Source organism: Channa argus, chromosome 13, assembly GCF_033026475.1.
Source record: "Channa argus isolate prfri chromosome 13, Channa argus male v1.0, whole genome shotgun sequence".
Lineage (NCBI taxonomy): Eukaryota > Metazoa > Chordata > Actinopteri > Anabantiformes > Channidae > Channa > Channa argus.
This window is the reverse complement of record NC_090209.1, coordinates 20,700,653-20,837,230: the sequence shown is the minus strand read 5'-3', so window position 1 is coordinate 20,837,230 and position 136,578 is coordinate 20,700,653. Positions and strand designations below refer to the sequence as shown.

The 136,578-nt window shown below is 39.2% G+C and overlaps 10 protein-coding genes and 1 long non-coding RNA gene across 33 annotated transcripts; 5 read left to right on the top strand and 6 right to left on the bottom strand.

The window, feature by feature from the left end:
* Positions 1-8,966: 8,966 nt before the first annotated feature.
* On the top strand, positions 8,967-17,401 carry tmco4 (transmembrane and coiled-coil domains 4). 2 transcript variants are annotated; one of them, XM_067528396.1, is made up of 14 exons: positions 8,967-9,110; positions 9,785-9,935; positions 10,087-10,261; positions 10,644-10,671; positions 10,754-10,883; positions 11,240-11,337; positions 11,576-11,719; positions 11,877-11,996; positions 12,733-12,897; positions 13,064-13,200; positions 13,460-13,544; positions 14,092-14,209; positions 14,448-14,565; positions 15,618-17,401. In XM_067528396.1, exons 1-14 carry the CDS (start codon positions 9,068-9,070, stop codon positions 16,134-16,136), a joined length of 2,031 nt encoding a protein of 676 aa, XP_067384497.1. In that variant the 5' UTR covers positions 8,967-9,067; the 3' UTR covers positions 16,137-17,401. The 2 variants fall into 2 exon arrangements, with proteins under 2 accessions (XP_067384497.1, XP_067384498.1); XM_067528397.1 differs by lacking the exon at positions 12,733-12,897.
* Positions 16,969-23,690, bottom strand: htr6 (5-hydroxytryptamine (serotonin) receptor 6). The gene is made up of 3 exons (XM_067528402.1): positions 20,877-23,690; positions 19,451-19,585; positions 16,969-17,325 (listed from the first exon to the last, which is right to left on the bottom strand). The coding sequence occupies exons 1-3, from the start codon at positions 21,798-21,800 to the stop codon at positions 16,969-16,971; spliced, it is 1,416 nt and encodes a 471-aa protein (XP_067384503.1). The 5' UTR covers positions 21,801-23,690.
* A 151-nt stretch (positions 23,691-23,841) lies between these two features.
* micos10 (mitochondrial contact site and cristae organizing system subunit 10) lies at positions 23,842-25,413 on the bottom strand. The gene is made up of 4 exons (XM_067528404.1): positions 25,255-25,413; positions 24,541-24,588; positions 24,142-24,248; positions 23,842-24,033 (listed from the first exon to the last, which is right to left on the bottom strand). Exons 1-4 carry the CDS (start codon positions 25,331-25,333, stop codon positions 24,025-24,027), a joined length of 243 nt encoding a protein of 80 aa, XP_067384505.1. The 5' UTR covers positions 25,334-25,413; the 3' UTR covers positions 23,842-24,024.
* A 253-nt stretch (positions 25,414-25,666) lies between these two features.
* sike1 (suppressor of IKBKE 1) lies at positions 25,667-28,394 on the bottom strand. Its single transcript, XM_067528403.1, has 5 exons — positions 27,954-28,394; positions 27,628-27,733; positions 27,400-27,542; positions 27,195-27,308; positions 25,667-26,756 (listed from the first exon to the last, which is right to left on the bottom strand). The coding sequence occupies exons 1-5, from the start codon at positions 28,110-28,112 to the stop codon at positions 26,628-26,630; spliced, it is 651 nt and encodes a 216-aa protein (XP_067384504.1). The 5' UTR covers positions 28,113-28,394; the 3' UTR covers positions 25,667-26,627.
* A 1,087-nt stretch (positions 28,395-29,481) lies between these two features.
* csde1 (cold shock domain containing E1, RNA-binding) lies at positions 29,482-47,039 on the top strand. 12 transcript variants are annotated; one of them, XM_067528390.1, is made up of 22 exons: positions 29,482-29,636; positions 32,648-33,300; positions 34,076-34,323; positions 37,030-37,218; positions 37,872-38,070; positions 38,200-38,309; positions 38,709-38,795; positions 38,961-39,058; positions 39,527-39,608; positions 39,914-40,042; positions 40,151-40,276; positions 40,425-40,640; positions 40,741-40,881; positions 40,998-41,162; positions 43,411-43,515; positions 43,816-43,994; positions 44,095-44,207; positions 44,310-44,429; positions 44,533-44,711; positions 44,862-45,025; positions 45,142-45,274; positions 45,527-47,039. In XM_067528390.1, exons 3-22 carry the CDS (start codon positions 34,198-34,200, stop codon positions 45,572-45,574), a joined length of 2,709 nt encoding a protein of 902 aa, XP_067384491.1. In that variant the 5' UTR covers positions 29,482-29,636; positions 32,648-33,300; positions 34,076-34,197; the 3' UTR covers positions 45,575-47,039. The 12 variants fall into 12 exon arrangements, with proteins under 12 accessions (XP_067384491.1, XP_067384490.1, XP_067384489.1 ...); XM_067528389.1 differs by having other exon boundaries at positions 40,741-40,911; positions 44,506-44,711; XM_067528388.1 differs by having other exon boundaries at positions 38,200-38,366.
* Positions 47,040-47,142: 103 nt separating this feature from the next.
* Positions 47,143-49,864, bottom strand: rassf11 (Ras association domain family member 11). 3 transcript variants are annotated; one of them, XM_067528401.1, is made up of 3 exons: positions 49,503-49,864; positions 49,110-49,336; positions 47,143-49,014 (listed from the first exon to the last, which is right to left on the bottom strand). In XM_067528401.1, exon 3 carries the CDS (start codon positions 48,964-48,966, stop codon positions 47,707-47,709), a length of 1,260 nt encoding a protein of 419 aa, XP_067384502.1. In that variant the 5' UTR covers positions 48,967-49,014; positions 49,110-49,336; positions 49,503-49,864; the 3' UTR covers positions 47,143-47,706. The 3 variants fall into 3 exon arrangements, with proteins under 3 accessions (XP_067384502.1, XP_067384500.1, XP_067384501.1); XM_067528399.1 differs by having other exon boundaries at positions 47,143-49,019; positions 49,503-49,860; XM_067528400.1 differs by having other exon boundaries at positions 47,143-49,019; positions 49,110-49,860.
* A 3,009-nt stretch (positions 49,865-52,873) lies between these two features.
* ampd1 (adenosine monophosphate deaminase 1 (isoform M)) lies at positions 52,874-63,030 on the top strand. Of its 2 annotated transcripts, none has more exons than XM_067528237.1 (15): positions 52,874-52,997; positions 55,673-55,838; positions 56,207-56,360; positions 57,605-57,770; positions 57,854-58,073; positions 58,258-58,387; positions 58,716-58,910; positions 59,229-59,360; positions 59,621-59,784; positions 59,981-60,107; positions 60,233-60,396; positions 60,632-60,752; positions 61,768-61,941; positions 62,320-62,430; positions 62,614-63,030. In XM_067528237.1, exons 1-15 carry the CDS (start codon positions 52,976-52,978, stop codon positions 62,767-62,769), a joined length of 2,202 nt encoding a protein of 733 aa, XP_067384338.1. In that variant the 5' UTR covers positions 52,874-52,975; the 3' UTR covers positions 62,770-63,030. The 2 variants fall into 2 exon arrangements, with proteins under 2 accessions (XP_067384338.1, XP_067384339.1); XM_067528238.1 differs by lacking the exon at positions 52,874-52,997 and adding an exon at positions 55,008-55,023.
* A 1,592-nt stretch (positions 63,031-64,622) lies between these two features.
* Positions 64,623-82,800, top strand: dennd2c (DENN/MADD domain containing 2C). 3 transcript variants are annotated; one of them, XM_067527592.1, is made up of 19 exons: positions 64,623-64,961; positions 67,637-68,760; positions 70,644-70,768; positions 71,770-71,852; positions 72,023-72,181; positions 73,081-73,159; positions 73,392-73,436; positions 74,334-74,518; positions 74,950-75,059; positions 75,962-76,031; positions 76,402-76,479; positions 76,845-76,985; positions 77,408-77,556; positions 78,671-78,848; positions 79,037-79,078; positions 79,700-79,808; positions 81,060-81,302; positions 81,808-81,894; positions 81,985-82,800. In XM_067527592.1, the coding sequence occupies exons 2-19, from the start codon at positions 67,865-67,867 to the stop codon at positions 82,014-82,016; spliced, it is 2,811 nt and encodes a 936-aa protein (XP_067383693.1). In that variant the 5' UTR covers positions 64,623-64,961; positions 67,637-67,864; the 3' UTR covers positions 82,017-82,800. The 3 variants fall into 3 exon arrangements, with proteins under 3 accessions (XP_067383693.1, XP_067383691.1, XP_067383692.1); XM_067527590.1 differs by having other exon boundaries at positions 74,331-74,518; XM_067527591.1 differs by lacking the exon at positions 64,623-64,961 and adding an exon at positions 67,078-67,227 and having other exon boundaries at positions 74,331-74,518.
* Positions 78,942-81,160, bottom strand: LOC137139819 (uncharacterized). 2 transcript variants are annotated; one of them, XR_010916399.1, is made up of 4 exons: positions 81,026-81,160; positions 80,782-80,831; positions 79,678-79,972; positions 78,942-79,051 (listed from the first exon to the last, which is right to left on the bottom strand). It is a non-coding gene; the product is annotated as an uncharacterized lncRNA (long non-coding RNA). The 2 variants fall into 2 exon arrangements; XR_010916398.1 differs by having other exon boundaries at positions 79,678-79,756.
* An 8,803-nt stretch (positions 82,801-91,603) lies between the features above and the next one.
* LOC137139811 (RING finger protein 223) lies at positions 91,604-99,365 on the top strand. Of its 2 annotated transcripts, XM_067527576.1 has the most exons (3): positions 91,604-92,060; positions 93,157-93,291; positions 96,137-99,365. In XM_067527576.1, the coding sequence occupies exon 3, from the start codon at positions 96,219-96,221 to the stop codon at positions 96,933-96,935; it is 717 nt and encodes a 238-aa protein (XP_067383677.1). In that variant the 5' UTR covers positions 91,604-92,060; positions 93,157-93,291; positions 96,137-96,218; the 3' UTR covers positions 96,936-99,365. The 2 variants fall into 2 exon arrangements, with proteins under 2 accessions (XP_067383677.1, XP_067383676.1); XM_067527575.1 differs by lacking the exon at positions 93,157-93,291 and having other exon boundaries at positions 91,605-92,060.
* Positions 99,366-100,383: 1,018 nt separating this feature from the next.
* Positions 100,384-135,141, bottom strand: ptpn11b (protein tyrosine phosphatase non-receptor type 11b). Of its 4 annotated transcripts, none has more exons than XM_067527572.1 (16): positions 135,009-135,141; positions 121,837-121,959; positions 114,120-114,314; positions 111,693-111,885; positions 111,407-111,526; positions 111,143-111,256; positions 108,930-109,026; positions 108,657-108,736; positions 108,144-108,299; positions 106,999-107,130; positions 106,351-106,505; positions 105,013-105,080; positions 104,750-104,901; positions 104,439-104,539; positions 103,333-103,464; positions 100,384-101,875 (listed from the first exon to the last, which is right to left on the bottom strand). In XM_067527572.1, exons 1-15 carry the CDS (start codon positions 135,020-135,022, stop codon positions 103,377-103,379), a joined length of 1,788 nt encoding a protein of 595 aa, XP_067383673.1. In that variant the 5' UTR covers positions 135,023-135,141; the 3' UTR covers positions 100,384-101,875; positions 103,333-103,376. The 4 variants fall into 4 exon arrangements, with proteins under 4 accessions (XP_067383673.1, XP_067383672.1, XP_067383674.1 ...); XM_067527571.1 differs by having other exon boundaries at positions 103,337-103,464; XM_067527573.1 differs by having other exon boundaries at positions 103,337-103,464; positions 111,407-111,523.
* Positions 135,142-136,578: the final 1,437 nt, after the last annotated feature.

Below are 136,578 nucleotides of genomic sequence, written 5' to 3'. Positions count from 1 at the left end.
GGATTGAAGCATTAGATTGTACAGGTGTAGCTAATAACGTTGCCAGCGAGTGTATATGTGTGTTCTGTATATATATGTATAATGTAGCATATACCTAATAATGATCAATTGCTTTACCTTAAATTTGCACATACGTGCTTGATTAAGTGCACTTAGTTAACTTCCATCATTGTGTTCTGGAGACATTAATAAATGTAAATAGATTTAAATAAATACATTTAATAAATTTAAATTATTAAATAAAGTTCTACTTGGGCGGCCATCTGCCTTGACCGTTTGAGTGATTGGAAAGTGGAGAGAGAAAAGAAAAGAGCAACAGAAAGGTTGGCAGACAGAGAAGGAGAAAGACAACTACGGGAGAGAGAAGACACAAAGTTAATGTCACAGAGGGATGACATATAAATGTGGGGTGAGGGGAGAGAAGGAAAGGGGCTAAGTGCATTGGGGGGGGTCATCCCCTGCAGTCTAAGCCTATAGCAGCATAACTATAACAAACTATAAGCTTTATCAAAGAGGAATGATTTAAGCCTAGACTTAAAAGTAGAGAGGGTGTCTGTTTCCCGAATCTGAACTGGGAGCTGGTTCCACAGGAGAGGAGCTTGATAGCTAAAGGCTCTACCTCCCATTCTACCTTTGGAAATTCTGGGAACCACAAGTAGGCCTGCACTCTGAGATGGAAGTGGTCTACTGGGATGATATGGTGCTATGAGGTCTTCTATATATGATGGAGCCTGACATTCAGAGCTGTATATGTAAGAAGCAGGGTTTTAAATTCTATTCTAGATTTAATGGGAAGCTAATGGAGAGAAGCTAGTGAAGGTGAAATTTGATCTCTCTTGCTAATTCCAGTCAGCACTCTTGCTGCAGCATTTTGGATTAATTGCAGGCTCTTTAGGGAGTTACTGGGGCATCCTGAAAGTAGGGAATTACAGTAGTCCAACCTAGAAGTAACAAATACATGGACTAGTTTTTCGGCATCACAGGAGACAGGATGCTCCTAGTTTTGGCAATGTTTCGTAGGTGGCGAGATTTGTTTTATATGTGAGGTAAAGGACAAATCCTGGTCAAAAATAACTCCAAGTTTCCTTGCAGTAGTACTGGAGGCCACAACTATGTCATCTAGAGTAATGATATGGTTGGACAGCATATTTCTGAGATTGTTTAGACCCAGATACTATGCCTTCAGCTCTGTCTGAATTTAGAAGTAAGACATTACGGGACACCCAGGCCTTTATGTCTTTGTAGGCATGCTTGAAGCTTGATTAACTGATTTTTATCAATAGTGTTCTGACAACGTAAAAAACAGTCATTAAAATACACCATTTAAAATGATGCCTCTATTTTGGAAGTAACATCGCTTGGACTTCCCTTTGACCGCTTCTTCACTTGATCTTTCTTACTCTGTGTACCTCATTCCTCCCTCCTCTCTGCCATTTCCCCAGTAACCCGGAATAGTAAATAGGGCTATGATCACCATCCAGGCATCAACACCTTAAACCAGATTTAGATTTATGTCTTCAAGTAACCTTATTAGCAGAAATATAAATGGAGAATCCAAGATGAACTCACTTTAATTTTTTTCTTGCAAGACTTAAACAGCATACTAATTACAGTATGTAATGAAATTTAAATTAATTTACTCCCTTGTGGCATTTCAAAATATATTTTGTACACCTTGAGTTTGTCTTCAGGGCGTCAAGTACACAAGTTATTCCTAAACACTTGTTATGGTAAAAACATCCAAAAGTTGCAGCCATCCAAAAGATTAAGGAATCTTTGGTTTACCAAGAGAGAACACAAATACTTGGAGCCTCTAAACCACTGGGAGTATTTCTTTGAAATTACACAGCACCAAGATTGGGAAAAGATCAACAGCTTTACATGTTTGCTATTCTCAGCTGTCATCCACTAAGTCTTTGTAAAGTAAAGGAATCCATGTAGACCAATAAGAAAAGAGCTGCACAGAGTCACGTAGAGCCTAATGTGTTTTTCAGCATAGAGACTTATGATATTTTGTGTATGTGCGTGTGTGTTTGTGTGTTTATTAGTGTGTTTATGTATAAGGCAAAAAAAATAGAAGAAACAAAGGGGGTGGGAGGAAATAAATGGATGGGAGAGGATGTAAGAATTCAAGTGGGACCAAACAAAGATTTGTCTGTGACACATTATGTCCAAATACTTCCATTGTTCCGACTGAGACAATGACAGTAAACACACCCTTCCCAATACACGCCTAGTAACTAAACACTACCACTGCAGTGCAGTCAGAGATTGAAGCTTTATGATAACTTTGTTTCATCTGTATTTCATTGTAATGGCCCATATAGAAAAACTGTTTGTAATGAGCTTTAAAAAAGGAGACAACTACAAGCACTTTATAGTACTTTTGGCTGAGCCCTTTGTTATTTTAGATACGTGAACGAGCATGGCAGCCATGAAAGCATAAATCTTTGCCTGGTTTCCATGTAAATTTTCACATTATGCTCTGTCGCTAAAATCAAAATCCAAACGTTTGGGGAGCTGAGTTTCCTGCTGCATCATGATCCATTTACTCTGTGCTGCTACTTCACAACAGTCATGCAACATTAATTTCTCTGCGGTTTCTGTGTGCCTCCATTTCAGAGCAGAACAAGTTATCGCATGCACATTTGCAGCCCCACAGCATGGTCAGTGGCACAGTGCTGTTTCAATATTATGGGAGTTTCCTTTTGCTGCTTTTTACAGTCTAGTTAGTGAGTTGTAAATCAGTGGGATACTGTCACATGAACACCATGATCCTAGTGTTTGGGTGTGTGTGTTGTGTGCCTTTATGTGTGAGAATGAACTTTTGCTTAACTAAGCACTGATGAATACATTTGTGCTATATTTCAACACGTCAACCACTGTTGCGCTATGACGGCAGATCAACTTGTGCCAAGCACAAAAATTAGTTAGTTAGAATTTGACATTGCACTGAAATCCACAGACTTTCTAGCTGCTTCCACACATGACCTCATGTCAGCACACTGTCTTCTCTGCTGTCTTGATCCCTGTGTAAAATTATGCAACCTAAGTGTTGATCTGTTTCTGCACCCTTTCACATACCACCATATCTGAATGACAGCTAAATATCTTATTTTTATAGGGAAGGGCAGCAGCAGCTCTTTGAGCTTTTTAGTAAGGCAGCAGCAGAGGGCCTGGGAGGAATGGGAGTAAGCAGTAAGATGTCATCTTCTCTATGGAAAAGTTTATGACATTTGGTTTATCAGAACAGGGCGTGATAAAATGGAAGTAATGTCAAGCTGCACATACTCTGAAGAGAATACTGTTCAAGCAGCCTTAGTTACTCCTTTCCCTTTGGCCCACAAACCCAGCCTAGTTGTAATTAGCAATTATGATTTTGGTTGAAGATTTATTTTGGCAACATTTTTGAATGCCAATGTCAGTGCTTTAGTGAATTCCACAGATTTATATTTGCCACTACGTTCCTCCTTCATGTCAAACTATGCTAAGGTTTGGTTTATTGCAAACCAAGGCTTCTGTTCAGAAGCAGCAAAGGAAACTGCTTTATAAAGTGGCACACAGCAAAGAATGAAGGAAGATAGGTTTCATAAGCAGTGGATAGAGATAAGAGAGGGGGAAAGGTAAAATTGAATAAGAGCAAATCCCTACAAAATACTTAAGCAAATATGCATCTGGACCTTTCCAGAAAGTAGAAAAAACTCAAACCCAGAGCCAAGAGTGCTATTTGGCTGCTGCATAGAAACTTTGGCCAGAAAACAAAAATAAAAGCCCCTGATCCAAAAATATGCTCATGGAAATCAAAAGGATTTCCTATCACTGGGATGTCCAGAACAGAAATGCACCAAGTGCCCACTGCCTTCCTGAGCAACTCTGACCCCTCCAGCCCTGCATGAGTGATACTTTCCTGCTTCCGCTGTTTAGCATCTTCTCTATGTCCACAGTGAGTCTCATCTTTTAAGCTGTTAGTATAAAGTCATTTTCTGAGGTTATATGTTCTCATATGAACATATTGTTTTGGGTTACAAACCAGAGAACAAAAATTATATAATATTTTAATGCAGAATACAGAATAAAAGGTTGGTTTGGTGTCACCTCTAGATGAAACTGTTGATATTTGAGACTACATCCAGGAGAATGCACAACCTTTGCCTTTACTAAACACATATGACAAGTTAGAGTAAACACAAGTAAGTATCCAGCTCAGAGCAGTGGCATATTTTCACAGAATAAATCAGGGTGTATATTTAGGTTTGGAAAGAAGCACCCGTGTCGGCGCACTGTCTTGGAGTAAAACCGAGTAGAACAGTCTCACTAGTTAGAGCATCTGTTTTGTAATAATCAACAGTCGGTGAGTCTCCACAACGATGAGGCTATTACACACACTGCAAGTTTCCCCCATAAAATGTCAAAGGCTGCCTCTGGTTCTGCCAAGTTGGGTCAATGGATTTTCTCGCTATAGCTGGCTCAGCTCTCTGGAGAGGCCTCCTCAGACAATGGTCTGATTATGCTGGGGATTGGTACGTGCGCCTTGTTTAGAGACGAAGGGTTTTTCATTTTTTGATCTCAAACTAATTGAGGCAAGTTGAATCAACCTTGAAACCATAGCTGGCTGTAGGTTCAAAGATTTGATTACATCCACCACCTGAGCTAAAGGCACCCATTATTTATGAAGAAGCTCGATGAAACAGCATTTTATGAGTAATTTTAACAGCACAGAAGGGTCTGACTCCAACACAAAGTGGGAAACTCTACCCCTAATGTGCCTGAAGTCCTATGGAAAGTCTCTGTTGTTGCTTTCAAATGTCTAAATGGAGTAACTGTGAATTCTGCTTTGTCGAGTAAAGTTCAGCAAAACAAAAAGGAAATTCCATTCACAGCCCCAATGTGCCCCCGAGTGCTCTGTTGTTCTGTATAAAACGAAAGATGTCCATCAAAAAGCACAAACTGCTCCAAGAACCTATAAAGTTCACTATAAATAGCGAGAAACACTAAAGTCGACTTATTTAGAAAGCACATGAGAAAGGTCAGTGATGGTGACTCATCGATGTTAGAGTTCTCTGAGCACTAGATGTACTCATGCAGCCTGTGGGAAGGACAGTAGGACAGTTGGTTGGAGACAACCACAATTGTGTACTGTGCTAAAGTGTCTTTGTGCCTGTGTGGACATCACAAGGACACTAATAAACCCTTGTTTTCAGTTTCATGCTTTTAATCACCCCTGTCCTCAATTATTTTTATTAAAGCAGGGCTATCAGGGCCCTTGCTCTCTTCTACCCTATTCCTTTCAGCTGGTTTTCCAAAGTATTTGGCTACAGTGAAGAGCAGCTGGATTCTCCATTCTCTCCTCCCTTTGTGATACCTCACCCTCCTATTTCTCCTCACTTCACACACTCCCTCCTTGACAGTCCCAGCTGCCTTCCACCCTTAGAAACATCAGTGTATAATACACAAACACACAGACAGGCAAGGTTTCAAATGTCCACGGGCGGAGGTGCACACACATGAGCATATATACAATAAAAACATACACAAAGCTAGCTGAACTCATTTTTGTGGTATGCCTGAAGGCTTAGAGAAGCAGGGATGTGTTGTAATTACAAGTGCATCCACAGTGGAATCTGTTAGGGCAGGTTGAGTTGGGTAGGATCTGGCAACCTATCAAAGCCATCAGTGAGGCAAACCACCACCTCTTCTTGTATTCGCTTGCTTAAATAAGTGCATAAGTAATTAAAAATTATACACAAAGGCTATACAGTTTCCAAGCTACAATATTCCCAGCTCACTTCAAAATCATATTATTAAGTGCTGCTTACATTTCCAGCCAATTACACAGATGTTGAAACTCTGTGATGCAAACTTTTACTCAAACACTCCACCAGGTGTAATGAACATCCCATCATCCTTTCATGACAGAAAGTTGACAAGCCTGCTGCCCGGCCCATCCTGTCTGTTAACACCGTCCCCTTTTATCCATATCTGGTGCCTCTCTACTGAAGTCTGCACCTTTCACTTCCATGATCTACTTATTGTAAAGGTATCAGCCTATCCGTGTTATCTCTTTCACACTTCCTGTGTGCAGCCCACCCTCTGAAGTGCCCTGCAGGTCATATGGTCCACTACATCTTGGTTTAACTCCCCTCTTGCAGAGTGTCAAGGTGACATAAGAAGAGAAGTCTGACATTGCCTCTTAGTGATACAGTATTGGGGGGTGGGAGTTGTGTTTGAACTTGTATGGCTTTAGATGTTTCTGTCTGTTTTTCAATGAGTAATCCATTGTGTGAGCACACACACATACACATCCCGGCAAGTTGTATTACATAGCTCAAGCACAAGAGGGAAGAGAGGTTTTAGCCTAAGGGAGATCAGATTGAGATGTGGAGGTTAAGTTTGACTTCTTCTTTGCAACAAATAGCTAAAGTGTCTGTGGTGCAAAACAGTATTTGAAATTCATCAAAACAAAGCATCTACTGTACAGCAGGTGCTTTTGCTAGATACAGCCCACTGTAGACTTTTAATTCATTATTAATTCTGGGACGTGATATCACAAATAAGTACTTACTAATTTAGTCTGACTGATTAGAATACATAAAATATGTTTATGGTTATGCATTTGAAAACTGTGAATCCTCAAACTGTTCCAAAGACAAAAAATAGTCTACCAAAAACAATAAAAAAATTTATTTAATTCCAATCCATCCTCTTTCATGTCTTTTGACATTTACAAGTAATGAACTAGCTGCAAAGCTGCAAATTGTCCCCTCTCCCTCTCTCTCTCCCTCTCTCTCGCTCTCTCTATATATATACTGTATATATATATATATATATATATATATATATATTGTAAAAGATATCTGGACATTTTGGACTGTAGATGCCAAAGCCAAATGCCACCATAGATTTAGAAACTAAAGCTAATGCAGGTAACAGTGGAAACATAAGCACCAATAGTTCATCTCATATTATTTATTTTCCATTGCTGCTTTTTTAAAGTCAAACCCTTGGCTTTTATTTTTGCCCGATGACAAGTTGAGACAGGCATAAAGGTCAAATCTGTAAAAGACGAACTCCACGGGGAGTTAACAATTCCTCTTTCAGTGTGGCTGGTAATGTATATGTATGTGTATATAATCACTGGCTGGTTGTATATGTGGTACGTGCTATGTATAATGTAAATCATTGTTTATATATTAGGCAAGACAATGATTCTAAAGAAAGACTCTCAATTGTACACCATCTGTAGTTAAGCCGAGGCTTTGTAAGAGTGCTTAGGATCCACTAAAGACTATTCAGGTGCCAGTGTAAACAGGATGCCTTTCAGAAACAGACAAATACAGTACATGCAGGTTTTGGGATTCCTGTGTGACCAGGTCAGGATGTTATTATGACAAAGAACCCACAATCTTCCTCTACATGTAGATCTGGTGGAACATTTTCAGTCTTTGCACATTTTTCCAGTCTTTGACTTTTTTTCTGCATCGGGACTGGAACACATGAAGAGAGTTTGTTTGCCAGGTTATCTACGGTAACAGATAGCTGATGAAGCGGATGGAAAGGAAGTGGGTGAAGCACAGCCAAGGCATCAAAAAATCCCACAACATGCAGATGTTCATTTACATGTTAGAAATTATGTGAATATCACCACCCTAGTCATATTTGTATCTAAAATCAATAATGATAAATTTTACTGTATCCTATTCTTTTGTACAACTTTGTTAAACAGTTTTTCACAATTTCATAGATTTTAAACGTTACTATGACACACTATAGTAGTATACTTACATACAGTACTACAATTAACTCTAAAATAATACACATATTGAATAATAATAAATAATAATAATAAAAACTTAATTATAATACTTATAATAAACTGCATTTCACTCTACTGCCTACAGTACCTATAAAAGCTTAAAATCCCCTTGGACGTTTTTTTTTATTTCACCTTTATCTCTGAATCATAGTTTATTCAGGTTTTTTGACTAAATTAAAAAAAAAACTAATTTTAATTTGTCAGTGTAAACAGGTCTTTAAAAAGTAATCCAAATTCTTTAAAAATATAAATCACAAAATCATTCTTTGCATAAGTATTGGCCTCCTTTACAGTAAGTCACCCAAATGCTGCAGCCAGCTGGTATCAAAAGATTCTCAACTGGTTAAATTAAGTTCACCTGAGAGCAGTGAATGTGCCAAAGGATTGCAGCATACATAAACATGTATCTAAAATTTCAGGTTACTGGTGAATCTGAAAAAAGAAAAGAAAAAAGACAAATTAAGCAACTCTGTGAAAATGTTATTGAAATGCAAAAATCAAAAGGTCGAAACAAGAAACTTCTAAATTCAATACATCACTTAGAGTACAGGAGTATGTGGGCCTAGAACAGGCTGCCTTAGTCTATACTTTACCCCAGTATGACTCTGTCAGCGGCTCAAACCTCTCCACGCACACAAACACAAACTGGAACTAAATGTTACACTCACACCTACTGGCCAATGATTGTACAGCTGGTATTTTGGACTTTGTGTAAACTAAGGGGTTACACTGCTGCAGGCTCTCTGTTTGAAGCAGCGGGAATAAGTATTTGGTTATTGGTTTCCCCTCGCTTTCCTGACTAAATTATGTGCATAACCCATAAAAAAAAAAAAAAAAATTCTACCCACCAAACTTTCTTTAACGTTTTCACTTGTGAACAGACCCTCGCCATATTTGTACGTACGTGGATGTTGCGTCACTCAACATGTGATAACAAATGATGCCTTCATTACCGTCGTTAATATTTAAAGTCAAAAGTTACAACACGAAAAACTAATCGTTTTTAAAGCATTTATATGTAGAATGAGCAGTTTAGCACCCGGGTTATTGGTTTGTTTAGACAACTATATTTACAGTGAAAAAGGCTTACGAAATGAATCCAACTATGTGGCAAAATTGATTTTTAAAAAATGCATATGTTGCATTGGGAGATTTGGTAACATTTCTAGTCAAATGTGAATGTGTGGTTTAAGTTCCTGGTGAGCACGTGAAGGCAACAAAAGTTTAGTCCACAGAGTTGTAACGTTTTTGGCCATGGACGATAAAAAGAGCTGCATGGACACCAACTTTGTCCCAGGTATCACGTAGAAATTGTTACTGTTATGCGCGATGGAATTACAGATATTAATTCACGACTTTTTTTTTTAAACAAAAGTCACTGAACCGTATTTAGTTAGTTAATAGTGACATAGCGTAACGGATGTTAACAAACAGCCAGTTGTTTTAGCGGCTACGGTTTATAACTTAATTTGTTAAAACGACAGGATCTTCGGTTGACCTGCTACCGTTACATACAACCGAAAAACCAATGTTAATAATTGTTGTAATTTAGCAGCTTGTCTTCGTTGAATTCAGGTCAGTTCATTAGAGACATTGCGAAGTACAAAGTTAGACTCCATGTAACCTAGATCTGCACAGCTGTTAGCGAATATGAAACCTCAAACTGAACTACACTCAAAAATCAGGCAGCTAAGTGCTGCATGTCTTATAAGTGACATTAATTTATCGTGGACAAATACATAAGAGCACTTATTAAACATTGACATGTTCAGGACAATTCGGCATGCAGGCGATCTACCAAACAGCATTTACAGTAAAATAACCTATTACATATATACTGTATATTGCCGGTGAAGTGTAAATACAATATCTTATGCTCAAGGTGTCTTTAGTATGAGTAGTAGTAGTATTAACCTGTCATTTGTTTTTTTAATTACGTGTCTGAATCATCAACCTTTGCTCATTTGTCAGACCCAGGGGGAGCAGGAACGACAAAAGATGTCCCATCGGACCAAAGCCCAGAGAAAATTATCAGCAGACAGCTGACCGAACAGGGCAGGTTTGCTTTTGCTGCTCTGTGTAGTGTCTCTCTGGGCCAGTTATTTGCTGGACCTGAAAACAGGTAAGAAAGCCTCAGATATATAATACTTGATCTTTTTTTCTACTTGTGCATAACTATTTGTATTAATAGCCTTTTATCTAAATGGTGGAAAATGTTGCTCCAACTGAATTGTTACATTACCAGAGGAGATAAGAAATATTGTGTTTCTCAGTGTGTTCAGGGAGCAATACCTGCGGGACTTGGTCCGCTGGCTGGATCTGGATGAGTCGGTGATGCCAGTTATGGGGGCTTTCCTGTCTGGCCTGGGCTTCGAAGGCTCTGACACCTTTCTCTGCATCCTACAGGCTGAGGCTCTGCTAACTCCAGGCGCAACCCCTATAATACGGGTGTTTGTCACTCTTAATAGTGGATACAATGAAATTAAAATGCAGTTGATTGACTAACTGGGTTGTTGCCATAGGAAATTTAAATGTAGGAAACAAAATAAAGAGTTTGAAGGTTAGAGCAAATGGGTTGATGTAAATGATTACAACATATGCTCAATATATGGCATATGAAATAATTATAATCACAGTAGAAAGACTAGAGCAGTGATTCATATGTAATTATAACCTATATGTATGTATGTGCTTTATTTAAATCTATTTTGGTTCATATGTTTCATTTGATGATCATACCAGTTCTTTCTTTACTAACATTAATTAAAAAGCATTGTGCCTATTTTACACACCCACATCTGTTATAACCATCTCTTGCATTTTATTACAGGATCTAGTGTCTTTTTCTGTCAAAGATGGTAAGAATTTTTCTTATTTCTTCTTTAACGACGTTGAAAGTTGGTATAAATTCACAGAAGCCTGTTACTTCTATGACCTCAGGCCAGTATGATGCCAGAGCGAGGGTACTCATCCGTCATGTCGGCTGCCTGTTACGGGTCTCACCGCAGCAGCTGGAGGAGTTTGAGGGGACACTGGGAGAGCGACTGAGGGATGCAGGAGAGGAGAGCGAGTAAGTTATGGTTGGAGGGTGGGATGTGAGCAACGTTTACATAGAGCATTTTACACACTTGGGTTTAGTCTGAAAATTATGTTTAAACCTTAAACATACATTTATTTAAATACTAAACAGTAAATCACCTTGTTCTGTCCAAGGTTATCTCTGTCTCTCTCTTGCTGAATCTTGTCTGTATGTCATCAACACACACACAATGCGTGGCAGTCACTTGATCCAAAATGAAACCATGAAGATAGTTGTCAGGCATAAACAAGCAATGTCACCTTGAATGTTTTAGGACATATTTGACCAACTCAGCTAATGGCTATGTCAACTAATACAGATGATCTGTGCAACTCTACTTACATTAGAGAGGAGTCTTCTCGGCGGCTGAGAAGAGAAAGAGGACGAAAGTTACGACGTTACCTCCTCATTGGACTAGCCACTGTGGGCGGAGGAACTGTAATTGGTGATTATAACTGCATTAACTATTAAAAGTAAAAAATGTCAGTTTACTTAACAAACTAATAATTACATTACTACGCAGTGTTATGACTTCCAGGAGAATTCACAAACATGGCTTGTAACAACAGATATTTTCAAATGCTGCAGTTTTCATTCTGTAGACGTAATGTCTCTCTAAAATGCTTTGCCTGTCTACTCTTTGTTCTTTTCCATACTGACTGTTATTTTGGTTCCTTTGCCAGGTGTAACAGGTGGACTGGCAGCTCCTTTGGTAGCAGCAGGGGCCGGTGCTGTGCTGGGGGCTGGAGGGGCTGCCGCTCTGGGCTCAGCCACTGGCATTGCAATCATGGCCTCCCTCTTTGGAGCAGCGGGAGCTGGATTGACTGGTGAGAGTGTTGGACGACACACAATTACTTACAATCCAGAATCCTGAACTTGACATATGCACACATTTTTATTTTTGTTACCTTCTTACCTTACTTGTATCCCGCTAATTTTTGCTCATGTTCGCCCTTCTTTAACTTTCAAACATTGTCTCTCCAGGCTATAAGATGAAAAAGTGTGTTGGAGCAATTGAGGAATTTCAGTTCCTGCCACTAAATTCTGGGAAGCATCTTCATCTGACCATTGCAGTGACAGGCTGGCTCTGTAGTGGTAAATATAGTAAGTTTATCGTTTTCTGTCACTACAACCACGTACGATTTGTAACAATTAGATGTCCATCATAAGATAAAGTATGCAATTTGAAGTGCAATGTCAGTGGTAATGGTATAGTAGATTTGTTTGCAAAAGGTTTTATAGATAAATATAAATATCGGAACTCATTTAATTGAGTGATGTACACCATTCAATTACTAATAATGTTATACAACATCTTGCATGCAATTAGAATTGATAAGAACATTATATTTTATGCAGTGAATTTTAATCAGTGTAACTCTACATGTACAAAGTATGTGATGAAATCAGAGCAAATATTTAGCCTTCTGTGGCAGCTGCCCTTACCGCGACAGATAAGCCTGCACTGCCAAGTACCGTTGGAGAACACAGGATCAGTGCCAGGGACATCAGTTGCGCAAAGGAAACAAATTCTAAAGAGTGAGGCTGTAGAACTCAGCTAGGCCAATTACATTAAGTAGAAACAAATAAAACATCACTTAATAGAATATGATGTGACAAGGCTGTGAAGCATAATGTTGTAAAACTTGCACTGTCCATATGAGATTATCCAAAACCAGTACATAAAATGATGCAGCTCTTCTAAACTAAAACATACTCACTTACAAGCTTAGTACCCACTTCACACATTGAGACTTGCACACTGTATGCATAACTTGCTTTAATGTTTCCTCCACCGATTGAGACTGGCTTACATAAAGACGCGACTGCTGCATTCTAGGTTCATTCCAGGCTCCGTGGTGTAGCCTGGGTGAGTGTGGGGAACAGTATTGCCTGGTTTGGGAGTCACGTTTCCTCAAGGATCTGGGCTCAGCCATGACCTCTCTGTTGGATAGCTTGGTCAGCATTGTGGCCCAGGAAGCTCTCAAGTACACAGTGCTCTCAGGTAGGAGAATGAGCATGTGGGAAGCACTTGTTTTCATTGGGTCTGGTATTCAGATACAGGAGCTTTTTAATTGTGTTAGTATTTTATATATGTTCCTTTTTGTTTTATTAACTCCTGTTGTGTACTACATCATTGAATTTACATTGATCACCAACACGCTGTCCAGGCATTTTGACGGCTTTGACGTGGCCTGCGTCTTTGCTGGCGGCAGCCAGTGTCATTGACAATCCTTGGTGTGTTTGCCTGAATCGCTCAGCTGAAGTGGGGAAACATCTGGCACAGGTTTTGAGAAGCAGGCAGCAGGTATTGTACTACATTTTACCACTGTCAATACACACTCACCTTTATTGTGCCTCAATATTGGGTCAGCTGGAATTGCTTCAAATATGGTTAACACATTATTGAATGACTATTTTTGACTCTTTTTTTACTGACTTTTTTGCAGTAATATAATAATAAATGTAGGATAATAACTGTATTAACCTTAACTATTCATGTATACTATTAGACAATAATTTGCCTATGTTCTTTGGTGTTTCATCTCTTTCTTTGTGTGTTAAAGGGGAAGCGCCCTGTCAGTCTCATAGGATTCAGTCTTGGGGCCAGAGTTATCTACTACTGTCTTCAGGAGCTGGCTAATGACAAAGGTATGGACACGTTCTCTGGGTTCATGTCTATTAATGATTTAATTTGAATTACGTTTTTTTGAAACTGACTAGCAAATATTTAAAATCAATTCATCAATTTATTAATCAGTTAATTGCGCTATAATCTAGTGAACATGACTTTAAAAGACTACTATAAGTATCTTAATTATTTTACTGTTCTGATGAAATATTGTTTTTTCTGTATTTTGTTATTATCAAATAATCACATAAAATGGATAAAAACCAACAAGGAATTGTGCCTACTCACTGTAAACTCTGTGAATCCAGAAATGAACTTTGAACAATCTTTTTCATCTGTGCCTTAGATCTCCCTTGTACAGAAACACTATTGCACGGGGTTACTCATTTCTTCCACATGACTACTGACTGTAGAATTCTGTCCAAAAAAGAGAGCTTCAAATGCCAAGAGCAGCCATCCCATTTTACGCGACTCTTGCAAAAGATCAATATTTGAGACTGTAAAAACTGAAAGAATAGAGAAATTCATCATCCTGATCCTATAATGTGTGTTGCTGTGATTCCTCAGGTAGTGAAGGAGTAGTGGAGGATGTAGTGCTTCTGGGAGCCCCGGTGGACGGCTCTGAAAAGGCCTGGGCCAGAATGGCCAGGGTGGTAGCTGGAAAAATAGTGAACGGATACTGCAGGTAAAATAGAACTCTTTCTTTAAATACTGATGCAGTAAAATGTTTGTATTTTTACACTTAATACTGGCAGTTACCTTATAGTTGAAGTATACTTACTGTTGTTTAGTCATTGTATATTTTCACTGTGTGATCATTGTTTTGCCTTCAGCAGATTTAGAAACTACTGTATTAAAAGTAAGATTTATGGTTTAGGTATTTAGGTGTTATTAAATGACTTTCTGAACTATCCACCTCTCAGAGGGGACTGGCTCCTGGGGTTCTTGTACCGGAGCTCAGCTGCACAGCTGTCTGTTGCTGGGCTACAGCCAATTAATGTCCAGGATCGGCACATAATCAATGTGGACCTTTCGTCAGTGGTAAGTTACTACAGATGTTATATTTCAATTAGGAATTAGAAAAAGTTTTCTTAGTGTTTTTTTTTTTTTTTTTTTTTTTTTTTTTCGGGAGAACACTTTCTTTATATTTACATTCTCATACAAGAGAACTGATACTATCCTACATTTGGCTGCTCATATGTATCAGTTACAAAGGTTTAGACAAGTAGGTCAGTCAGAATTGTTTTTTGTTTTTCTGTTGAAATCAGCTATTAATCTCAGTTTAGATTTTGAAATCTTGTCTAGTACTAAAATAATATTTATTTCTTTTTTACCTCTGCCACTTGGGGGCAGCTGAGCAGGTAGCTTACTGTGGGTTCATTGAAATGGTCTTATGTCTTCTGCAAACAAGCTTGGACAGCAATGAGAATGAAGCAAAACAGTAAAGAAGCTGGGCAATGAACCAAAACAATAAACAGAAAGATCCTAGAACACAGTTATAGGCGCAGTACTTGATAATACTTTGTGGGATTATAGGATTTATTATTATGGGATTAGTCATTTCATCTGTGGTCAATAAAAATATATTGGTTAGTGCGGCTCTAAGCAAACATTTTTGTAATTCACATCCTAACAGTTATTAATAACAGTTATTGAAATGTTACAAAGAGATATTTTTGTGGAGCAATGTTACTGAATTAAGAGTTTTATTAGCACTGTAACAGAGAAGGTTAACAACATTAAAGATAAAAAATATTAATACTATGCTGGTGTATTTTGGATTAAATCTATACTTTTCTGCTACCCCTCAATCAACAGGATTCCATGTGAAGCCTAACACTTTGTATTTACCATTGTATTTGTAGTACTTGAGCAGACAAAGCATCATAGGTTTAAAATTTAACACGACTGAACATAAACAAAAAGACTTAAAACAAATTCCAACACAGCATATACCTGGTCATTTAATATGGGGAACAGTAAAAAAAAGTGCCTGTACAAAAGTATTAAAAATTAAAGAAATTCACAAGTAATTTACAAAGAAACAAGTACCCTATTTAGTCAGACATTAAAGCCATATTTTTGTTTCCCAGGTGAAAGGTCACTTGGACTACATGCGTCAGATGGACACCATCTTGGTGGCAGTAGGAGTTCCCACTAAGGAAGTGCCAGGAGTCTCCTTTGCACTTCCTCAACCTGTGACAATTACAAAGGGGAGAGTGGGCAACCCTAACCAAACCCCTTGTAAGCCCCCACTGACAGAGACACAGAACTCAGCCATAAATGCAGATTCTCACAGAGAAGAAAGTGAAGTGAACCTAAATAAGGTGGCAGAGACAGAGGAGACCAGTGATGGTTGGGATATCCCTGATATTTCAGACCTGCTGGACTCTTTGAACGACAAAGAATCAGAGAATCAAATCACAGAGACGAAAAAAATACCACTTACTTGTGAGGGGGGTGCCACTAATAAAAGCACAGCTCCTGCTTTGAATGCCCAGTATGATAGTGTGGAGGATGCTGAAGCAGACAGTGAACACATATCATGGAGCTGGGATGAGACACACTGGGCGGTGGAGGGCACACACGAACAAAAGCAGCCAAACTTGTAAAGAGCATGTTACAGGACCAGCTGCTTCCTTGTAAACTCTCATCTTCCCACATTTTTTCAGAATCAGAGTTTTGTTGGAGAAAACATTCGAACTGTTCTGAAACACTGACATGCCAGAGTCCGCTGAAAAGACAATGCACACATATGGTGGCTTGTGAACATGAAAAGCCCCAGAATGTACTGCTTTGTTTAAGCCCTAAATTATGCTTTTAGACTATTGTATTGATTCAATAATGATGTAGAGTTTTGTTACTTTAGTAGATTTTTTTTTAACCTACTGTAAATAGTAGTAATGTATTGTCTAAGCTCACTGTGAGTTCAAATACCTGTAAATATTGCTTGTGTTTTCCAATTTACAGTGGATGCTACAAATAGGTAATATCCCTGCTCCTGTTGTCCTTCTAATTTTCATCTGTTGGCTTGGTTGCTATGGATATTTTCACAGTAATTTGATTTCCATAAGGCAACGCAGTGAATGTGCTCTTCAAGGTTTTTTCTCTATTCTACCATCATGTGAGGCATTACATACTGAGGAGTTGATGTACAGAGTTCATGTTGTTTTGAATGTACTCTTGAGATGTAAATCATAAACCCTTTTTTTTTTTGGTTATAGTTATTTTCCTCCTTTATTTTTCCAACCAAATGTCATAATTGGAAAGAAACACACTCTAGATAAAAGAAGGCTTTAATTTTTTTTATAGCTTACTGAATTTGTGTCCTAAGACATTCTTTTTACAGTCGTTATTAGTCTTAACTAACTAACTTTTTACGAGTCTCCATACTTACACCATTCTACTAAAAACCCTGACACAACTTGATTTTATAACTACTGTTCAATCCAGTGTGTCAACCTGATTGGGTAGAAGCAGAGGCAGCTCAATCCCAGCATGCTCCGCATCCATTAGGTTGACAGCATCTGTGGCGGTGGCGGGGGGATGAGTGGGGTCAGATGCCACTGAAGAGGGCGGGTTGCTGGCAATATTAGGTTCTCCTGAGTTGCGTAGAGAGAGCGAAAGCGCTGGCGATGGTCTTCGGGGTGACTGCGAGGAACAGCAGGGCAAGAGCTTCCCCAGAGCTCGTTTGAAGTCTCTCATGAACAGCGGGTAAATTATTGGGTTCATTGTGCTGTTGCAGTAGCCCAGCCAAGTGATGGCATCAAATAGAGCAAGGGGTACACACTCACACACTGCCTGGAGGAAAGATGGTGAAGAGAATTGTAGTTTTGTTCATGGGAAGACATGCAAAAAATCAATTACACAAATAAATTACAAAAGAATTGAAAAAGGATTAACACAGAATAAAGACAAATAACTGTTAAAAAATGTGTGCTGCTTTTAACTACTAGTAGTTTTTAGTTGTATGGAAATATGTACGAGCATGAACAGGAAAAGTAATAATTGTAATTGTGTTACTAGAGATGGACTTTAGTCTAGATTATGGACTTTAGTTACTATTTGTAGTGTAACAATATATGTCATTTTATTTTGTAATTATCCTTTTTTAGGTGCTGCTAATGGTAGTTGTTCTGTTTTTGACTGAGGCCAGAGGAGAATGTAACTTCAGTAAATGGTAAATGATGTGCACTTATATAGCACTTTTCTACTATTGGCACTCAAAGCGCTTTACACTGCTTCTTATTTAGCCATTCACACTCACAATCACACAAACACACACACACACACACACACACTCATACACCGGTGGGGGAGCTGCTATGCAGCTGACCAACGCTCACTAGGAGCAACTAAGTTGGGTTTCAGTGTCTTGCTCAAGGACACTTTGACATGTGAACAGAGGAGCTGGGGATTGAACCAACAACGATTGTTGGACAACCGCTCTACCTTCCTGCGCCACAGTCCCCCCTAGTAAACCCTTTAAAATGGAGAGACTGGCTTCAGAGAATTTTTCTCGTCAAACTCATTGCTCAGTTTAAAGACTTTTTTTTAGACTTCAAGGAAACACATATTAAAACAAAAATTTGTTAAAATGAAACTTCCACAGGCTACTTTTTAAAGATGTGCGTTGACAAAAACATACATCAATTAGGAAGTAAGTAGAGGAAAATGTATTTATTCTTATTGCCTTTACTTTTCCTGTTTGGCACTACATTTATTTAATATTAATCTTGTGCATCAATAGATAATTGTGTGTATTATTATTTAGACATATTCAGTTCATTTTCTAATTCACATATGTTCAATGTTAAAGTCAAAAAGCTGGAAAATAAAAGCAGAATTTTGGTTTTGATGTAGTTAAAAAACAAATACAGAAATGAATAGATAAAGATAATCAATTAAGAAAAAGTCCTATATAGAAGAGGGAGAGCATTTATATTTACTCTCTGTGTCTTTTGTGCCCCTATAGTTGTGAGATAGCTGGGTCATGAAATTGAAAGTAAAAGACTCCTTACTAATCACATGGTGTGTCCTTCATGTTTTTTCTTATAGAACATCTAATTATCTCTGCACAGAGCTTGCAAATACACTGATCTTGAACATAACCACCAGGTTCGGAGAGGGACAGTGAAGGAGGAGACAGCTGTTAGAGGAGAGCTTCCAATACTATCAAGATGAGACAGGGAGGCAGTGGGAACAGGACAGAAAGGAGGGGTGAGTTTCACACACCACATTGAGTGTGAAAAGGAAGGAGAGTGCAGAGACAGTCAAGTCTCTGTGCTCTGTTTTATGCAGGGGAGAAGCGAGAGGGCACAGATGGGAAATCAAAATGACTGGATCATTGAAAGCTTGAAAAACAGGACAAGTGTCATTACCAATTTAGATTGAGCTGTTTTCTGACATTCATTTACTCCTGCTGAGGTTTTTTTCGTGATCTTTCCTGTCTGTTCACTGAGTAACGAGTGTGTGTGCTCAGTATAATCGAATCAAAATCAAAACATAAAGAGAATAGTAATTATAAATGGTCCTTTACAGTGGGTTGTTTTCTGGGCTTTAGAATGAGTCAGCCACACAAAGCTGAAATGCCAATCTATTTCCTCGTTGGATCGCTTGGCAAGGCTCTGACGCCAAAGCTGGCCAATACAAAAATAGATCGGTATCCAAGTGTTTTCGTCCTTTCTTTCTTTTGCATTTTACATTTTTCACACTCTTTTTATGCTCGCCACCGAAGGCAAATACATGCTTTTCAAATTACAAGGAAATGAAAATGAACACTTGACATGTAGATAAAGGCGAAGACAAACTGAAAACACTGAAGACATTCATCCCTTTTAGCTCATCTGATCATGCAGCTGAGGGACAGATGGACATTTTGTCCATTTACTAACTGCATATTATATGTGCTTGTGTCACATCTGACCTGAGCCATGTTGGTGATGAAAAATGGAAGCCAAGCACTGAAGAAGAGTCCCAGGAGGACTCCTAGCGTCAGACTGGCCTTCAGCGCCCTCCGACCCTGTCTGTGAGCCAGATGTCGCTCACTGTTCACTGACGGCTGTGGACAACCAGAGACAGATTTATGATTTATTTACACTTTATGGAGAGTTAAAGTGCTGAAACAGTTTCTTGGCTATAAAACCAAACTTTATGCTTTTACATTTTTAATTGTGTACCAAAAAAAAAAAAAAAGTCAGACTGGATCCATCTTCTCATCCAACAACTCGTAAGAAAGCCAGTGTGGGCCCACAATATTTCACAAAGTTCCCAAAGCTATTTCTTTGAAACACTTTATTTAACAAAAGTATTTGTTGGTCTCGGTTGTTTTCCCTCCTGTTTTCACGACTATTTATGAAAAAGAACACCACTCAGCAGAAGGCCAGTTGTTACGAACTGATGCTATGCAGCCAAACATGACTGAAGTGCACATATTTTAATTTTAATTTTAGGGGAGATTTAAAATGTTCGAAGACATGAAACACTTCATGTCTATTAGGGAAATGATTATGATGCACAAAACATGTAAGACAATCGAGGTAAAAACTCAAAGAGCGGGTTAAAAGTTTGTATATTATTATGCTTAGAGCTGACGTGAGTAGTTTGCTGCTGGGAAATGTGGCAGACGATGTGCTTGGTATCCCTGCAGAAGAAGGGCAGAACATCTGATATTTCTGATTCTTCACCTCATCATAAACGAGCTGCAGACTGCCTCTCTTCAGACTGACTCTTTTTAAATCCTGATATTGATGTTTTTAGATCAATAAAGTGTAAAAGACCTGTTACTGTATCATCAGCTTTAATATCCCTCTATTCTCATTGTTAAGTCAGCAAACCTCTTTTCTTATTTAAAGCATGTAAAACCTCCACACTAGTGCTTTTTATTGAAAGTGACACATCTTACTGCAACAAAACAAATGTCAAACCCTTTCAGCACCATTGGTTGATTAGTGAAGAACAGTTGGTGGACTCTGCAATTCCCACCCACCTGAGCACAATTTAGTTTTGCAAGAATCCCAATCGTGTGAGGTTGATGTCAAAGATACTTCCAGATATACTTAGTACAAGTACTACTTATACAAGTACTACTGCATAAGCCCATCAGGACACTCATGCAACAATTAGATGCACTGTAGAATCAGGTCTTGGAAAGGCAACAAAATACAAATGTTGCTGCCACAACTGTAACTGTGTTCTTATCTGTTTTGCCTTTGTGTTGGACAGTTTAGGTTTTGCTTAGAAACCACTGTCCAGTGTTTCATTTCATCTTTGGGTCAACTAACCGACACTGACAATCCTTAGGTTTCCATCTGTTCTGTCTGATTTGTGAGGCTGTTTAGACTTTTTCTTACCAGCACATTTTGTGACACAGGAGGCTCCTGGTACCTGCAGACATCTCTGTCGCAATGAGCTTGAGGTGCAGCAATACCGGGTGAAGGAGGCCGAGAAGGTTCCCCAAGAGAGGGGTGTGGGTGTGGTGGGTGGCTCAGCGCTGCAACCCGCTTTGCCTGTCTCCGTGCTGCCATAAGGATGCGGCAGTACGTGAAGCAAATGGCGCTGGAGGGCAAAAAAAAGGTGAGCACAGATGCCACAAGAGCAAAGGGCAGGGTGACCTGCAGGCGGCACTGGAAAGAAAGGCCTCCTGATGGTGACAGCTGAAAATAGGATGCTGGGTACAGTGTTTCAGAGTAGGAGCTGAGGTTAGTACTGCTGACCACAGGAAGTGATGAGTGTCCACTTCCATGACCTAGGCTGTGCCACTTCATCTCAATGGGCAGGAAGGAAGCCAACGCTGCTAACCCCCAAGCAGCTCCAACAAGGAGTAACGCCCGGGGTGGGGTCATCCTCTGCTTGTAGCGCAACGGTGAGATGATGAACAGGTAGCGGTCCAGGCTGATCACACACAAGTTGAGGATTGAGGCACTGCAGCACATGACGTCAAAGCAAAGCCAAATTGGGCAAAAGGCAGGCCACAGCACCCAGGCCCCACACAGCACGTTGAGCATGGCCGGGGGCATGACCACCAGTGCCACCATTAGGTCAGACAGGAACAAAGACACCAAGAAGCAGTTTGAGGTGCAACGCAGTGAGCGATGGGCCAAAACCAAGGCGATAAGCAACATGTTGCCACAGGCTGTCATCAGGATGATGACAGTCAGCATGAAGGCTAACAACCATGGGCCACTGCCAGTGATGTTCCAAGCACTGGCTGTAGGAGAACTGCTGTTGTAGCTTCCTATAGAGGCAGAGAGGTGAGAGTCCGCCATGGTGTCCATTCCCAGCAATCAAATTCAGCTCCTGTCTGAGCACCATTAAACGTAACAGATTTTAACAAGTTCTCCGTTCAGGCCCAAACTCTCAATTTGTTGAACAAAAAGAAGCCACTGGGGTTTTTGTTGAGAAGTCATCCAACTCTGCCCTTATACAAAGATAGTAAGACTGTTCTCCGTGAGTAAATACCTCCAGCCCCCTTTGCCGGAATACATCCAGATGCGCTGCGCTTACCTCCACTGCCGCCAGAAAAGTGATCAAAATCACCAGCAGAGTTTCACTCATCTGTCCAATCTCCTCAGCATGTCCCTGTCTTATCAACAGCTGAGAGCCAGAATAAGCCATTCAATGGTTGGCAGAGGATTTTGAAGCAGCATGTCACAATGATGCCAGTCACTGAAGGAGGGCACACAGAGAAATAAGCCTTGACCGGACATAGGAGAGCAGTGCTGCTGACAGGAAAAACTGAAGCTGAAGAGATCAAGGTCCAATTCTCAAAATGATACCTCACCTCACAGAAGTGGCATTGTACAGCATCCGCAAGTCCATTGCTGAGCTGGAGCTCTTCTGCCTTTCACAAGTCCTTTTATTCTGGGAAACAGCATGGGGGAGCGCAAACCGACACAAAATAGTGCAACACTCATTTGCAAGCAGGGCTCTGTTTTGGTAAGGGCTCTACAGGTATGATGGTCCTTGTAATGCTGCCGTTCCATCCCTCGCTCCTGTTAATCCCTGTGTCGGCCACTCCAGAGCGCCTCGCAGGCTGAGCGCACACCTAGTGAGGAGGAGCGTGTCAAAGCACTGAGCTGTTAATGCATAACCATGCACAATTATAGCCAAGAAATGCTAATTCTACATCACATAAACTGGTGTGGGTGTTGTTTTTTTCTTCCCTATGTTTGGTTATGGTATTTAAAATATTAATTATATTAAATATTTAAAAAATATTTAAATATTAATATATTCTTCCTGCAATGCACGGTAAGGATTTGATGTTATTGCTTTTTCTTGTGACATCTTTTTGCAAAGCACTTTCTTTGACATGTGTGTAGGCTTAAAAACTCCCAAGTATTTTAATTGGCAGATGTATTAGTGGAGTTTTTTTTTTCCTTTTTGAAAAAAATGTATACCTGACTTTTTTTTTTGTGTCCTTTCGGCTTACAAATAACTAATCTTATTCAGTCCTGGATGTTTCTTGTTTGTTTTTATTGACAGAAACTGGCCCCTCAAGACACAGATGTATGTGTATTTTACCTCCTTGTCACACATTGATTATACACAAGTGATCTACATACATTTGCACCAATCATGATGATTTAAGTTCATCAGAATAAAAGGCCTGACCAAATATTTTTCAATTTAATTTGAAGTTACTCTATAACAAAGTACATGTTTTTATTAAAAGGCCAAAGTAGTAGTTGTCAGTGGTAGTTACACTCTGATAAATTCACATTTCCTTGTTCTACGAATTATCAGAGAAACATCACATTTTTCACAGTTTATTCTCAATCCAAAAAATGGGATGACAGCAATTATTCACTTCTCAACAGGAGCACTTGAAAAAGCATTCATAGATTGAAGTCCTGTGCGCGCCAGCATTTCAAAAGCATTGTCAAATACTGAACACTAAATGCAAGGCTCTCAGCTTTAATGCCCCCTCATGACTCATCTCCACCATCACTGCGCCCCAGTCATCTGCCACATCAGATCAGCTGCTGCCAACCTCCTGACCCCCTCTCACCCACACGAAACCCACCACCTTATGGGATAGTGTTTGCAATGCTTCCTTCCATCTTTCTCTCTGACAAATTTCAGAGAAAGACTCAGAAATAAAAAATAAACCAAAATCCCACCCTTTTAACGCTGCATTAACCCTTGACTCCTGTTACCCCTCCCAAAAACCACCATCACTTCTTATATAGTAGTATATATTCTGATATAGTTATAATTCATTACACCATTCTGTTAATACTGCTTCTTTACCGTTGTAGTATTATTTAAATGGTTTTCACTAATTATAAAGTATCTTAGAAAGAAATCTGGCCATGATTTTTTGTTTCTGTTTATTAAATAAACACAGATAGCCCTGAGTAGGGACGTACACATGATACATAGCCATACTTGGGAAGGATTCTTCACAGAAAGACAACAATCTAACTGTGGAACAGTCCAAATGGTGACTCTCATGGACTAAACAAAACAAAACGACAGTCCCACGATGTTTTGCAGCTATTGCTCCTGTAAAAAAAAATAAAAAAAATAGTTACATGAATTCCACTTTACATGACACAAAATGAATTATGTCTGCAAGTTGTTTTAAAGATCATTTGTGTTTTACAAACCAACCTTCTCACATCTGTGCAGTAGGTAATGTGACCTTAAGTCATTCTGACAGTTGGAATAGGCCATACCAAGTCCCGTTCCCGAGCCAAGTGAAATTGGCCATGTGCGTCCTAAAAATGTAAAAGTTTATCTCCTCTCATATACTAAAGAAATACTTCACAATGTGATTAAAAACAAAGCTGAGATGGCATGTAAAATGATTTTCACGCTTTTGTTATGCAGCGCAGCTGAAAAAGACTGACAATAACATAAAAAGCTTTGCCATTGGTAAAAGCAGCAGATCAGTACTTGTATGAACTGCAGTGCCAAAGTGCAGCTTGCACTCTTTTGCCAAGTACCTCTGAGCTAAATTAAAGCTTAAAGATGCAGTATGCCAGTAACAAATTCATTCACTCTACTTACGTTTGAAGAACAGAACAGAAAACACAATTCCTAACCCCAGTCCAGTGCCTGAAAAATAGTGGAAATAATTACATGAAGAGACATTATTTTCTATGTCGCTGCTAGTTTATTCATTTTTATTTAATGCATTCATATGCAGTCTTTAAAGTATTTACATTAATACTGTGGATTATATATTTTCTATGTAGCCACAATGCCACTGTAAGCAGAAGCAATGGAAAGTTTGAATGGTAACTTATTCAAAGACAGGTTTGCTTCTGTTTAGTTTCTATGCAGAGTCGTGGAGCGGGTACATACCGGACAAATATTACTTGTAATGCGCTCGCAGATGTGTATGAGTCCATAAGGATGAAGGCATTAACATCAACTACTTTACACATGTTTACACATCGGTTCTTTCCAAGAACAATTTACGAGACACGCACGTATGTACGCACAGTTCCGCCAACGAAACGACGATTGTGACGTTAACAAAAAATACAGAATAGCCATACAAATAGTCATACAAGTATGTATATAACGTTGTTAGATAATTTATCTTACTGGTTATTCTGTTATCCTTTGCAACCCCCTTTTGACTTTTAGCTTAGCTAGTTAGCCTCTCCCCTAGTCAATGTCAACTGTGTACTACAGTAAAAACAAAATGTCTTTCTTTTGTCCTTATTCTGGTACATAACAATGTCGCCGTGCTTGCAAGACTTTGGGGATATTTACCGATTTTAACGACACCATCTGCCAGGCATCGGTCCCACTTTTTCCCGAGCTCCTTCTCAGACATGCTGAACATTAGCATTAGCTTGTATCAAGCTGGAAGTGTCAAATGCGGCTGTGGTGCTGCTTTTACGTGCTGTCGGAAATGTAGTTACTCTAAATTGAAAGCAAAAAAAAATTAACTGACCAGTTTACGAACAACAGTAGTTATTATGACGCCGAACTTTAGAAAGTTAGTTCGGCTTTATGTTTTCATACATGTGTGGAAAAAAATCACAACGACAGGAGAGAATAAGAATTACTAGAGACATTAGTGAGATTTATTGAATCGTTCTCGCAAACCTTTCGATGCGACATACCCAGTACGGCCAAAATGTCGTCATCATGCGGTAAACGACAGAAGAGCCTACGCGCATTATTGTAATGCAAATTTATTTTTCAAGTTTCTGAATGTAATTTCGTTTGACACAAATCAGTAAACTGCCATGGAATCACTACAGCACTAATATGACCATATTAACACTGTTTTCCTGAGATGATAAGAATTTCTGAGAGCATACATTTTATATCAATTGCACAGACTTTTTTGTAAAGTTGTTACCATCACTCGGGCATACTTTATTACTCTGTACCCAAATCCGATGTCTAAAAAACGTGGGTGATGAGGCAAACTACTAAACACGGAAATCATGTTATACGTGAATTCTACAAAGTGACTGACAAATGTATTCAATTCTTAAAATTGCATTTACATTAACAAGAAATGATCCACTCTCCCTTCTCAGCAGGCAAACTGTGTGAAACAGCCAAAAATCAGTGTGTTGGCAGAGAGATTATCAAGCATGGTGGCGTAACAACGGTACAAACAAGCTGCTTCTTAATGGAGTTCAGGTAAACTTCTATCAGGGGTTGTTATGGCATTTAACACATCATGAGCGAGTGGACAGCAAAAGGGAACCAAAGAGGTAGCAACTGTGTCCTTAAAGATTAACTCTATCTTTGGCCAGTAACAAAATAAATCCCCTTTGCTTATACTGTCTTTACCCAATTACACACATATACCTTAGCACCCACTGAATTGTTGTCAATGATAACCAAGATACCTCAATGAAACTCATGGTTAATGTGGAATTCACCACAGAGATAATATAATCACTGTACATAAGAAAGCTCACAACGGCTACCATCCTGATATACCCACAATTACATACATCTGATAGTCAAGATTATGTTTAAGTGAGGTTTGCTACAAAACATATGCTGTGGTCTGACTGCATTTCAGCCCACGTAAAAAAATAATGTGGTGAAGAGATCATCAACCCCGTCTCCTGAAGGACTTCTTTTCCCAGTTACAGTTCATATTCATGCGGTTCTGATCACTCATTGAAACCTCGCTGAGGGAGCTGCTCTTGTGCTGCTGTCGCTGGCTGGTTAGTTTCTTCTCTAGCTGTCTTCACGGAGGCCTTGCTGATGGCCAGGAGGTCTCTCAGCTCCTTGTTCTCAATCTGCACATAGCAGGATAATCATACAATAAGAAAGAAATAGAGCAAGAGAGAGAGTTAGAGAGTTAGAGAGAGAGAGACAGAGACAGAGAGAGAGAGACAGAGAGAGAGAGAGATTTGACTTTGTCTAAAGTTTGAAATGCACCCCTCCAACTGTTTGTATTGCATAACATGCTGTTCTTTAACAAAGCCATTAACTGCAAAAATTACTACGTGATTAGTGGATCATGTCTTATCCTTGAAATCGACCACTAAATGCTCTAGATCAATTTGTATTTTAACAGTCCACTTCATCATGATGTTCACATTTAATCATGAGACCAAGACAACATCTAAGAATTGACGCATTTTAGACTAACATGCCATTATGATATACTTAAATAATAATGCATGATAAATAGTAATTATCTACTAGTATGTAAACTGTTCCACTCTGCTCACCTCTAGTTGAGCAAGCCTCTCTCTAACAGAGCAGTAGTGCTGATCATCTGCCTGCACTGCTTTTCTCATCACTTGGCCCATCTCACATATCCGCTGCACCTGGCTCTGCACCTCCTAGAAAATCCCAAAGCAGGACATGCATACATCTATAGCCGGGTTATGCTTTTACACCAACCGATATTGTAAAAATGTGCAAAAAGCGTACTTTTGCATGGTCTTCGTGGAGGCTGAGTACAGGTTTGGTGTCCAGCTCCTTTTTCGCCATCATCAGCTGAAGCATCTGCTTGCGGTATCGACCCATGATCAACTCTAGTGCATACTGGTGTTCTTCAAGAGACAACCATAACTCTGCAAAAGCAAACATGAGGAACATTAGATAAAACATCATCCACATAATCCACAGAATTGAATTGGGGTGGGTGGTAGGGGTTACCTCTATTTTCCTGCTGCAGTTCTTTGATTTGAGTGTTTTCCTGAGTCAGAAGGACATGAGGCTTGTATTTGGTCAGCTCCTGAATCTCTGAACTGTCTTCAGCGTGCTGAGGGGAGACAGAAGTAAAACGCAGCATTGTTTCTGTTTTTAATATCAGATAGCTGTGAAGTAGAGACGTATGTTGACTATGGAAACACAAAAGCAAATGGTAATTTCAATTTTAAACATACGGGTTGCTTTTTTAATGACAAACGTTTATTGTGTGTACTCTTTATATGAACACAAATGAATTAAAAGTGCCCGTCGCCGTGTTCAGATGCCCTTACCTTGTCTGGAAGTGCATTTCCCACCTCTCTCATGCTCTGCACTCTATGACTGAGGGCCCCGGTTTGCTCTATCAGTCCCTCGGCGGCCGCGTCATGCTCTTTCAGCCTGTCGAGAAGGGTCCGAGCGTCTCCCAACACTTTTTCTAAAGTGCAGGCCATTTATTTAAAAAAAGTAACTCTGTGTATTACGTCAACGAGCTCCTTCACTCTACCAGATGGGGAAAATACCTCTCAGTGTCAGGTTGAGTTGGCTCTCCAGCCTTAGTTAACTGAGGCAGCTCCACTTACTTGACACCAAATTGTGCACGCTGTTGTGGGCCTTTGAAAAACATTTCGGTAGAAAAAAAATGTGAAGAGTACACACAATATTTGTTGTCAAGTCTGTAATTTCCGTATTAGGCTAAATATAACGTCACTTCCGTATCTTCTTCTTTGGATATTAATCGCAGGAGGCAAAGCTGAATTAAAGTATCTACCGCCATCTACAGGATGGTTTAGGTCCTGTGGCATTTAGTACCAACTTTTTCGTGTTGGTTGTAAAACGAAAACAGAATATTTTTAATTTTTATGAAATTAAGTGAAGGGAAATGTTCTATGTATACGTTTTGATTCAGATCAAAAAGGAAAAGGCTCCTGAGCACTTACCCATAGATAGATAGATACTCTCAAACAACAAACATGGACAAATGTGGACTCAAGAACTACAAAAGGAAACATTTATGAAAGCATAGGGTAGCATACTAAGCTCACATTTCAATGGATCCACCTTGAAGATTGAAAAGGCCTCCTGCACTTATAAACATAGAATTATATAGTTAGAATCTTAAATCTAGATTTTTCATATGGCACCCCACCACAAATGTAGACATTTATTAATCATTGGGCTTTTAAAGACGCTGGGCATTAGCTCAGTTTGCCCAGGCAATTCAGCCAGCAGCCTCAGCATTACTGTGCAATTTTCCTTGTGTCATAATGATTTCGGAATTCGGAAATACTTAACCCAATATTCCTGCCATAGTCAGCATACATGACTATGCTGATGCTTTATCTTGCATGTCACTGCAGCATACGTGTAGCCAACTTTAATGTTCATGTATATATTGGCATATTTATGTTGTTTGGAATCCTGTAATTGTGGGATATTAAACAAAAGGTATTTTTAGTTGTTTTTTTCCCACCATATTGTTTAATCTGCTACGCAGATCAGCACGGCCATGTCTGGTACTATCTGCATTTCAAATCTCCACAGGTTCTATCAATAAATCAAATGACCCCTGTAATCATTCTTGCATATATCTCCACGCTGCAACGTGTGGCTTCAACAAACTTTATTCAAGGAGGAGAATCATGACTATCAGGTAAATAAATAACGATGACGTGTTGCATTCAGATATCTGAAACTACTTCCACGGCTGGCTGTATTTCCTAACTCCCTTGATTAGATATGCTTTCGAAGGCTAGAAGAAAGTTATTTGATAATTTACTATTATCCCATTACTATATACCAGGTCTCCAATTGCGAAACCCCATCTTTTGTTACTTGCATCTGCGCAAGAGTGGCTACTCTTTTATAGGCTCTTTGGTTAACATACGCCAAATATCGCGATAGCCGCCTCCCGAATCACTACGTAATGTGCCGTGCTGCTTCTAGCGGCGCTGGTGACAGTGCTGAAAGCTGTTGGGGTGAGTTTTTATAGTTTTCTCTTTTTATATAACATTTGAAACATTTGTCTTTAATGTTGGAGCATGATATAGTCTATTTCTTATCCAGTGGTTCTTCATAAGTGAACGGTTTATCCAGCGCTTAGTCGTACGCACAGCTCGGGCCTGGGTGGGGGCAACCCGTGTTTTTTTTTTCTCCTCTCACCATAAATCACCGTACACAAGGACCAAGCAGTCAAGCAGCATGCTAGCTAACTGTAGCTGCTATTAGCAACTTAGCATGTTGAACTAAACGCCCTAGTTAAGTGTTTACCGGCCAAATAAACTGCCCTGTTTTTTTAAAACCTACCCAATGTATCAGAGAGACCGCTCCTGGGTAAAATTGTTGTTTGACACAATGGAAGACGCGATAAGTGAATAAAACACCCTCTACTGGGTTGACGTGCATAGCTAACAGTTAGCTTCTTTGTTATCCCATCCTCGTGCCATTAGCGCAGATAATGTAGCGTTAGCTTTTTTCCGTTATCGGCCGTTTGAACGCAATACATTCACGGATAGTTTCGACCGTTAGCTACAAGTTTACCTCGTATATGTATCTTCAAAAATAATTTATCTTTCTTACCGGCAATTACTTTCCTATCGACCAAGGTTAACTATTCCAAATGGTGCCTTTTATTTCGTTTCTATATATATGCGTAGCCTTACACGGATAATTTACAAAGTGAAGCAAGCGGTGCGAGGCAGTAATATTTAAAAAAATTTAATCATTATTCGTTCATTACATGGATGCCGAACATGTCAAATGTTTTCTAGGGCACAAACAAGTTTGTGTAGAATGTGCGCGTTTCAAGGATGGGGCCATGAAATATTAAAAAACGTCTTTTTTTTCGAAAGGAGTTGGGTCGGGTTAGGTGCACGATTTGCGCAAACTTTCCGACCAGACTCTTTGTAAAAACAAGCACGTAACTTGGAATATTTGATGTGCTAACCATTGGAGCTGTCTTGTGGCCTACCCTAACATTGTCACAGTGAATTACTTGACTTTTGCAATCGTGATAAACCCCCGGGGATAACATTCGTGGCTTTTTGTGACTAGCGAGATGCTAATCCGTGTGTTGGATTGGAATAGTAGGTTGTGTAACGATGGCTCAATAAAGTCGAATTAATGTCATATTTAACAGGCAGATTTACGCTAACTTAGATGCGATTGTTTGGGTGCGTGTTATATCTGGCTAGCCTGGTTGTGACGTTTCCGATAGCGCTGCATGTCGCAACGTGTAGGATCAGGCCATAACAGTTGTTCCAGCTGAGGATGGCGGATTGCTCGGAGTCAAATGGTCGGTTCTGTTAATGCGGTTGTTCAGGCCCAGTCCACCGTAGCATTTTAACGTCAAAACTGAAAAGATACAGACCTTAACGTGGGTTTTTTTTAGCTCCTCTGTATTTAGGTCCGCTTGTATGCCTCATTTTTGCCCAGCTAAACTGTCGTTTGAGACTCAGTAGAAAGTATTGAAACAATAAGTAATGCTTTACTGGAATAACAGTGGGTTTTTTTTTTCCTTCACAACAAAAAGCATATTTTTGTGGGTCTTGTAATTATCTACATATGCTTGTTGGTTTATCTAGAGTTGACATTTTAACATGAATACCAATAAACACAGAAAACAAATACTGCAATGAATCCCATCTGACTTTGTTACATTTTAACTTCAGGAAGCATGAGGGAAGGGAGTCATTTCTGATTTGTCATGTGTCCTGTGTTGGCTCACCCAGCATGTTTTCATCGCAGTGTATTTAGGTCAACAACGCTCTGCTCTAACCTACTGATAGAGAGAGGCTTCTGAGCTTCTAACCAAAAAAAGTTTTACGTGCTTAATATATTATTCTTGGTTACTTACCTGCACAACAAACAAAGTGTGCAAAACGGTGTAACATTTGGGCACTAGTCAGTAGTGATTCCATAAATATAGCATGAGCTAAAGGTATGTACAAGGACTTGTTGATCTGTAGCTCTTGTCTGCTAGTCAGCTGTCTGGTATTGTGGGCTGTATCTAGAGGCATCTGAGGAAAACCTATTTTTATACTACGAATCTCGAGGCAAAGTATCTAGTGTGCTCAAAACATGAAGTTGCTGGTTCAGTGATTATGTGACAGAAAATGAGGGATCATTAGTACAGTAGGGCTGCGAGATGTGATGATCAGTTGTGACACTAAAAAGTACCAGTTCATATCATTCATTTTTCTTGTATTGCCAATCACTCTTTTCGGCAGTGCAAGGCAGCTTTCCTGACACAATGTAGATGGGGTAGTGTAGCAACACAAACATGTACTGAGGGGAGCGAAGGTGAATGAACACTTTGGTTTTGAAAGACTTAATTTACTTGTGTTGGGCAAATGAAGCAGCATCAGCATTCTGCACAAAGTTTGCAGTGTAGTGGTTATGCTCATCTATTTATAAAAAAAAAACACTAAATGGTAAATAGTTGCTTATATAGCGCTTTTATCCAAAGCGCTTTACAATGTTGATTCCCATTCACCCACTAAAATTAGCTTTAAACACAGCTACAGTTGCTGATTGAATATTGGGAGTTACCGGAATCTTCTAAGTTGTATTGATTGCTTATTAATTACACAATGCATGAATTCTGTATACTTTGCCACCTGGTTGATTTTGAAAACTTGCCAAAATGGTCCTTAACAGAAGATGAATTGAATATGAATAATTCCCTCTTTGTCAAGTATGAGAGAGAGAGAGAGAGTTTTTTTTTTTTTCCCTTCAAATTGAAAGAAGAAATCTGCTTTTCCATATGGTCATTTTACTGAACATCAATGTAAAGCTCTTTCATGATTTATCATTGTTTTATCAGGATACTAATTTCTGTTTATCACAATGCCCTTCAGTAAATTATATTGCTCTGCCTTACTGCAGACTGAGTTATGAATGAAAATTATGTCAATTAATTTGTTCAAGTGAAAGTTATCAGTTTTGCTCAGCTAACAAACCTGCTTTTTTTTCTTCTTTTCCTCAACAGTATGAAGTGAAATAGAACTGAATTTTTGTACCATCCGCAACTGCTTCAAGTTCAGATCATAACAAAGAAACCGAAGATAAGCCTACAAAACAAGCAACGTTGCAACACTGAAGATGTGTGGAAAAACTAGGATCATTTCAAGGGTTTAAAAAACAAGAAGTAACCAAATCCTGAAACGACCAAAGAACACATCTACCCAATTGAAACGCAGAAGAGAAGCAATCCTATGCCCAAGCATATTATGAGAAGACAATAACTGATCTGAAACCAGAAGTTTGTGCCTACTCAACAGCTTTGACAAAGCACACGTCCCAACGCTGCTCCTAGCCCTCCTCATCCTCACCACACCACTGACTCACCACTGGGGTGTGGAGTGGGCTGCTATCTGCTAGTTGTTTTCCCCCCACAGTCCTGAATCTTTTCTTCCCTCTATTTCTCCCACTGTTTTCATTGTAATTTTTTCTAAGCAGTGTTATTACACCTGCATTTGCCTTTTTTGTGCTAGATTTCTCCCCCCCTTTTTTTGCTTTATGCAACCATCTAGAACTTGTGCCAGAAACGTGTAACAAGTGTGTGTGTTCAACTGTGTGTGTGAAGAAATCTGCAGGAACTGCATAGTCAGAGATTCGCAAGATTCAAGACAGCATATAAAGGTGAGTATCAATTGTAGTGCATTCTTAACATGTGATCTTTCCCTTAATGTGAATTATACTTTCACTTTTTAGTTGTATTCTGAAGAATATCCTTCCTCTACTGTGCAAATACATTTTCCAAGTAAGGGGTTATACAAAAAGTTAGGTTTATTCAGGCTATGAATGTTAAATTTTTACACTTTCCCCTAATATCCAGATGTAGTTGCATGACATAAGGCTTCTGTTTATGAATATTTAGTTTAATTGAAGTTTGGGGTTTTATATTTATTTGTGTACACTGTTTTCACTGATTAGGACACTGTCAACCATAGAGAAATAGCAGCAAAAGCAGGTTCCACTGTGCATAGGTAGGAATTAATTATTGTTCATGATGGTTATAGATTTTGCTGTCTGGCCTTGACAGTACGCTTCATTTGGTATAATTGCAAAAGGGTTAAACTGAGTTGAAAATTTGGTTCCAGCACAACATTGACCCCTACGTCTTCACTAGCTAAAGATAACTGTTAAAACTTCCCTTATGCCAGCTGAGCTGACTGGCCACCGCCTCCCAAAAGTTAAATTGGTTTAATTTAGTTTGAGATTGATTGCCTTACCACACCCACTCTGCACCTTTTTGGCTTTTCTGTCGTTTTTCAATTCATCCTTCCCAATGTTTGCCGTTTCGACTCACTCCCCAGAGATAGAAGCCCACAGTTATTTTCCTTTGTGACACTTGGCACACTGGCTGACCTATTTGCCTTACCCGTTCTGTTTGTTCCTTTCTTCACCCTTGCAGACATCCAGCGGTGTATCATTGGGTGGTTACATTAAAATAGTACTTAACAATCAAGCAAAAAAATTCAAATAACCAAGTTCAGCAAGTGCTCAAGCAAGTTTGGTCCAGGTTTATGGGAAAATATGGGCAGCCCCTGGAAAGGCTTTGTTGAGTTTACCTTGCCTGCGTCGCCACCCACCGCGTTTGTTAGTGCTGACCTGAGCAGCACCTCCCCTGTCGGACTCAGCCTGACGCCTTATGGCCGATCCGTAAGTTTCACATTCCCACCTCTTTTCTACGTGCCCCACCCCATTGAACACCCATCCACCCACCTTGCCCTGCATCTCTCTGCTGTGAATGGCTTAACTTTTCATCCTTTTTCGGGCTCCCGAGAGTAGCCTCTACTTACTTTTATTGCTGCAGGGTAAGGGGTGTTCTTCTAATCAGGTTGCAGAAATTTGGAGCTTATGGCCTTTTGTTTTTTTTCCTTCTCCCCTTGTTTTTGGCTTTGCGTCACAGTCCAGTAAAACCTTAGTTGGGCCGCAACAAATGGAAATAATTTTAACGCTCATATCAAGTCGATGCTAAACCACATACCACTTTGCCCCTAGGAAGAACTGGCTTAAATGACTTAAATGGGTATTAAGTGCTTACACAGAGGTTTTGAACTATATGCCTTTTATTAATAAGACTTTTTATTTATTTTTAACCAAGAAACTTGACGGTAATCACTGTCTTGCCAGTCTAATTACTCAGGCTTCTTGACAGTTAAATGTTTAGGGTGTTAAAGGATACAAGACCTGTGTATGTGTCTTTTGGTAAAACCAGCTCTTTGTAAAAATGCTGTATAGCATATAATGGAAGAGGCTGCCCTGGGATCCCCTCATAATCCATAACCCATCACCAACTTTGTCCATTGTAGATGCACCGCCATTTATTTGATCTGTCTTTGCATTTCCTGATTTTCCTTTTCAGTATTTTTTTGTTTTTTGATTGTTTGTTGTTTTGTTTTTTTCTTCCTGCCTTGTGTGACATACAAAGACGTACAAAACTGTCTGTTTAAACCATCAGGTTTATCTTGTCGGATTTAGATTCTGCCCTTTCTTGTCCCGTTCAAGTATTCTTGCAGTGCATAACTTTCAACATTTCGTTATGTTACAGCCTTATTCTAAAATGGATTCTTTTCCTCCAAAATTCTACAAACATCCTATAATGACAATGTGAATGACTTTTTTTGAAACCATTGCAAATTTATTAAAAGTAAACGAAAAAATCTCATGTAGATAATTATTCAGTCTTTGCCATGACACTTAAAATTGAGCTCTGGTGCATCTTATTTCTACTGATCATCCTTGAAATGCTTCTACAACTTGACTGGAATCTACCTGTGGGAAATTCAGTTGGCTGGACATGATTTGGAAAGGCATACTGCTGTCCATATAATGTCCCACAGTTAGTACATGTCAGAGCACAAATCAAGCCATGAAGTCTGAGGCATTGTCTGTAGACCTTCAAGACAGGATTGTATTGAGCCGCAGATCTGGGGAAGGGTACAGAAAAATTTCTGCACCATTGAAGTTCCCAGTGAGCACAGTGGTCTTTATTATCTGTACACGGAAGAAGTTCGAAACCACCAGGACTTTTCCTAGAGCGGGCCAGCCAGCCAAACTTGCGGATGGAGAGAGAAGGGCGTTAGTCAAGGAGATGAGAAAGAACCCGATGGAAACTCTGAAAGACCTCCAGCATTTCTCTGTGGAGAGAGGAGAACCTTCCAGAAGAACAACGCTCTCTGCAGCACTCCACCAATCAGGCTTGCATGGTAGAGTGGCCAGACGGAAACTACATCTAAGTAAAAGACATGTGACAGCCCAGCCGAAGGACTCTCAGACCATGAGAAACCAAATTCTCTGGTCTGATGAAAGAGAGAATGAACTCTGACCTGAATGCTAAGTGTCATGTCTGGAGGAAACCAGGCGCATCTTTCCCCCTGGCCAATACAATTCCTACAGTAAAGCCTGTTGGTGGCAGCATCATGCTGTGGGGATGTTTTTCAGCAGCAGGAACTGGGGGAGACTAGTCAGGATCAAGGGAAAGAGGAATCCAGCAATGTACAGGGACTTCCTTGATGAAAACTTGTTCCAGAGCTCTCTGGGGCAACGGTTTATCTTTCAACAGGACAACAACCTTAGGCACACAGCCACGATAACTAAGTAGTGGCTATGAAACAACTCTGTGAATGTCATTGAGTGGCCCAGACTTGAACCCATTTAAACATTTCTGGAAAGATCTGAAATGGCTGTGCACTGATGCTCCTCATCCAACCTGATGGAGGTACTGCAGAGAAGAGTGGGAGAAACTGCCCAAAATAGGTGTGCCAAACTTGTAGCATTATACTCTGACTTGAGGCTGTAATTGGTGCTAAAGGTGCTTCAAAGTATTGAGCAAAGACTGTGAATAATTACTTAACATGGGGGAGAAACAGAGAAATATGTTAAGTTATTTTATTGTCACTTACTTTAAAACTCCTCCCGACAATGTTCTGTCTCGGTGTACTAGTCATCTGAGACGTTTTCAAAGTAAAGTTCACAAGCAGTATCATACTTGATACTCAGTAATATTGCTTCTATGGGGACATGCGTATGGTGCACATCGTGTTACTTTGTGGTCTTAGTTTACTGCCTGGCATTTTTGCTGTCAGAAATTCCCATATAGATTATGTAATGGTTTTGAAGAGCTAATAGTATGGCATTGGAGATGTTTTTGTAGTAGATATTGCTGTAAAATTGTGAGTTGTATAAATTACAACCCCCAAAAATCAGGTCCCTTGGTCAGAAAAAACTATTTTGCACTCTAAGGCTGGGTAACTGATTTTGTATAACATCCTAATAACCTGTGGCATCTGGAAAACATAAATAACAAAAAAGCCTTAAATGTATGACGCTGCTCCTTGTCAAAGTTGTCGCCTCCTCCCACAGAATATCCGAGTCCTAGCTCCATTGTCAAAAATGAAAAGGGGCTCCTCTGAACCTCCAGTGGCTCGCAACACTGGCTCTGCCCAATCTGCCTCCGCTGGTCCCATGCCTATTCCCCGCTCCTCCTCTGTCTCTTGCCATCCCCACCCAGGAAGTAAAAAACACAAGCGAACTCCCTTGTATCTGAGATCAGTAAGAGGGCATGTTCACCGATGCCCATACAGACCTAACCAGTTTAGCGAGCTGCTGTTGTGTCAAGTAGCTATTGCTAACTGCATGGTTTGTCATCAAACAAGTTTAACGAAAGTGTTGTGGCAGATTTTGAAGTGATTTTTTGGGGGGGGGTTACATTTTAGGTATATGTATTAATATAGTAGCTGATTAGTAGAAGGAAGTTAACAGTCTTTGATAATTTGTTTGCCTAACCAGAATTGCTTGACATTTCTGCAGATTAAGTGCACAGATGCATATTGGCCCAAAATCATTGGACAAATTTAGTGAATTGTTGCCTTTAGTGCATGACACAAAGCAAACCAACAAGTGTTTGTGTTTTGTTTTTATTCAGTCAGTGGTTCAAATCACCCTGAAATTCTGTGTGGTCCAGTCTGTTTTGATGACTAGATAACCTCAGAAGACTGTAATGTCACTTTACTGCTCCCCACACTTCCTCTTAAGTGTGCTGTGCATGTTTTTTTTTTTTTTTTTTTTTTTTGGTTTTTCTTTTTGGGTTTTTTTTTTTTGGTTGGTTTTTAAGTTTGGAAAAAAGACTGCATTGAACATAAACAACTTTTATTGTAATTTTGACCCACAGGATGCATTGTAACCAAGATTATCCTTTTTCGCAGATGAGTTTTGACCCAGGCATGCTCCATAACAATGGGCACACTGCATATGCCAATGGCACAGGGCCTGGAATTAGAGAAACTGGTGTGGTAGAGAAACTCCTGACTTCCTATGGGTTCATCCAGTGCTCTGAACGTCAGGATCGTCTCTTCTTCCACTGCTCCCAGTACAATGGCAACCTGCAGGAGCTTAAAATAGGAGGTGAGAGGCCTTTTGAATTGCATATCACTAGTATTTCACTTGTTGATGAGGGAAAACATGCTACAAATGTTGAACAGGTATGATTTGGAGTGTGCTAAGTGTTTTGATTTTTGTTTTCTCTTCCCTCAGATGATGTAGAGTTTGAGGTATCCTCTGACAGGCGCACTGGCAAGCCCATAGCAGTGAAGCTGCTGAGGATAAAGCCAGAGGTGCTGCCAGAGGAGCGCATCTCGGGCCAGGTGGGGCCAGACCTGCACGCCTATCCCTTTTCTGTGCTGCATGGTTATATTCATCCAGTTAAGGAATACCATTTTATTTTTGGTTCTGTCCTTGTCTGTCAAAGTAACATTTATATGGCCCATTGTGTGTTTTGGGCTGGTGTGTAGTTCTAGCTGAAAAAAATTGGTAAAAGTAATTTATGATCAATCATCACAACAACATCTACTGGAGCATAGTAGGTCAGGCTACAGGACAGACAAATCTGACATCCATTTGACATGCTCATTCTGGTACACAAATTATTTGTTTCATCCATCACTTGCAGAAACATATTTTAATTAGGCCTTGTGACTAGAGTGGACTTAAGATTTGCACACTGTGCTAATGGGCTCTACCTGTAATTTCGTCCCTTTTTCTAGGTTGTATCCGCAATCCCGGTGCACTTGGATGGAAAGTCTGCTCCTGGTCAAGTGCCTACTGGCAGTGTTTGTTATGAAAGAAATGGGGTGAGTAAAGTGGCATGTAGTATAGCATGCTTGGTCAATTAAATGCATAATGTTAATGTAATCCCTACTATGCAGGATTTATTTGAATGTTCAGTAAAGTAATGGTTAATGGGTGTGTCCTTAAACATTTTTTAAGAAGTTGAACACTGGTGCAACTTTCCACAGGAAGTGTTTTACCTTACCTACACTCCTGAAGATGTGGAAGGTAATATACACCTGGACACAGGTGACAAAGTCAGCTTTTACATGGAAACTAACAAACAGTAAGTTTCACAGCAATATGATCTATATAATTTACTGTAATAATATCCTAATCTTTATAATATTTATTATGACGACTCTTGTCTTCTGTACTTTTTTTTTTTGGCATACTTGTAGCTATAAACACAGTGCAAACTTCAAAATGTTAAGCTTATAAAGGACGGTGTTGCTTGCATGCAGATTTTTTATTTTTTTTTATTTTTTAATTTTTTAAAAATTGTGACACAATCAATGACATCACACTGATGCCTTTGAAGTTTTTAAGGCTTTGAAGTTTGCCTAACCATTGTACAAGGAAGCCACCTCTGGTTTCAGCTGTTATCTATTTCAGCGAAAACAGTTCAGCTTTCTTTCAGCTTTGCTTGCTTTGCGCCAAAGCATTCAAAGGGCATTTTTTCTTTCGAAATGCTTTATTATTTCTGTGTTTTTACTTTTTATAAAAAAAAAATGTAATGTCAATTTTATTTCAGTACTGGTGCAGTCAGTGCTCGTAACATTCAGCTTGTGAAGAAAAAGCAAATGAGGTGCCAGGGTGTTGTGTGTGCTACAAAGGTAAGGGACACTCATAATTGGCTCAACAATTGCATTGAGCAAAAAGGACAAAGTATTTTTGTGTTAGCTTACTCTATTAGCAAGATAAGTAATGTTTTATTTGTAAAATAAATTGAATTTATCTTTTTATTTTAACCGAGGTTGCCCAACTTTATAATTAAATACTATATGTATCTGCTTTACAAAGTGATTTCCGCCCTATTTGATCATTTACCTCAGCATTTGCTAGTCTTTTAGGCATGGAGCTCCCATTGTTACTGGCAGTTTGATGTGGCTGTTAGGTTTAAAAGTGGTTTGTCTTTCAGGAGGCCTTTGGATTCATTGAGAGGGCAGATGTGGTGAAGGAGATCTTCTTTCACTATAGTGAGTTTAAGGGTGACTTGGAGGCATTACAGGCTGGGGATGATGTTGAATTCACCATCAAAGACAGAAATGTAGGTGTTAAGCTTTTTCAGCTTCTTTTGACACCTGTACCTCTTAAAGACTTGCTTGATTTTATGTGTATTTAATGTTGTTTACATTTTATGTTTATGTGGACATAGGGTAAAGAAGTAGCCACAGATGTAAGGCTTCTCCCCCAGGGAACCGTTATCTTTGAAGACATCAGTATTGAGCAGTTTGAAGGCACTGTTTTTAAAGTCATTCCCAAAGTTCCCATTAAAAACCAGGCAAGTAGGATACACTACATCCATCTGCAGAGATGACTTCTTATATAGTTTAAAATGCTTGTATTCTAAAAGCAGGCACGAAGCTATGACTCACCAACCAAGAATATAACCTAGTAATTAAACACATCTTTCTTTCCTACGTGCACAGAATGACCCTCTGCCAGGCCGTATCAGTGCCCAAATTGGTTTTACTGATAAGGAACTGCCGTTTGGTGAGAAAGACACAAAGTCCAAGGTGACCCTTTTAGAGGGAGACCACATACAGTTTAACATCTCCACTGACCGCAGAGACAAGCTGGAGAGGGCTACCAACATTGACATCCTACCAGATACCTTTACCTTCACCAAGGAGACCCGTGAAATGGTGAGAATTACAACAAAGAACTAAAAAAGAACTTAAAAAAAAAAAAAAACCTTTGGAATTATCATGAAATTAATACCTTTGTTGCCATTGTCCTTTGCAGGGCGTGATTGCAGCTATACGTGATGGCTTTGGCTTCATTAAGTGTGTAGATCGAGATGCCCGGATGTTCTTTCACTTCAGTGAAGTATTGGAGGAAAGCCAACTGCACATCTCGGATGAAGTGGAGTTCACTGTTGTGCCTGTAGGTCCAGTTTATAAGTGTTCCACAAAAGTATGTATTCTGTCATTACATAAGCAGGCAAATTTTAAATATGTAATAATAATTACAAAAGAGAGTAAATATTGTGTCATTTGTAGGATATGCTGTCAGCTCAGAGGAACCATGCAGTGCGCATCAAGAAGTTACCCAAGGGCACCGTGTCTTTCCATACCCAGTCTGAGCAGCGTTTTGTGGGTGTGGTGGAGAAAGAAGTTGTTGCAGTCACCACAAAAAATGCAAGTCCCACCAAGGGCAAGGAAAAGGTATCATTGGTCATATGAAAAGTCCCACAAATGTACCCCCAGTACATTCAAAAACATTAGCATCTTAGTCCACCCTAACCATCCTATTAAACCTACCATTTCCCTATCCAATTTTTTTGTTTTATTTTAGTTCTAATTTTCCTTTTTGCTTTTTTTCTCCAATGACGTCCTTCTGTTCATGCTTCTTGTTGGTTAGAAAAAAGACAAGGTAGGACTGAGACCTTTTGCATGAAGCCACTTGAATGCCTCACAGATAATTTGTGCTTACTTTCTAGTACATAAAAAATTTAAAAAATAGCTTACACATTCCACTAACGATTTGAGAAATAACTTGTTGATCTTGGATAGACAATCCTAAAGTCAACAGTTTGCACGTAATACAGTAAGAATGTAGTGTGATGCTGAAAAGACTTGCTGTCTAATGGATTGTCTGTTTTTCTATAGGGCAAAGTTGTAGAAAGGGTTAGTGTTTGCAGACCTGTGACCAACTTTTTTTTTTTATTTTTTAAACATCTTCAGCGTTAGAAACACAGAATTAAATTGAATCAGTGATTAGGAGGGCTGCACAATTGAATTTTACACAATTTGGTTAATAAACTTTGAGACTGAACTGATTCAATCCCATTCTAAATTTTGAAAATTCCCTGTTATTTGATGCCAAATGTTGTTTAAGCAGGGTTGTACAGTGTGATCATTTCATATGACTGAAAGTTACTGTGGGAATGTGAAAAAACATTTGACTCTGCAGCCGCAATTCCTCACTAGGAATGCCAACTGATTCTCAGCTTTTTATTAGCACTGAAAGAAAGCACTGAGAGAGATTAGCAGAACCAAAATCATAATTATTGAGTTATTGATATGGTCCGACCTCCGTCTATGTGGCTGGTGCAGAGCTAGGCTCTACAGAGACTGAGAGCTGCATGAGAGGAGACGATATACAAGTGAGGTGTGCTGTCGGCTGAGTTGGAACAGTCAGCTTCTATGCTTGAACAATATACTCTCTGGAAGAAACAAGCTGATAAGTGTTTCATTAAAAGACCTGTCAAAGGATAAACTTGAAGCAAAGCAATCATTTCAGCTTTTTCCACAGTCTCATCTATCAGTATGTGTTAACGGAGAAGGTTTGATTCCTCGTCGCAGTGACAATGCTAAAATTACCTGTATGAACATTTCAGTTATGCTGAGCAAGTTCTGGTGGATATAGTCTTCAGCTTCATCCCCTGAAGTACCAGCAGGATCTGTTCAGCGATAAATCCAGAGTAAAGACAGGATCAGTTAGTGATAGTGACTGATTTCTATGTTCTTTTTAATTTTCACACACATTTTGACACTGAGGATTCTTTTTTTCATGTTATGTACAATTTACATTTACTTTTGTATTTTTTACATTACTTTTTACTCTGTTAACTGTAGGAAGTTGGAAAAAAATGAGTAAATCACCTTTCATGAAACTAAACTTCTTTTAGTGGACAAATGGCAAGGTGCTATAATACTTGTAAACAATGTAATTACATGGTATTTCTTGGAAGTACTAGAAGTATTTTTGAGGAACCAGTATCACGAATTTACCAATACCCAACCCTACACAATACATATGTACATATTATTATCCCTCAATCCTAAATCTTTTTGAGCCTTCATTAATATAAGTCCCGTGGATATGTTAGTTATTTGATTCTTTTGTCCATTCACACTGCATTTAAAGCAGTGTTGTAATTACTTTCCCAGCAAAAAACAGATTAGTGTAGTAATGAAGTGTAAAATACTCCTATCCATTTTACTTTAATCACGTAGCCTGCCCAGCTTAATTTTTGCACGTTTGTCTAACAGTAGTAGTAATTTGCATGCTGTGGCTTCACCTTGAATTACTGTGAATAGCTGAGAGCCATGAAATATGTCAGTACTAGCGAACTGTTCCCAGTTGTTGAAACTGCATTATTTATTGAACAGGCTATGTTGCAGCCTTCCACAGTAGGTGTAATACAGTTGTTGTAGACTAGACTAAAGCTAACCAACTTGCTGCTACAGCGATGCCTTGCATATCCTGGTACCTCCTATACACTTGCATAAGCTAGCTTCTCACCTTGTTTAAATACACTAGCTTTTTTTAAATCCACTAATTCAAATGAGACGGTAAAAGCCTAAATCAGGTGTAGCATTGATGAGACAGTTCGCCTCATTAAGGCATTGGTAATCATCATTAAGTGTATGTGTTGTTTTTCTTTTCTTTTTTTTGGACCATCTTTAGGAATCTGAGGAAGGAGTAATTGCATATGAAGACTGTGGAGTAAAGCTCACTGTGCCATACCATGCCAAGGATCTAGAGGGAGGTCACCCACAAGTTGGAGACAAGGTATCAGAATAGATCTAGATCTAAAAGCAGATCTTGGTGCAATGCTGGGGCTGTTGATTTGAAATATTTTTGTAACCCTTCCCTCTGACTTGTAGTGGAATAAAAATACAAATAACACTAGCTTCCTTTGGATTTAGATGCTAGAATGATTCATTTAAACAATACTGTGTGCATCTAAAGATAAAAATGCAAATAAAAAAACAAATATGCAAAGTTATCTCTCCAAACTTTGTGGGGTCTTTCTTTTTTTTTTTCTCTCTCTCTGTCTTTCTGACATTTATGTGATTCAACTGTTTTTAGGTGGAGTTCTCTATCAATGAAGTCAAGCGAACTGGCCAGCAGAGTGCAGGCTCCATCAGGGTCCTCAACCGTAATGCCTCAAATGCCAAGAGACTGCATGGATTTGTTGCCACACTAAAGGATAACTTTGGCTTTATTGAGACAGCAAATCATGAGCAGGAGATTTTCTTTCACTATAGGTAGAGGTTTCTATGTTGCCTTTGGATGATTTTAGTTGCTCTTTATTTAGGGTTTTATAAATGAAAATGTATATTATAGTAATATTTGTCCTCTCCTCAGTGAAGTGTGTGGAGACCTGGACAATTTGGAGTTGGGGGACACAGTGGAATACACACTCTCTAAGGGAAAAGGAAACAAAGTCAGTGCTGAAAAAGTCACCAAAGTGGCTGCAGGTAGGGCGTGTTTAATTGCAACTTTCTCCACAAAATCATGTTGAATATGGAGTATGGCTATTGGAAGTGTCTACAAATTAAAGATACATTGTCCACTTCTAGTTAATGGCATTGTGGAGGATGGTGGTGCCCAAGTGATAATGGGGAAAGTCATCCGTCCTTTACGCAGTGTGGACCCCTCTCAGACTGAATACCAAGGGCTTATTGAAGTCACAGAAGAAGGTTGGTAGCAAGTTATTACACAAGTTATAGATTTGATTTTTAATGAACAGTGAGTCTTTAGCAAAAAACAAAAAAGAAATCCCCTTGTTCTTGATTGGTATAGGTGGAAATAAAGGCCAAAATTATCCATTTGGAATCATGGGTATGGCAAATAAAGCAGATTGTCTACAGAAAGGAGAACTTGTGAAGTTTCAAGTTTGCACAGTATCCCAAACTGGACAGAAGATGGCCTGTAACGTCATCCCACAGCGTAGAGCCATTGTGGAGTGTGTTAAAGACCAGGTAGGGATACATTTTTCATCTTGGCTTTGATATTTGGATTCACGTGGATCAGAACCCTCAGATTTTGGATTGGTTAATACATTGTATGTTATATTGGCGTGAAATGCTGCCCATTTGTCAATCCTAAAGTGTTGTTTCGTTGCTCACCAGTTTGGCTTCATTACATATGAAGTTGGTGAGAGCAAGAAGCTGTTCTTCCATGTAAAAGAAGTCCAAGATGGCCTGGAGCTCCAGACTGGGGACGAAGTGGAGTTCTCAGTTGTCCTTAATCAACGTACAGGAAAATGTAGTGCCTGCAATGTCCGCAGAGTCAGGTAATGCCTTCTGTCAATCCTATCAGAAACCTTAGTATGATTCACTTGTGCCCTAATATATAGACATTAGCTGTCAGAGTTTATTTTCAAAGCCTTTCGTGACCTTGACTTTACAGTGAGGGGCCTAAACAAGTTGTGACTCCTCGCCCTGATCGTCTGGTAAATCGACTAAAGAGCATCACTCTTGACGACGCCAGTGCTCCACGCCTGGTCATTCTGAGGCAGCCCCGTGGTCCTGACAATTCAAAGGTACGAACAAGCTTTGACAAATTCCTAATTATCATTTAGTATGTTGTATGCTGTGTGCACAGAATATGTACCTGGGGAACATATGAAGTAATACATCAAATTTTAAATGTTGCTACACCCAGTCTTCCTTTTTGGCTGTAATGATCTTATACATCCATACGCTCTTAGCAAGTAGAACATTAGATGAATCAGATCAGGTTTTAGATTTTATTACAACTGTTAACCTTAATCATGTTTATCCTGCTGTTACAGGGCTTCATTGTGGAGCGCAAGACTCGTCAGCCTGGTGTCATTGACTGAGCAATACAGAGCCCGCCCCATTTGGTGTTTGTGAGATGTCCCAAAGGGCAACAGTACGGGAGAAGGGAATTTTATTTGACACATGCTTGTACACACAAGCTCATCCATGACTTACGCACACATACAGTAAATGGCATGTGTAATATTTGTCCCCATTGATACTTGCAAAGGGAACTGTCTCATTTGCCTCAATTCCCATAAATGAGTTCCACACTGCAGTCCACATGGGATCTGAGTTTTTGTGTGCGTGCGTGCATGTGTTACATCTAAAAGTGGTTATAGTATGTAATGGAGGTGTTTGTTTCTGAGGGCTAATCCCCTCTAGATGAGTGACTGTGTGGCTGTCTGTCCTTCCTTTTTGAATCTCTTGTCTGGAATTCTGCACCTGTAATCTATCCAATAGTTTGCCTGGATGAATGACTGTTGGCATGTCTTTGAGCTTTCTGGTCTTTTTTTTTTTTTTTTTTTTTGGTTTTGGTTTTGTTTTTCCTTCTCCCCTCTTTTTTTTTTTTTTTTCACCCTCGTGTTTGCTTATTTACTCATGGAAACGTCAAATGGTTTCATTATGAAGTTTCCACTACTGTATGCTTTCCTACAAAACGCATAAAGCAAAGTTCCCTCCATAAGGAGGATCATATTTCTCATGTGCAAGCTTAAACTGAGGATTCTTCTCTGCTCGTTTTTTTGAGCAGTTTTTAAAATGCTTTATTGAAGCGCTGATGTGAAAGCATGGTGTGTGATGTGCTGATTGAAGTAGTTAATCTAATGGAATTTATGTTACCAGTATGGAGCTTTTAGATGCCTTTTTGGTATTGATTAGCTCCACGTAAGCAATTTTCCCAGGTGCAGAATTCCTTGTGGCATCTTATATCTGCATTTTTTTTTTCTTGCACATATTTTGCTTTGTTTCATTGAAACTCAATCTGCTAATATTGAATTAAATAAGGTGCCTAAAAAAATAAAATAAAAAAAATTACAAAAAAAAACCCTTCAAGCTAAATAAATTCGGGGGTGAGAGCAACACAGAACATTTTGTTTCTAGCCAATCACCAAAATATTGAAAATAATCTTAGGGCGGCTTTCTTTTCTAGTAGAAATAATACTGATATGCATCCCAAACCTGTGGGTTGAACTATACTGTATGTAACGTGTGCTTTTTTTTTTTGTTTGTTTCTCCTTAGTGAAAGTTCAAACTTCAGATATAATGAAACAAATTTAACTTAAAGAACAAAAAAAGGTAATGTATTAGAAATTCAGTTTTAAAAAAAGCATTAAGAATCAGGATATCAATTATGTTCTGGAGACCTTTTGGATGAGCTGTTGTGCCTCTGTGCATTAAGTTACAGACAAAATTAATTTCAGCTTTGGAGATCACCGGGTTTAGTTGAACCATGTACAAAGGTTCTCATGTACTTTTGTTAATGGTCTTGGATGAAATAATTGAATTAAAGTTTTATCAAAATCATGAGTGTTGGGTTTTTTTTTTTTATTTCAAATTTCTGCATTAAGACTACAGTGAAAAATGTCAAAGCACACACTTCTATTATGTAGACAATTATAGCTTAAATGCAATGTTGAAACAAAATATATTTGCAGTTCTACATGAGCCACTGCTTTAACAAAAAGGTACAAATGCAAAGTTGATACTAACAGAAAAATGTCTCAAAATATCAGCAGATCAGACTGTACACATTCAGAAGGTGAAGTCCAGTCATGTCCCGTTTTTTTTTTTTCCTTTAAATTCTGCCTTTGTCCACCTCTGCCATCTAGTTATTTGCAGTTACCCTAATGCCTGCTTCCTCACAAACAGCACATTCCTTCAGACCCAAGAAACTGTTGAGCTTAAATACATTTTCTACTGGTGTGTGTCAAAGCACACTCCCAGTGCAATATCAAATGTATATGAAGCAAGTGTAGTCCATTAGATTTCCTTATTCAGGGTATATTGTACAGTAGCTATAGAAGTTGGAAACCTGGAGCATCACTGCACCACAGTAATTTCTGTGGGGTTTCAAACAATAGAGGTTGACCCAGGTACCTTTTTAATATGAAATTAGCCCAGCTGGGGTGCCTTCAAGCTTTTGTCAATTATATTTGGTCAGACTGTGTGACTGATTTAAGTATTTTACTTTTTAAGCCTTAGTACTGCCCAGATATATAGTAAGTTCAGAGCGGTGAATGACTTTTTTAGTCTGAGATTGAGAGCTTTGGGCTTCAGACCAGCGTGTCCACCACTCCCTCAGCTCAGTGGGTCCTGTGGGTCGCCGCTCCTTCATCTGGTTGGGAGGATCTAGAGCATAAGGTCGTGTGTCTTTGGGCAGGAACTTCCTGTTATTGGAATCGCCATCTAAGTCAGATTGTTGCTGCTTTAGCTCTTTAGCTGAAGCGGTTGAATCCTCAGGGGCAGCATTTGCACCAGTGTTTAAAGCCAGCTTTGAATTCTTGTGTTGACCACCAATGAAATCAAGCCCATGGATTTTCTGTTTGTAGTCCTTTAATTTGGCCTTGCACTCCTCTGCCTTTGCCTTCATATCAAGGAACTGACATTGCAAATCCTTCTCATAAAGTTCCTCCGCCTTTAATTCATTTTCCCAAAATTTGATTTGCTCTATCTCCTCTTCAGCCATTCTGTGCTGTGCTTCCTGTTCAGCTTTTTCAGCTCTCTGTTCTTCCTCAAGCTCAAAAATCTGTCTGTCTATGAGTGCTATCTGGACCCGTAAGTCCTTTAAACGACCGATCTGACATGTTATCGTTTCTCTTAGACTGTTTTCCTCATCTTTAGCACAGTTTGAGCTGAGAAAGTCATCAGATTTTGCTTTTTGACTATTTGTATAGTTTTTTCTTTCTTTACCCCTTGTCTGATTTCCCATGCAACATGATGTTTGATGGTCCAAATCTGGTTTGAAACTTTTCTCTTTTCCTCTCACTTTGATTTTACTGCTTCGCCCTGAGTTATCTTTGTCATCTCTCACAGAAATCTCCAGAGAGGTACGGTTCCTTTTATCAGTCCTCTTACTGCTTTCCTTATCACAGGCAATACTATAGACCTTGCCTTTCCTCAGACTCTCCAGCCATTCCCATGCCTCCTCCAGGAGGGTCAGAGACTTTCTTTTTGATCTTTTTAGTTCCTCTTTTTGTTTTTCAGCTTCTTGTCTCACACAGGACAAAGGTGGCAAGCTTTGGCGCTGCAAACGTATCAAGCTGCTGCCTCTCCACATTCTAGCGCCTGCATCTGTTCTTCTCAGTGCTGGGCACGGCTGGACCCTGCCCACTTTGGTTCTGCTTATTTCATCACAGACAATAGGTCCATTGTGGATCAAGGTGAGCTGGACCTCTCTTGCCTGCTCACCGTACCTCTCAAGAGTCTCCAGAATGCATTCAGTGGGCATCATGCACCGCTGAAAGTCTTTAAATTTTTCCCGTAGTGTGTAACGTCCAGACTGACCTAAGGAAAAGGGTAACAGTGAGGTTATCAGCTTGTGAATTGCATCAAAACACAAATTGTATTACCATATAGAGTCAAAGTTATACACACCCAGAGCCTGAGCCAGTGCTATGACCAGTTCTTGGCATGTTGTTTCCTCTGTAACTCCACAGACAACGCGTGGGAAACCATCCACAAACACCTTCACTTCCATTGTATTTAGTCTGTGAAGTCTTTTTAGAAAGCAGTTCAACTTGTGCTGTGTGGGGGCTGCTCCTGTGTCTGCATGGGGAAGTGGTGGAGACGGCTAAATGACTCCCATTATCATTCGCTGTAATCTGTCAGACGATCATGCGTTAGTCAGGTTTTGAGGGCAGTAAATACGTGTGTATAGTAAGTGTTTCAGTTAATAAAAACTTAACAAAAATTGGAAACAAGCATTTAAGGAGAACTTCTTCTAAAAAAAAATATATTTCCTTTCCAAAAAATGTTATTTGAACCTACCTTTTTGTCCTGCCTGTAGTACAGATGTTGGGACTCGTCTTTTCTGGTTGGTAGGAAGAGTAGAGCAAATTAGACCAATTAAAATTCCTGACAGCATCTACCACTGGAGGATAGTTTATGATCCTGCCCATCTTGTATAGTTTCATTTTCCCTGGGAAGGAAAACAGCAAAACATTTAGTATATTTAAATCTGTGAAATTGAACAACAAAAAGGTAAAAAAATAAATAAAAATCTATGAATGGCTGATTTTTTTGTTGCTTTGATGCTTTTCAGGGTGCTGTTTAAGCCCAGAGCTCATTGGCTCAGCTTGTTCTTTTTTTTTTTTTTGTGAAGTTCATAAGCAAGGACCTGGTCTTCTCTATCAATAAAATCAGTGTATGTAGCTTTTTCTATTACGATCATTATTCAGTTGTTGTTGAACGGTGGCCACAAGTGGTAATTACATGAAAATGCTAAACTCTGTAACATAGTATGAAGGAGTGTGAACCAATTTTCAGCTAATGTAATATGAGAAAGTTGGACAGATGGCCTTGACACCAGTACAGTGGAAATGATTCAGCAAAGAATCAGACAACCAACTTGCTGATGTCGTTACAGCAACATCAGTTATATTTGCTTAGGACATTGTGTTTTATTGATAACAAAGTAAACTGTTCATTTGTGTCTTTACTTAAAATGTGAAATTGTTTACGATACAACATACTGAGAAATGATAGAAATAAAACTTAAATCTGTTGGATATTTTGTTTGTTACCTGGAGTAGCATCCAAGCAGTTTAAGTAACGCATACCTTACAACAAGTCCTGTATATGTGCAGACACCAGTGAGGATAATGTGATTAAGCTTTTTTTAGACCTGGGTGTTCCTCTTTATCTTTCCAACAGGAAGAGTGATTCCAGTCCAAACACAACAGGAAAACATACTGGACTAGTAGTCTGTGTAACCACTGTGTTATGCACACAGTACCCAACTTCTCAGTTAAATGTTCAAAAACCTCTTGATTGTGTATTGTATGATATTAGCATACATTTTAAATGTTCATGGCATTATTTTAGCAATCTGGCCAACTAAACCCTTTGCAAAGGACTCTGTAATCATTAGATTATATTGCATCAAACACCCTGATAAAATAAGTGCAAAAACACAATGCAGTGAACTTCAACATTTTCTGCTGTGAGTTTATATCAGAAATCTCAGCGTGGTCTTTGGACCAGTTGAAGTCTAAGATTTCCTCCCACCGTCACCAATGAACTTCACACAAAACAATGTTATAGGGCGAAATCTGAACTTGACCATTAATTATTAGAAATATATTGATGGAAATTATTATTTTAGGTTTGTTTCATTCTGGTGTTCACACCTCTGAAGGTTTCCGGTTTCTGTAATACGTCGTCTTGTGATGGTTGATTAGAAAATTGAAAACCACGGGAAATGTCTCTATGGCCAAACACTACTCACACAACTCCCAGTCTGGAGTACTGGAGCACCTGTTGTAATTTGGTAGCATCTGACAGTCTGAGTAATGATGATAAGAGTAATGTGAGATGGGGAAACTTGGACTCTCTGTTCCTTCGTGCCCATATAAACCACACACCTAGTGAGGAACAGCCAGGTCACTCTGGACCATAAGCAATAAATTCCACCATTTTGGCCCTGGTGTTGTTCATTTGTTGCCATACACAACAAATAAGTTCACATCAATGTGGCAGTTTGGCAAAGTCCAAATGTTTCTTTTTGAGCATTTTTTTATCCAAACAGCACAAAAGGCAAAACAATTTAATCCTTTTTAGGTGGTTAATAATTAGGTGTTTAACTCTTGTGTGTCATTATACTTTTGCTTAAGCAGAAAAGTTCATGAATGTATTATTTACAAAGGGCTTGTCACTTCAAAATGTTTCCCCAGTTTCTATTTAGTAGTTTAAAAAGTTATAAACTGGTCATTTCTAAGCTGCTCTCCTTAACTAGTCGTCCCCCCGGGAGGAAGCTTGACATTTAAGATCACATTCCCTAAAAATAGATGGCTTGTTAAGTGTCCTTGCACTGCATGACGACACAGGATGAAGGCAGAGGCACAAATGTGTTACACGGGTGCAGATTCCCGGCAAAAAGATAAGGATTGTTGTCACCTAACATCAAGGTGGGAAAAAAGGCTGTTGTTCATGGTGGTCAGATGGTCGACCTCTTTGGTTCCGATCCCATCAACAACTGGATGAATCCTCATGAAACTGGATGCAGACAGTTCCCAGAAGATGCACTATCTTAACTATGATCTCAATGAACCACTTATGCCTTAGGCCTGCACTGATATAGGACCAATGGCCACCACAACATAGACGTGCCTGCTTTTAAGTGGACTATCAGCTTGATGAATTTGTAAGGGGGAAAAAAACGGCCATTTCCACATTTTTTTCTAGTGTTGTCATCAGACCCTTGTTGTTATGAGTCTGTTTGGAGTAATTTTACATCTCTTTTGTGTCAATTTTTGGTCATTTTGTGTGTTTTTAGTCGGTTGACGTGTATTTTTCTGATCTTTTGAGTCTTTGCTGGTCATTCTGAACCCATTTTGCAGAGAGGCACCTGGCTGCAGACAAAGATTAGAGAGTGCCAACAAGAGGGCGGACTTTTAAACTCAGCCAGAAGTTGTCCTTTTAGACTCTTTCTTGGCCTATTGGGTTGGTTTGTTGGCCTTCACTAACATTCACCCTTATTACTTGATCATTTTGGGTTCATTTTGCATCTTTTGTGTTGTTCTTGTGTGTCTCTTTGTGGTTATTTTCTACTGAGCTCTTTTAAACAGGAAATTCGGACAGTAAATTCAGATGCCTTTGCCCATGTGCCCCCTGACCTAGAGCCCCTGTGACTGGACCTGGTAGGTCGTTAACCCCACCATGGGTATGTCAGGTGCAAGTTTTCATGTTTTCAAATCAGTCAAGTTCACTGTATAAGTGAATTTACTCTACTTGTGCTATGAATGGCTTTCAAAAACAAAATAAGTGTTGCAGAAATTAACAATTGTTCATTTCAGATTTGTTTTTTCTGAAATCTTACTATTTTTCACTACATTTACATTAAGGTTTGATAGAAGTGACATGTATCTAGTCAAGATTAATGGATGAACACTAATGTAAACACTTGTCTACCATCTGTATATAAGCTGTACCATCTATAGGGTGTTATATAATACATGTCCCCTCACTCACTCACACACTTGTCTCTTTGTCTAAACAGTTTGCCAGTCAGGGAGTCCTGGCTGCACATATGCAACTTAAAATAGATTTGGACACATACATGAGTTCCCTGTTACGTCTAGGCATGTCCCGCGTATGCCCCGCAGATTCTGGTTACATGTGAGGCTGAGCGAGCTTAATATTGCACAGACCCAGCACAGGGCTCCACACTTCCCTACTACAGTGGTCCAGTGGCTGACCACCCTTTACCAGTCCAGGCAGCATTTCACTCCAAGAGCGTCACCATGCCTAAACCCTTAGTGCCAGGTGAGTATGGTCAGAGTGGAGTATGGGCGTGAATGTGCATCCTCACCCATAGAAAGGGGGATTTGGATTATTGTATAACATTGACACTATTATAAAGTTCAAATGAGAAAAGCCTTCACAGTATTCATTTCATTTTGTTTTGATGCTTTTTCATGGAATGTATTTGCCAACACTAATGTGTTAAAATGGTGTCTTTAAGTCTGCTCAGTGGGATGTGTGTATAGAATGGAAGTGAGTTTGCAAAATGTAGCAGCAACCATTTGACCATTCGGGGGATAAATTCCTTCGGTTCACCAGTGCCGTCGCCTCCAATGGATAACCCTGAAATGACTCTTTGGGATTGAAATGCATATAATTCCATTATTAAGTACATATAGATACTAACAATAGCTATCACAAGGTATATGTCCAGAATTTGATGTTTTCAAATGAAAGTACTGTTTTACCTTTAACTTTACTGTGATTTGTGCTTCAACCAAATTAGCAGATTCTACCATCTAAATCTTGAGCTCAGCTGTAATGATACAAACTCATGCAATAAAGATATTTGACTGTAGACAAGAGATTGTGTTTAGTGAAAGATATTTCTCAGCATGTTCCCCTGAGTCAGGTGTAATATGAGTCCAGGTCATGCTGCAACTATTGCTCAACTGGCCCAATTGGTTTGAATCTGTATTTTGCTATGGTACTATTCTAAGCACTGTTGTAACGGTGGCTAATTATAGCTTACCTCCACCAGGCGTGGGGTGTCTGGCAAGTCATATCGTGATATCAAGAGCTTTTCAACGGGTAAAAAATAGAAACGCAACGATCTGACCAGCTGCTTTCTGAAGAGCTCCATTTCACAGTTAATAGGTCAACTCATAATAATTTAGCAGCTATTGGTGGACACTCTTTCAGACATTTTGGATTTCAGATTTCATGCCAGTGTCTTGCTGTGAATGGGTGCAGTTAGCTGCCAGAGGGTGTCCTTAGCCATGTGTGTCATGCTTACCTCTAAATGTATTTATCCAGGCAGGTTTTGCTCATATTTACAAAGGTATGAAATCAAATGAACAGGATTTAAACTCTAAGACATAACCACCCTTGTTTTGTCTCTCTCAACCTGGACGGTCCCACCATAACTGGGACTTTTTGCTAACTCAGCAGAGGGTGGAAGTGAGTATAAAGCTGGGAAACTGAGGAGTTTGGAGAAGATGTGAAGCATTTCAAAAGCATGTCTTATTACTTGGATGTGAGAGAATCACATCACCAATTATTCATTCTTAAAAAGTGCATTTGAATGCAACCTTGTACTATGGATCTTGATAAATGAATGAATCTCTTCTATATAAAACTGAATCAAATTAAATGAACACCATTTATTAATTTATTGTTCACATTCAATATCAGTTCTTTGTTTGATGATGTTTCTGTATGAGATGGTTTGGAAACACACAGAAGCATCACTAATGCTTACTTGACATTGAACATTTACATTAGTAAATGTCCACAATGGGGATGCTCGTCGGCACACAAGACGTCATTCTCAGACTTGTTTGAGTGAAAAACGGATAGGCCCAGGCTGCTTAACCCTGAACGCCAAAGTGACACATTCAATGCATTTTCACATGCATGGAGTTCTGATATTAGAACATCGTCTCAGAAAATGCATTGTTGTTCAGCAGTTGTGTACATCAAATATGTGTACATGTAGATTCCTTAATCCCATTTAACTATTTTGCAAGTGTTTGCACTGGTCCATTTTTTTTTTTATTCCCTTGCTCATATCCTCAGTGTTGGCAATTGCATGTATTTTGTATATTATAAATATGTATGTACAAGGCAGGTAGGTCTCTGTTAGTAAAATAATGTTTATATCTTAACATTGGTATTTAAAGTGTCACTTATGCTGTAAATTACTGTTGAAGGTTTGTCATCTTCAGTCATAACACTTTCAACTAATCCATGCTTTTCTAACAGTTTCTTTTTTCGGTTTTATTATGGGCGATGCTGTTCTCATGGTGGACATAATCAGGTCCCCAGAGTAAGTATGGAGGGTGAGACATGAAAACCAAAACCACTTTAGTCACGATCTGTGCCAGAATGGAATTTTGTGTCTTAGACTAGAAATATTTTCTAGTAAATGCATGGACTGTAGTAATTAGATTATAGAGAAGTCTGAAGCTGTGTGTTGCCATTGTGTATGCTTGTTATGCTCTTTCTGTACTGTTGATCATAGCTTAGTTCATAACTCCAGTTTTTTTGGATCTTGACCATGTCTTCCTGTCAGTTTATTGTCAGCCTATACAATAAATTCTGTATAAATTCTATAGACCCACTAATAACTAGATTTTTAGGTTGTAATGAACATAAGATGACAGGAAAAGTCTGGAGTTATACATTCATTAAGATAGGCTTGTATCCATTTGGGTCAAGTCAACTGTATGTCTCAGCTGGAGTTGCAGACTTGTATTGGCTGAGTCACTCTTTGGTTATGTGTACAACGCATGAGTTGGCCTCCGTACACATCGGGTAGGTAAAGTGCTTTGCATTCGTTCACCATCATAAGTTTTCCTCAAACGTGCTCAATAAAATAAATAATTCTGCTTGCATTTGCTTCATAGTCACTATGAGTAATAGAAGCACAAGTCATGATTGTCATTAACTTAATACACCTCTGCCATGCCTGACAGAGACCGATGACAAGATGCGCGCCTTCGCGGAGGAAGTCTTCGCATCTGAGACCAAAGATGAGAACGTCCGCGATGAGATCTCCGTGTTTGATGTGGCTGAAGACTGTCCCATCCTCCACCACGAGATGGCCCACCATCTGCACACTGAGGATGATGCTGAGAAACGGTGAGCAGGACGATTAGGACTTGGGATACTTTAGGGTTTTATTTTACACAGACGATTTAACACACACTCGGGGAAGAAGGCGTCAGGCGTAAAGGAGGAGAACTAACGGCGGCTCACAATCAAGAAAAAGGCATATACAAAGTAACAACAAGAACTAGGCAACAGGTGAAGCAAGGTGAGACTAATTAGGCAGAGCAGCGGGGAGAGGTGAGGAGAGATAGTGGCGATCACCAGGACAACACGGATCAGAGTCACAGCTGTGACACGCTGGCGTTAAAGTATGACGTCACTTTCCCCCTTCAAACGCTTTAGACATGTCAACAGTGAACGAAGCCAAACGCTGCACCTCATCTCTCCTTTTTTCACAGCAAGAGGCACCAGCGCTGCCGCACCGTTACCATGCCCGTGGCTGTTGCTAAGTCAGCTGCTGCCCCTGTAGTATCAGTGGAAGTGGACGCCCCCACCTACCTGGAAGTGCCTGACTTTCAGAGAGTGGCCATCCTTGGAGATTATGCCTCTGGGGTATTTTTGGACCTTTCAATGGCATTCCTTTAAAAGTCTTTATATGGCTAGCTTTTTTAGACCTAAAATGCTGATTTAAATGTCATTATGTCGCTTCATAATAACAAATTTGAATGCAGCTTCATATACATGATTCACTGGCGGTGAAAGCACTAAACTGTAGAACATTTTTGCCAAATGCGTGCAAACTTGCTCCACCGGATGACATATTTCTTAGAATTTAAGGAGATTCATTGTTAGTTTTAGTATCTGTATGGTGATTGTGGATAATAATTTAATCCAACTACCAAAGTTATGCTTTGAGTTCACAGAGGCTCAGTGTTCATCCTTCACGTTTTCCTTAAACTGTGAAGGCCTCAATGGATAGGCTATGCAAATATGTTAAGTTTTTCTTTAGAAATTTAATTTGATTATTTCAGTGATTGCTACTATTAAATTAGATCTGATTTGACTTTTAGAAAATCACACTTTCTGGTCCAGTGTTGAGCCATTGATACTGCTCTCTCTCTCTGTTCAGTGAAAGCTTGGGAAAACAAACAGCAGCCACTAACCTTATAGTATGCGACTGAAAACAAAGATCCTAAATGGAAAGATAGCAAAAAAAAATTCTTTAAATCTCATCCTATTCCTTTAACTTTAATCAAACATGAATATTTAATTTTTTAAATATCAATAGTTATAAATTCCAGCGCATTTTACACCTACAACACATTACAAAATGCTCCTAAACAGACCTGGGTTAAGTTTACACGGATGCAGCAGATAGTGACTTCAGATTTCACTGACGTGTCTGTGGGACAGTGAACTTCCTCCCACTTACAGAACTGGTGCTCATGTGTGAGCAGACAGGGGTTTAGGTTTCATGGCAAATGTTTAACATATGCAAAGAGAGAAACCGGTATTGCAGGACAGGAGTTGAGTCATTGAATTTTCAGTTTATTTATAACCACACAAACAAATGATCAAAACAAGAAATATGTACAATACGAACAATACGAAGGCTGTTCACTTTTTGCTGCATGTTTTTAGCATGTTCTCCTATTTTCACCACATCTTGCTTGTGAGATTGAAGGCTTCATGTGACTATGGTGCTTTTGTTTAGCTGTACAATGAGCTGTACTTTTGTTGTCGTAGTGTTATAAAAATGACATAGAAACTACATATTTTCAGTAACACTACAGCGATTCTGCAAAGATATCGTTACAGTCAACTATAAGATCTTAGATCTCTCATTTGATGTTCAGGTGACTGTGGATGATTTTGAGGTGTCCTGTAAAGGTCTGTACCGTGCCCTGAATATCAGGGAAAAGTACATGAGGCTGGCCTACCAACGTTTCCCACGGACGACTTCTCAGTACCTGCGTGAGGTCGAGGGACAGACCTTCAAGGCTGAGGATCAGGTGCAGCCAGGTGAGAAGTAGGTGGATGAGCCTGGGGTAAATAAAGGACACAAGCTGTATCTTGACCTTATGTTATGTCACATCTATTGTCAGTCTTCACACCTCCTCCAAAGGGAGAAGAAGACCCATTCGATTTCAAGAAGCTGCCAGAGAATCTGGGCTACGTTGCTCGTATGAAGGATGGCGTGATCTACGTGTACAATGATGCTGCGGCTGCTGACAAACATCAGCCCAAAGACCTCCCCCATTCCGACTATGCCACCTTCATCGATGACATGAACTTTCTCATTGCTCTCATCGCACAGGGCCCAACGTGAGATTTTTATTTTTAAGTATTCATGTATCTGTTTTGAATTTTGTCAGGCATTTAACTTCTTTTACAAGACTCTGTTGTGTGTGCTCAGTGTGTGTGGTGCAATTGTGGTGTGCAATTGTCAGTGTGGTGTCAATTTTTTTAGAAGCACTGCCTGGAAAATGCTTTTTTCTCTGTGTTGCAGTAAGACTTACACTCATCGACGTCTGAAGTTCCTTATGTCAAAATTCAACGTGCACGAGATGCTGAATGAAATGGAGGAGATGAAAGAGCTGAAAATGAACCCCCACAGGGACTTCTACAACTGTAGGAAGGTAGCTATGAACAGCTTTTTACAATGGTTTCCACTGTATTTTTAATTCTGACGACATAAAGAAAAATTCAGAACAATAATTGTAAACATTTGAAAAGGTTTAGATTATTAAATGATTTTAAATTTATTACATAAAGATATTGTAGTGCATTTTTTAATTTTTATTTGTTGTGGAGTTCCTCTCTGCTACGATTTGCTGTGTGTGTGTGTGTGTGTGTGTGTGTGTGTGTGTGTGTGTTCAGCGCTCTCTTGTGACCAAGCAGAGTTACTACATCCCATAAGCCCAGAACCTTAGTAATCTGCTCACAATCATCTCCTTGCTGTTCCAGGTGGACACTCACATCCACGCAGCCGCCTGCATGAACCAGAAGCACCTGCTTCGCTTCATCAAGAAGTCTTATCGTGTGGACCGTGACCGCATTGTGCACAGCCTTAAAGGCCGTGAGGTCACCATGAAGGAGCTATTTGAGTCTCTGAATCTGCACCCTTATGACCTGACTGTGGACTCACTGGATGTGCACGCTGTGCGTTACTTCATGGAACAGTCATGAACTACATGCATTATCTGACTTTGTTGCAAACTCCAAAGTAGGATTCTCTATTATAGAATTGAGTACATACTGCTAGACAACATGAATAACATCATCTATACATACATACCATTTACCACATCAGGAAGTATTTCATGTTACCAGTGTGTAAAATCATCAGCCCATACATTTTCTTTTTACTGTTAAGGATTGAAATACAGCTAGCAAAACGAAACCGCCCATTATCTATTCCCTCAGTCATGTTTCTTCGTTCTGAGTATCTTTCCTTGTATTTTTGATGTTTCTCTGAAGGGTAGACAAACCTTCCAGCGTTTTGATAAGTTCAACGCCAAGTACAACCCTGTGGGAGCCAGCGAGCTGCGTGACTTGTACCTGAAAACAGAGAACCACATCAATGGAGAGTACTTTGCCACGATCATCAAGGTTAATTTTAAAATATTGTAGCTAGAAACCCCTTATAAAACTTATAGTAACAGGTTTTGATGTTGGAATGACTTTGGGTGTGCCAGTGGAAGATTTAACTTTAACTTTCTACAGCTCATAGATACGCATGTGGCACACTTTTCCTTTTCTTTGTTTTGTTCTTTGCTTGCATCTGAGAACTACTGATTGGTTGCAAAGATAACCTATTGTGTACCAGACTTCACGTAATTTTAGCCTGATTTGTTTATTGTGGAAACCAGGAAGTAGCCAGTGACCTCGAGGATGCCAAGTATCAGTATGCGGAGCCTCGTCTCTCCATCTACGGCTGCAATGCCAACGAGTGGAGCAAACTCTCTAGCTGGTTCGTCAAGCACAGAGTTTTCTCACCAAACCTCAAATGGTTGATTCAAGTTCCCAGAATCTAGTAAGTTCTTTGTACCATGCAACCCAATGCTGAAACACATGGGAAAATGTAGTTTACAGTATGTCCTGTTGTGTTATAGCTTCCACTTTATATTAAAAAAATACTCCACAAAAAGTCGATTTTTTGGCAGTGAGGCTCAAGCAGCTGTGTACAATTCAGATTTAAACAAAGGCATTTTGTCCCTCTTCCATCTCAGCGACATCTTCAGAGGCAGAAACTTTGTGCCACACTTTGGCAAGATGTTGGAGAACATTTTTCTCCCCATATTCCAGGCCACTATTAACCCACAGTCCAACCCAGAGCTCAGCATCTTCCTCAACCATGTGAGTCAGAAACGGTGACAAAATGTTTACAGAGTTGTACCAGAGCATTGGAATTAACCTCACTTGTCCAGTCGAATCGCCTGAGAGCTCAGTATCCTCTTCACCATTTTCCTCCTGGTGTGTAGGTGACAGGTTTTGACAGTGTGGATGACGAGTCCAAGCACAGTGGTCACATGTTCTCCACTAAGAGCCCCAAGCCAGAAGAGTGGGACATTGTCAAGAACCCCTCCTACACCTACTACATCTACTACATGTATGCCAACATCGCTATGCTCAATCAGCTCCGCAGGTGAGTGGTGTTGTTTCTATTGGAATTATTTGCTGCATATAGTGCAGGAATATAAATATATTTAATATATGTTTATTCCTGAGAGGTTCCTGCCATTTTGTGTTCATACCCTCAAGTCTTCTCCTCTATAAATACTCACAATGAGTGTAAACTATTTGAAGAGCAGAACAATAGCTTCCTTTAAGGATACGTCTAATTGGTGAAATATAATCTTTGTTTATCTTTTGCTCTCCAGACAAAGAGGAATGAACACATTCCTGTTCAGGCCTCACTGTGGTGAGGCCGGAGCCATCACACATCTGCTGGCCGCCTTCATGACTGCTGACAACATTTCTCACGGCCTGAACTTAAAAAAGGTGAGGTCTCCCGAGCATGCACAGTCTTACTTATTGTAAATTAACACTAAATTAACTCTAATTTAGCAGTACATGTACAAGCACCGGTTGTGGCCGTCTGACGGGTATTTTAGGAATCATCTGGTTCCTGTCTTCCTAAAGCACAGTGCATGCATTGTTACATTGACTGGATTTGAAGTTATATTTAATGCAAGAAGACTATAGCTTCTCACAGAATCCATCGCAAACTACAGAGCTATTCTACATACTTTTTTCCCAAAAGGCATTAATAGGATTTTTTTCACTTTTTATTTACTAAATGGGAAAAAAAACACCTGGTAAAGCATAACAAATCACAACAGGTGAACGACAAAGCAAATAACCAGAGGACTCACACAAGCACTCAAACCTCCCTAAGGTCCAACTTCAAACATTTTACTCAAGTTGATATAATAAACATGCTCAAAAACTGATTTTACGTACAAAAGTACATGTGCTCCACTAAAAATGTATCTGATTGAATCACTAACAAACAAAAAAACAAAATACTGTTGAACTTGAAGCAGATAAGATGAAAGGATGAGTCTAATCCAGAAGTGTTCATCACGTGACTCCTAAATGTTCATGTCTCCACTGCCAAATATGTTCTTTGTATGCGATCATTGTATTGACTCTGTATGCTCTTTTCTTCTGTTTAACATCAGCTTGTTTTCTTTCATTTGCGATGAGTTGTGTCCATAATCCTTAGGCAAATTTTTAACATTTGTTGTAATGACAAAAAACCTACTATACCTCAACATTCACAGGGTAATAATCTGTGTAATAATCTTTTTTAAACCTTAATTAACTTTTGTAAGGGTTTGCTAAGGACAATTTTGTACTCCTGTGCTGCAGCGAGACTGGATTTTTAAGTGTAATCCCAGATTTGATCAGATTATCTGTTGCTCTCTAAGTAACATGTCTGCCTTATTGTCAAAAATAAAAACCACAATAAATTCAGTGAACCTGATTATATCTGGCACTGCTTCACCTCCAGAGTCCTGTCCTGCAGTACCTGTATTTCCTGGCCCAGATCCCCATCGCCATGTCCCCTCTCAGCAACAACAGCCTGTTCCTGGAGTACGCCAAAAACCCCCTGCTGGAGTTCCACAAAAAAGGCCTGGTGATTTCTCTGTCCACTGACGACCCCATGCAGTTCCACTATACTAAGGTTTGGGCCTTTGAAGATCATTTAAACAATGTTACCGTGCTGTGGATAATGGGAACTGTATTACATGCAGGATATACAGTATATGTATGGTCTAGCTTTCGTCTTTTGTGTTTATATTCCAAAGGTAAAGTCATCAACTATACAGGACACTAAAAATAAAATAAAATAGAGCATGCATTACATGAACATCTTACATCATGTCAGATGTGAAGGTCTAGATGGGTGCAAAATTAGCTATTGGATGCAATTCAGAGGTGTGAATTTCATACACACCTGATACAACATATGAACCACAGCTTGTAGATAGTGTCTATTGGTCCTCTCTGAGGCATCTGTAACACGAAGAAGGAGTGTGAATCTTGGCCGTTATGTTTACAGGAACCCCTGATGGAGGAGTACGCTATCGCAGCCCAGGTCTTCAAGCTCAGCACCTGTGACATGTGTGAGATCTCCAAGAACAGTGTGCTGCAGAGCGGCCTGTCTCATGAGGTAACTGGACTGCTTCGAATGTGGACATGCTTTCGTTAATTTCTTCTAAACATACGTAATATATAGCTCCTCACATTTTTTTATTGGCAACATCTTTAGTGCAGTAATTGTGATAGTACTTCTGTGATGGGCACATAGTTTCTTTCTTTCTAACACTGGTTGGTGTTTTTTTCTGTGCTTCAGGAGAAAGCCCATTTCCTGGGACAGGACTACCTGAAGGATGGTCCAGAGGGCAACGACATCCGAAAGACCAACGTGGCCCAAATCCGTATGGCATATCGCTTTGAAACCCTGTGCTATGAGCTCAATCTGATCAAGGAAGGCCTAAAGATTGACTAAACACACTGAAATCCACTGTACACTCATTCAAAACCCGTCTCTAATGTGATGAAGAAATGTTTCTACATTTATTTTTCACAGTGTCTCTTAAACAAGTAAATGTTGAAAACAACTGACCTTCTTATACTCTGATAGTCTCTTCTCTTTTTTGATTGTTTACACTGTATATGCACATTTTGTCAAATCTTGTACATTACAGTGTGTGTATTAGATGTGGGAAAACATCATGTATAAGAATGAAAATAAAATATGAAATAACAAGTTGCCTAATTATCAAATTAATTTAAAACTTTGTTTTTTGTGTCATGTAATTTACAGTAGTTTTGCTTTTGTGACTTACCAGCACTACTTTAGACCTTAAATTTTTGTAAGGCTTGTTGTATTATCTTGTACAGATGCACAAGACAATACAGGATGTGGCTGTTAAGATGTATAAAGAGAATCAATGCATCACTCATGAATAACTTACTTAAATTATTATCCTAAATTGCTGCCTGGAGGGGCAGTGGCTGATTTGGTAGAGTGGCTGGCTACCGACCACAGGCTTGGAGGTTCGTGTCCCGCTCTTCTCAACCATATGTCGGAGTGTCCTTGAGCAAGACACCAAACCCCCAACAGCCCATCCCCAGCTGTGCAGTGCTGGTCCCCCGAGCCCAGTAGAAATTAGGCAGGGTTGATTCAGGAAGGTTATCTGGCTTAAAAACTGTCCCAAATCCACATGCGACAAATTATCCGCTGTGGCGACCCTGAAGTCACGGGATAAGGTAAAAGGACAAAAATATTTGCTGCGTAATCTGTCACTTATACTATCAGGCAAAAGCTCTATGATGTCTGCCATTTGTCTAAAGCACACCCTACATTATTAAACATCTAAACTTGGATGCAAATTACAGTCACCATATCTTGGCTGGATTTAATTCAAATTTGACCATTTGTTCCACATTTGTTCAAATGTACTATCAATTTGGGAAGCACATTCAAATAGCAAAATAACATTTAAGATGTTTAAGACTACGCCATGGTTTTGTGATGTCTATTGTGTCTGAAATAACTGCCAGTCAGAGTTTTTTCTTTTTTGGATGAATGCCACCAGTTGCAAATTATACAGTTAGGTGCGTCCCCCTTGATAAACCAAAAATTTACTTTAGTCGTTTCTGATGAAGGGACAACTGCAATAAATGAATGTGCGTTAAACATAATGTCTATGAATAAAAAGTTTTTCTCTTTGCTACTTCAAAACAGGGGAATCCAAGCTTTATCACCCAGTTGTAGATACATATGTCAGTATATACACACACACATATTCACAAAGGTTTCTCAACAATGTCCACGCTATCAATCACTTCCCTTCTCCAAAACATCCCATTCTTAAAATTATAAATAATGCCCCTGACAGATTTATTAACTAGCGAAGTGGCGCAGGTGCAGCTCGTAACGTAGTGTCTATATTTCCCAGGACACTTGAAGACAACAGCATTTATTCATCGTTGACAGCTGCAGGAGTTGATGTGATGACGTCTTCACTGTTGGCTCTGCAGGATTCAACGCAACATTCTCACAGTCACAGATAGGTAAAACTCGACAGAATCACCAGAGTACGGAACGGAAGTCAAAATTATTTACGCACACTTTTTGCAGTTTTTTTCAAGAAAGATCATTGCCTTTAGCAGTCAAAGTGCATATAACCCTTAAAAATGTTATACCTGTGCTTGTATGGAGAAAACACTAAAGATAACGATGCAGATGCATGGTTTGCCACACATGGTTTTGTGGAGTTTTAAGTTATAAAAAAAGTGTCCCAAGGTCAATAGAGACTTTTATTTTGGAAGCTCAAACCGGAAGTAGTATATTATCTGGATGGCTTGAACGAGCGTCCTTAGGAGGAGGACGAGGAGTGATTTGCGTTGCTCTAGTCTTTCTAGTCTGTGGCCACTTTCTTTGTTGCTGTTGTCTGCCTTCATTAGGACTGGCGACACGTTTTCTGAGTCCTCTAAACTTTATTTGTTAAGTTTAAAACATCTGGTTGTATATGGCCGAAGCAACGTGAGCCTGAACCTGAACCCGGACCAACTTCTCCCAACTGAACGATGCGAGCGAGCCGACGCGGATTTTATTTGTGGGTTTCATTCTATCTCCCCAAAGGACAATGGGGAAAGAACGTGGATATTTATTGCCATCTTTGACCACGAAAGGTAAGTCGCAAAATAAGTTTCTTTTCCGTAACGTGACGTTGGGGGGTAACGTTAGTGATAAGTCAAAAACTGTACTGAAAACATTACTAGTTCAAAACTGGCTTCATTATCGACACATGTGTTCATAATTTAATGGTAATATCAAGCCCATGTTTGCGCCAACAGATTCGGCTGTTTAAATCGGCGAACGCCCAGTAAACTAAAATAAACTATTAAATTAAAAAAAAAAAAAAAAAAAAAAAGGAACGGTGTTTTCTTTGGCCCGTGTAAACTCTCAGAGGCATAGACAAAGTTACTCCTGCAACGTTAGCCTAGCTAAGTGTTATCGCTCTCCCAACAGACTATTCGGAAGGTTTCACTGTCGGGATTGGAGCAGATCAGCGCAAACCAGGCAGCTAGTGTGGATGACTTATGACATTTTGTCATTTTATAATACGTGAGATATGTACATATGTTATGTAGCTTTTGAAGTGTAGAACATTTCAAATATCGTTCTGTTAATGGAGTTTTGGGGAAAAAAACTATGGCACATGGATTTTTCTGCATGTATACGTCTTATAATGCAGCTTTATTACTAGGAATAAAAGTCATTGGGCCATAAATCTGTCGTGACTTCTACACTCAAATGATCTGCAGGTATTAGTAACATGACAAAAACACTTGAGTTAGTGAATAACTTTAGATTCCACTAATTCATTCAGACAGAAATGTCAAGTGCCATATTTTTCTTCATAATGTGATAGGCTCGGAAAACATGTAAATCTCGCCTAAGCTGTTTTGATTTATGGAAGAATGTGAAACAACTTTAGCTGAGTGATCTTCACAACCGTCAACAAGGACTTGCACAAAGTGATGGAACTTGTTATGATAAAGCGGTCTATGACTAAATGAGGGAGACACAGAAGCTGTTATGATAGCTGGTGAGGAATCAGTCAGTTCAAGCTTGATCTTTGTGTGGCCCTTTTGTGCCGGCATTTAGCAAACCCACATTTCTTTTATTATAGCTTTAACTGTCACTTGTGATGACTAAACGCAGTCATATACCTCACCTAAAACATGTCGTGTCATGTCGGGCTTTGTTGGGATGGTGTCTTGTGGTAGTTCTGTATGTGCAATTAGGTTTAATTTGGGAGCCAAGTGACGGTGGTGAATTTCAGAATTATGGCCTGTGTCTGGTTCCTACATGCATGATTCAGTGAGTTTCACTCAAAATTACAGAGATACATTTGTCCCGATATGACAGAATTATTAACCTCAGCGGACTAGATAGTGCCTCACCTTGCACTTTATCATATCACAACACCTCACAGTTTGTGTCACTGGCCAACTGTATGCCATGGAAAAGGCGGAGCTGATGGTTTTAGATGTCTTTGCAAAGGTTGCTGTAAATAGTGAGTATATTTTAGAAGTTTTCAGTATTTGAATAACCATAACAAAGGTTGACTGTAGTTCATCTAAACATATCTCAAATCAGTGGTTGCAATGTTGCAAATCTCTCTGCACCATAATTATGGACAGTCTGCTGATCCTTCTTCCTGCAGCTCAGGAAACCTAACTCATGCCTTCCTGTACAACATACCGCACACGGACAAATAATGTTAGTGGGTAAGTTTGGGAGTCGCATTGTCACTGCATGGTCTGGCAAAGATTGAACAGCATTCCAGTGCACACATTTAATTTAGGTCAAACCAAACAAAAGCGTCATTTGCAAGACTGACAGAGTGACTGTCTCAGTTAAATTCATTCCCTGACCCCCCCCCCCCCCCATACAGCTCTGTAGGAATGCAGCTCATAGAGTTATTAGAATCATGAGCTGTGCAGTGGAATTTTACCCTGTCTCTCCTTCTCCAGATTCTTCCCAGCCTCAGTCCTGATGTCGACGTGTCCAAATGGTTTAGTTCCAGCGGGCCAGGAGCAGCTAAACATGAGTGTACAGTGACTACGTTGATGTCAACTTAGGGAATATGAGTCCGGCAGTATGCCTTAGCAGAACAGACTTGCAGAATCAACTCTGCCAGTGTTTGATAGCAATGATCAGATGGAGCAAAGCTTTAGATTATAGTGTTTATGGCACAGAGGTCTTAGTTAATCTCTCTACAGTTGTGTAAATTTTCACCTGGCTTCCGAGAAATGGCTCAACTGTCTGATGATTATTCCACTACATAGAGAAGTGTGGTTAAAACGTCTTTGAATCACCAAAGGATTAAAAGAAATCATCAAATTCTTCACATCCATGTGACTTGACCTAAAAATCTGCAATTTCTAGGTATATAAAAGGCACATTTGCTAACAATAAATTTAGATTTATTGCTTCATTGTATCATTGATATTTTTTATTTGTCCATATCTGTCTTGGATGTGAAACTTTGGAATTCCTCAGGACCAAGCGGACACACAGCAGCAGAAAGTGGCAGTGGCAACTTTGGTGCTGTCACTGTTTTTTTTTTTTTGTTTGGTTTTTTTGGTGTTTGTTTGGAAAATCCTAACAGGAGCTTGTCCATCTTGACAGGTGCCTGTCCATGTCTACACCTTGTAGACAACTTAAGAATTGTGTTGCTTTAAAATGAACTCTTTCTGTGTCATCTCTGTCCCTTTGAGTCTCGAGTGTTACCTGACAATGGTTTTAAAAGCAGAATAATTGATAAAAAATTATTGTTTTGTCTTTTTTTTTTTAGGTTGTTTGCTAAAGAAGCCAGGGGTAAAATGGCACTCTACTAGCGCATGAAGACACACAAAGACAGCTACACACCAACACCGGGGTGCTCCAGTTTTTGCTGATCATTTTCTGAATTAATACAAGATTACATGGATTTTTTTTGGGGGGGGACTATGTTTGAAAGGAATTCCCCAATGCATCCACTTATGAAAAATTGAGAGGGAGCTAACACTTGCCCCCTCTCAACATGCTGGCTCTGAGGCTGGAGCAGGGCAGGCGAGGGGGTGGTGAGATTGATCGCCTGCAGAAAGAGGCCCCCTTGGCCTGGCAGGATCGGCAGTCAGGGAGGCCCCCTTCCCATGAGCGGGGCATTAACATCAGGGAGAAAATCTGTCAGTGGGAAGGTCGCAGTCAGCAAGGCAGCAGCCAGGATGCTGGGGTGAAAGCGCATCCTCCGATTATATCCAGAACTCTGTCTGGGGATTTCTTGGCCAACGGATGCCCTAATGACAAATTGAGAGGGGGATTTCACACAAAAGCGAGCCTCCCAAAACCTAAGAGCATGGGCTTAGATTTTCGGGAATCTCCTGCACAAGCTGGACATGGCAAAGCTGGTAGGAAGTCGGAACCTTTGCAGAAATGTTCCACTGAATTTTCAACCACATCCCCGAGACATAAACCACTTGCAGCCCAAATATTTGCATCTCCCATCGGTGAGGCAAACACTGCTAACTCTACAAGCAAACAAACCTTCACTCCTAATAGTGACCAAAAAATAGATCGTATTTTGGGTGTTGAAATTCTTTCAAAATCTCTACCTCTTTCGACTGATGACAATGAAGACATGCCTGCGGGCAATTTCTACACTTCACGGGGTTTCTGGCGTAGGCTTGAGGGAGACAGACTTCTTTGGGAGAAAGGCAGGCAGTCTTCAGGTGAAGCTCCGCCTCCGCCAAAACCTCAGCGAACATTCAAGTATCGGGGAGCCAACAGCAACAACACTGGGCACATGATGCAATGGGACAGCAGATCCCCTCACAACAACCACTCCAACGTAAAGAGGGCGGCCCACCCACCTAGTTTCCCACCTCCTCCTTGTCCGGTTGCAAAGAGTGAGGGGCTTTCAAGACATAAAAAGAACAGGTAGGTTAATGTGAGCACTGATAGAGTACAAATGACTGATTTGTTTTGTCAGTAGACATTGTTTGAAGTATATATGTTCAATGACCTCAAAGATGTCAGATTTAAACAAATGAAGTGGATGTAAAGTGGAATATCTTGCTGTGCTTCCCTACATATGAATTTCTGTATGTTTTTGAAGAAAACAGGACACGACTTTGCTTTGGACTCACAGCTCTAAAGAAATGTTTTTAGGGGAGCTTTGGGGAGGGTACTGTCAGAATCTAATTGCTGGCCTGGGTCCATTTATGATGTCACATGACATCTGTTAGCATTGTTTTCTATTGTCTGGATGTGGCCTAGTTCCCGAGCAGCCAGGGGTCCAGGGTCAAAATGTATAGGCATGCACACACCCTCTGTGTCCCATTTACACAGAGCTAAACAAAACATAACTGTGTAGCCAATGCACACATTCAGCTCAGAACTGATGAGGTGACATCACTTTGAATTATACAATTTAAAGAAAACTGTATAGTGTTAAGATCTTTACAGCTTGTTTTTTAAAGCAAGTCTCAAGTTTCAAAATCAAACTAGCTTTCACTAGTAAAGTCGGAGGTTGTGCAGTTGCAGCCTTTCTTGGTGTGGTATGACTAGTAGTTTATTGTGGCTAATGTTAGCAAATGTTGCATAGACACTGCACCACAAACCATATCATTGAGCCATCATTGCTAACCTATAGACACTTGTGCAATTCTCACGCAGCTTTTTTATTCTGTCAGAGATCACAGAAATAAAGTAAACACTCCTTTTATTTGCTTTTAGTCACATAGTCAAAGCCTTAAACCAGTAATCATTAGTTTCTCATGATTTAGGAGAGGACTTGTGTTGTGTGTACACTCTCAGCTGCCAAATTATCAGGTATATGTAGCTATTATTTACCTCATCTACACCTGTTGGGTTTGGCTGAAATGCAGAAACGCCTTTTGTAATGCAGTACTGCGACTAATGATAATGTGTGACGTAATGATGTAAGAGAATCCTTGGCAATAAAGGGAAGATTTACTGCCCTATTATCCTGTAATTGTGAGCATGGTGGTCTGTTTCTTAGATAACGTACTTCCTTTAAGTAGCTTTATTCTATTAGCAAGTCTCTCCAGGAAGTTGCAATGTCATTATCGTGACAGTTAATTAAATCCCACATGGTTTCAGTGTGACCTTCTAGTGATTATTTTTTTAAAGTCCAGCATTTTAGGTGCATTAAAATAAAGGCGTGCAACCTCCTTGAGGGACTGATTAGCTGTGCTCTTAAATTCAGTCAAAACATCGACTTTTTAATTTTGCCCAAATCTTCTCATTATACTATTATACAGTATTGATGTAAGTTGTGTGAGCCCTTTTGATTTCAGTTGGTCAAAATAAGGTCTTTGATCTCCAGTCTTTCATTCTTCCTGTCATTTCTGAGCATGATGATCAGTTGAACAAGCCTCCTTTTCAGCTGCCATTAATCCCTGTACATTAAAAAATACCTCCATGGGGCTGGGCATTATGTCACACTGAGCATGACTCACACCACAGTTCATTAAATGCCTTTGAGAAGCTACTAAAATCAGACATACATTTAAACTCTGAGGGGTAATGTAAACTAATAACTTAACAATAGCTGTTTGTTTTGTTTTTTTAAGGCTTTCAGAGAAGGAAAGTTCACCTAGCAGTGTCCTAATTTTCATTCTGACAAATATTGTGCCAGTACCAACTGATATGTTTATCACACTTCCTTTAGACATCCACATCAGGAATTTATTAGTGAACATAAGGCAATGGAGTGAATAAGATGGTTATAGTGGCTGTCTTTAGGACAGTATCCAGGCCCCTTTTTCTAACGGTGTTCCCTTTCCTTTCTACCATAGGAAGTCCTTTGAGTATGAGGATGCAGCTCATCTCACTGTGAAGCAAGAGCTGCCAGAACGTGAGGCCAGGAACTCAGGCCTTTACCACGCCTACTCTGACGATAATATTTACGAGGACATTGTCTGTAAGTCAGAGTTCCTTTGTCATAAATGCTGAAGGTGAAGCTGACTGAGAATGAACTTGCAGAGCTCTTGATCATTACACTAAATGTCACGCAGTCATTTCTTTCAGTTTCCTCAATGTAGTGCCTTTTAGAAAGACAAAGACAGGAAGTCATGAAGACCATTAGGTGCAAGTTAAGTTCTATTAAATGCATCATTTACAACTTATTATGTTATTATAACAGAGCCTGTTAAAGAGCTGTGATGTATAGCACTGGACAGGCACCAATTAACTAATCTGGGAAAAATCACAAAAGCAGAGAAGTATGCCAACAAAAAAGATCCCTGTTTTCTGACGCTCATTCTACAATTTTTGTCAAGTATTTTGGTGTGTCTACAAGACAGTGATGGTATTATTAGATGACTTGCAATTGCAGATAGTCTGGATTATCCAACCAGTGCATATATGTCCCTACGTGACATATATGCACTGGTTGATTTGTTTTGTTTTATGCATAGTGTATGGTTTGAAAAAAGAAATGTTTTTCCTTAGCAAAAAGTGGGGTTGTTTGTTTGATATAGGGCCACTTCTGCTCAGTTGTCAGTTGATACAATTGTGTTAACTGCCACCTAATGTTCCCTTGTTCACAAGAAGTTCTTACAAAAGTGCAGGAATTCTGTATTGCTGTTAACTGAACTCCAGTGGCAGAGGTTCGACCACCCTGTGTCTAACCTCTGCCGTGAAATGTATTTGTGTCAATATCTATTGAATAGTTATTTTGCAATTGATAGGTTTAAAATGTCACTTAAAGTAAATTATCGAAACGCAAATATAAAACACAAAAATGAGACTAAATCGTGGTTCAGTATGGATGTGGAAAGTCTGAATTTTTTTCATCCATAACCGACATCCCACTAAATTAGTGATATAACAGCAAAGCTAGTGAAATGTTTCACTGTATACAGCCTATAAAACATCCAGGCGGCCTATCTAATCTTTACCATCTCGCTTTCATTACTTTAGGTGAAGTGGCCAGAGAGAGCCCCTATGAGGATGTCAAGCTCTCCCCTATGTGTCTCCCTATGTCTAGGCCTCCAGCCCCAAAGGTAATGAAAGATGTCCCATTTATGTCTCCCTCTCACACTACGGAAGATCTATATGAATGTATTAAATGATCCCAGCCTAGCTGAGTTTGTAAGGGAGGAACAAGGAAGATATTAATTTCCTAGCATGTGATTATCTAAAACCAATTTACCAAGTGATAACTGTCTTCCAGCTGCCTCCTAAACCCCAAACGTTGCAAGGCTATGCTACCAGAGTGGAGAGGACGGGGTTCCAAGCCCTAACAGCATCCAAATCTTCAAATATTACAGATACTCCCAAAGTAGCTACACCCCAGTATACAAGCACTCAAAAAACGCAGAGGACACCTCAGGTAAATGTAGTTGAATCTTGTGTTTTTCAGATTTCAGATCCATTATATATATGGAATGGTTGACTGAGGTTTTTATTTATTTTCTTTTTATGTTTTCCATACGGCAGTACAATGGTATGCTGTGTACTTTGTCATGTTACGCTGGAAACAAAAAAAGGGGTGGTGTTTTGTTGAGCAGGAAGGACAAAACGCTGAAACAAAATAGATAGTGGTAGAGCAACATGTTCGACTGCTTCATTAAAATTCAAACAGAACGCATGCATTCAAACCTACAACTTGTGGCAGTGGGAAGACTGTGGACAGGGAGGGACTCTAACAATGAGGTATAGTACGAAAACCAACTTATTGACATACAGTAGCGGTAAAGGAAACAAGCAGAAATTAAATATAGCTTCAAAACCCACATGACTGCAGGTTTACCAAATAAACAAGGTGATTTTTGGATGGTATTTCATCATTACCTGGTTATTTCTATTTAGTTTATGTAACTTTAAAATGATCATTTAGAATGTACAGGACATTTAAATAGTAAGATTTACTTGAAAACTCCAAAAAGGGTCAGTCACAACACTTGTTTCTGCTTAATAACAGTGCCTTAATCTTAGTAGGAAGGTTCTAGTTTCTAGTTACACTGTCATACAAGTTCGCCTCCTCAACGGACAGTCTTCTGTACTTCCTCTTAAAGATAAGTTTGAGTTTCCTGACAAGTCCACTATGAAAAAGTCAACTGTGTTCATTCAATGCATTAACAGAAAAATGCAGGACCGAAGGGGTGAACATGCTTAAAATGTATTATATAATTATGTACTTAGTGGCTGCTCATGATTCCATGTAATAATGGTTATATAATGGATGTGAAATTATGGTGGTGACAAGTACCTGTGTGTTGTACATCACAGTACGTTAACAAAATTGAAACCATCTTTGATGACAAGCGAGGGAGGAAGAAAACGAAGAGCCAGGCTGTGTCAGTGCGAGGTAAGACACGCACGTATGCCCAAATGTCATATACATCAACAGTTCAGTAAGATTAAGTTTAGCCTCTTGGTGGAAATACACAGCTTTTGATGTTACACGCAAGGCCAGCTGCAGTAAGCAAAGCCCCTGATTATAAAACAAAGACTGACTGTCTGCATCTGATTATTCCTTCACAAGTCATTTCCATTCTTCTGCTTCTGCCTAATCCCCCTTCTTTAATTCATATCTGCAGAGGAGACCAGTGGGACAGAAAGTGACCCTGAGGACAACACCAAAGGTATCAACATACCATGTGTGATGTCCTTTTATCCCAAGTGTGTTTTGTAGATTAAAAGTTTGGGTGTACGTATACATATATGAAGTAGGAAATCCTTCTGTCAGCCTTTATTAATCAAGTGCAATACAAACATAATAGGAAAATAGTTAGCCCTATTAGGAATGAGCCATCAAGACTATCATATCCATTTGTTATGTTATTACTTACAAATGTCTCCTCACATTGATAATTTTCACTGTTATTTTGAGCTGTATATATTGTACCTACTTAAAGTGTATATACTGTGCTGTGAATATACTGTAAACCAGTGTGTTTTCTGATATTTGGAAGGCAATGACATGAATATTTGATTCAGCCATGCCATCAACACTGTACTAGCAAAAGTTAGCGTGCCTCAGATATTCACGTTCTAAATGTAAAAACGAATATTTTTGCTCTGCGTTGTTTACTATGTTCACTATCTTTATTTAGCACCTTAACATGTTAACCTTTGCAAATTGACATGTTTAGTCTTAGTATTCAACTTAATGATGGTGCTGACAATTTAATAACAACTCAATCATCCGGCTACTATAAATGTCTGCGCCAGGTTTTCTGTGAATCGGTCAAATAATTGTGTATTGTTGTATCGTTCGGTTCCAAAGTTCTGTGATTGGTGAACTGTAATTTCAGTTTAGCCTCAACAGTGAAGTTACACAAACCAAATCCATGTTTAAGCAACATTTATAAATGTGTAACAAACTGTGACAAAGTAACACTGCTGTTGAGAAATACACCATCAGATCCCATGTATTTAGTGATCCAGTAACCTCATTCTTCATATTGCCCTACTGTGCTGGATTAGCCATGTCCCAGAGCAAGCATTGACATATCATCTGACTATGTGGTGTCCAGCAGGTTCCAGGAGATCAGTTTACGTCCAGTCTACACTGAAACGTCGACCAGGCTACCGTACCCTGGAGAGAGACCTGATCCAGCTGCAGCAGCAGCAGCTTTTCCAAATCTTCGTAGTGGTGTCGCTGAGAAAAGGGTCATCAGGAAACCTCTACTCTCCAGAAATTACACAGCAGTTCCCCAAAATGGTGGGGAAAAAAACCTTGTCAAGATTTTACATTTAAGTGTTTTATGTTAGAATTAAGGGAAGTTGATTCTTATCTGTAACGAGAAGTCTTTCTGCTGGGGATTTTTAACAGGATTGCATAAGTTAAGGGCTCTTGTGAAAGGTAGTTCCTTTTACTGCATACAGTAAATGTTTTAAAATACTGTACAACTTTAAATAAATAAAATCTAGCCATCGGTCAGCAAAACGTTTTATCTCTGGTACTTAAATATGCTAGAGAATTGAACCTTCTATGACTCCTTCTTATTTTGTAGTTACTTTTTTGAATGATTTCCATAGAATCACATTATATTGCAATAAAATGACCAGTTATTTCACCCCATGTCCAAAATAAAATCACTTGAAGGATGTCAGTTGGAGAGCTGTTGCTGTAATGATGTCCTTCTGTTTCAGTTTGAGAAGTCCTCCCGGATCTCCAGAGAGGCTGAGGATCAACTCAAGGTCATTCCTAAGTTCTGCTTTCCTGATTCACAGGACTGGCAACCTACCGCAGACATGCCAAGGTGAGCTCACACACTACAGTAATATTTTTATCAGCCTGCTACATGTACTGAATGCTGCCCAAGACAGTGATGTGGTAAACACGATGTTTTTTTTTCATACTATCACTTCCTTTGTTTCTTGTTTTGTTTTTGTTATACACAACATCCACATTCTTTAAAAAATATAGTTGTTTTTATCCATACAGGGTTTAATTTAGTTTCATCACTGGAATTTTCAGTGCTCACCAATTGTGTGTGTGTGTGTGTGTGTGTGTGTGTGTGTGTGTGTGTGTGTGTGTGTGTGTGTGTGTGTGTGTGTGTGTGTGTGTGTGTGTGTGTGTGTGTGTGTGTGTGTGTGTGTGTGTGTGTGTGTGTGTGTGTGTGTGTGTGTGTGTGTGTGTGTGTGTGTGTGTGTGTGTGTGTGTGTGTGTGTGTGTGTGTGTGTGTGTGTGTGTGTGTGTGTGTGTGTGTGTGTGTGTGTGTGTGTGTGTGTGTGTGTGTGTGTGTGTGTGTGTGTTCTCAACTGTCAGCAAAAACAATCCAAATTACCCACGGGGATGATTAAAGTTTCATCTGCTCTAATTAAATCTTTGAGCGCTAAGAGGCACTGGGCATTGTTGTTTTTTCCCCCACTTGATTTTGGTTAATTGTTAAGAGTTGTTGTGATCTCAGCTCTTTTAAAGACATTTCTCCCCTGCCTTTAAAACAATAAAAACTTTCTGTGGTATAAATAGACATACCTATCAATTTACCTTCTTTTTCTATGCTTCTTTCCCTAGAGCTAGTTTTCATTAGGGTTTTTCATTTTTAGATGAAGAATAATGATTTTTACATTCTTATGTTTGCGAAAAATGTTCTTAAATAACTGGATATAAGCAATGCATTGGTGTTTATATGCTGAATCTTGTTTCCCATGTTTTCAGTGAGACCTTCTCCTTTGTCCTGACCGGAGAAGACGGCAGCCGCTGGTTTTGTTACTGCCGTAAGATCCTGGTAAGTGAGGATAAGTTAAACATTTGTGCCTGAATCAGTGACTCAAAGCTCATGTGTTTGTGTGTCTGTGTTGATGTGGCATCCCGCCATGTGCTTACTCAACATCTCGGAGGAGATGTGACTCAGTACTTGTGAATCACAAACCATACCAGTAATGAATCAATGACAAAGTGCAAGAAGAATTTCATCATTTTCCCCTTTTTGCTATTCTCTCGCCTCACAACTAAAAATTGTAATAGTAAAGAGGATCTTCATGTTGTAGCCCTGATTGTGGTCTATTTAGATATATTTATAATTGATTTATTTTGTGGTGTCATAGATATCCCATTACCTGCTTTGTGACATATGAAACCATATGTTTGTCTTTAAGCCCAGTGGAAAAGGGAAGAGGCTTCCTGAGGTGCACTGTATTGTCAGCAAGCTGGGCTGCTTCAACCTGTTTGCAAAGGTAACGTTGCCATACCAACCTTTTTTATAGCGAGATGAACGGAGCAGGATTTGCAAAGATTCAGTGCGAATACTCTTGGAAGTGGGTGAAGCTGTGTTACTGGGATGGAATGAGGTTACACTAGAAGAGACTCTTGAACACTCACTGGGTGTGTTTTCCAAATAAAGAAGTTGCATGCATGTATCTGTGGCCCACCCATTTTGCACTTGGCTGAGTTATTCTAAAAACTGAAGAAGAAGGCCAGGAAAAAAAGTGCAATTACATGGAGCGCTCCCTCCGCTCTAATATTTAGACTTTAATCAATGCTAGTTCCTTTAGGACACACGCAAACACACACACTGATTTGTATGGCTCTGTCTGTCCAGATTCTGGAGGAGGTTGAGAGACGCAGGGAGATTTCCCCAGCGCTGGTTTACCCTTTTATGCGTAGTGTGATGGAGGCCCCATTTCCAGCCCCCGGACGCACAGTAAATATCAAGAGCTTCCTCCCTGGCTCTGGGAATGAGGTAACCTTGAAACCAAAAGAGGAAATGTTAATTAGTAGTTTTGTTCCTCCTAAATACTCCTTTCTGCAGACTCTGTGCCTTAGAGTCTGTGCAAACAAAAGGGATAAGCTACTTCAGCTTTGAAGGGTTCGTGTTGGGGCAGCTATATATTGTATGTTGTAACAGTCAACTGTAATCAGTTTAGTCATTACTGTTTATGGACTCTAAATAAGTGAAGTAATGACCACTCCCATTTAAAAAAAAAAAATTGGCAAAAATCACAAATTTCTTCTGAGGTGGCTTAAGTTTTAACTTCTGCGGCTCTAAACATATTCTACCAGCCCATTGTCCTAAGCAACACTCGTGTATGTAGAACGTTTTTGCTCATATAACGCGTCTAGGCTTTCATTGTAAATAAGTCCATGTGCTCGTTTCGTTGCCAGGTACTGACTTTGTGTCGACCAGTGGACTCCAGATTAGAGCATGTGGACTTTGACAGTCTTTTGCAGTGTCTCAGTGTCGGGAAACTTCTGCAGGTCTTCGCTTCCCTTCTGCTTGAGAGGAGGGTCATCTTCATCGCTGATAAACTCAGGTACATCTGTGGTGACACACTAAACACTGCAGGGCCACTTAGCCATTTGAAAATATCCAAGGTAGATAATTTAGCCTCTGTCCCTCGTGATGTGTGCCAGCTATAGCTGCTTACATTTACGTCACGCAGACCCAGTGCAAGTATTATCTGTGTGTACTTTGGCCTTAATCTGCTGGTTCAAGCTGTGGCAGAGTCTCAGTGGCAAGCTAGGTCAAATTTATTTGTACAGGCAATATCACTTACAGTACACTGTCTCAATACAATGCACATAGCTACAATAAAAACAAGTCTTGCAAAACACAAGAATATAGCATTTAACAGATAATCTATCCTGGATTTTGTAAAACTTTTTATTTGTTACTAGTTGTACTACTAGTTGTACTACTAATTTAAATAGTTATATGCTTATTAGACACTGATGAAAATCTATGAGTGCAAAATATAGGTGACATAATTTTCCACGTGCCTAAGGAATATCTGTTTAACAATGTTGAGCACAGTGTCTAAATCAACAACTTAGAAGTTGTGATGGACTCATATACAACAGTTAACATGTTACAAGTAGTCTAAAAGTAAAAAGGTTCAAAAAGTTTTTAAAAGTATTTGATTGACTTAATTATTATATGTAGTTGAGAAATTGGATTAGTTCCTAAAATAGCTGGGTTGAGAGTTGTTTGTCTTGCTGACTATAAGAGAAGCTGAGCCAGGAACCTTAAGAACAATGATGAATGACTTGTCACTTTTTAAATCAAGAAGACAACAGGGAACGGTTACAAGTCTAGTGTGCTTTGGAAAGAATGCTGAGCTTGACACAGCATTTCCCACTGAAGGGGAAAAAAATGTAGCTGCAGAAATTGAACAATCAGAAGGAAGTGGTGTTTCACAGTATGTAGGCAACTGACAAAGTGTCACCAGAAAGTGTTTACCATAGATAAGTAGGATTTCTCGAGACTTTAACATACAAGTATAGTACTGTTCTGTGAAAACTCAAACTGGAAAAATGTGGTGGAGAATAAGAGGTAACCTGACATGTATTTGTATTTGATATCTTGTGTTATCTGATCTGTGTAAAGTCAAAAGTGTTAAATCTTTCCTTTCCCAATCTTTACTGCAGTGTGTTGTCTCGGTGTAGCCACGCAGCACTGGCCCTGCTGTACCCGTTTACCTGGCAGCACACATTTGTGCCCGTGTTACCAGCCAGCATGCTGGACATCAGCTGCTCCCCCACCCCCTTCCTCATTGGGGTGCTGGCACCTTGCCTGCCACAGCTGCTGGAGCTGCCCATTGAGGAGGTCAGTCTGAATTCTGTTTCCTTGTTTTAGTAACATTCTGGCAGTATATTCACTGTATATTCTGAAATAGTCATTATGGCATTCAGACAGTTTATGAAACATATGCAGGCATTTATTTATATTTTGATATTTTCTTTTTGCAAAAGTCACACAGTTGGAAACCGGCACTCTTTCTTCTATCTTCCCAGGTGCTCATTGTGGATCTGTGTGCAGACAAGTTTGTTATTCAGGTTTGTACACATCGTGTTGTATAATGACAGGTGTGGTCCCGGTACGAAATATGGCTTTGTTTACACTTGTCTCATATTTACATGCAGAGAAGTTTGAGGATGACTTAAACACTGCACGGATGAAATGAGGCAAAAGAAATGTCAAACACGAGGCTGTTTTGCAGCTCGTTCAGAACTTCACCTTTTTTATTCAACAGTTAATTTCCAGTCTATTCAGTTAATGGTATCTTATTTATTTTATATTTCATTTAGTCCCTTTAATCATTGTTAATTGAGGTGAAACATGAACAGATGTAATTATAATAATGCTGGCAGCTTTCCCCTTCAGCACCAAAGAAACAAAGTGTAGGTGTGATATTTGGATTGTACACCCTTTGTGTCTATGGTCCAGGAAGGTGAATTTGAAAGGAGTTATTTTCGAAAATACTTTGTGGTTATTTTTGACGACCTGATTCAATGATAATCTATGGTGACATTTATCAATCCCAGAGCAATGCATGAAAAATTTTCCTATTTTTAGTCAGAAGCACATTTGCCAGTATTGGAAAACAAATTCTCAGTAAGAGTATTGTATTCTGTCACAATAATGATATTGTGACCTTTTCTTGTGTTGTCTGACAGCTCGGTGACGAAGACTGTATCCTGCCCAGTAAACTTCAGGCAGCACTGCAGCAGATCCTAGAAGAGAGGGAAGGTATCCTGAGAGAGGAGGCTGGGGAAACATGTGAAGGTTGGTCCTTGACAGGTCTCCACATCACCAGATCTGTAGTGCTAAAGAAAATTTGCAGCTCCTGTTTTCCAACAGCGTAACATAACCTTTTTCTTTTTGTTGAATCTGTGATCAGGCCGTATCTAGAATTGCCAGTTGCACAACATGCCTGCAGTGCTGATTACCTGCAGACACCACAAATTCAACTAGTCAACTAATGAGATGTTCAGGGCATTGTTGTTGTTTAAAACGATAATTATCAAATTACTTGTGCAAGGACGTTTCAATTCTAAACCTATGATGTACTGTAAACACGTCTTTAGAGGATTTCTTATGGATTTTTGAGTCAGTATTAATACAACATTAAACTGTCTGTGTGTGTACATGACAAAAAGTCTTGAACACTGTAACTTATCCCGCTCTCAGAGTGGCCATGCTGCATTTAACCAAGAACAAAATCACGTTGTAAAAGTCCTCGTTTGTTGAAATAAATGCACTTTAAAGTTTAGCAGAGACTCATGTAGCATCTGTAGTCCCACAAAGTTAAATTGAGTATGTATTAGGGCTGTGCAATGTAACTGTGTATAGTATATCAGGTGACAAGGGAAGAACGCCTATCGTTTTATATTGTGCTTTTTCGTATTGTGTTGTAAATCACTCTTTGGCAGATGAGGAAGCTTTATTCTGCACTGTGTGAATGCAGCAGTGTAGCAACACATACGCATGGGGGAGAGTTAAGGCAACAGAACTAGCATTAGAAACATCCATTCTGATGAAATGTTAGAGGTTATGCTCATTTAAGAGAACGTACTGCACACTTGGATAACTTAGTATTAGTTAACATTAGCTAGCAACACAGCTACAGCTGCTGAGAGTGTATTGGCAGCTTTCAACTGCATGAGCACCACCTTAAATTTTAGTACAACACCTTTAATTAATGGATTTGGTCTCAATCTTGTGGTGACTTTAATTACATGTTGTAGCTTTTACTTACCACAATAGGAGATCTGCAAAATGCTGAACTGCAGCAGAGTGACACTTTGTCTGTGTGAACAAAAAGAGGGATATTTACCTTCTCGGTGAGCATCACGGCCAATGTGGGAAAACAGGAAGTGTTATGAACATCATCACATGCATATTGTAATCTCTATACTGTAGTAAGACCAGGTTGTTAGTCCTTCCTTAATTTAAATTGAGTCTGTAGTAGTACTTATGAAAGAAATAGATCTGTTATTAACCCGTTTGTCTTCATCCAAAATGTGACCCGCCCAGGCCAGCATGCCGACCTCAGCTCTCTGGTGTCGGAGGGTTTTGTGCGGTTCTTCGTGGAGCTAGTTGGTCACTATCCTTTCCATATGGTCGAGTCCTCCAACGGAAGCAGAGAGCTCCAGCGTGATAACTTCCGCAAAGCTCATCCCTCCAAAGGAGTCCGCCAGTTCCTGCAGCTCTTCATGGACACACAGATGTTTGCTGGCTTTATTCAGGACAAAGAGCTGCGAAAGGGAGGAGGAAGAGGTAACACATTTAAAGATAACAGACATGGCATTATCAAACTGCTAATTGTGTATAATTTGAACTGTTTTCTCTGTTCCTATTAATGTTGACAAAACAAAAGTTGTGACACAGTTCAGATACTTTCACAAGTTCAATAGAAATATTAATGAGTGTTACCTTGAGAATCTTTTATGTTGCTTCTTAAGCTACAACAAAAAGGAAAATGGCAAAAATAACAATATTCAACCTATCCACATGATCTTTTGACACCATTCTAGTTCTGATTTTTGTGGAGAACCTTCAGTATAAAAACATTAAACATCATCCTAACAAAATTTCTAAGTTATACATTTCCACATAATCTATTAAATGTACTGTTTAGTAAACGAGGCATATGACCTGTAAGGTAATGGGGTGACTTTGATTATTCTTTGGATGCAAACAAAAGAATAGTTAAATATAAAGAAAGTCTAAAGATTGTTTTATTTTAATTAAAGTTTCTACTGCTGCACATATTCTGTCTCAGGTCTCTTTGAAGTCAGAGTGGCCGAGTATGTGGACTCGTACCCTGAGCCGGAGCCAAGTGGTGTAAACAAATTTCTTAAAGGACTGGGTAAGTGCTGTTCTACCATCCGACTATTTCACTTTTACATTTTAAAGTTCCAACAGCCAACTGATTCTCTCCCCCTTCCTTTATTTTTAGGAAACAAGATGAAGCTCCTACAAATGAAATAGGATCCAACAGCCTGGCTTTTAAAGGAGAGACTTTGTGATTAAAAACAATACTTGTTGCTGCTGGAATAGCTGAATGTGGGTGAAAGTCTTGTGTCTGGATGCGAGTGAGACAGTGAAGAGTCGGACTATAACGTTTCATAGGAGAAAAACTGGAAACACTTCTTACATTTTTTTTTTCTAGCCTTATTTTAAGAAGCCTTGAGGACAAAGTATGGAAACCTTAAAAAAAAAACACATTCCAGCTAATTAACCTCAGTATCAGCCTGATTGTGTACTTTTAACTATGTAGTTTTTCTTTTTGAATGAAAACATGTTTACTAGGAAGACTTCTCAGTTCTACTGAACAAAAAAAAGCATTTTATAATAAATGCAACTTGTTGCATTTCAATCCTTTGTAACTACATCTAACTGAAAATACTGTGTGGTTACAATTAGATGCATGTTTAAAACACACAAAAAATGACATCTTTTCAGCAGAAAGAGGGGAAAAAAACAGTTTACTTTTCTGTCTTTTCAAATTAAGTGCAGGTTAGTGATTTCCGATCAGAACATCTGGTCTGGGATCAGTGTTTAAATTCAGGTTCAACTATTCTAAATACGTATATACATTGTAAAGCAATTAAATCAGTTTGTCTTTTGTCCGTAGCTCTCTGCCCCTGTTAACTGGAGTTGTACATTTTATTCTATATTTTGCACAATGTTGACAACCAGTGTACAGTATTTGAAATATTTTTGTATTAAAGCATGTGTCTGTATACTTTTTAAATAAATGGGTTCCCAAGGATGGTGTTTAATTCGTGACTATGCCAACAAATGGCTTGTAAACTGAGTTGCGGAGCAACTCTGCATGACTGTAGTTTGTCTGGCAGTCGTTAGGGTTCGGTACCTCTAAGAGCACTGAAACGGGTTTTCTTTTGTAGGTAATATTTTGCACGGTGAAGTGTGGATTTTGTCATCTTCTAAGTTGAAATAAACATTCTGTATTATTAATAGATTTCTGAACAGGAGGAAATACTTCAGCAATTGTTTGACTGTACAGTGTTTTAGCCTTCTTAATAGAAACGACCAACCAGCTAAATAGGGAAATTTGCAATAAGGAAATAACATTTCAAAAGAACAAGCTGACTCTTTTGCTTAAACGAAAAAATCCTATTGTTTTAAAGTTCAACCAAATTTTATGCTTTAGCCTTCACATGTTTTGTCGAGGGAATCATTGAAAGCATTTGTGTGTTTGTTCTGATGGGCAGAGTAGTTTGATCTAATGAGCTGCTCATCAGTACAAAAACTGTTATTTCAGAAAGTATCACTATAATTTTATTTCTTTTAGCATATCAATCTACATGATATAACCCATAATCATAAAGTTAAAACATATTTTCATCTTTTAATGTATTAAAATATTAACAGGTGCTGGCAGTCTAAAGTGTGGCCAGGGGGCAACCTGAAATGCTGTTATATGCTTGTCCGGATTTTTGCCTCAGCAATAAAATGATGGTGAGATCTAGAGACATTATAGCCATTTGCCCTGATATTCAATAAGAATTTGGGGACAGTTAATACACAATTGTGTGTCTAAACTGTTTCCAATCAATGCAGGTAATCGCAGGTGAAATCCAATCAAGTTCTGGAAAAGGGAAAATGAAAACAAGCAGGATGCACCTGACCACACTCCACACTTCCTCCGAGAAATCTGTTTTGATTTATAATACATTTACAAAAATCTAAAAACAAACCTGTTTTCTGTTTGTCATTATGGAACGCTGAATGTAGATTGATGGGCAAAATAGCTTTTTTTCTCTAGTTTAAATTGAATCCACAACGCATAGCGAAGGTGACCAAACAGATTCTGAGGCCAATTAAATATTTCAAATTTGTTTTTGTTTGTCTATCGTGGCCCTGTACAACAGTAGAAAGTCCGTTTTAGAAAGTGGTTGACTTTACATAAAATACATCTCTATTATGTTTCCCATCTCCCAGTTTTCTTTTTATGCACACCTTTCACTGATGTACAGTACAAAAATCCTGGTCAGAAGTCTGTTTGCATGGTGTTCACTCCATTACAATTAACAGCATAATATGTAAAATAGCTTCCTGGATTGCACCTCTGACCTCTCAAATCTCATTATCTCCACTGTAAAATGATATCTGAAAGCTAAAAAAGGATAAACCTGAATAATTACATTTAAATATGGTGTCTGGGATGAGCTGATCTGTACAGAGGGGCCCATCCTCCAGACAGTTACTGTATTAATTGTGTTTTAACTCTCCGATTTCTGAGATCTCCATCCCGAACGTAGACCTATCTCTGACAAGCATTTACAGACAGACATACTTTAATTGGCTGAGCTTTTTGGTAGAAAAGTGAAGGCAGACTCCAGCTCAATAAAACCCCTCTAGTTTCACTAATTTTCTTCAGGACTGGAATTTAAGCACCTAAGCAACATTTTCACAAGTGTTATCATCAGCATGTCCTCATGGGGGCACTGTCCCCCCGTAAGTCCACAACAGCAGAGACGAGTTCAGTCCAAGACACTGGCAGCTTTCCTGGAACGTCTGTTTCATTCATCAACACCAGTATCTCAGATGTAATGCTTAGACTGTAAATAACTCCGGTATTTTGGAAGAAGTGATGGACATTTGCCAAACTGTTAGCGAAGGGAAAATCACTACTGTTATCAACTAGTTATCATTTCCTCCTAGCAACCCCTTTTACATGTTTAACACTAGATGTCAAGGTAGGAGTACGGTATTAAAAATGTCCATTTCTTATTAGAGTACATTAAAAAAAAATAAATCCTGTCTAACTGTCAAAAACCAAGAGTCATCGGGTTCAGGCTAAAGGAAAAACCTGCTGAATGTAGACTGATCCACAGCTGAAAACAGGCACTTTTACATCTGTTTAAGTAAAAATCATACTAGAACTACATATCCAAGTGGTTTAAGGACATCATTTTTGGCTCTAAAATCTAAAATTACTGCAACTATGGCATTTATTTTAAGAAAAAAAAAAAAGAATCTTTGGCAGGTCCCATGGGCTGGAGATGATATAAACATGGTGAAATACGTGGATCATTTCATGGAATTTGTGGAAAATATCCAAACGCATACGACACTGCCAGGCTGTTAATGTTACTGTTAATGTGAAGTATTTTCCACTAAGTTGCTCTTTAAGACGGTTCTATTTCAGGCCTCATGAGAGACTTGATAAATTAAATCAAGGCCAATCAAATAAAAAAAACGCTTTGTTGAATACACTCAGTTGGCCTACGATTTAAATGTTTGTTTACTTTCCAGTTCATTTTGTTTTAGACACTCTTCTTATGGCACATTGTCACTCAGAAAGCAGTTTTCGAGGTCCCTGGAACATTTAGTGGCTGAAACAGGTGAAACTCCCCATGCACATGCTACATACACACTGGTACGTTCAGGGGGCACCGGGACAGACTGGGATTGTTTATTTAACCTTGACTAAGCTGAAGCTGTCACAGTTTCACAAAAATCCAAACAATTTCTTGGTTCACACACATACACTGCCATTAACTAGCTGTATCTCCCTCAATACACACTACAAGCAATAAAGATGAAGAGACGCAGTGCTGCTGAGAGTACTCATGACATGAATACTACACCACTACTACTTATGCAACTAGTACCTACTCTGTCTACTGTCACTGCTACGTCTGTGCTTCCACACTACTCATCTCCGGGATACTGAAGATTCACAGTGGTAGAAAGTATGTCTACTGAATACTGTACATTTTTCATTTTCATTTAAAAAATACTTTGAGAATATAGACAATTTTATCTTACTGCATGTCTATTACTGCACAAAGGGAAACACTGAACTTTTTACTGCAGACCATTTATCATTTAAATGAAGCTTCTCCATGTTGTACATGAAAGGTAAACTTGGAAGAAAGTAAAAGAAATGACTCAGATTCTGTGTGGAAGATCTTTGTTTTCGCCTGCTATTCTACCAAATTAATTGTTTCACTAACCCTGAGATTTATCTTGGAGAACTGGAGAAGCCTTGGCTCCCGTGCTGGGAACCACTGGACCAAATTGCCCACAGTCACCCTAAACAAACTAGTTAAAACTACCGTAGCTACATTGTTGCATCAGTTTTACCATCTAATAATGCCCCAATAACTACATTTGAATGAATACTTTAAGTATATTTTGGAATGCTGACAATCCATTTTCCCGCTCCTCTTTAAAACATGACTTTATCAGTTGCTCCACAGTGTTGTTATCCAGCCTTACACCGGCTCTAGTGAAAGCTCTTAAAGCCCTGAGATCAACTTTAGACCTGCAGCTAATTTCAAACAACTACAGCAGTTGCCTGCATGCTGTTGTAAGGACTAATTATCAGAGCCTCGGGATAAAGAGTTTTGGACAGAACAATGAAAGTTATTGACCCATGTATACAATCAATACAGGACTATGAAGAGAGAATGGAAATGTGATCTTATGTGCATCAGCTAAACCATAATACAAATAATAAAGAAGGAGAACTCACTCTGTAAGATACGCGTGAGGAAGCTGAGACCGGAGACACGTGAACTGCGTGAGCACACACCTGAAGTCATTTAACTGATGAGGAGAGCAATGAGGGGGTAAACTGTCTGTTCGGCCTCTGGGGGCAGCATTCTTTGGGTTGATGGTTGGACCCTTAATGTTACTCACTTTCACCCTCAGAAATACAATATGAATCCAAAGAATCTAATAGTAAGTAATATTTTTAAAACAAGTGTCCCATATTGTTTTGGTACATATTTTTACACATATTCCAGCTCTAGAAAAGTACATCTTACTGCAACTCCTACACTAATACAATTTGTACTGTTACTACATTTAAAGACTGGGAGGCTGGAAAGCTGCTAAGTGGACTGTTTCATCCATTTGCGCCATTTTCTTGGTACTGTGTCCACTTTCTTTATTCACAGTTATGTTACTTGTGCTGCACTTTTACCAAGTGTATGTATTGGTAGTTGGTTAAGTATTTAAGAAAAAAAACACATTAACCATTAAAAAAAACATTAATATAATTATATTGGTGCAAACAAAAAGGTCCTGGAGTCCCTGGAGGTCCTGGGCCTCAGCACAGCTCCCCACTTTGTGCAGTTGGTAATAGAGGCCTGGGGACATTTAATATTTTTTGTATCTCCAACAGCTGACATACAGGACTGTGGATTTTTTTAAATGTTGTTTTAATGGATTTACTGTAATACATTATGTAATTCTGTCTGGGAAGACTCCCACACACAGTGACTGTAATGATTCCTCCTGCACACGATTCCAGTGTTAGGAAAGGAGCTCAGCAAATCCACAGTCCTTGTATTCATTCTGACCTTTAGCCCAAACTAAAAGATATTTCAGCACTATGACTTCGCAAAATGACTCTTGTCTCAAATTACCTTCAGGTGTACTTCCTGCATTTTTTCACAAAACAAATACTGTGGATTTTATCTCATTTTGGACTCAGTGAAACATTAATGACGCATTGATTATGGCACCACATCTTTCTGCATATTCACTCTGAGAAAGCAAGGAGGGAGTGTGTATGTGACAGTGGGTGTTTTTCGCAATGTGTCATCATTTTCCAAGTATGATTTTGCCTGTGTATATTTATGAATATAACAGACGCAGCAAAAACACATCCATAAAAGCCACATGTTGACAGTGAAGGTCAGCGTGTTGGAAAATGATAATCTCACACCAAACAGAAATTGTGCCAATTAAAAAGAAGACCTTTGTTATGGACAGCTATTCTTAGAAGTATGATAACGTTTTAGAGACATGAGAAGCATGAGATTTATTACGTGCTATAAATCGTCTTAGTCATCCACATCCTGCACTGATGAGTGACTTTAGTTAATTCCTTAATGATAAAGAGCATTAGGAACAATTCCAGAATAATATTCCTGTCTTCCTCAATGCGTGACTAGTGTGACTGTTTTGCAGCGGGAGGCCATAAACTAAAGTGGCTTACAGTAAATTGAAATTACTTTATTACAGCGCTGTTAACGAACATTTATGGTGTTTATTTTGTTTTGAAGCACTTTCAAAACTCACCCGACCAACCTCAACATGGCCTAAGAGAAATAGATGACTGGATCATAGCCATGGACGGTCCCCCCTACCCATCCTTTATAGAACCCTCAGACTGAAAGAGACCCAAAATGACTCCAAATTAACCAGTCTGTTTGGGTTTGTCCTCAGTGATTTTCCTCTATTATAAATCTTAACCATTTTCCAACAGTTGGTAGTTATTTTGTGTGTCTTTTGGTGACTTTTTCACAATTTATGGTTATTTCTTCTCTATATATGGTTGACAAGTGTCTCTTCCGTTTCTAATTATAACCATAATTTATTGTCTGATGTTTAAAAAACCTTTTATTACAATAGGAATCACCTGAAGACATGCGCTAAAATAAACTCCAAATTAGAGGTTACACTTTGTACCAAAAAAGGCCTTAAGGTGTAATTTTTAATTTTAAGTCAATTTTATCCTAAAATGAACTCTTACTGCTTATTGTGCTAACATGCAGTGCAGCCCTTTACATCTCACCCATACCATTTATTGGATGTGGGCCGTCCATCAGTGACCTTCCCTTAGCTCCGGCACCTTACTTGTTGACAGTAAAGAGAGGACGCAGGCAGGAAGTGTAGACATGCTGGGCGTTTGATGTACAAACCCATTATTCCATTCAAAATTGAATTCAAAGTCACATAAACAGTTGCATTTTCCGTCCATGCTGGAAAAACTGACGTAATGCTGCTGGTGGTTGCTGAGGTGTAGTGAAGCAGATGGGTGAACAAGCACCCTGAGGTATCTGGTTTCTCCATCACATCTCCAGAAGCCCTGTATCAGCTAACATCTCCAGTGTAGCTTTATCACTGTATCCCCAGTACCTAAGCAATGCTTCCTGAGTATTATATTGTCCTATTATATTATCACATTCAGCGTGTGAACCTAAATTTAATTCCATAAACACATTTAAACTTTGTTGTGCTTGTTGCATATACACTGACTGAGCAAAAAGCTAATCACATTGGATCCTTACTGCAGTGATTATTATGTCTCAGGTGGAAACAACTTATTCAACCTTAACTGATGATATGTGTAACTTATTTTTCTTAATAAACCATGACAGAAGACTTATCGCATTGTCATGAAAAGGTGTAACTCAGTATCAGAATGGTCAAATTACTGGCCTCCATCAAGCAAAGAAAACAATCAAGGAGGCTGTTGAAAACCACTAACCACTGGGGGAGCTGCTATGCAGCTGACCTGCAGGAGCAACTAAGCTGGGGTTCAATGTCTTGCTCAAGGACACTTTGACATCGTTTAGGGTTTAAATGTACGTTAATGCTTTTAAACTTCCCTCTGACTTTCCTATATTAAAACATTTCACTGCTTCTAGCTGAAAAATTACCCCAGATGACATCATTTGAGACGTCAAATGACCCTGATTACAAACTTCGTAATATGAGCAACGAGATGCCATAATCTAAAGGTTCCTCCAAATGATGTCATCTGGAGGCATTTTTGCCCTAAAAGTAGAGAAAAAGTTTAATATAGGGAAATCTGACGAACGGCAATGAATTACATGTACTACTAAAACCTAAGGAAGGAAGTTTAGTATCACTGAATATTTTAATATATTTTAATTTGACAGTGTCAGGATTCATCAATCTCAAATTTTGATGGTGGTTCAGGGAGCACAAGACATGTTCAATCACGGATTATACAACACAGACTCCAAACACTAACCCCATTCAGTATATTTTGGATGTTCTCCCATTCCTCCATCATCAATGCAACTCTGGATGGAAATAAAAGTTGGATAAGTTCATAGAAACACACTGTGCCATAATATGCTCTAATAAATGCTGTAATAAAGCAAAAAGTGGTCCAACACAATATTAGACTGGATTTAGTGTAAGTCCCTGATGAAATACACAAGATAATGACAATTCTGATACTTTAAGAGTTTTCCCAGAGCCATTCACCTAAGAACAACATCTCATCATACTCATCTGGCTAAAACACTAAGAGCACAATAAAAATAATAATCATCATCATTGTAGTAATCAAAGGTATATTCACTTGTTTAATGGTGGTGTTCCACCACAGCTAGCATAGTACTCGTGGGTTCTAATGTGATCATGCATTCAAATAATAAAGAGGTGGACATTACTGACAGTCCCTAAATATTTCATTTTGCACAAGGCCAGCATCAACAAACCACGGTGCACTGCCCATCCTTACCAGTCACCTCAGACACAACACTGTTTGTTTTACCCTGAAAAAAATGCAACAGCACAGATTATGCCCTTGGTGGCTTGGTGACAGAGGGTGAAAATATCATCTTTTCTCTCCAGGGTTTGAGTAAATATCAGGTCGAGTGGAGAGTCATTTTACAGCCTGCAGCCTACACACACACACACAGCTTCCCTGCTCACGTGCATTCCTCCCCAAACTCGAAAGTACCTGCACGTTTCCCTCCCATCCTGCAGGATAACTTATCACGCCCTATTACTTTCACCCCGCCAACCACTAAATCATTGACATGTTTATTATGAAGCGGCGTCCGTGAATTCCAGGCATGGGAATAAAAACAGCTTTTGATTGTATAGCTGCTCCTTCCTCAAAGCACTCACAACTCAACGCCCAATAAATGGCTTTGCTGATATGATACAGCAGTATTTGTGTATAGGTTACTAAATAACCCAGTCGGTTAGACGGTTGCTGAAAATACGTGGTGCTTCTAATGGTCCAGAGCTATTATTCTTTACCATAAAAGAAAATGAGAAAGAAAGAAAGAAAAAAAATTGTTATCCTTCAATGAGCAGGAGCCCCTGTGAGTTTGTTATTTTTATGTTTATTTACAGAATTAAATATTAAATGATGACAAGCAGGTGTAAAGGAAGTGCACCTTGTTGAGCTCTTTAAACTCCTTCCTGCTTATTCATGCCATCATCCTCTAAGACCCCACATTTTTGTCATTATGACACTTGTGCGAGGACTGCGAAGGATTTCAAAACACACATGTATAACTTGACAAGTGGCTACTCTGGGTTAAGATTCTGGGAACAGACTGACTAGTGCTGATGTGCCATGCTGACCGATGACAGCGCATGCCAGTTAGGAACAAGAGGTTTTCACATGGAAGGCATCGGTGGGAAGATAGTCCTGTGTCACCACCTGTTACCTTATCGCTGACTAAATGGAAATCGAGCCTTTTATGTAGTGGGACACCACATCATCTGTCTCATTCACTTTGCATTTCAAAAAAAGGGTGCAGCCTGCCCAGTGTGTGTCTGTGTGTGTTTTAATAATACTTAATAATACGGACATGATGTGTTGTTAGCAAGAAAGAAAAATTCAGGTATTTTCATTGTGTGTTTGTGTGTGTGTGTGTGTGTGTGTGTGTGTGTGTGTGTGTGTGTGTGTGTGTGTGTGTGTGTGTGTGTGTGTGTGTGTGTGTGTGTGTGTGTGTGTGTGTGTGTGTGTGAGGGTGGGAAGATGGTGGAGAAAGGTATAAAGGGATGAGAAAGATGAAAAAGAGAAAGATATCAACATAGAAGGAGGCAGGGAAGAATGTGTATTCCACTCCTTCAATCCGTCAGGCTTCCTACTCCTCCTCCTCCTCCTCCTCCCAGACACCAACTCAAGGCCAACACTGTCTAGATACATTTGCATAAAGGCTAAAAAGGGAGCTCACAGAGCAGGGCAGGTGATACTGGCCAACGGACGCAGAGGGAGGAGGATCCAGAGCTGACACTCAGAGCAAACACCCATATACACACACACACACACACACACACCTGTGGCTCCAGAAGAGTATTCAGACCAGCACTGAGAAGAACCTCAGCCTAGGGCCGAGCAGCAATTCAACTCCCTGCTGGGATCTCAGAAATCAGCCTGGACTGTGACTCCAACGGAAAAAAATGCTTTTTTAAGTGCAAAGGGAGTAAGAGAGCTGAGCCTGACCCAGAGAGGAGAGAGGATCATCTGACGTCTTCCTCAGTTTGCAGGTAAACTGAACCTCTGCTCTCAATGTTTCCTGGATTCTTTGTGCTTTTATGGCGGTTTCAGGCGGCTGACTGTTGTTCAAATACAGGTCTTCAACAACTACTGTTGTTCTTGTTTAGGCATTTTCTTTATAATTGATCCGTCTCGTTTTAATAACTGCAGCACTGTGAGTTCAGAGATTCTCCTAAATACCAACAGGCACAAAAATCAACTACTGCAGACTGTTGGAATATTTCTGACATTAACTGGACATTTCCTTAACCTCCCTCTACCCTTGCTCAGTATGACAGAGCTGAAATTGGGACAGTGCAAATAAAATACGTGAATCACATGGTGGATCATCAGTAGCAGCTGTCTCCAGTCGGTGGTCACATTTCACAAGTACCTTTCTTTATGTTCACTTAGGATTCTCAAGTGCCAGTATACAGTTGCCAGTATTGTCTGTTGTGTGTACACATGTGCTATCTGCATCAGTTAAACAGTCTGTTGCAGTCCCAGATCCACCCTCAGCTCAAACACCATGTAGATCCAGTTTCAATTTACTTTCAATCTAAGAACTGGTTGAGCTGCATTGTGGGTGACAGTTGAGCTTAAAGCTGAAGATATATAAAGCAGACCCTGGCACAAAGGGGCTGAAACAAAACATGTCACGTGAGGCCACAAAACCCAATTTGACTAACAAATTAGGCCTTGTTTCTGACAAGCTGTAGTCTTTACACTAATGGGTCAGTGTGACAGGTAAGAAACGTGCCACTGATGACAGCAAGGGACCATAAATCAAAGCTCAGAGCAAAGACTGCGTGTATTTACTGTCTAGGACTTAACATTAGTAACATTAGATACTATGCATCAAAACAAACTCAATAAGATGCATTTCTTTAGCTTTTCCTCTGTAAAAGACAGTATCACTTGATCTGTGAGCAAGTTTTGCATATGCCACAACAGGTCTTCAAACCAGAATAACAAAACCAAGTGTTTAAAATCAATTCATTTAAAAAAAAAAATGAAGCAACATAGTTGAGCCATTTTATCATTACTGTACATTGTTAAAGACCCAGATCAGTTTGTGAACATCATGTTTTTACATTTTTATACAAGACCGGCAGGAAGGCCCAGTTTGCAGCCAGCAGATTAAGGACTGTGAAACCTTTACCCACGATAGAAGTTCTAGGTAACGAGAAATGGAGATCGACTGAGGACACACGCATATACATTAAAGAGAGGATCGAGCAGGTGTGTTGGTTCTGTTAGACCTGATTCTACAAGTTGAAATTTAATCTGAGTGGCTTTATTATTACACTGTAAAAAAAAGAAAGAAAACAAGGTCAAATAAAGATACAGTAGACGTAGCCTATTTGAGATTGTTTTTGATCTGGACTATTGTATATATTTAGCAACTAGTTTATATCAGGCAGACACTGGAGTCTCTCAAGGACTGTTAAAGGAATCATTAAGTGCAGAACAATGCACAGCCTGAGGCTGTTGCCAAAACTGCTTTCACCTCGGCACCTTTTGAGACTGAAACTCTTTTGTTGTTCAGTGCTCAGTTTGGTTGCTATTTACTTAGTGCTCATACAGCAGGTAACATAGCCAGAGGCCTTAGAGAATGGTACGTCCCCGTAAAGACCTTGGAGTCAATTTTACTGCAGATGCAATGGAAAAAGAGTTTTTGTGGAATTTTTAACGCAAGATTTCCCGTCGTTTTCCTGGCACCAAGTAAATGCTGTTGTGCCAATGAAGGACAAAGGTCATAGCTTTAGTGTTTATTCTGATCAGGTGGTGCAATTTATATATGTATTTAAAAAGTATAGGCTTTAAAAGTATAAATGATGAAAAATCCCCTGTAACCTAATTGCTTATACAACCATAATCTGTCCTGTCAACACAGGACATGTTGCGGCACTGGTAAACATTAGCTGCTTGTTAACGTTACCGTGCTGCCACACCACCAAACTGCTGGTCACACCCACTCGTGTTTGCGTTTGTGCTCTATTTCAGGAAATGGAGCCTCTTGAGTTTGTGCTCCAGGACCTGTGAATGAAACATAGTCATTAACTTGGTAAAAATCCTCACGTGAGTGAATGAAAATTCTGAGTAACATTAAGTAAATAATTAATATTAATATGGCAGCAAGTTAAAATGATAAAGAGCATAATGGAAAAGAGCTGAGGGCAAAGTGGACCTCTCACGGCTGTGGTTTACTCCTGTCTGTTCAAACACAAAATTGATTTGAACAACGCAACAGCCAGTTCTCAAACAAAGTCTGAAAGCAAAGGGATGAGACGATTAAGACGAATGACAAATGCTCCCTTTCATAGTTATTGTTCCAGATATTTATTGATCTTATGTCTATTTCTCAAGTAGTTTCCTAAAGCTAAACCTTAACACACTCCAGCAGCTTCATAAATATTTGAATGAGACACAGCCCTCCCTCTCAGTTAGCTGTGCACTTGCTGGATGTAGGTTTTTTTTTTGTGGTCAGTGAGGTGCAGCTTATAAAGAATTCTGTAAATTTGGATACACTTTGTGGGGCAGCAAAAGACCACACCTGATGATAGAATTCCTACTTGAGCAACAGGGAAACTTGGGTAGGAGAGGCCTTTAACTGATAAGGCATGTGTAATTATTCCGAAAAATCTGTCCTCATCCCACTAAAGCATGCTGAAATTCAGTGGAGACGAAGAGAGAGAGAGAGAGTGAGAGAGAGAGAGAGAGACTTAGCAGTGAAGGAATTTCAAGGGCAGATGGAGCGATTAGATGGAGGACAAGCAAGGACTTTGTGTGGCTGAGAGTACTGAGGCAGGACCAGCCTGAGGGCAGAGAGAGGAGAACACCTGTGCTCTGACCATCCCTCATCCCTGACACACAAACACCCACAGTCTCCTTCACATTAGTGGCCTTTAATATCTGAGCAACAACAGCAACAGGCAGGTTATTGCCATGTTGTCAAAAGTCGAAGCCTTGGAGATTTTATACTGTCCAAACCTGGTTCAGGTGACCTGAGCTCACCACAACCTGGTCTACGATTGTCTGTACAGTACCTGTGCTGTTCCTGAAAAAATAACAGTATTCCTGCTGTCCCAGGTACATCAGGGCCAAATACTGCCCTTTAACTGCTCCAAGCAAGTGGAGAAGAGCCACAGCTTTCACCTTTAAACAGCAGCAAAATAGTAGCTTGTAAACTCCACAAAGTAATGATCATGCTACATGAGCAGTGTTGTGTTTGGTTCTGGTGCTCAAACATCAAAAAGTGGTGACGGAGTACACTCATCTTTTCAGTCACTGAGAGAACGGAGAACTATAACTATAGTGCTCATATGGAACCAAACTATGAAATAAGCTGTGTATAAAGGGTGTTCATGGGTAAAAAGATACAAACCGCTGTGAAGACAAAGCAACACAGCACTTGGGCCTCACTCTCTTATTGAAAGTGTGCCCAGGTTTCATTGCTTAATCTTTGGTTAGCTCACAGAGAATTAGTAATTTCACTCCCCGATATAGAGGTACAGTCTTTCATCATCAGGTGAACTGGGCCAACTACTATGTTTGCACTCGGACTTGCTCCATGCCCACATCTTGAGCAAGTAAAACACTCACCAGGCTTCATATTTACCATTATCTGCTCATTAATGCTGAACTGAACAGCAACTCAACAGCATTATTATTATTATTATTATTATCATCATTACGACTTCCGTAAATTTTTGGCGCTTAACTACTTTCAGCTAGAAACATCGTTTAAACTTTATAACGTTCAGCTTATTTAGGACATTATTGCTCGTATATGGCTTTTTAATATCTTTTACACTTTTAAGATTTTTACACATTTAAAATATGATGATGTCATTGGTGACAGAAATTACATCACCTAATTATCTTTGAAGTTTTTGCCTGGCTTTGAAGTTCAGTATATAAGGAAGAGACATTTTATTTCAGTTATTTCAGCAAAAATAGTTCAGCTTTCTCCTGCTTTGCTTGAAAAATCCTTTCAGCACCAAAGCATTTACACTGCATTCATTTTTTGGGAATGCTTTTTCCACTTAAAAACCAATTTGTACTTTTCATTTTTGTCCTTTAGGATCAGGAGCTAAAGAGAGACCAAGAAGTGAAAAGAAAAGACCATCCATCACTGGACAAACTGCAATCTTGTATCTCTGAAGATGGAACAGAGTCCAAAGATTTGGCACATGCAGGTCGCCCTCCAGGACACAGCTGGAGAGCGGCAAAAGAAGGTGTCCGTCATGGGCCAGCCAGAGTGCTCCATCTGCTACAACACCTACGACAATGTCTTCAAAACACCCAAGCAGCTGGAGTGCACCCACACCTTCTGCTTGGAGTGCCTCTCGCGCCTCATGGCGGTCTCATCGGCCGACCAGGATGGCAACGGCGGCAGCACACGACTGTCCTGCCCCTTCTGTCGCCACCCCACCATTCTGCCTAAAGAGGGACCCCCGGCCTTGGTCACCAGCCACGAGGTCCTGTGCAAGCTTCCCACCGACCAGCAGCGTGAGGAGCCAGTGTGGCTGGAGGGGGAGAAGCTGTGCTACAAGAGCTTGAGGCACAACGGAGACTTGGGTGCCCCTGACAGTCCCACACCCTTCTGCATCTGCATTGATATTGGGGCCAACAAGGCGTTGGATGTTCCTGTTCAGACACGGCCCAGGACTTTAGGCCTGTTTGGCCGGCTGGCAGACTGGAAGAGGATAGTGCTCTTTATCGTGCTTATGTTGCTGCTTATTGTCGTCGTGTTGTGGCCACTGCAGTGTGTGTTCACAACTGGAAACATGCGCTGTGTCCGAGAGTCCTTCCAACCCAACCCCTCGACCACTATCACCACTAATTCCAACTCCACAGTGCCACCTCAGTTGTCACAGTAAACTTCATGTTGAGCCGTACATCATTTTCTATGTGACATGTAGGCTACTGTTTTAAATGTTTGACATTCAACATTTTTTGGGCAAAAGTACACTTGGTTATTGCAGCTGTCAACACATTACTGGAACTTTCCACTGAACTACATGTGTTAAAGCTGCTACCTATCAGACGTGTAGACTGGCTGAAATCAATATACTTCATCAATGGCTTCTGGACCTTTGTGATACATCATAAACAACTTAATGTGAAACACTGGAGTTTATTCTCCCAAACAGCAGAACTACATCCTTTACTTTTTACCTGCTTATGCTGGTCAGAGATCATGTGAAGACGAGATGAATGTGAAGGGAGATGAACTAGGACAGACACACTGTGTGTATCCCGTCTAAAATCATGTTCTGTGACACACAGTCGCATAAGCCAGTTTTTCTTTTGCACCGTGATCAGTCAAGAGGTTTTGGTCTCACTCGTTTGTTGTCATATTTGGACACCTTACACTAGTGTCAGTTCAATCTAAGCTGTTTTTAAAAAAAAAAGGAAAAAAAAAAGTTAGAAATGACAATTTGTAAAATGTGAACTTTGCAAATATGTGGTTGGCTAAAGAACAACAAATAGATTTATGTTCTACTAAAGAAAGTCTGTCACAGAAGGGAGTGAATGTAATTTAAATGTGCCAAGTGAAAACAGTTATGAACATGATTTGTGTGTTTTGATATGTCGTTGTTTACAGAATAAAAATAAAAGGTATTAACTGTATGTCAAACAGCTCATCCTTACTCATGTCTTCTTATTGTTGTTTATGGTGTTCGTGCATTTGTTTTGTATATTATCAAGACTAAATTTACAGGAAATGATTGTTTAACCTGTGCGACCTGTATGTGCAGTAAAGTTTCCTGATTAGTCGAGTTGCGAAAGTCAAACAATTCAGAGTTCGTTATATGTCATTTCCTCCAAATCTGAACCTTAAACCCTCGACTACAAAACAAAGTCTTGCAAGGAAGTTGGCTTTATTAATTCCTGGATGAGGTGCGTCAGAGTGAGGAAAAGTTGGGCTGTGGGGGTTTCCAAGTAGCTCAGCAGTAATATGTGGCTGATAAGACGGCTACTTTCAATTCTAGCAATTGATTGGGTGTGACTTTACTAAAGCATAACTTACGAAATTCTACAAAAAGCAGTAAATGCAAATTAAAAACAAATATTACTCAATATTATAATAAAGAGAAACAGGAAGTACATTTTAATGGTTTGTCGTTTCAGCTTATGTCATGAGTTCAGGGTCACCACAGCACATCATTGTCTACATGTTGATTCGGCACAGTTTTCATGCCGGATGCTCTTCCTGACGCAACCTTCCACAATTTCTACCGGGAACTGCACAGCTGGGGATGGGACTGGGCTATTGGGGGTTCAGTGTCTTGCCCAGATACACTCCGACATATAGCCAGGACCGGGGATCAAACCTCTGAGCATGAGGTCCGTGGACAACTGCCTTTAACAACTGAGCTACAGCCGCAGGAAGTAAAGTTTAATTACTAATTATAAAAACAACCTTTGTGCTAGTCGATATAATTCTGCTCTGAAGTGTTTTTCTTCCTACTCAACATTAAATACAGCTCATGTTAAAATGCTGACAATAACCATAATAGAACACTAATTTCAAACTCCTCAATCTTTTCCACTGCTTTTACTTTCTCACGAGTTTGTAAAGGACAATTTCTTAGAGAGACTTCAACCATGAAATGATCTGTCATTACGGATGAAATTAGTGTTTTGCTGGAATGCATTTTATGGCTCGTCTTACAAGATTTATTTTAGTTAACTGATCTCAGTCAGGATGCAGTTTATTCAGCACAGGACTTTCCTATTCGAAGAGACAAGTGGAGTGGATACGATGGAGACTCACAGGGGGGTCCAATACAAACACTGCTTCATGAGTTGCTGCCCTATGTTCACTGCTGGTTCTGCACTACAGGGGTTACTGTGCACCTGGAGGCAGAACGGAAATACTTCACTTTTGGGTAAAATTTCTACAACCATTTCCAAAGTGTCAGAATAGAAGAGGTCTCCATGTGAGGGAAAAGTGAACACAGCAGAAAGAAACTAAATTCATGTGCAATATGACATAGTGCCATCATAAAATTTTTATTAAACTATATAATAAAACATTTTGATGCCATTTGCGGCAGTTCATTGCATCAGCTGTTGCAGCTTATACAGCAGAAAGGCAGAGCCAGTGCAAGATGAAGACAAAAGGGGGGAGGGCCTCCATTGAACAACATGGGGCACTCAGTATAACACAACTCACTTCAGGCATACTGTGACCAGCAAAGGAACAAAGATTCAAAACAAATATTGACATTGTGTTCAAGTAAGAGGACAAGCAGAGAAAAAAAAAAGTGATGTTATCACTGCAGACCTCCATGTACACCGGATCAACTCAACGAATTTAACAATGGTGAATTTACTCCGATCACAATAATGACAATAGTAATAATAATAGACAACACACAAAAATGCATGAATGGATGAAACAGAAATATACAATTTGAAACAAATGAAACTAGAAAAATAAAACAAAACACTAATGGCAAATATCTAGTGCACTACTGGATGCCCACGTAGAGTGGGCACCCAGACAGCCTGAGGCCAAAGATTCAGCAGTTTCACACTTTCAAGTAATAATGTTTCACCACATCATAAACAATTTGACCCAGAGAGGCAAAGTGAAATACAAAAAACATTGAATTAACCACAGTGCAAGATAGTTCAGAAAAACAGAAAGAAAACGTCAAGAAAAGTCATTTTCCATTCATGAAAACAACATGAGGAAAAACATCAAAAGGAACAGAAAATAAAATAAAAATCTGATGGATTCAAACATCCCCAGTGTTCAAATTCAACTGGAGTAGATCAATTTGTGCAGCATATTTCTCACAGACGTACTGTTTGCCTGCACTGACACAGCGCAGCAATGAAAGTCATTTCATAAAATATAGCTTTTACTCACAGAGAATCTACCAATAATACAGAACAGCAACTTATAACTGGAAAACTTTCAAATAGGACATCCAAGTGGATATCAGTGACTTGATGAGAAACAGATGTACTTTTACTGATGCATTTAAATAAAAGGAATCAAAGCTCAAAGTCAAAGCATCAAAAGTGGGTTCTCTGGTAAAACAATGTGACTGTTGGCTACGCTGTTAACTTCATTTTAAAGTACACGTTTTGAATACTGTTGCCTCAGTACACTTTTAGCTACATTTTCAAATCATGTCTATTAGGAGTCTCAGGTCGCACCTGTAGAACCTGGCAAGTTTATGACTAAAGAGAACAAGTCAAATCCAGCCTGTGTCCTCAACTCAGGACACTTTTGTTGATGGAGAAAGAGGAATGGTCCGAGCACCAACACCAACCACAAACATGGCTCATTCGTGGTTTTTCTGATGCTTTAAAAAAAAAAAAAAAAAAAAAAAAAAGTACAAAGTTGATCACCACTCTATCACGACAGAGCCCTATTGTAAGCGGGTCAGATTTCACCAATGGTTTTGTGTTTGTCTAGGATATTTTGGTGCTGATCCTAGAGGCTAAAAATAGTAAACAATCTGCCAGGCAGCACTGAGGGGCTCAGTGCTCTGTGGCACCACCGCCTTTCTTATCACATCGGTGACGACAGCTTACTCTCCCCACCGTCATCAAGCCTGGATTACAGCCATCTTCTAAATTACTTTTTAGAGGCAAATCTATTCTTCAATCTCAGGCAGATGGCCATCTGGCCCACTGTAATCGCCCCCTTTCCCTTGTCTCCTTGCGATGATCTCCGACAGATGTTGAACAGCATCCGACCCGCTGATAAATGAGGACAGACAGTCAAACGTAGCTAAGAGACAGCCTAGCTCAGCCCCAACAACCCATTCACGATTCCTCAGCACCCCATTTCCAGTTCAACGTGGATTTCAAATTACAACCTAAATCGGAGCTGAGGGATACCACAATCTTTTTTTTTTTAAATCAGCAACTCACATTACAAAACCACGACACCAACAGCATCAGCTTATTAAAAGGGCAGAGAAACAATTTCCATGAATCTGTTTTTATTCAAAGTGGGACAAACTAGAGACCACGTTTAGACAGGACTAACGTATTTGTCCCTGTAGCTGGTAAGACGCAAAAAAAAAAAAAAAAAAACCCTTAAAAGAACAACAGAACGGCCGACTTACATCACAACACGGTGACAAAACAGTAAAAAAAAAAAAGTTAAAATGAGATTTTTGATGTAATAAATGTGGGTTTACTTGTTTTCCTGTGCCTCACAGTCCAGTAACATGGCCAGTGCTGTCATTGCACAAACACCAAAAATGGACAGACAGAATGCAGCAGAAACAGTTTAGGTTTGACTTCAAATGACAACCAGCAAAGAGAAACAAAAAAGACAGATAGTGAACAGAGATATTTCTGGCAACGAGTGGACAAACAGCTTAGCTTTGACCTTTTCTTGGGTCCCATATAGTTTTCCTCATTCCAGGCCACAACAGACTCTGTTCAATATCCGTCAAAGAAAAACAGTTTTTTTTTATGTCAACTCGAATTTCCAAGTTGGAAAGTAGCAACGGTAGAGATTTAACAGCAGGCTTGGAGAGGCTGGATTAGAGACACATCCTGTGACAAGGCACTTTCACTGGTGAAGAGAGGAAGAAGCTTTGGAGCCTGGAGCAAAGGGGGGAAAAAAAACAGGGCAGGACAGAGACCCTGAGCACAGGTGCTATGCTGCACAGTCCTCTCCGTGGAGGTTTTATTCCACACAAAGGGGCAGCAATAAAGAGGTCAACTTGCCACCTTCAGCCCAGACAGAGTGCGCTGAAGTGTGTTGTAGTCAGAGCCCTGTACTTCCTCCTCCCCAAAGGGATTTTCAGGAGCTGACGAAGCGGCACCTCGGCTGACACTAAAAGAGACACAAAAAGACATGGCCACAAGTGGAGTAAATGGCTTATGCCACTTTGAATCAAGGACACTAGAATGTGATGTAGTTCATGATATAGAGCTAAAAGCTCAGTGCCACAGATACACAGTTCTCAGACTGCAAACCAGAAGACAACACAATAAAGACAAAGATGGTTAATACAATTTGACATATAGGAGAATAGAAAACTGGTGTCAACATTAAAAATAACAACATTTCATGTGTTTTTACTACAGTTGAAAGTCCTATCCACAGAAACACCGAACATCTTTAAAAAGCCAAAGGTGAGCAGTGAAGTGAACTTCCTTCAACCTGATGTCACTGAGTTCCCACTACACTAGTCTGAAAAAGTAACCCAAGTCGGCAAATTAATCAATGAAACATATTCTAATTTCCCGATTTAAAACCATCAAAATATGTTTAAATAAATACATAAATAAAGAGGCGGTTTCATTTAAAAGTTTTAACCATTAAAATGATTTAAAGTACAATGTATATTCATGCTATAGCATGACCGTTTCCCATTCATTTTCTAAAAAAATATTACATTTTATTATGGATTACTATACGGAAAGTTAATTTAATGTGCATTCAGAATTACATTCGCTGGCAATTAAAGCACTGCTCACACTTCTTTGTGCTGATAACCGCAAACTACAGCTATGATTCACTCACTTTAACGCTTCTGGGCTCCCTGTCTGCTTTATTAATCACTCAGAGAAAGAGAAAAAAGAATGAGATGGTGAGAATTGAGGTTGATTATAATTTCAACCTAAATTGAATCTTTTGTTGCTGTAAGTGGGGCTCAGGTTTTCTTTTAAGGAAGCTCAGCAGCTCCTGGCCACCCTATAATTTGAACCTTGAAAATAAAATAAGAACATTACCCTTTTACTTACATGAGGAAAATTAATTTGACTCCCTGGAAGAAACTCAAGTGTCTTCTATCAGTGGAAAAGTTTCGGCAGCTTTGCTTATAGGGGCAAATTCAGTTTCTCCGACACATCCACATAGTTTTGAATTTAGAGCTAAAAGTAGGATACAGTTTTTTATACAAAATGCTACAATTGTACCAACAACTCGCCTCTACGCATCCACTGCAATGCAGACAGCATTTTAAGCATTTCCAAAAAGAAAAACTAAAGCCAGTGGAACAACTCTGCAGGAGAAACATTGACATGGAACTCTTCCGCGTCTTCCTATGCACTTAAATCTCTTAAAAAAAATAAAAAATAAAAATAAAAATCCTTTCTGCTCTCTTCTACTTGCATCTCGTGAACTGTGAACACTTTTCTGATAGGACTTTGCTTTGATGTTTTCTCCTTGACTTAGATTTTTGCTGCCTTGTACCTCACTTGTAAGTCGCTTTGGATAAAAGCGTCTGCTAAATGACTAAATGTAAACATGGAGACAAAAGTCAAACTATGAAAAATCAAACGTACTCACAAAAAAAGAGGCAGACAGATATGTGGAGGTCCAGATGGTTTTACCTCCTGGTGTTACTGCCAAAGGACGTCTGAGAACTTTTAAGGTTTATGTTCTCGTACACACTTGATGATTCATCATTTGTCATCCTACAAAAAAAAAAATTCAAATGATCAAATACCTGATTGATATGCGTTTTATGATCATACCAGCCACAGAAAACATAATGAAAAAACAGTAGGTAGTAATATATTCAATTAATTATTGTCATTTAGATCAAGAGAAGCAGCAGAAAATTGTGAGTGAAAAATAATTAACATTAATTTCATTTAAAAGAAACACTGCCCATAATGTGACAGTGTTCATAGCTGCTGTACCTATCCACACCTATGTGTTTGCAAAACGTCAACCTCCTACACAATCCACTGATCCAACACTCCTGCTTGCATATGTATAGCATCTCCCAACAGAAAACATTCTATTATATGATCACACAACTGCTTTCGTAGATCAAAGAAGATATTTCATATTTATGTAAATTTAATTTAGAAAAAATGTAAATTAAACCAATTTCTGGTGTGATTCCGTGATTACATGTTTAACAATAACATCAATGGCCAATTCACATTCACTATGTTACTGGATATTCACAGAATTAAGAGCTGGATATTGGACTCAAACATGGCAACCAGTCACTTGGCTAACAACTACTCACCTTGGACACAAGCCGAAAAGGTTTTTGGCTTTCAGCTTTTTTTCCCCTTGTTGTGCAGCCTACTGCACATTCACACTAGTGGGCCAGCCCAATCTAAGGCTCGCACTATAGACGTTACATTGTCATGATGTCACAAAGATCAAAGAGTCATTTTCCTCTGCAAAAGTTTTACAAATGTAGAGCCTCAATAGATGAGCAAAAATCCCAACAGTGAGAGTAAAATCTACCTTGCCAACAGTAATACAGGTGTCTCTTTATAGCCAACTGGGAAAATACAGTAATTTGGACTGCAAAAGGATTTTTCAATGCAGTGCCACAAATGGTCATTGGGAACGACTGACTGATGAGCTCAGAGGTGGGATAGTATTGAGGTCTCTTAATACATTCATGGGTACAAGCTATACTTACACAGAGGAGGAGCGGGAAGACGGCACGCTGAGTTTAGATCTTGAGTTGGTCATCTGGGGATATTGGATATTGGAATATTCCCTCTCCTTCTTCTTATTCCTCTGCAAAGTGTCACCATAAATATGACAGATTCCATTTAGTGGACTAGTTCCTATTTGAAGCTTTAACAACTGAACTCACATCTTACGTGTCTAAGATGTGAATTCAGCTATGGAACAGCAGCATTGGAACAGCCCTGAGATGAGTGCCATGCTGTTGTCTGCCTCATTGCTCTAGCTGTCATAGCACATGGTAAGAGTGTAGAAGAGTACCTGTTCCTCCTCTAGTCTCTTCTGGGCTGTGTCTATGTACTGCTGCACAGCCATGTAGATGAACTTATACTGGGCCTCGGTCTGCACCATTCCCGACCTCTGCTGCCGTACCCTCTGGATGGTCTTAGGAACGTCGATGTCACAATCCAGACCTGGAATCAACAGATTTAAACAAACATCCATTAATGAACGCAGACATAGAACAAATAATTAAAATAATGCAAAAGGTCCAGTGTTTCCCCTTCTATTTCCAAGTTCCTTACCTTGGCGGTTAATAATGTCGATCAGTATGTCAATGACAATAATGGTGCCTGTCCTGCCGATGCCTGCACTGCAGGGAAAATACAGGAAAGAGTCAAATGATGTAGAGGTTAAAAATTTAACAAATGAAGCATCAATGTCAAGGAGAAGCCAGCGCATATTTGATTTTAGAAAGTTTATTGTAAACATACAGGGCTGATGACAAAAACAAAGCAATATGACAGCATTAGCTTGTGAATTTTAACTTGCCAAAAGCAGTTAGGTAACCTTGTTGTTGCGTCACATGTAAAATGCTGTTAGATCTCTGAGAACTTGGCGTCATTCTCCCCACAGTAACAATGCTAATTTATCAGCAGGAGGATCAGTGAAGGCAGTGCATCATGTCAGTGGTACATGTATGTGAGTACGGGGAAAGACATTGAAGCACAACTAACTAAAATCGCAGGTCCTAGATTCGTGTCAAAGACTGAACACTGAGCCCCAGCATTATAAAGCACTTTGATAAAAGCGCTATAGAGGCCTATGTAGAGGCCATTTACCATTTAGAAAGACCAGAATATATAAGAGATATGAACAAGTGTTTATTGACTAAGGTCTTCGCAATTTTTCTAAAGAGCACGAGTGTAATGCGCTAAAAAATATAATTGTTTAAAACTTATTTGCTCACAGCATTTCATAACTTGGTTATAGTACCCTGTTTATTTATGCAGCTGCAAGTTTTGTGAAGACTTGTTACAGACACATACTGTGGGTATAATGTTGAGCTTTAATTATAGCGCACCCAAGTGGTTAATTGAAACCATAAGCCATAAGGTAAATTCATCATTAGTGAACTAAGTTTTAGGTGTCCACAATTCTGTAAATCTAATGGGAAACGGAGACACTATAATGAATAAAATAAGAGAAATACAAGCAGTGACCCACAGGTAGATTTGGTTTGATGGGAAAAACCCAGAAAAGGTCAAGGCATAAAAATTAACACAAAACCTGAACTGTACGTGTGTGTGTCGGTGTGTGTGTGTGTGTGTGTGTGTGTGTGTGTGAGTTTGCACTAGCACACATACTGTAAGTGTGTTCTAACTTGATAAAAAATGAGTCTATTATTTTGTCATGTTCACACTGTGCTTAGCTTCCTAAAAGACATCGTGACCATGTTGTAATTGTAATTTCCAGATTTTTCAGATGTCCCCAGTGTTCTACTAATACTGTGTAATGGGGGGGAATATGTACGTGTGTGTAGCAGACGAGCGAACACAAGATGGGATTTTAATAACTGTTGTTCTGCTGAAGAATTGTGCGGGCACATTTATGGCCTAACCCCAGCCCCTTTCCTGTTCTACCTGCAGTGGACAATGATGGGTCCAGTATCTGGAATGGTGCTCTGGGTGCCGTTGACCTCTTCAAGGAACCATAGGACACCCCCGGGCTCATTGGGTACCCCATGGTCTGGCCAGCTCAGGTACTGATAATGCCAGATGTACCTCAGAGGGTCCTTCTGTAAGAAAAACCCATCAAAAAAGATGATGAGCTGAAGTTGTTCAGTTGTAAATGCATTACTGTTATCACTATTATTACAGTTTCTCTAAACCCTTAAATATTACTCCTTAAAAAAAGAGAATTGCCTAATTTTCTTCGAGAACCTGGTTTCTTTGACTTTAACATTGTGTGTGAACATCTACGTACAGAAACATGGATGCACTACTGTCTGCTTTAGTCTTCTACTTCCCAAGGAAGATACTAACTATGATAAACTGAAAAAGTGATTATAGACAATCAAACACTGGGGTTTGAAGAAGCACAACATCAGTGCATCAAAGGGCTTTTGTGTCTGGATTCAGTGCATGAAAACTGGTTTAACATTTAAAACGTTTCTTCTGTATTGGCTTTATGCTTGCACTTGGATATTGTATATGTATATGTCAGAGATGTGTGATAATCTAATCCCAGGTCAGTGGGTCCACTCTCTATGACGGCACAGATTTTCCTACCCGGTCCAGACGTGTCACCTCCAGTTTTCTAAGGATGTAGTCTTGTGCGGGACGCTCATCTATGTTCCTCACTAGTATCTTCCCAAACTCCTTAGTTGCATGAAGATCTGGCCAGTAACGGACACATTTGTTCTAAAAGAAAGAAGAAAAAAACAAAACAAAAAAACAGAAAAGTGAAAAAGCAGGGGGAGGGTGGTGGGTATTGGATAATCTAGGGAGCCAGCTCTTCTCAAACGGCTTTCCAATCAGCTTAAATGTCATAGTATCCGTATTAGTCTGGCTCTCTTCCCCCCACACTTGACACACAAATGCATCATCATCCCTACCACTTTACACATATCCAGCTCTCTCTGTCTCTTAGAATCAGTTAATGCCATCAAATGCTGCCTTTCCTCTGAAAGTGCAACACAAAATGGTTGATGGCAATGAAGATTTCAACATCAGTATAATTAAATCCAATAATATTACTGCAAGTCAAATTATTAGAAAGATCTCGGAAGATGTTGTAAAGTGACTGGAAAAGTATTTTGCCCATAATAAGACAATACAAATTATCCATTGAAAAAAAGGCTAAAGTTATAAGACACATGCACCAGAATAAACACAGTCCTCTGTTGTTTTAATTTTGTTCTTTTATCTTCCGTTGCTCTTTAGGCACTTTGTGATCAATCTGCCCAGGATAGCACCATCTATTAGTCACTTGACTAGTGTGGTAGACTTTTAACATTTAAGGTTTTAAATTTGCAATATTTCTCCAAAGCGCTCATTACCAAAATCTCAAGTGTCTAACCACAGAAAAACCCTCATTTCATGGATCTGCATCATTACAACCAATCAGTAGCAATCAGTGCAGACAAGTGCAATAGTAGAACAACTGAGAGACCATTTTGAAGTAAATGCTACTGAAAGCAAGTGAAAAATGTCTGATGAGTGAAAAACACTTCATTTTCAATAGGCACCTTTTTCGTTTTAACATTAATATCTATGCAATGAGAACATTTCACAATACCGAGCAGCACTGTGAACTGTACTACCACCCAGTGACAGCTGGAACAGGCTCCAGCAGCCCAGCAAGCCTTTACAGAATTAACTGGTATAGATGATGAATGGATGAACGGATGGACTATAGTATTGTTAATGCTCACCCGCCCTCGTTCCATTTCCTTTGTAGTCATTACGATGACATGTGTATTCTCCTGATAGACCATCTTCCAAAAGTCTATCACCGTATTCTGTAGGCACCCTTGGGTGGCAATGAAGACTTTGCCCTGCTCCACATGGCGTCCCTCTTCATGCATACTCTGTAAATGACAGAAAAAATTATGAATTAAGTAACCTGTGACAAACTGACCATAAATCTGTATTCCTACAGAAAATGTAATAAAGCCATATGAACAACCAGTTGATAAAGATACAGATACACACCAAATGTTTCCTGTACTGTAGCAAACACTGGCCATTTACAATAATTTATATTTTATTATTATAAAATATAAATTATTGTAAATGGCCAGTGGATTTGGAAAAAAAGACAACTACAATCACTTTAATTACAGTGAACCTCCCTTTCAAACAAATTGAGGTTTGGATGGTTGATGTATATTACTCTTATTTAATCAAGTTGTATGGTCTTGTGTAATGCTAAAAAAAAGACTCACCCTAATGTAGTTGGCATTGATGTAATCTGAACCAGGAGCATCTGGATCTGTTTCCCTTATTACAACACGAGTTGTGTCAACTGAAAACAATGTCAAACTGTTATTAATGCACAACAAAATGTCAACAGTTTCCTGAGATTACCCTCGAAATGTAATGTCTTATCAAATTAAAACTGACTCTCCGCTGAGGTCTCTACATCTTCTGTTGTCTACTTGTGTCACTATTTCCACAGGAAGTTGGAGAGACAGGAAATGGCATGTTGTGAGACTTACAGGGGAGGATATTCTTGTATCGGTTTTTACTCTTGTTTTCTGGCTTCTGGCCTTCTTTCCGGGGATACAGCAATTTGCACTCTTGCTGCTGAAGTACCTGATAGTTCATGACAAAAGACAAGGGAGACGGAGAGGATCATTTGATGTTTTTATAAGAAAGAGTTTCAGGAAGTTCCAAACAAAGGCATATACACTAGCACAATTTAAAACTCATTTATAAACAGTCCTTGAGTGAACATGAAAACCTTTTTGATACTTTCAATACTCAGATTGTACATTTGAGAGAATTCAGCTTAAAGTTCCCTTCAAATTGCTGATATGCAATTTGGCAGTAATGACTGAAACTATTTGAATTTCGATTTGATTCCCCAAGTATAATATAGCATAAGAAGTGTTTATGTACTGTAGTATGTATTATCATGTTACATCTCCTACATTGCACACTTCACCTTAGAAGATGAAGTATTTAAAAACTTGTGTGAAAAGAGTTATCATCTTATTACAGCTAAACTAGGACTGAAACTTTAGTTACGTGCTCAGAGAGAGAAAAATAATTCGATTCTCTCAAACCTCCCTCAAATGCATTAGAAACCACATCTTGTTATCTAGTTCTTTCTTGCTCGTCACCATAACTGCTTTAATGTACATCAAGTTACTGTGCTTTTACGCATGTCCAGACAGGACGACTGACCAAAAAGGAAATAACGCAGTTATCTGTCAGTTTCTGTATTGATTTTAAATTGTTTTGTTTTTTTAAAGCACTCCAGAATATGAACCAACTTTCTTGTCTCATATGCTTTTGGCTTATGAACCAGTAGAGCCCCTCAGGCACAAGGCCTTTGGCTGTTCCAAAAGGCAGGACAAACTTTTTTTTTGCGCTGAGTCACTGGTGCAGTCACTCTGTAGACTACATTGGATTTTTAGCTCAGCATTTGAGATTTTAATATTTTATAGCCATTTTCTTTTATTGTGTTCACTTACTTTATCATAAGGTTTTTGTATTATAGGCATCAGCTCATCTGTAAAGCACTGAGAAATGTCATTACCCAGTAAGAAAATGTAAATTAATTTAATTTATTTATTTATTTCACTAACTTGTGTAAAACCAAGCATCAACAAATTGTACTAATAAATTACATGAAAAAAAACAAACAAAAAAAAGTCCAATGTGTCTTAAAACAATAAACATTATACTTATTTCTGACCTGCAATTTGTATTAAAATGACACAAACAATAACATTATTTTTCGATGTTTCTGCCATAGGAGAGGCTTCAGTCAACAATTCCTTGAAAGGATGACATATATAAATGTGAATTTCCCTTAATACCCCAGAAAACAAGTAACTCAGTGGAAACAGTTTTAAGCCTGCACAAACTGATATAAAAGAGATAAGTAATTATAGACATTAGGGACAGCTTATGACAAGATGACATTTTAAATCACATTTATTTGACAAATTATTGTTAAGGAAAATGCTACATATTTATTCTAATTCTGTAGCATTAAAACCACTTTCTAATCGCATAAATGTGGCTTAAACCTATTTACACTAAAATCTTTGCAATTATGTATCACACATACTGATTCACAAATGGGTTAGTATTTTTTGCAGATGGGTTGTATTTTCTTTCGACTCAAATATCGATAGGTTTTTGTTTCATTTAATAACCGAAATAATGATATGTAGTTAACACAAGGTGGAGATTTTCATGTTTTATTCTGTGACATAAAATTTGTAAGTAATCACCACACTTGTGATTCTGTTGTTTATTTGAGTGCTTACGTATTCTTAAAAAAAAATAAATAAAAAAAGTGGCTAAATGAGACTACAGAGATTGCAGGGTCATTAAACATCATCACGTTGAACACGAAGACTCGTCTATTCACAAGTCTGCCTTTAGGGCTTTGTTGAGTTAATACTTGCCATCACTGACTATATCAGGTCACGCTAAGAGGAACGACTTTTTTTGCAGGGTGTTCGTGTGCTACAGTAAATTACACATTAGAAATATTGTGGTGGTGAGGAAATCATGCAATCGTGGTGTTGTTTATAGTCTAACAATTGCTTTTAATTTCTGGCAATTTTATTTAAGTGGTGCTTATTTGAGAAGATTATCTTGCTCAACAAAACATTTAGGTATCATAACCTGTTTAGTTTAAAATTGTGATTGAAAGCAATCTCTCAAATATAACAGTTTTTAGGCTACGTACCTCAAATTCTTCCCAGAATCCTTGTTTGGGCTTCTCTGAGTTGTCTGCTACTTTGTTGAGCTCTCGTACCCGATTCTCAATGTTGGCTGCATTTATCCTTGTGGCGTTAAATGGCTGTCGGAAATCACGAACAGAACAAAACTACTATGTGGCATATTTTTATGCGGTTTGAATTAATAAGCATTCTCCCATGACTTCAAGGAACTGTATGCAAAATATTGGATCCTTTTTATTTGTTTTATCCATTACATTTTTGTTCCTTACCTGTTTGAGGTGCACTACTATGCCACTTTTTTCCACCATGGGGTTCTTCTTGTAGTGCTCCACCAGGTCAGCCAAAGTGTCAAACCTTTCACCTCCACCCACGTCATACTTACCATCCTGCTGGAGTCAAACATTAATACTTCAAATACACAAGAATGAGAAGTTCCTGTATTGCAAAAACTCCATGAATCATGACCAACAACTGTGAACTCCAGGCTGTCTTAGTCCGGCTAAATATGATCAAGTCAAGTGTGTGTGTATTTAGACCTGAATTGCGGATCCTCACCTGGTATCGTATCATCACATGGGTAACCTTAGTCTTGCGGTCCACATTCTCATGTTTTTCCTCATTTGTGAGAACTGAGAGGACAAAGTCACCTGGTTTGCTTTGGCTCTCTCGTACCAGAAAACTGCCAGGCTTCCCTTTTTCTGTTAGCAGTTTCTCTGCATCTCGCCCAGAGAGGTGCCCATGGTACCACCTGGAGGAGCATTAAAGAACAGACTGTGTTAAACCAGAAAATAATTTAACAAAACAGTATTCAGTAACAAATTCAAAGATGGTATCTTATGGTTTGTTTGAATTCCTCGATTGCCACCATTTTCAAATCCTGTGCAGTAGTATTACTAGATCCATGCTTCATGTGCTTTACGTGCCTGAGTTGCTCCATCTTAAAATTAACTTTGCAGACTTGATAAAAAACAGCAAACATTTGTGAAGATGATAAAGATCAGCTTCATGGTTCAGGCTACATGTGGTTTCAAGATGGATGAATAATCAAAACAAGTGAATTCAACTGTGAAAAACTTGACCAAATGTGGGGGAGGTTCTAGCATTATGCTTCCTGCTTCAATGGAAAAAAAGTTCTATATTGTACCTTAAGGGTTTAACTTAATGCCTCTCTTTGCATTGTGAGCATATACACCTACTCCACAATGTAAAATTATCTTATATTACTTCAGCCTCATTCACTCGCTGATGAAAAACCTGCATGTCTGTATTTTTTTTCCTGTGTGGTAAGCACAAACATGTAGGTGGCTCTAACATTTAGATGTATGTAGAATGGAAAAAACCACATAAGCCAAAACCACAAGTACTTCTTAGGCCTAAAATGAAACTAAGATATAGACATTGCAATGTGCAGTTGTGTAAAAAAGTGAATGTACACAACTTGCTCAGCATGATGATCTTTGCAATGTCGACATAAACATGGTTTTCCAAAATGCTTCCTGTACTGTGTGTTTATGTGCATGCATGGATTCTTGGCATTAGGACAGCAGCTGTTGTCTACCATTTTAAAGGACGTGTGTAGGTGTGATGAAGTGCATATCTGTGTCCAATCTGTGTATATGAGGAAAACGGCGTATGGATACTTGAGTATAAATAAAGACAGCATCATCCCCCACTTAGCTTGTTTAAAAACGCATTTGCCACCATTTATGCATGTTGATGTAAAATGCATAAGTGGGAATGTTTGTACATAACACATTATCCCCTCTATACAAATTATGTGTAAACACATACATGTGTTGGTTGATAATTCATGAACCAAAGGGAAATTCTCTTCTGCATATTTCAGCCTGTGCAATGATTGATTATTATGGTCTACAGGAGCAAAGTGAAACTGCATATATTGTAAAGTACAGGTTTAAAATGCCTCAATACTGGATCAAACAAATATGTGTAACTTGGTTACTGAAGTGCATCTAAATGCAGTCTCTCTTTAAGAATTGTCACATGTACCAATAAAACATAAAATTATCACCCATCTGCAGTTGTCTGTAGCTTTACGATGTGTGTTATCTTTCAGCTCTTATTTTGTTTTTTTGGCCAGCAACTTTACTGTTTGGGTCACTCTCCCTACTCATCAAAGTTCTTTCCAGCAGCTGAGTTCTGATGAATCAAATGTACGTGGCGTAGCCTTCACCATACAGTTGGCAAAGTAAACAAATAGCATGTGAACATATTTAGCAGCTTAAGCACCAGAAGGTGAAAAAGGAAGTTTGTGTGTTACATTTCCATTGTACACCATAACAGTAGAACGATTGCTGCATTAAACATAACTCATCATAACTTTATGATTTGTCATGCAGTAATATGCATCCATAAGAAAAAAAATATTCTTGTTAATTATGTTAATTTTTGCCATATCACTAAGCCCCAACTGTGCTTTTATCTGGCATTAGTGGCTTTCCCCTGATCTCAAAACTGCCTGTAGGCTCTAAAAGCTTGAAATGCATGATGATGATGCTTTAAAATGAATTTTAAAGTATAATCTTAAACATAACTGGTGTCATGCCTGAAATCAAATTCAGCAAATGACAAGGTCTCAAACTTTTGCCCCTAGCTCTGTTCTCTGCAGGGTGAAAATGCCGCGTAAACAGCATTTAAGGCTAAAAACAGGATACAGTGCACTGAACGGTAAACTATTAACATTTCTCAGGTGGGTTAGCTGCTTCTAACAGCAGGATGAGGCTTTATGGTCTGACAGCCCTGAGGCTGGAAGAATAACTGTTTGTGGTAAGGGAGAAACTTTCATAGAGTTTTAATGAGTATACAAATACACATAATACCAGTGTAGTGAAGTGACCTTGGACATGTATATTTATGTCCATCTTCATGTATTCGTCCACATACAGCAGAGCTTGGCCTTATGTTTGTACAGCCTACAGCCTATTTCTACTAGTAGCAATTAGTGTCAGTGTTTGCTGGCACCTCTCAGAAGTGGGGTCCTTGCAGTTGAGTGGGTATTTGAGCTCAATCACATGGCCGTTCCTTTCACGCAGTAGATCCTGTTGTTCAGTGTAATACTGCACCAGCTCAGCCAGCGTAGCAAATTTCTCGCCCCCATACAGGTCGTAGTAGTCACCCGAGTTCTGAATCTTAATGTGCGTCACCTCATCGTTTCGCCTGGGAGGGAAAAAAAAGCACAGAGGGAATTCAGTCACTAACTTAATTATCATACATGTAAACAGAAGTGGACTGGCTCCAAAGAAGCACTCAGCGTTTTCTTGTTTGTATTTATCGCATTTGCTTGCACCCTGCAGACATTTAAACGCTGAACTCACTCACTCACACACACACACAAACAGCCACCCACACACGTTTATAGAATATATGCTCACACATACAAAATCAAGACTATGCACACTTTGTTGTACAGCTCATCAGGCCATCTGCTCTCATTTCAAGGCAATTTTATAAGTGTGGTGGCATATTTTCTGTCTTCTAATTTTGTCTATAATTCTGTCCATAGCAAAAATATATATTGTAAGTAACACTGACCTTTCCAATATGTACCAACACTGTAATGGTAAACTAAGCCACAAACAGAAAAACTGATGCAAATAAAAAAAAGCCTCACACTCAAAAAAATATTAATTCATTTTATTGTCACACAGAATATTACTTTGAATAGCACTTTGACTACTATAAACAAAATAAATCTCCTCACAGGGGATCCTCCCTTTTTTAATTTTCTGTAATTTTCATATCTATTGTATTTGGAGGAAGGCTGTATCGTGAGTGTAGAACAGTAGAACAGAAATGCATGCAGCTGCCAAGCTCAAAGACTGATAAGCCAGTAAACATTTGGTGCCACTTTGCATATTCAAAGTCCTCTGGCTGGTTTGAATAGGTGCGTGCATATGCGCATACATGTACACCAACACAGTTCTACTTATATGTGCCCAAAAGCAAGTAAGGTACGAGCTGAGGCTCAACAGCTCAACTGTTAAATGCACTTGTTTACCATTTTCCATCCCCAGCAGCTTCCCCAGCTAACATGTTTCTTATGCAGAGATAAACTAAACATCCTATAAACATTGATGACACGCACACACAGAGTTTTAGCATATGGGGGTTAGCCAGGCAGCCAGTACCTTCCTATCGGATCTGTGCGTGTCTCTCTCTCTCTGCAAACTGATTATCAGCTGATGATCATATCATATTTCCCTCCATCACTTTCCTTGTTGTCCTCATGAATTTCACATTTGTTATATCCGTACACTCCATCCTTACTCATACTGTAAATCCTTTTCTCCATTCTTGTATTTAACTGTCCCATAATCCATCTCTCTCCCTCCATCCCTCTCTGTGTTTCCTGGTAATTGCTTTATGGCTCTATTAGCAGCTATTGGCAGAGTGCCATGAGTCTCTGGCCCTGTTAAAGGCCCCTCAACTCTCAGACCAAAGCCCCCTTTTTCTACCGGAGTTTAACGCCATTAAGTCTGGAATGAGCCAAACACATCCTATTAGATTTTCATTTAATTCCCTGTTCTGCCTCTCTAAGTTACTGATAATCTTTATGAATTTTAGAACAATATGCAGTCTTCATTACAGTAAGAGTACACAGGGGCCACATCAGCCTCATCCCTACTGCAACGTTTTCCAAAGCATGAAAATGTTTAACGTGATTTTCAGTTTCTTTCTCCAAGAGTAATTGGCTGCTTTTTAGTGATACCGACTGAATACACCGCATAAATTATTGCGTGGGTCTCCTTATAACTAATTTATCAACTATAAGACAGCCTGCATAATAGGTCATTAATATACAACTCACTAAACCAGTGTCCAGTGTAGTGAATGTATATATAGTTTCAGCTTTTCTCTGTGCACTGTGGATAAACATTTAGTACATACTGTATAGAAAAAATAACTATCCACAAAAACCCTTAATTGGTGGCTAGATTCACAATAAAAAGGTTATTTTGTTTCACCAGTCTTTATGTTTCCAGTAGCACCAAAGTGAAATAATTTTTATTCTACTAGTAAACATACAAAACCCCTCTAAGGCCATAATAGATGTCTATGGAAATCTAGTTCAACTCTGCAAACTGGAAGAGCAGATGAGCTGCTGTCATCTGTATGTGATCGGGTGAATGCGAAGCAACATTGCAAAGCTCTATGGATAAAAGCACTATATAAGCAGACTTTAGGGGGGAAAAAATGATCTTGATGTTTTTATAGCTTTGAAAAGATGGCTTAACACAGTACCATAACCTCTCTATAATAATGCATAAAACACAAAAATGCAACCAAGCATAGAAATCACCATGATTGACTAACAAAGAGCTAAATCTCACCATGGGTAGATTATAAATATGTACACTGTACAGCTGTAGTTAAGTTGGTGAAACATTCGTCTGTGGACCACAGGGTCAGTGGCTCCATCCCCGGTCCCGGCTATGTGCCAAATTGTCCTTGGGCAAGACACTGAACCCCACCACCACCAGTGTGTGTGAATGGGTGAATGAGAAGCAGTATTGTAAAGTGCTTTGGATAAAAGCACTGTATGAGCAGCCATTCATCAATATTCACAATTTTGCACAGACCAAGTGTGTCATAAGTGATATCCACTGATCACCCAAACCTGCTAAATCATAGCAAATCAAAATGACAGAAACACATGATCGTGATACTCTACATACATATACTAAAACTGAATCTATGTACACGTCATCGCACTCCAAATTGGTGCTAACTAAGATGTGAATCCAGAGGATATGACATTTCCTACATGGCACTGCCTGGAGGTGCAAGATCATTTGCAAAGGTCTGACAAGGGTGCATCACACTGCAACACCAACCCATGAAGCAACTACTAAAAGTGAAAGAAACACTCAACATAAATAAAATATTTAAACAATCTGCTGTGTTCCTTTAAATGCTATGGTGATGAGATGCAAAACAATACCGTATGATCACATATTTACAATAGAATAATAAAAACGTAAAGATACTCAGAATAGACCCTACAAAAAAATGGATTATTAATACATTATTGAGAAAGTTTCCCCTTGTCTGATTATGAAGAAACTAATTATGTGATGCAAAATAAAAATTTTAAAAACATCTGACCGTTTGGGATACCCCACTAATCTTACTTTACGGTACAGGGCCCAGACCAGCACCACGTCAAATGTGATGTTCAATGGCCTATTTAATGCCACACAAGTTTTTCACAGTTCAGAAATACATATTCAAGCTTAAACGAATGGTTCTATTTTAAGTATCTTGTTTTTGTGGTTTGGTGTTGCCAAGCAAAATACAACATACATGTTATGTTTATCATTTTGTTATTCTCTCAGTCTCTATGTCTTGTTTTATTTACCACGATTTCAGGACGGAACAAATGTCACGTGCCGAATTATGTTAAACACGCACATCGTGTACAAACCAGCAATGCTACCAGCTTGGTTTGGAGCACACCCATCTTGTTTACTGGGGAAGGAAAAAAAAAAAAACAAAACAAAAAAACTAACTGTGCATTGTCTCACTTGTTCTCACTTTACCAACATGGCCCCTTGGACCTTTAACAATTAAAGATGTAATATGAAATTACAGTACATCTATGAGAAGTACACTGTTCCTCATTCCTAACAAAAAGCTTTTCAACTACAAATCAGTTCTCACCAACATCCTGTATAATAATTTCAGCAACAAAACAGTGTCTGTCTGTGAGGAGGGTTGATGAATTGTTGTGACACATTAATTCAAACACAGCAAATACAAATATTAATTTTACAATAAGCTAAAACCTAAATACATCAATATTCAGCAACACCTAGTGAATAACCTAGTGTACTGTATATGGAAAAATGTATTTAATTTGAAGGTAATTTAAAAGCTGAAATTCATGCAGGACACACTGAATTCTCTGATGTGTTGGCTTAAATTAGTAGGACCAGTTGAGCAGAAGCACAACATGCATCACATCACATCACTGTGCCTCTAGACAGAACACAGGACATGTACATGCAGGGTAACTGTACCCACACATTTTAGCCAGAGTAGTAAAACCTGCACAACAGCGAGTATTAGTAGTATTTACTGAAGATCTATATGACTGAGCTAACTATGCATTGATAAGTTGAAGTACAGAAACGTAAACAACTGGGAAATATGCTGCTCAAAAAATAAGAGCATAAAAGCCCAACGCAAAAGAATATGAATGTGCAAAACTTCGAATTTATAAATTATTGCCTGTTTTGCCCTGAAGCTATCCCAAGCAATATTTTTCACTCAATACACCCTTAAGCCACTGAGAAATCCCTTTTACCACTTCCAGTTTACTTATGAAATTAAGGTTGATAAAATTTTAGCCTCCATTTCAATTTCTTTGCAACTCTACAGGCTGCAACACTGGGTTTTAACCTAACTTCTTGGAGGAGGCAGGCTAAAATTTGCCAGAAAGTTTCAGATGTTATGTCAGGTCAGTGTTTGAGTCTCAAGAGTTTATCCTGATGTTGTAGAATAAGAAATGCATTAATGAAGTCCAAGTGAAAGCAAGTTTTGAACCTCTATTTTCTCAGCCACAATATATCTCAGATGATGAATAAAATTAAACAATATGGATCAACATGACTTCTACAATGGACAACTAGAACTAAATGCTGCAGAACAACAGGTAAACAACGGCTACTTTTTGTACAAAGCAAGTAACAGCAACTGTTGCCAATATACAAAAGAAACACATAATCTTTAGAAATGTTTAGTTATAAAGGGGAATTTAAAAATGTATGACTCACCCCCATAATATTTTCACATAGCTCTTTATAACACATTTTATGCGTTTACAAAATACGCAGGGCAGATTCTTATTCAAATTCTTATTCAGATTGAGCAAATCTAAATAAGAATGCAGAACCTATGTACTCAGTGTAGACAATCACCGTAGAAAGTGCAGACTATAGACTTTACTTCATATTCACTTAGTGTCTAATGCCCCAGTTTCAATTGCAATTAATCGTTCTTAACAGTAGCTAGCTCTTGGCATTGCAAAGAATACTGTACATTTAGTTTGTTTACGAGTTTCAACAGACTCTTCCCAACAGTAAAAAGCACCCATTGTTCAGCCATGGTGTATTGTTTATGGTACCTGCAATAGGTCAACGATGTTTGCATGTGTCAGGAAACCAGAAACACAGACATTTGCACGCTATAGTTAGGGTGCTTGCATCCTTGTCTTTGTTGACATGCAGATTAACCAACACTCAATGAGACCATTACTCGAGGGTGTTAAAATGGGTCATGTCATGGCATGGGTGTTTGAATGCAACATTTATATCCAAGACAGAAAAAAAGCCTTTTAAAACATTTAGCAAAAAAGACTTGAAAGTTGTTAATGTAGTTTCCATTTACAAATTACCTTGACATCAACAATAATGGTAGTGAAATAGTCCTTTACTTTAACCTATAAATAGCCTGGCTGTAGTGGAAACACATCTAAGTAAATCACAGCATTATATAACACACAGGCTAGAAGAAAATCCATTTGCTCTCCGTAGTAATTTGCCCTACAAAATTCCCTCTTAAGATTGCCCTTAAAAATCCTCCTCAGGGTGTTTAGAGTGTATAAAGAGCATGAAAAATGATGGGAGAAACTCGACCAGACTTCTCTCCTTATAAAGTTAGACATGGATATAAATTAAGGCCAAACTTTTTTTTTTTTTTTCAAACCAGCAAACTTTTCTCTTTCCCCGTCTTTGAGTTTCATGAAACTCCAAATTGATTACATTTTCAACACTCACAAAAAGCTCTCATTAGCGTCTCAGACTTCAGACAGTTTTGAACAGCAGCTCAGCCTGACCCCTCCTTCTTGTGTTCACCTTGTGGAGCAGAGACGAGGAGAGGTGGTGGAGATAAGAAGTGGAGAGGCAGAGAAACGAAGATAAGACAAAAAGAGAGGGGGCCAACAGAGTCCCTCAGCCATCCATTACAATCTGAACATTCACAGTTACTGTCTCACTAATAATGGCCTTGGTAAGACAAAACCTGGCTAATGACTAGCTAATTAGCCTTTCCTCTGTTCTGAAAAAACACCGTGTGTTTGAAGAGACATAAAGAGTGTGTTAGAGTATATTCCCGTTAAAAATACCTTCTATAGCTATAATAACTACCTTCAGCATATTCCATTTTTATATACATACATATTTTTCATTTAAACATTGCATACAAATTGACTCAATTCCAACCCAATTTCCTGAAAAACAGAACTTTCAAGTTACAATCCCATGTTCAGAGCTACACGACAGTCCGTCTGTCACTTTCAATGTTTTTAAAGTAGCAAGGATTTCGAACAAACACACACGCACACACACAATAACAATTTACTAATGCTTGTCTCAAGTACTTGTACATAAGTAAAACGTGTACTTCAATAGTTTTGGCACAGTATAACCTCCACAGTCACATGAACATTTATGTAATTTTTATAATATAAGATAAGATAAGAAGACCCTGTGGTGATCAATGATGTGACAAAGCTAATGGTCACGTCAGACTGTAAAGAGCTGTATCAGTCAACCCGCTGGGTTTTCAAGAAATGAAACTTTATTTCTCATAAATACAAGTTTTCCTTTCTGATAGAGAGTGTTTTATTTCTGATAGTCTCACTTTAATATAAACTCTGTTTCCTTCCTTCTTAGTTCAAAGTGACCTGCTTCCTCTAGCAGCAGGCGGTGTGGTTCATTACACTGTCCACTTGACCTCAGCGTGTGTGTTTAGGTCTGTCACAACCACAAACTGTCATTACAACTCACCCCACCAACCTTCCTGTGGTGTGTAGAAAAACGAAGAAAAACACATCACAGGGACTTAAGGTCAAAGCCTTAACAGTTCTGTCACTCTTAAACATTACTGAAATGCTGCTTCCTGTCTACTCCCCCTCTGTCTGTCTCTTTCTCCCTTTCACATGTACACAACCACACACTCAAACACACACAGCTTCTCTCTTCCTATGTTGCCATGCCAGTTACAGTCACAGAGTAACAAATGTGTTTCTTCCAGGAGTTTGGCCAACTGATGCACCTCTTAAAAGCCTCCGTTGCAAGGAAGAGCAGGTCTTGAAAGGCTCTTTCCTTCTATCACAGTTTGTTTCCAGCTCTCTGTTTCACCGTGTAGTACTGCATCCTACTTTCACATTTTCTGCAACATACCAGGGTTTCCAGTTAAAAGATTAAGAGAGGTATGTTTTGAAGCATGATTGACAGGGTTTCGCAGGGTATTACACTAGGCTTCGCTTGTCTGTCTCAACACTGCTCAAACTTTTGGCCCAAATTAGGATTTTCTGATGTGTTTGTCAAAATGTTACTAAATCACACTTTCCAGTTGTGTTGTCTAACGTATTCCTAGAAATACACACACATACAAACTAACTTCTGTTTAAATGGACCGATTCACTCGCAGACAAAATGTTATATCACTTGTTGACCCAAGGGAAGGAATTTTGGAGACTTTCCAAGTTCCTCAATGGTTAGCTTTTCACATTATCTAAAACTGTACGGTCACTGCTCACTCTGACTAATAACTAGCTAAATCAGTGGTGACAGAACTATCTTCAGGAATGAGCCTCTGAAGTTTTCATTGCTTGTAATATTTTAAAAGTACTTGATATTGATGTATGTAAAGATGATGCAAGCCTAAGACCTACCTCACAGACAGGGTGAAATCCCCTGGATTGCTCTTGCTGGGCCGGGCCAGGAAACTGCCGTGGACACCCCGGGTCAACAGGAGATTCTCTGCCTCGATTCCGGTGATGTTAGGGTGGAACCACCTAAAAAGTAGAGGAGAAACATGTGTGAGAGAAGCCTGAACCAAATTGACGAATTGAAATCTGTGTTTTAATCATCCCATTGCCTCTTTCAATGGACACAACAAAAGCCCAAACACACCAGAGTTCAAAACCCTACATTACAGCTCTTTGTAAAAATTCTGTTTCAGTCAGAAATGTCCGTTCTGCGATCTGACTACAAATTTTAGCTTCACTGCTCTACATGTTAGAGAGCTATTTACGTGCAAACCAGTAGGAGCCTTTTGACATATCTCTTATGCGTTAGTCATGACATGTATTGTACCTAATTTGTGTATCATAAAACTGGCTTCTCTCTGTATGTGTACAAACAAAAACATTGACAACGTTTATTACCACTTAAAACAAAACTGGTGGTTTGAGGCAATTTTCTCTGCTATTGTGTGTTTATAGCTCTGTTAAAAAAAAGGTTTTCTTGACTATTTCTTTAGCCTGTATGTTTGGTGCTTCGCCGATCAATAAATGTCGACTCTGTTAAGTTGGTTTGTGGTTTGGGCAAAGCTGCTTAGACGTCATTCAAGTTTGATATACAGTCCAGTAAGAGGTCGACTTTTAATGGTTCTCTACATTAGAGACACAGGTCACTTCAAGCAGTTGTTGAACATTCAGTCTTTGGCAACACACATTCAGGAAGACAGTTAATACAAATATTATTTTTAGTAGACATACGCCCCATAACTTATCTTATCGTGGAGAGGTGCTGTTAAAGTGTTCAGAGATATTCACTTTTACCCTTTAAAACAACCCATGGGTAGAGAAGTGTGCTATTGTAGCTTTAACATGAGGTTTATCACTGGGCTGATGTAACATTTTGCTGAATTTATTATAGATCAGCAGCAGATGCAGTTTCTGCCAATAAATCTTTAGTTTTGTTAAAATTTTAACTGAACTAGGATGTAAATATTTTTCAACATGTTCAGTTGTTGTGGTATATAATATATATATATATATATATATATATATATATAATTCATTCATAATTTTTAAGCTATTCTGTATTATATCAGATACTGCTATCTGACTTTAAAAAGAGTTAAAAAAAAAAAAAAATAAAAAAAAAGAAAAGTAAACAATACATGACTGCTTGCATCAGTTGTGGGGCTAAAATGGAACCAAAGAAATTTGTATTCAGTCACATTTCCGCTCCTTTCTATAGATCATTTAAAACAACATGTTAAAATGACCCTAGTGATGCGTCAGGTCTTAGTGTACGTCTTTCTTCACCTGATATAAAAAAAAAAATAAGGACCACACACTGGTTCCGTGACAAACTGGTAAATACATACAAAGCGTATGTTCTGTCCTGGTTTGACAGGGAAGTACACTCAGGTTTATAGCACGGCAAAGCCAAAGCTAATAATTACACGTTACTTCCTCTGTTGCAAAACACCACACGCAAATATTTATTCCATCCACTTCTCAGGTATGTTGACTGATTATCTGGGTTGTGCACTATTATTAATACTGCAACTTATCTAGCACAAACCATAATTATTATTCACAAACAGTTGCAAGACATAAACCAGAGCTGGAGTGTTGATTAAAAACTGTGTCGATTATGTGGAGGACAATATCAGTGTCAGAGAAGCCGTGAGTAGGTAGCGTTCAGCAGCAATGTCCCCGTGAATGGCTGTGTGTCAGCTGTGTGGATTTAGAGCTCATGTTTAAGTAGGGATCATTGGGTTAAACCTCCCTAACTACTGTGCGCCATTGCTGGCTAATCCAAGACAGCATCAGCCATCCAGGGCCTCGTGTGTGTATGTGTCAAGACTCTGGGGTTTGAGGAAATGGCATGTCGTGAAATGGCATATGTATACATAAGGTTGTTCCTAGGCTGGTGGCACAAACATGTTGACATTTTCCCTTTGACATCCCTTTGACAACCTGGCTGCAAAATGAGCTATTTTGTAATTCAGGTGCCATTGTTAGCCAATTTAAATTTCAATTGTTTGATAAGCAGCATGAACATAATGCAAGTCAATTTAAAACACTGCAGTGTACCCAAATATCTGGCTTCTATGTGCTGCCTCTATGTATTAAACAGGTTTTCTGTTTGTGCTGGTTCTAGCTTAAATCTGCTGCTTTGTATCATTATATATATAAAAAAAAAAAAAAAAGGGGGTGTGTGGACTGTTAAGTGATTCAAAACACAACTAGGATTCTATTTTATAGCGGAATAACTGAAAGATATTCAATATATTATTGAAAAAGAAACCGATTAAATGTAGTTTTAATTACTTTTGTGTTTTTGGCTCTACTACAATTCAGAATGAAATATTTTACTTTTTTACTCCACAGCTTTACTTACAAACGCTTTAAAAATGGTGATTCTCAATATAAAATATAAAAGTAAATCACACTAATTCTTTAGTTAACAGAGACGTTTGGTCTTTCTAATTAGAAGAAACATTCTCTTTTCCATATCATATTAGTTTGGAACACAAATGTGATACAAGCAAAAATAAATATTTCTCTTCTTAAAAGTTTGAGCTTCAAAGGTGTTTGGGCTCATTTGCTTTTTATTGCTGATAAAACCGTACATTTTTAATATAAGAAATTAAAAGAATATTGATAACGAAATTGATGACAAATTCCCAGAAGTCAGGTTTTTTAATTTGGTTCCCTAATGGAATCAGTACATAACTTTATCTTAACATAGTCCCAGTGTTTTAGATTCCTGTGGAAACTTCCATAATGAAGCTAGTCAAACAAATCTGGACAATCAAGGGCAACTGTATTTGAAATAAGGGTTTTCTTGGTAAACCGAAAAAAGTACTGCAGTGAATATTGAGTTGTGTACTTCCACCTCCTTTGCCAAACATGTTTTTTTTTCTTACTTCTAAAGCAAGTCTGACAACATTTTAGCGATACATAGACTACAGTGTATATAAACTTACTCTCTGGATCATCACTAGCTGGTAGCTACTATGTTTTTTGTGCTACTTGGAAACCTGTAATGAAGAAGCTGCAGATCATCTGTTGTATCATCTAATTATAATGTTCAGGAAACTTTGGCACTGAACATCCTGACAATGAAGATTATTACTGAAGGTAGTATCACCTCATGTTTTCCTTCTTTATGCTTCAATTAATTTTTATGCCTTCAACTTTCAAGATAAATGTTTTTAACAACATATGAAGACTAAACAGATGCCGTCTTACTTAATACAAGTGGAATTTCCCATGACACGAGTGGAAACACTACTGTTCAAAAACAATGCATTATAGGGAATGATAAGAGACATGTTGTATTGTGAAAAGCTATAGATTTTCAGTTTGAGGAAATTCCTGCACTCTCCCATGCCTGCCTGCACTCAGACCATCTGCAATTTACAAACATTTCCCTAATCAGATTTTCAAAGCATTTCCACCAGGCCAAATTATGCATTTACTTATTTCTTGTTATGAGTAATGGAAATATCTGTTAGTTTGAAAAATGAGTTTAAAAAAAAAAATAAATAAATCACACCCCAGATTATTTAAATATCTTATAACCTTTCGCTGTAGCCCTTGACTTTGTCTTTGTAAAGAAAATGCTTGTGAATGTCAATGATTCAACAAGAATGGGAAAACAGACTTTTCTGACACTAACATATAGATCAAATGAGTCATGGAAATTATGCATTTCACATCCTAAATTGCCTTTCAGCACCGCCGCCCTCAACACATTACAAAGGCTTATTATTGATTAAACTAACCCAGCAGAAAGCAGACAGGGGGTGACACAAGAGCGCCTTCATGAAGCTCATGCTGAGAAGATAATATCTGAAAACTTTAACAGTGGGCCAGCATTTAGCCGTTTCTGTTTTTGTACACTGTATGACACAAACCCATGACAGTAAGATAAAAATAAGACTCATGTGTCAGCTCAGCAGATCTTGTGTCACTTCAGAGCAGTGAATACACACCAGAATACTCTCTGCAAAGGTCTAAACTTGTTATGTGACAAAATGTGTTCTTTTCATTTCTTCAGTAACTTTTAAAACCACCAAAGCATTTATATAATCACAGTGTAACTAGTTAACCTGGACCTGATGTTCTTATTGTCAGCTTTAGCAGCTTCCATTTGTCAGAATGACTTAATGCAGAGCACATGAACTGAGAGTGACATTTACTAAAACTAAAAGGAGACAACTTGAAATTGCTTTTTGGGAGCTAAATGTAAATGTCAGACATGTACGCTTTTGGAGATGAAGCAACTGTCATCATTTTGCATTCAACAGACAAATCAAAGTGACACCGTTTGTCAATCACGAAGCGGCCTGACTTTCTTTGACTATGATAGAGTGGAGACAAGAGAAGAGTGAAAGGAGAGACAGGTGGAGCGAGAGACAGAAACTGCAGAAGAATCAGTAAAGATGCTAAATGTGCGACAGGTATGGTGCAGAGGTGGATGGTACATGAAATTTAGACCTACACAAGTCGCTGCAGCTCTTATGCAGTTTTTAATAATATACTAAAACCTACTAGATATAAATACAAGTAACAGTCCAGATAGCCTTGACTAATGAAAGTAAAACTGACAAAGCCCTGCACCAGTTTGCAACAGTCAACCACAGCAGACCAGACATCTGACCCAGACCACAGTCGGTGACAAAACCGATCTGCTGCACTCTCTCTTATTGCATGAGCCCAGGGAGCAGATTAGGAGAACAACTCTACAAATAATAAATTGTAACCGATTACAAGGAGCTTAGTCATAAATACTTGTAAGGGGGGGAGGGAAGTTTGGTGTTGCTTGGGTGAAGCTGGGTGTTGCTGGGACAGACCTAACAGGAAATGAACAAATATGTGGAAATATCCACAATACTCAAACTGAATCCATAGGAAATACTATGCATGTGTCCTTGTGGTGCATCATCTTTTCCCTAAATAGTAAAAAATGCCCTACTGACATAACATCCACTGGGAAGAAGACTAACAGGAAAAAATAAAACAGTACTACATCACGGTATATAACAATACTCTTTGTAATACAATCAACTGATGCAACTAGAAAATATGTGAAGTGCATCCCTAAGAAGTGAAATGTTTTTTTCTCTTTTGCAATGGTTTACCATGCATTTTACGGAAGCTGCACTCAATAAGCATATCCATACCTTACCAACTATGAAGGGTGTATTGCACAAGATACTCCAGCTGGTACAATACCTTGAGTTTTTATAGCAATGACAAAATACAGGTTTGATTTTTTTTATTTTATTTTTTACAAATGAAGGGTAAAGTTTAATACAATGTTGTGTACCAACAAGCAGCATATAATCTAAAATTGGCCATTCAAATTAGTCATTCAAATTAGAAAGTTTGAGCCACTGATACCTGGCTGTAATTTGAAGCTACACATATTGATATATATTATGCAATAATTATATATTTGATATGTTCACATTAACACATATCGTGAACATGTTTTAATATGGATCAGTGGACAAAATGAGTAATGGCATTATGGTTTGCTTTCTTGTTCCCAGCTGATACACTGGCCAATACCAATACATCTGCAACATGTATTCAATGTTCAATGTACACTATATTTATGACAGCTGATGTAAAATCAGGGTTCCTCACATTTTTTTTGACCGTGCTCTTCCAGCTGTTTCAACACTTTTGCTATGATAAAAGAGTCAAACAAGCCCCAGCATTTACATTACTGTAGAGAGGAACAACTGACAGGTCATGGGTGTCAGATGGTGGACAGATTATCTGTGGTATTGTTTTAAATCCTGCACAGAGTCATACGGAAAAATAATAACAGTAGGGCAAAAATACCTTATGTCACTAATCCATATGTAATCCCACATCACTGTACTGCCGTCTCATCAAATTATCAAAACAAAAGAGATTTTGTGGAGCCAGATGTCAGCACTGGACCACGGTTTCAAACCCACAGCAACTACTGCACAGCTTTCCACCTTTCCAGGTTTACAGACAGCTTAAAGCAAGGGGCACCTTTCCCTGAGTGTCTTGGCCTACATGTTCTCTCTTTTTTTTTTTAAAGTAGCGCATACTTCTAGCTACTCTGTAACAAACCCTCCTGAAAGGCAACACATATACATCACTGCAGATGAACGAAGTAGCTACTGTACTTTTGCACACACACACGTCTGCTCAGCCAGGAATCCACAAGTGGACTTGTTTTCCTTCAGCACTGGATTCTGTTTATTAAGAAAACTACAGCACAATTGAAAGATAAGGAGTTTAAAGATGTGAGAGAGTTGTCCAAAAGCAGAAAATAAACTGAAGTGGATTGGAATTGTTTCTGCCCTACCTCACCATTCTGGTCGAAGCCTGCCACAGCCCCTTGCTTCAGCAGCCTCCGAGCTTAGTAATCCAGCACTGGGCACTGTTAGACAAGGGAGGGTGGGAGGGAGTGAGGGAGATATAGAGACGAAAGGGGGAGGGTGGGGGGGTGCTTGTAAAAGTGCTACTGGGTTAGATAGAGTGAGACAGAAGTGGAGGGGGGTGCTTTGTAAGAGTGTTAGAGAAAGAGAGGGAGTGCGGAAGGGAGAGCGAGAAAGGGGAGGGAGGCCGTATAATCTGGGATTTGGACGCGAGTGAGCAGGCCTGATACCAGCACTCATCAGTGTTATCAGTCGTCCCCCCGCCTTCCCCTAGACGCATGTGACAGGCGCTGGCAGGCTGGTCCAACTACCTTCTGCTCTACTCCATCAGTCTCACCTTTTCTGTCACTTCTTACTGTACGAGGACAGCAGCTGCCCAGTGGCTGCACTCCAAAGCCCACAATGTGATGTGAAAGCTAACAGAGCCTGTTCTGATTGTAACACGAACCTAAACAGGCCAGGCAATATCAGAGCGCCTGCTTTCCTAGCCTATCTATCTTGTGCGAGGATAAATGCAACAGCTGTGTTACCCGTGCCTGGAGATTACACCTAATCGTGCGTGGCGTAGTTACAACGGATCATAGTTAGCCAGAGCTAAGCCTCCAATCCAGCCAATTCAGCAGTATGCCATTAGGGTTTTCATTGTGCAGAGACGAGATACAACATAACTGCAGGGGGCAAAGTCATGGATTTGTTCTAATGACTTTCCAATGACCTGTGATTTCTCAACTAACGTGCCGTTTAATTTCATTCACTTAGCTTTAAATATAAGTTCTCAATAACTCCTGATGAATGTTTGACTAAATGGTAAACCAAATGTGGCACTTTTCTACCTGAACAAGCAAAGTGCTTTACAATGTGCCTCTAATTCACCAACAGCAGCCTTGCTGCCATTAAAGGCATTTACCTGAAAATTTGGAAATGGACACCAAATTTATACAGTTGGAGGTGGGGATCAAACTGCAGACAACCTGCTCTACCTCCTGAGCTACAGCTGTCATCTGATCTGCCTTACTGCCACCTACAGCTGCTGCAGGCTTCACCACCTGAAGGTCTAAACCTGACAAAAAAAGGGAGTCTGACTGGGGCATATTGGTGAAACAGTTACAAAATTAGTTTGGTGCACAGTTTGATGTTGGCTTTAACTCCAGAATTGTCCATTTCATAAAAAGGCAAATCAAACAAGACATTTTATTTTTAATTCTGAAACTCATTTTCCATTAAATGTCACTTATGCAAAGTTCTTGATGGGATTTCCAAGAGCCCTTTATGAGTTTTGCAGTGAACCTATTACTTAGTGATCAGGCTGTCTGCGTTGTCTAAGAGCAGGTCAAAATGTATTTGCCCTCTCGCTTTCAGTGTGTGTCGCTCTGTTTAATGATTAACTTCTAGGCCATCACTCACCCACAAATGCTTGGTAAAACCAGTGATATGAAAAATCTGGAGCTGCGTATTTACTTATAAATGTGCAAGTGTCATAATAACTAGATGCAGTAAATAGCCTACACCGCTTATAACAAACGCTGCCGATGTTTTTTTAATGACCCATATTTTGGGTACACTGCAAAATTCAAATATAAACATTAACTTTGTCAACTTTAAGCCACTTTGTTGCTGTAATAAAATTACTGAGAGCTACCATATGTTGGTGGCCCTATTAAAACCCGATGGCTGTAGGGAGCCAATTCAAAACAAATGGACGTGGAGAATGAATCCAGACGGGTGCGGGATTGCCCTGGCACAGTTACTGCTGCTCTGGTTACCCTTGGGACCTTGTGGTAACCAATCACCAAGCCACATATTCAAAAATCTTCTACAAACTTCCAAATGCTCTAATGGTTAAATGGCTGAATGGTTAATTTAAATTTGAATTATTTATCCAAACCCACCAGGCTTGTTTAAGAGACTAGTGAAATTCAAATCTGCTAGAGAAATATAGTAATTAGTATTTCAGCCTAACATAAAAGGTTTATGCAGGAAGTGCTGTATATACCAAACAATTAAGATGATGCATTTGTATTCACCGAGGGTTTTCATACTTTGGATATTGCTAAACACCTGTTAATATACTTATAGTCTGCCACAGCATTACAACAGTACCAGATCTACATTGAACTCCAGACATTATGTAAGTGGATAAAGTGGTGGCTGGATGCAGACTACTGTAGGTCTCACACCATCAACTTCACGGTGAGGATCCATCTGCTGTCCCAGAAGTTACGTGTAGCCTTTTACTTAAACTGAACAGTTTCATCTGTGAAGTACAGCAGATGGAGTTTGATTTGAGACAGACTGAATAACATGCCCTTCCTCTACAACCCTCCCTCCCCTCCTCATATCATGACTGCAGGGGCAGGAGTGACTCAGGGCTTTCCAAGAATAGGAATCCCTTCAACAACCACCAGGCGCCCCATTTCCCTGCATCTGGCCTTGAGCAGCGAGAGACAGAGACAAGACAAAAGAAAGAGAGCTCAAATGGCCTGATTTTAACTGTCGATACACTGACAGGTGGAGGGAGAATAAACTGAGTGTACTTCAGGAGAGACAGAGGCAGCTGAGAGCTGCAGGTTAGGCCTCTGCCGGGTTGAGAGGAAACAGACGTAGTGTGCATCTAGCCACCACTCTCTCCACTTACATAATGTCTCAAGTTCAATATAGCTCTGGTCAGCTATTTAAAGCACGCCTGTCTAGGCCCACTGACAAAAAGGTGATATACTTAGTATCCGCAGCGCAGCATGAAAGCCCCGGCGAGCACTATATTGGTCACAGACAAGCCCTGGGGTGTGGATTTTGGTAATGTTGCAGTTATTTTTAACTCGGCTGATGATCCAGAGTATTTACATGAGGTGCAAAACTCGCACACCCTGCCATCGCTGCATATTTCACTTCACCAAGCAGTCAGATTAATAGAATTAGCTGAATGACTAAGATGGGCAATCAGTGCATATGTGCATGCAGTTTGTTGCGCACACCTAATCTACCCAAAGCTGAACATATGATTAACAAAAATGCTAGTGGAGACATGACAAATGGCCCTGAAGCTTCCAGAGGAGGTAAGACAATTCTCCAAAACACTGTTTGTGGCTGTTTGTATTTATGTGCAGTAATTCATAGTTCAAATGGCTGCAGGTATTATTAATTAAAATAACTTTGGTTTTCACAGGTGCATCCAACTTGTTCAACAGACCACCAGGAAATCAAAGCTCCAGGAAGTACACACCAAACTCCTTGCCAATGATTAAGAAACTGAGGGTACAGAGTAACTCAAAAATTCTGATTTCTGACTCTTTTACACAGCACGTTTGTTGCCTAAGAAACACATTTTTAAAATGTACTTCTTCGAATTTTGACCTCAGTGCAAAAAACTTGGCAGCATTTATCGGGATTTTTAGGACTAAAAGTCATGATTTTCACACTCATAACGTGTTGTTTTTTTCAATGTGTCAAATGATTTTCAAGCTCTGCTTTTTTCTGCTTTTTGTATTTATAAGAACAACAATAATTTGTGGGAATAATAAATTTCAAAGATAATGGCTTTAAACACATTTGGAAAGTGACTACGCAGAGACAGCAAGTGTTGACCTGCTGCAGAAGGGAATTAAATGGGAAATATTAGTTAATCGGACACCACTTTGCAAACAGAGAACAGCACTATGAGCTTGACTTTATGAAATCATTTTTAAACAGGGAAGATCCAGAAACAACAGCAGGTGTGTCAGTATTAACAAGATTAAAGCAGAGCTCGATTTTTTCTTGGTTAGGGCTGACAGGAAGTCAGTTCTGATATGTTGAACAGTGAATATCTGACATACACCTGTAAAAGCATGTCTGAATTCCTCTTTAAACACTTTGCCCAGAGCCTTCGAAGATCATGGATATGTGGATCTGTAATGTTTAGTCACCTATAATCTATCTGCGTTGTTTTCTGCCTGAATAAAATGCAAAACCGAAAAAAAGAACAGCTTGTTCAGAGCACTCGTCGAAATGTTGGCAGTGTTATCTTATTCCTCCACATGGGCTGTTGTTTTCCTGTCGGCTTATCGTGAAAACTGACTCACTGTTCTTAGCTGGTCAAATGAGTTTCAGTGACAGACGAGGTCTGTTCCATAAACAAAGGGGGCCAGAGGTGGTTTCCAATAGTGGAAAGTGTGTCATACTACACAGAACCAACTAGCGAAACAAAACGTTAGGTGCTTCTGCAGAAGAGCCCACATTATTACTGAACTTGTGAAAATGCTAATTAACTGTTATGCTGGTGTTACTGTTACAATGGGCCTCTAAAAATAACTATGACTAAATCCATTCAACAAAAACAATAATGACAACACGTGCTGAAACACCAGCCCTCCCCAGCAGCATGATGATCTAAAATCCATCTTGAAGTGGGGAGTCTAAGTGATACTACAGGAGAGCAGGCCCGGCACATCAGGATGGCACACATTGTAGTACGGTTCCCCTGTGGCTATTCAGCTCAGGAAGTGCAGAGCGAGCCACAGAGCAACAGTCATAGGTGTCTTGGCAGACGACAAACCATGGAAACTGGCAGACATGAAAACAGCTTTTTACTTTGTCTCAGCGTTTTCCTCCATCGCTGATCTCAGCTTTGGCCCCCAGGGCAACGCTAGTGCTAAACGATTGCACCAACAGTTCCGAATCTCATAGTTTTAATCCACTGTTCCCATATGTTGTGAAACTCACAGGCCTCGTTGAGATTTTGGACAACATGGCAGCACTAGAGACATTTTTACAAATACATGTCTACTGGAAACAGCTTTTAGCCAAGTCCAATTTAATCCAGCAATACGAATATCACATGTGGAAGCGAAACATGGAAATAATTTCACCCAATTTCAATTGAATTTGTCAATTCGATGGTGGTTTAATGTGCAGGAATGATGCTTTATGAATTGTCAGCAACTGCAGCAGGTTTACAAATATTTGAGTTTTACAAAGATCCAAAAATGTCAGCTGGACCACACCGTACCATTCTAAATGGGTCGGAGGTAGAAATGCAATGCCCCATGATTATGGAAATCTTGTTAAAAAGAAAAAAAAAAAAGGAATTTAGCCCGGCAGTTCTCATGTTTCCAAGCTCGCTTTGATGCATTAAGGCCTAAGCCATATCCAGCTAGATTCTATTGTGAAAAACACTTTTTTGCCAAACAACATGGCCAGAATTCAACAGTCTTTGTTATGTCAGAGGGGAAACAAATACCTTTGTGTATTGTGAAGTTGGACTAAAATCAGCGGCTGGCCTTTGAATGTAATTTCTCCATCGCATTGTCACCAAACAAAAAGGCACAAAGGACACACCGTCTAAAGTCCTGCGATGGGACACATCTGCTATCCTTTCCACCTGTGCACTGGAAGGATTTTGTACCACGTGTAAACTTTAACGGTGCTAACATTGCATTTTTCTGAGCTCACACAGCAGCTACGATGGCCAAGAGATAAGGTTAGTGGTGACTGCATAGAAATCTGCACCAAGAACAACAGTTTTGATGAAGACTAGAAAGGGGTTCGAACATTTAAACAGCTTTTTCACATCTCACACAAAACCAATATTTTAGTATAAATAATTAGAATTTATTAATTTACTAACTGCACTGGAAAGTACATGGAGATGGACATTTTATGAATCAACAACACAAAATCTAAAAACGTCTATGTTTCCCTGAGCTCCTCAGATCATTATTAGTATGCAAATGTACATTTGGTTAATGTAAAAAAAGCGAGGTATTGTTATATGGAGGGACACAGATGCACACGATGTGTAACACAGCAGGCTACTAAGTAACCAGGTTTCATATTTCCTGTTTTTAAGTTAAGGATTCCACTATATAATAACTTAATTGTTTTGTGGTTATCCAAATCAGTGGAAGCCTGAAACTGATCTTGCTCTAATATACAAGTCATGAGTAATATAATATAATGTGACAAATGTAGTAGATTTATTAAAGAGAGTGACATTTTCAATTTGTTCTAGGTTCACTAGAATTCTTTCTGTGCATGGCTTGGATTCACAGGAAGCTGTAAACGAATTTCCTGCACAGTGAACACAAAGACAGACAGAAAAAGAAAAAAGAAAAAAAGGAAGAAGCCCACGGAAATAGATTTTTTAAAAATCGTTTTAAAAAAAAAAAAATTCTACTTGCGTAAAGTATGAAATTACATTACACAAAAATTGTTTGCCTGGTTTAGCTGCGTCTCGGGAAATAAATCCCACCGCTGACAAACATGTGCAAACACACTGCGAATCTGTGTAAAAGCTGGAGGTGAATCCACAGGACGGAGGTGCGTTGACTGTTATTTCACGGTGAATTCACCCTGGGATGAAAAGCACTTCTCGCGTTAGCAGCAACTTATCGCTCTTTGCTAAACTCATAACTGACAAAACCAAGAACACTTTACACGGGTTCTTCGTATGACATTCAAAATGAGAGGCGAGAAGTGCCCGTTTAAAAAATAAAAAACAAATAAATAAGTAAATACAAGGAGGAAAAAAATGTCTGTTGCAGGGAAAAAGTTGAGTCGCCCCTGCGGTCCCTGCTGAGTCCAGGTCTCCAGACTCAATCTGGTCCGCACAGTCTCTGAGCGCCTGAGACGGTGCAAAGACACCGGTAGACCCCAAAAACGGATTAGAGACGGTTTAAAAGAGAAGCTCTACTTTACCTGCGAGATGTCATAGCAGTCTCTGAAAGCTGTCAAGTGTCTTCAAACGTCTCCCTGCTGTCTCTGCTCAGCCGCTGTGAGGACAGAACTGATGAAGCTGCGGACGGAGCCGCACATCACGTTTTCCGGTTATACCCTTCACAACAAAAGCCTTCTAGGTAAGCTTAGGTTTAGAGCTTCATGACTTAATATTTATTGTTGTGTGTTCGTTGAAATATTGCTATATTATTTTTGTCTTTGTGGGCTGCTTTACCCAAATGTGAACAGGAATGCCCTGTTTTATTGTATTTCATATGTCTTGTCAAAAAAAAAAAAAAAAAAAAAAAAGCCAGTATTTAAATCCCTGGCTTGTCCAAACTATTCTACTTTTCTTTTCTTTTAAGTAGTACAACATCTTGTGTTGGAGCCTATACTAGTTCTTCTCCACCCTGGTCCTCAAGGACCCCAATCCAGCTCTCTCTGACCTACAGATTGATGATTATCTGGGTCAGATGTGTTCAGTCAATCTAAGGCCCAAACCTGCCAATTCACTTTGTCACACTCCTTCCTCATCTTGGATGTTAAGTTCGAGCTCCTGATTGATTTAAACCTACTGGATCCAGGTAATCCACAATGGGTAGTTTGGAAAACAAGTAGGGGAGGGGTGCTAAAGAACCAGGGTTAAAAACCTCGGGTCTACATATTAATTTCTAAGCTTCTTCTTCTATTATTTTTTTTTAAGTTTAGTTTGCTTTTTACATTCAAATCTGACCATTTTATATTTGCATGAAAAGCTTTTCCTGTCTTGGTCTGACTAACCTCAGCTAACTTGATGCAGTCCGAAGAACTACTGAACTTTCTGATTCAGAGTAATGTCAGAGGCTTTTAAAAATTATGCATAAATACATTGTTACTTCCTCATGGCTTGTGACTGCACAAGTGTTTAATGAAGCTAAAACAGCCTGAACACGTTGTTTAGCAGCTGTTCATGCTGCAAGGTGGAAGAATGAAATTTCATTATGCTTATTATCAACAATGATTAGTGTTAAAAATGAAAGACTTCTAATCATTGGGCTTTTTGCTGCTGAGTAGAGAAAATGATTAACTGCAACAGCAAATCAGGAGGACAGCAACTTGTAAATACAAAGATTCAAAAACATTATTATTATTATTATTTTGTACACATTTTCACCAATGATGAAATGAAGACGTGCTGGGTTTTGGCATGCTATAATGAAGCTCTGCTATTGTTTTGTAAGAGATAAGGCACGTCCATACTTCCTCTATGGTAACACAGTCAGGATGGCACAGCCTCCTGGATAGGATAGTAGCAGTGGTGGGGGGAGTGACGGGTATGAGAGGCAGAGCATTGACGTCACCAGCCTGTGGTTATCAGTGGAGGTTAATCTACTGGGGAATAGATGGGCTTATGCAATTGTTTGTGAGCCCACAGGCTTCACATCTATGGATTTGCTTTTCCACTGTTTGACCCAATGTGCTTCTGCAGCCTACAGACAAACACTGAGATGATGGAGAGGGAATTTCTCTTCTCCGTGGAATTTCTGTTGTCAAAGTGCCAAATGCACTGTGC

What these genes read in the sequence shown, in the direction of transcription:
- tmco4 (XM_067528396.1), top strand. Translation starts at nt 9,068, where the DNA reads ATGGACGATAAAAAGAGCTGCATGGACACCAACTTTGTCCCAG. An exon ending in GATGCAGGAGAGGAGAGCGA is followed by an intron (nt 10,884 to 11,239) that starts GTAAGTTATGGT and finishes TACTTACATTAG; the next exon opens with AGAGGAGTCTTCTCGGCGGC. An exon ending in GGAGCTGGCTAATGACAAAG is followed by an intron (nt 13,545 to 14,091) that starts GTATGGACACGT and finishes GTGATTCCTCAG; the next exon opens with GTAGTGAAGGAGTAGTGGAG.
- csde1 (XM_067528383.1), top strand. Translation starts at nt 34,198, where the DNA reads ATGGGCAGCCCCTGGAAAGGCTTTGTTGAGTTTACCTTGCCTGCGTCG. An exon ending in TTTGTTATGAAAGAAATGGG is followed by an intron (nt 38,796 to 38,960) that starts GTGAGTAAAGTG and finishes AACTTTCCACAG; the next exon opens with GAAGTGTTTTACCTTACCTA. An exon ending in CCAAGGAGACCCGTGAAATG is followed by an intron (nt 40,641 to 40,740) that starts GTGAGAATTACA and finishes TGTCCTTTGCAG; the next exon opens with GGCGTGATTGCAGCTATACG.
- htr6 (XM_067528402.1), bottom strand. Translation starts at nt 21,800, where the DNA reads ATGGACACCATGGCGGACTCTCACCTCTCTGCCTCTATAGGAAGCTAC. An exon ending in CTGTGTCACAAAATGTGCTG is followed by an intron (nt 19,586 to 20,876) that starts GTAAGAAAAAGT and finishes GGTTGTCCACAG; the next exon opens with CCGTCAGTGAACAGTGAGCG. An exon ending in TCATCACCAACATGGCTCAG is followed by an intron (nt 17,326 to 19,450) that starts GTCAGATGTGAC and finishes TCTTTCCTCCAG; the next exon opens with GCAGTGTGTGAGTGTGTACC.
- LOC137139811 (XM_067527576.1), top strand. Translation starts at nt 96,219, where the DNA reads ATGGAACAGAGTCCAAAGATTTGGCACATGCAGGTCGCCCTCCAGGAC.
- dennd2c (XM_067527590.1), top strand. Translation starts at nt 67,865, where the DNA reads ATGCTGGCTCTGAGGCTGGAGCAGGGCAGGCGAGGGGGTGGTGAGATT. An exon ending in CACAGCAGTTCCCCAAAATG is followed by an intron (nt 74,519 to 74,949) that starts GTGGGGAAAAAA and finishes CTTCTGTTTCAG; the next exon opens with TTTGAGAAGTCCTCCCGGAT. An exon ending in TGGAGCTGCCCATTGAGGAG is followed by an intron (nt 78,849 to 79,036) that starts GTCAGTCTGAAT and finishes CTATCTTCCCAG; the next exon opens with GTGCTCATTGTGGATCTGTG.
- ptpn11b (XM_067527572.1), bottom strand. An exon ending in GATTCTGGGAAGAATTTGAG is followed by an intron (nt 109,027 to 111,142) that starts GTACGTAGCCTA and finishes ATGAACTATCAG; the next exon opens with GTACTTCAGCAGCAAGAGTG. An exon ending in ATACAAGAATATCCTCCCCT is followed by an intron (nt 108,737 to 108,929) that starts GTAAGTCTCACA and finishes CATTGTTTTCAG; the next exon opens with TTGACACAACTCGTGTTGTA.
- micos10 (XM_067528404.1), bottom strand. Translation starts at nt 25,333, where the DNA reads ATGCTAATGTTCAGCATGTCTGAGAAGGAGCTCGGGAAAAAGTGGGAC. An exon ending in AGATGGTGTCGTTAAAATCG is followed by an intron (nt 24,589 to 25,254) that starts GTAAATATCCCC and finishes ACTATTTTTCAG; the next exon opens with GCACTGGACTGGGGTTAGGA. An exon ending in TTCTGTTCTGTTCTTCAAAC is followed by an intron (nt 24,249 to 24,540) that starts GTAAGTAGAGTG and finishes TTACATTTTTAG; the next exon opens with GACGCACATGGCCAATTTCA.
- rassf11 (XM_067528400.1), bottom strand. Translation starts at nt 49,212, where the DNA reads ATGGAAGTGAAGGTGTTTGTGGATGGTTTCCCACGCGTTGTCTGTGGA. An exon ending in AGCACTGGCTCAGGCTCTGG is followed by an intron (nt 49,020 to 49,109) that starts GTGTGTATAACT and finishes CCTTTTCCTTAG; the next exon opens with GTCAGTCTGGACGTTACACA.
- ampd1 (XM_067528237.1), top strand. Translation starts at nt 52,976, where the DNA reads ATGCCTAAACCCTTAGTGCCAG. An exon ending in ATTCAAGTTCCCAGAATCTA is followed by an intron (nt 59,785 to 59,980) that starts GTAAGTTCTTTG and finishes CTTCCATCTCAG; the next exon opens with CGACATCTTCAGAGGCAGAA. An exon ending in ATGCTCAATCAGCTCCGCAG is followed by an intron (nt 60,397 to 60,631) that starts GTGAGTGGTGTT and finishes TTTGCTCTCCAG; the next exon opens with ACAAAGAGGAATGAACACAT.
- sike1 (XM_067528403.1), bottom strand. Translation starts at nt 28,112, where the DNA reads ATGGCCTGCACTTTAGAAAAAGTGTTGGGAGACGCTCGGACCCTTCTC. An exon ending in GAAATGCACTTCCAGACAAG is followed by an intron (nt 27,734 to 27,953) that starts GTAAGGGCATCT and finishes GTCTCCCCTCAG; the next exon opens with CACGCTGAAGACAGTTCAGA. An exon ending in TCCACGAAGACCATGCAAAA is followed by an intron (nt 27,309 to 27,399) that starts GTACGCTTTTTG and finishes GGGATTTTCTAG; the next exon opens with GAGGTGCAGAGCCAGGTGCA.